This window comes from Urocitellus parryii, chromosome 5, assembly GCF_045843805.1.
Source record: "Urocitellus parryii isolate mUroPar1 chromosome 5, mUroPar1.hap1, whole genome shotgun sequence".
Taxonomy (NCBI): Eukaryota; Metazoa; Chordata; class Mammalia; order Rodentia; family Sciuridae; genus Urocitellus; species Urocitellus parryii.
In genome coordinates, this window is record NC_135535.1 from 109,143,533 (window position 1) to 109,274,540 (window position 131,008).

General features: G+C 40.7%; 1 protein-coding gene across 1 annotated transcript; it reads right to left on the reverse strand.

The window, feature by feature from the left end:
• Positions 1–18,175: 18,175 nt before the first annotated feature.
• Galnt8 (polypeptide N-acetylgalactosaminyltransferase 8) lies at positions 18,176–70,304 on the reverse strand. Its single transcript, XM_077799086.1, has 11 exons — positions 70,094–70,304; positions 65,249–65,552; positions 48,341–48,507; positions 43,900–44,083; positions 42,607–42,804; positions 41,964–42,078; positions 28,943–29,128; positions 27,317–27,454; positions 26,715–26,810; positions 25,453–25,620; positions 18,176–18,328 (listed from the first exon to the last, which is right to left on the reverse strand). The coding sequence occupies exons 1-11, from the start codon at positions 70,302–70,304 to the stop codon at positions 18,176–18,178; spliced, it is 1,920 nt and encodes a 639-aa protein (XP_077655212.1).
• Between the last annotated feature and the right edge of the window lie 60,704 nt (positions 70,305–131,008).

Below are 131,008 nucleotides of genomic sequence, written 5' to 3' on the forward strand. Positions count from 1 at the left end.
AAAATAAAAAAATAAAAAGGGATGGGGATGTGGCCCAGTGGTTAAGTGCTCCTGGGTTCAATCCAATAAATAAATAAATAAGTGAGAAAGAGAGATGTCTTACCCATGTTGAGGCTGCTGCCAGCATGACACAGCACATCATTTTAAAGTAAACTATTTTTCTGTAAGTGGAAGCAGTATGCTCTAACCTGAAGGTAAAAGGCATAGGATAGTACATACATAAACCAGTAACCAGTAACAGTCATGTATTAGCATTGAGGATTATGTACCACACAGAATTGGACATGCTACTCTTGAGTGATTGGCAGCACAATGGCTTTACTCACACCAGCACCCCTACAAGCACATGGACGGTGTATTGCGCTACAATATCACAACAGCCACAAGGTCGCTAGGTGACGGGAATTTTTCAGATCCATTATAATCTTACAGGACCACTGTCATGATGCAGCTTGTCACTGACTGAAATGTCATTATACGGTACATGATGTCATCGGCATTGCTCCCTTCTTTCTTGTCGCCACCTGTGCTTTGCCGATCTCTTGTTCTTCATAGCACTTATCACTACCTAACATAATGCATCTACATTTAAACAGTTTTATTGAGTTATTATTAACATACCATACAATTCTTCTGTTTGAAGTGTGCAATTCAAAGGTTTATAGTATATGTACAGAGTTGTGCAACCAACCCCACACCCAGCTTCAGAACATTTTCATTACCTCCAAAAGCCATAAAACTACCGTTAGCTATCACTCCTGAAGTCCCCCATAGCACCCCCATTTTGACCAGCCCTAAATAACTTCTAATTTTGTCTCTATACATTTGCCCATTCTGGATAGTTCATATAAATGGAATCACACAGTCTGTAGTCTCTTGGGACTAACTTCTTTCCCTTTACATATTTTCGAGATGCATCTGCATTACATCAATACTTCATTTCTTCTTACGGCCAAATAACATTTCAGCACAAAATATATCACATTTTTTAATTTATCCATTCATCTATTGAGGAAAGATTGGGTTATTTACACCTTTTAGTTATTATGAATAACGGTGCGAGCATTAGTACATGGAGCATTCATACACAGCATTTTTGTGTGGACATGGCCCATGTCTCTTGAGTATATGCCGAGGAGTAGAATTGCTGGGTTGTATGGTAGCCCTGTACTTAACGCTTGAGGAATTTTCCAGACTGTTTGCCAGAGTGGCTATGCCATTTTACATTCCCACCAGCGATGTATGAAGATTCCAGTCTGTATATCCTCATCAACAATTGTTATTTTCCATTTTTAAAATCATCACCATTGCTAGTGAGTATGAAGTAGAATCTCTTTTGCAGTTCAATTTGTATTTCCCTAGTGGTTAATAATATTGGGCATATATACTTATTAACCATTTGTGGATCTCCTTTTGAAGAATGATTATTCAGACCTTTTGCCCATTTTAAAGAGCTATTTATATATTCTAGATACAAGGACAGCCTAATTAGATATATAATTTTCAGTGTTTTATTTTGCATATTGTCTTTTTAAAGTTAATATACTACTTTAATAGCAGTTTTAGGTTTACAGAAATATTATGAATTGCCTCTTTACTTTCTAGATAGCATATTTGAAACAAAAATGCTTTTAACCCTATGAACTAAAATTTATATTTATGTGTGTGTGTGTGTGTGTGTGTGCGTGCGTGCACGCACATGCCTGTAATGTCATAGCTAAGAATCCAATGCCAAGTCTAAGGTTCCAAAGATTTTACCTATGTTTTCTTCTAAGAGTGTAATAGTTGCTCTTGCACTTAAGGTTTTGATCCATTTTGAGTTAAATTTTGTACATGGTTTGAGGTGCAGAGCCAAATGTCATCCCAACCTAAACATTTATTTTTTTTTAAACTTCTCTACTTTAAAGCTCCATAAAGAGAGGATTTTTTTTCAGTTTTACTCAATGTTGTAACTATCCTCAGCATGTAAAACTACCTGACACATGGTAGGCCTTCAATATTTGTTGAGTAAATACATGGTAATTAACAACAAATGCTATTTATTGTCATTATTTTACCCTTTCAACCCCTGTGGCCTTCAACTCCAGCAGCTTAACATTCCAAAGACTAAACAATCTCTCACCTTGACTCTTCTTCCCAGATTTGGTCCTTCCTGGTTATAACCCTGGTCCTGCAAAGGACCTTTGGGTCATTTCAGCCCTCACCTACTGTCTGCAGGCTTCCAAGTACTTGTTCTCCCTCTCTCTTTCCCTCCCCAGTTCCTCTTCTTTTTCTGGATCTTCCCACTCCCTGAACAAATCTGCCCTCCAGGGATCACCTGGGCCCACCATCTTGATGCTCCTGAGGTTCACCTAGATTCTGACTTTTTACCAGGTGCCTTAAAGATTCCCATTAAATCCCTATGAGGTTGTTCGTTCTTGGTATTATCATTATTTTTAAAACGTGGACCTGAAACCTAAAAGATGTACTCAAGCTGCCTACAGGTTAATGATAACTTGTTAATGATAACACTATAACCAGGACCCAGATCTTCTGTCTCCAAACAGGAACAATTCTCATGAGCAAAGTTCTTCATATTTTTCTTTGCAAAAGGAAAATTGTATTATATTCTCTGCATGCCTCCCCAAATTTCCAGTCCTCTGCTGTCAAACTATACATTTTTTTATATCTGTTAATTTTGGATAAGTTATTGCTGTGTCAGACTCTGCATGGTTTTACATACATTATTATTCTCCTCTTTAGTGATTTCTGAGGCTCAGAGAAGTTAATGGACACTATGCATCGGTCCTTACCCCTCTCCTTTCTGAAACAAGGACGCTGAGCCCCTCTCTCCCTGGAATCCTGAGACTTGTGCTTCCTGCCCTGGCCTGCCTGGCGTTCTGGTCACCCTCTTCCTCCTCCGGCTCTCCTAGCTCCTGAGCCAAGCCCCAGCCTCCTTTTTCCCTCCTACCCCACTCTAGGCCATTTTCATGCTTTCACTCTGAGCCAGAGGAAACCTGCAGCCCTCCCCCCTCCAAGAACAGGAATAGCTCGTGGCTCTATAAAAGCTCTGTCCAGAGCCGCAGTCATTATTTCACTTTAGCTTGTCATGTCCCTTATTTTAAATGACCCCTATTCGCTCTCTGCAGCCTGCTCCCTGGCCCTCACTCATGGCAGTGGCTATCTTCTAATGACCCATTCTTGGACACCTTCAGAGGGGGACTTGCTTCCTGGGCCACCACTAGAGCCTCCTGTGTTCTAATCACAGGCTTCACTACTCAGCCTATAGCAGCTCTCAGCAACTGGACATTTAATGGAGATGTATCTTTCCCCCAGGATGGCTCTAAAAGCAGCACACAGTTAATAGTTTCTTCCGGCTGTTTTTTCCAAGGTAGGGATTGAACTGGTGAAAGGAAGAAGAAATACTCTCCTTATTATGTCCTAAAATAAATACTTGTTCAAATAAAATCATCGGCCCTGTAATGTACAGGAAAAGAGGTGGGGGTGTTCATTCCTGATTTCGATCCCATTATATTGGGGGTTGGAGGGGACAGGAACTTGAAGTAGATTAGAAGCATAAGGGCCTTAATGCTGGGGACAGGCAAACCATTACTTGATTATAAAACATTGGTATTAGTGTCACCTCTACTCTGTGTTCACTCCATTTGCATACTAACTTGCACAAGAGTTCAAATTAATCTGGACCTTACTCTTAGGTCAGATTCCATTTAATTCTCCTTATGATCTATGTGGCCCTATTTATTCCTCTAAATTATCTTGTCTGATCTAATCCATCCCCCTTAATCACTGCTGATTCAGCTCCCATTGTAATCCTCAATGAGAAGAATTAGTGTTTGTGAGTTAGGGCTGGGGGTGGAAGGAGCAATTATCAGGAAAAGAAGGAGCAAAGAAAAATAAGGAAGGCCATGGGCTCTGCTAGCAGAGCGTGAGTGTAGAGCAATCCGTCTGTCAGAGCTTTTTCCTAAGGGTGCTGAGAGCTAATGGACTATATTTCCTTGTGGAGCATTTTTTACGGATGCTAATGGTCTATTTCTTACTGAGTTTTTTTTTTTTTCCTGATACACTACACTTAGAAGAAAACATTAAGGAGAACAGCTCTCACAACCCACAATTTACATTTCCTTTCTGCATCATTTGTTGCTCTCTGAGACACTCTTTGCAACACACACACACACACACACACACACACACACTTACACTAAACACTTACCACAGACTAGACCCATCTCTAAGCACTAGTAATTACTTATATAGTTTAATTCTAGAAATAATTTTATCTGTATAGCTAGATAGTTGGTAGACAGGCCAGTTGTTCTGTAAAACATTTTTCCTTTTCTTCCAGGACACATGGTTGGACTACATTTCCCAGCTTCCCTTGCATCTAATTGGGTGTGGCCATGCGCCTGAAGGTCTTCCCAAAGTATTATGGGTTACCTTGTGGCTTGACCCTTAAACTACACAAACCTTAATATCCTTTCTCCTTTTGGCTTAAAAGGAAGGATTCTGGGGACTACATGATGGGAAGGGACTGAGAGCCACGAGAGAGAGATCCTGAGTCCCCAAATTACAGATAGATGAGGGCTATGCTTAAGTACCACCAGGCCAGGAACACCCAGGTTAGACTGTTGTGTGAACAAGACATAAGATTTTATTGAATTATACTACTAAACTTTGGGTTACAGCAGTCAGTCTACCTAACTTCTACAACCACTACTCTATAAAATTGAGACTCCAAGAATTTATGTGATTCTCCCTAGGTTGGCTGGCTATTAAATGGCAGAGCTGGAATTCATAGCCAGATCTTCTGACTGAAACCACTACTTTTGCCATCATACCACAGCTGCTTCATAATTGCTTCTGTTGCTTTCAAGGGAGCAAAAAATCTGCTGAAACAAGCAATCATTTTGTATGAGTGCATTTACAGTTCATTGATGCTGTCCTAATTAGGACCTTAATGAAGATGGCTCTGGGGAAAAGAAACCTAATGCAGGGAGGTAATCAGGGCCAGATCCTGGACATCATATGAGAAGAGATGCTACAAAGTCACCTTTGAGCAGCCTTAGCTAAGACTGAAAGCCCACAGAGGTTGGCAACAGGGGTAGAAAAATGGCTACACTACTCATTAGAAAAATGTCGATCAAATGTGACCCCTGGAAGAAAGGCAACTGTGAAAACGTAAGGCAGAACCCATATTGTGTCAGCTTTCCTCACTATAACAAATAACTCTAGACAGTCAGCTTATAAAGAGAAAAGTATACTTTGCAAAGCTCACAGTTTTAGAAGTTGTAGTCCATAGTCATTTGGTCCTGTTGCTTTGGGCCTGTGGTGAGACAGCACCATGGTGGGACCACATGGCAAAGCAGAACTGCACAACTAAGTAGGAGCCTGGAAACAAAAGAGAAGAGGAGCTGGGGTCACACTATCCCCTTCAAGGGCACAACTCCAATGGCCTAAAGAACTCCTACAAGTCCCTATCCCTTAAATGTTCCATCATTTCCAATACCTTCACCCAGGGGAGCAAGCCATTCACACATGATCCTTTAGGGGTCATGTAAGATACAAACTACAGCACTTGGGAAGTCACTATGCACAGGCAACATACCAACCCATGGTGACCCACTTTTCTATGTGAAAATTTTCAATTGCTTCCCAATTGCTGTAGCATTTAAAAACAACAATTAAAAACTCCTTAACTTGCACACAAGCTCCTCCATAATCCCCACTGTTACCTATGCAGTTTCAACTCTCTTCTTTAAGAATGGCACAGAAGCTGGGGGAGAGGCATATTATGCTCCAGTAATCTGGACTATCTTCATTCTCAGGGCACACCAAGCTCCGGCTCTTTGAAAATGCTGTTTCCTCTGCATAGATCCCCATCCATAGTCCCAGAACCATATGGCTCAGGTCTGTTATTATCTCTGATTCCTGTCTGGAATTGATGCTGTTCTATATATCCCACAGTCCCTTCTACACTCCTACATTGCAGTGTTGATCAGAATGCATTGCATGGTTCATTCTTTCCTCCTACCAGTCTATGCAATGTGTGTATCTTACTTCCCAGAACCAATCATAGCACATGGAACACAGTAGCAGTTCAACAACTATTGTCTGGGTGCATGGAAACATGGTAGAATAAGCAGGATCCTAAAGAAAAGTCATTGATATTATGGTAGACAGAATAATAGGCTCTCCAAAAATGTCAACATTTGATTCCTGGAACTATGTTACATGCTGATCAACCGACCTTAAGACAGGGGGATGATCCTGGATTATCCAGACAAGCCCAATGTAATCACAAGGTACTAGAAGATGGAAGAGGGAGGCCAACACTCAATGTCAGGATAATGAAATGTGAGAACAATTTGATGAGCCACTATCTGCATCAAATATGGAAGAGGGTCACACAGCCAGGAAAGCAGGTAGCCTCTAAGAAGGTGTAAAAGGCAAACAACAACAACAACAACAAAAAGATTCTCATGAAGAGCTTCCAGAAGGAAATATTGACCCGCCAATACCTTGATTTTACCCCAGTGAGATCCATTTCAGACTTCTGACCTCCAAAATTGTAAGATGATATATTTAATAAATAAATATAACTGCAAGATGATGGGCTCATTTTAAGCCACTATTCAGTGTCATTTGTAACACATGCAGTCAAACTAATCTCGGCCCTTTTAAAGGTTCCAAAGGAGACAGCTGCTGTTCATTTGTTCACATTAACTGAACGTCTGTGTGCAAAGAGCTGTGTAAGGACCTGGATAGATTCAGGGCTGCATCAGAACAAATCCTGACCTTGAGGTCTGTCTTTCCAAGGAATTGGAGTGGAGGAGATAGAGCAGTGTTGTCTATCATTAAAAGAGAGTAGAAAAAGAAGGAAGGAGCTGCATAGAAAGGAAAGAGAACTTGAACTTGTTGCTGGAAGGTCTCTCTTGACCAACAGAAGCATAGAGAAACAGTTAAGGAGGCTACTTGTCCCTCCAGTATAAGGTGCCTTTGAAGGCAGTCCATTGTGGGCTCTGGATCAGGCTGTCTGAGGAGCCCAGAGCATCTTACATATGGAAAAAAAAAAGCTGTCCTACCAGTGACAAATCTGCAGAAGACAAGGAAATCAGGATTATGGAATTGCTAAAGTCAGAGTCACTCTTATCCAATCCCATTATTCTACAGATGAATTATCAAGGCTAAGATAGAGGAATCTCACCCTCATTTCAAAGGCCATGTCCTTGTTTCAATCTCTGTGGTGGCAGTCACCACTGGTGTCATACTTAGTGTGTTTGTGGCTGCCTAATCCCATTGGACTGTCCATTTATCAAAGGCAGAGGCTAAATCTGATCCATTCTTTTACTCCCTTTAGCAGTGACAGTAATCAAAACCTGAACATTTGTTGAATGAATGGATGTAAGATCCTAATAGGAAAAATCAGACAGACTTCCCAAATTGAGGAAAGAGAGAGAAATAGCATTTTTTCCTCAGTAAATATTTACCACACAAAAGAAAGTTCAGTTTTAACAAGTTGATTCAAAGGCATGCTTTTTGTTTATTTCAAAAACCATATTTTCCTATTCTGCAACATTCCTGGAATCCCAAGTGTGGTCCTCATCCAGTCCCTTACCAGTTGTGTGACCTTGTAGTGGTATGCTAATTGTTGGGAGCTTGCTTTCTTCATTGGGAAAGTGTGGATAATAGAACCTATCTTATCAGATTGTTTGGAGGATGGCAAATAATATTTGCACAGTCCCCCAATGCCTAGCACACAGTAGATGCCCAATAAATGATAAACCTTCAGAACATCCTCCTAGGTTGGGGTTCTACCCTTTGCGCTCAGCTGGGAAGTGCTGACTCCATCAATATAGAGCTGCTCTAACCTGCCAGGTTCCCTCTGGTACGTGCTGCAAAAGCAGAAATCTCCATCCACCCTCCTTCTGCTTGAAGCTGCAGCCACCTCTGCTCTCCTGACAAGCTGAGGGAGTGCCCTGATCCTCTTGAAGCCTATGCCTGATAAAAGATTCACCCAGCCATTATCTGCAGAGATAACCTAAAGTGCAGGAAACTCCTGTCTCTCGGCAGATGACTCCCCTGCATCAATATGTAGTTGAGTCACTAGTGAGGTTGGATTTTGACATAAAATGTTAAACTAAAAAGTCAAACCACTTGTTATCCCAGCAGCCAGAAGGCTGAGGCAGGAAGATCACAAGTTCCAAGCAAGCCTTAGCAACTGCAAGGTGCTATGCAAGTCAGTGAGATCCTGTTTCTAAATAAAAATACAAAATAGGGCTGGGGATATGGCTCAATGGTTAAGTGCCCCTGAGTTCAATCCCTGGTACAAAAACGAACAAACAAAAAAGAGCTACAACTGTATATAAAGTATGTTTCTAATCTTATAAAAATGTAAATATATCCAGATACACAGGTTCAAAAGAGAAAAACAGGAAACAAATATGTAATTATTACCTCACTGTGGTAAAAGTATGCATTTTTTTGTGTTCTTATAAATCATTTTTTTTAATTTTTTGGGTTTTTTTTTAACTTTAGTTTATTTATTCATTCTTTTATTTATATATTTATTTTATGTGGTGTTGAGAATCGAACCCAGTGCCTTTTATACATGCCAGGCAAGCGCTCTACCACTGAGCCACAAACCCAGCCCTATGCATGGTTTTTACTGGTTGATTTTGTGCTTATGTATTTTGGAAATGTTTAAAATTTGAATTTTGTTAAATTTACAAAGACAAATGTAAGGAGACTTGCTTGTCTGGCTATTCCTCAGAGAGACGGCACCATGAAAAACAGTTCAGGCGGCTGCTTTGCTTACTTACAGGCCCAACATCAGTCTCTCCTGGGGCTCACCCTGATTTCTTGCTTGGCTTTTTTTTCCATCCTGCCAAATTCACTTTGGCTGTCTTTGCTCCAATTCCACATATCTGTTCACTCATAGTCACCCCCTTAGAACAGTCTCAGGGCTCTTGAACAAGAAGCAGCCATTTCTCCTCATTCACTTCCTCTAATCCCCTCTTCCTCAGGAGGCCTCCAAGGCCTGAGGCCTGAAATGGGAATTTTCTTCCACCCTCTTCCAACTCCATCCCTGATTCCCCCTCATCCCACTTTCGTTTGCGTATCATTCAACTGGGTTCTGCCAAAAGTGAGATAAGAAAAATGAAAATTAGGACGGTAAGTGGGAAGAGTAAAAAAAAAAAAAGGAGGAGAGGAAACCTGTAACATTCAAAAGAAGCAGGACTAAATTTGCATAACCTTGGTGTATCTAGGCCACTCTTCCAGCAACTCCAAACTCTCCGAAGGCAACACGAAGGAATTCAAGGGGTTCTCTTTTTTTTGGCCCCTGTAGTTGGAGGCAGAAGAGTGCACATCTGAGGGTAAACACAGTCTTCAAAGAAAAACAGTGTATCCTAAGGTCCTCTCAGACAGGACCCAGGCTCAAGGCAGGCAGTGATTCCCCTTTCCTGTCCCCAGAGCCGCACCTGTGGTGAGCGTATTTGCCTTGGCCTTTCCCATTCTCTGACTCATGGGTTTAATTAAACTTTCTGTCTATGTGTCTTTTAATACACTCTTTTTATTAATAATACCAGCTGTGGCTTTAGAACTGACTTGCACACCACCCAGACTAGAGGCCCATTTATAATCCGGAACATCAGGGGCATGATGACCGTGTTAAAGGCCTTACTTATTAAAACAACATTATAAGAGAATCCCTAATTCTGTACAAAGTTTTATTTTTTCAGACCTGGGATATTTGTCTCTCTTCTTGTTGCTATTTCAGGGAAAAGAGCTGCCAAATGGAGTTTTTCCGTATTGGACTTAAAAGGGGGCAGGGGCTGAAGCTGATCCTTATTTTAACATCGGTGCCAACAGCTGGCCTGAAATAAGTGTTCACAGCCAGATTTTTGAATTCCAGTAACCAGGAGCCCATTATGAAAAGACTCCTACAAATGTCTCTCCCTGAGGCCTCTGGCCAACTACAGTGGAAAGCTTTGAACTTGTCTGGAGCCAAAAAGATCTGAGATGGCATGGAGACAGACAGGGTGCTGGCCAAGAGCTCAGTGGGCTGAGCTGGTCCAAAGCGGGTCTCTCTCCACAGCTGAACTTGCCAGGGTGCTCCAGTCCAGGGTTGGGGCTGCGTTTCAAAACTGTTGCCTGTTGATTGGACCACACTGCGTTTAGGGGGAGGTTGGCCAACTGGTCTACTTGCCTGAAGAGGCCCCGTCCAGACAGAGTCTCTCTCCCTTGGCTGCTCTCTTAAGAACCTCCCCTCCTTGACTTTTGGAAGCAGCCCTGGAAGCCTTTTTGCTTCACCCCAAACTCCTCTGTGAATAAACAGGATGCTTGGAAAAGCTCAAGATGGCCAGGGTTGGCTACGTTGGCTATTGACTCTCACTTGGAAAACAGCAGTGGTAGGTTCTCTGAAACTGTTTCCAGAGGCTCTGGATACTGCCCAGACATCTCAGATTGCTGGAGCCAATCACTCTTGCTTTGTATCTCTCTCTTTCTCTCTCTGAATTTGAACTGGCTACCGAAGTTCATATTGGTAGAGGTGAGACAGACAAGATGCAATTTGCTTTTTTAAAACCGTACTACTTTTATTTCTTTTTAAATTAATTTTTATTATGCATTACGATTATAATAATAGTGGGATGGGGTTCAATGTGATGTGCTAATACGTGCACATAGCATAATTGAGTCTGTTTTGTTCCTTCCTCCCTTCCCTTTGTCTCCTTCCACTCTTCTGGTCTCTCTTCTATTTTCATGTGGATGTTTCTTATAAGATCTTAAGATCCCTATTCCCAAAGGGATCAGAGAGAAAGGTGAGTTCTGTAAGTGGGAACCTTACTCCCTTTACAGATCTCAAGGCTGCAGTAGGACCCCAAAGAAGAATCCCCTGTTCGTGTTCATGACTGAATTTCCATTGGACAATGTGTTCATGTGTTCCCTGTTGTTCCTGCTGAAAGATGCAAACAGTGGACTATCCTACTGATGAGTGCAGCAGTGCTCCCCTGGAGCTCCGTTAATCCTACACACAAAGGCCTTAACATCAGAGGAGGAGCAGGATCAGGGAAAGCTCAGGCACAGGGAGACAGCCACCAGAGCTCTCCCACAGGGAGGGGAATAAAGGTAATGACTGCCCCAGATAGAGGCCTCCTCCCATGGCTCTTTCACAGCTCGCCTGCCTGGCTAATGCCCAGGCTTAGCTATGGCCATTTTCACACAAACCCATTCTTTGCTGCTGCCAGAGCTCCTTGAGGGTGATCTAGGGCCACAGGATCCACCCCTCCCCTTCTGTCACCCTCAGAATCTGCTACTTGTTCTAGGGCTTGCAGGTACTTTTGCTGGCCCTGCTGGTCCCCACACAGCTGCACCTCCAATCACACCCATTCTTGAGTGTCCTACAGCACCCACGCTGGCTTTGCATGGCCCACTCTGTAGTCCCCAAGCCAGTGCTTCTCAGTCCTCTCTGTCAACCTCCTCTATAGCCCAGGCCATGCTGTGGAACTCAGGAGTGAAACATTCCAGTTCAGAAGAGCAAACAAGGTCTGGCACTACCCAGTGCCAGCCACCCCCCCTTTCTTGTGCACCTGATGCAGTGTAAACAAAAGAGTCCCCATGATAGTGACAGAGTCCAAATTTAGAAAGCAGAGCATCTGTGCCTACAGTGGCTCCACCTTGGAATCAGTGGCATTTTAGGCAGACAGATTCAAACACACATTGATAACATGGCAATTACTATGCCTAAGGATGACCAACTGATGAGCTTATGGCTGCTTTTCTCTTTGTATTCCTGTCCTGGTTTCTGAAAATAGTGACCTTAATCTTAAAATGCACCTGTGTCCTAATCTTGTGTTCAATTTGACATCAATGGATTCCTTCAAACTGGTAACATCTCTATGTCACTTGCAAAGCTTTAAATCTCAGAAGATTATAAAGCTTTTTTTCTGTTCTCCCAAATCTTCAACTGATTTTTCTTGGAATTTGGGATTTGGAAAAAAGGAATTTTGTGCACATACTGGGAAGGCATTTTTATAGGGAAAGACTAGACAGGATGTGCTATAGGCCCATGGCAAGTCCCCACGGGCTCTGGAGGGGAGATAAGGAGATTATAAGGAATAGTGGGACTGGGGGACAAGGCCCCTGTGTGAACAGGACAGTCTCATCTCCTCCACCCAGCTTTGACTAGAAAATGTATTTGAAGCAGAGCCACCAGCTCAGTTCATGAAGAACTTTTAAAGAACAAAAGAAGATCAACAAGTTATTTTTCAAAGGACAAGTCCTGACCTAGCCAGTATAATCTGTTAGAAAAGGAAAACATTAGAGAATATTGGCATAACTGCTTTCACCAATTAAAGTTAAACTATACATATTTCTTGTCATAAATTTGACTCTTCTGCCTGGGATTTTCGTTGTTGTTTTAGGTATTTGTTTTCTACAGAGGACAATAGCTCTATGGTTATATTGAGCAATTTTTTTTTTTTTTTTTTTTTTTTTTTTTTTTTTGCTTAAGGATGACAGACTTGCAAATTGCAGTCTTTGGGCGGGGTAGGTGGTAATGGGGATCGAACCCAGAGCCCTCTGCATCCTCTGCCCTTCTTATTTTTAGATAGTCTCACTAAATTGCCAAGGATGGCCTCAAACTTGCATATCTCCTGCCTCAGCCTCCCAAGCTGCTGGGATTACAGGCGTTTACTAATGTACCTGGCTAGCCTTTTAATCCTGAAATAAATTCACTCTTTGAAATTATATTTGTTAAAATGTTTAGAGGAGAAAAAAAACTGTGATTTTGAAATTATAACTTATAGTCATGAGTTGATTTTACCCACAAATTCAGGTGATAATTAACTCACTATGGTATTATCCACCTAACTATTTTAGGTAATCTCTATAAAAGGACTTTACAAATTTTCTTAAATTTAGGAAATTAGCTAAAGCACATTTTCCATTGTGGAAATGTATTATAAGTACAATAAAGGGACTCTGTAAGAGATTAAATCTGCTAGAATCTCCATTTGTTACGATTGGGCCCTCAGCCCTTCCTCCCTTAGGTCTCACGTGGATGAGAAGTTGTGCACCCTGAGGTTGGGATACATAAGCCTGATGCAGATGATGCAAAGGACCTGAAGAAGGACAATCAGGCACATGATGACAGTGACCCAGTCTCTAGGCCCCCTTTGGAAAAGTGACAGAATCCTGGGGTGATAGCTGCTATAATAAAGAGAATGGCAGATCCAAACTGCTTCCCTGGGGTCCCTGCTTGAAGTTGGGTTGGGGAAGAACAAAAAGAATTGCATTGTCACTTTGGTTTGGGACAGGTGGAATGAAAAAAGGAGCCACGCCTTTCACTTTGGGGTCAAGAAGAGAGAGCCATATTGTAAAGTGAACTGTGGCTCCCCAAGACCTCCAGGCATCGTGTCTCCCTGAGGCCCATGAGGGAAACATGAGGCACAGGCTTCAGAAAGGCCAGAGGTAAAAGAGGATGGAGAGGAAAATGAGCATTGCAAGACACTCCAGGGATTACCACTGTCTGGGTCAGAGGGAGGGAATGGGCAGGACCACGGTTCCAGAAATCCAACTCCTAGTAACAAACACAGAAGGACTTCTCTGTGAGGATTTGGTGACCTTTGAAGTTCCAGCGTCATCAACAAGTTTAACCCCTGTCAATGTTTAGATAGCGCTAACTTATGTAGAGCTCCATCATTCTCAAAAATGAAAGGGGGTGGGGGAGAACAATGAGTGAATCAGTGAATAGGGATGATAGACTTGCAAATTGCAATCTTTTGGTGGTTACCAAGGGAACAGTTTCCTGACTGGGCTAAAGTCCATCACAGAGACAACCCTCACAAGTCCTGACCAATGAGGGCTGGAGGTAGCAGGTGACCAGAGGAACAAGTGATGGTCAGACTTTTGAGTGAAGGAAGCCATCCCACACCCTCCTCCTCATAGCTGGCCTGCTGGACCAGAGCCTCTGGAAAGTGGGGGCCTCAGGTCTGCCTGACCATCTAACTACATATGTGAGAGAATTACAGATTTCCCCTTAAGAACAAAAGACACCAACGTTGATTAAGCTGCTATTTCTTAGATTAAGCTGCAGTTAGTGGGAAGGGATATTTAATGTACAGGAGTCCTTCCTGATCCAAGGGGGATACATTCTAAAACTCTCAAGAGATACCTGGAACCGTATTAGACATTTTTTCCCCTATATATTCCTATGGTAAAGGTTCTTCCTTACAATAGAATGCCAATTTAATAATTGTTAAAGGGATGATCAAATTAGGAAATCACAACTCGGCACGCACACAGTTAAAATTGTTTAAAACTAGTGGGCGATGAGAAATGGGAAAAGCATATATAGACATTTTTTCCCCTATATATTCATATAGTAAAGTTTAATTTTAAAACTAGGCACATGAGAAATTAGCAATAATAACTCATAACAAAATAGAAGAAGTATACCGATATAATGTAATAAAAGTTATTTCAAACTTATGAATTTTTATTTCCAGAATATTCCATTCAATACTTTTGGATCCCCATTGACCTCAGATAATTGAAACTGTAGAAAGCAAAACCGTGGATGGAGTTTTGCTTTCAACAGTTTATCTAGGTAGGCAATTTTTTGTTTGAGTTTGTTTTAAATTTAAATGTGTTTTATTTTAAAATAATGTCAGACTCACAGAAAAGTTGTGAGTACCCAGTACAAAGAATTCCTGCATACCCTCTACTATGTTCAGCCAGTTTCACTTACCTACATTTGTTTTACCATACCCTGCTTGACCTTTCATCCACATATGTAAAATCTGATCATGTCCTACCCCCAAATCCATTCAGTGATTGTTTCATAAAATCAAGGACATTTTCTTATATAGCCAGTGTACAAAGAAATACATAGATACAGTATTATTATCTCATCAACCAACCTGATTCCAATTTCAGCAATTATCTTACTGCTGTTCCTTATAACTGAAAGGGGAGAGAAATCCCCTCAGGTCCAGAACCACACATCACATTCAGCTGCTGTGTCTCTTTCATCTCCTTTAGTCTGAAAGCCTCTCAGTACTTCTTCATCTTTCATGACTTTAACATTTTTGAAGCATACAGACTATTTCTTTTGAAGAATGTCTCTCGATTTGGGTTTAATTGAAGTTTCACAAAGATTATAAGTTCAGGCTCTTCATTTTGGGCAGGAATAGCCTAGAAGTGATGCTATGTTCTTGGCACATCATATCAAGAGGTACAAGCTGTCCATTTGTCCAGCTACTGATGTTTATGTTGACTGCTGAAGTAACATGGCATATGCCAGGTTTCTCACCCATAAAATTACTATCTTTCCGCTGCTGTAATGGATAAATATCTTCTGGGAAGTTACTTTAATTATATATTTTTGTGTACATACATTTGTGGTGTATGTTTTTCCCATTTCTCATCACCCACTAGTTTTAACATCCGTTGGTGAGTCTTGCCTGAAACAATTTTAACTGTGTGCGTGCCAAGTTGTGATTTCCTAATTTCATAATCCCTTTAACAATTATTAAATTGGCATTTTATTGTAAGGAAGAACTTTCCCTACTCCTCATTCATTCTTTTATTCATTTGAAAGAACTCATGTATTCTTATCTTATTCTTTGGCTATTGTGATCAACATTAATTTTAATGTTCAAATTGTCCCAGATTTAGCCAGTGGAACCCCTTTCAACTTGGTTACTGTGGGTTGTAACTTGTCCTACCATTCTTTGAGAAGTTCCTTTCTTTCAACACAGGAAGATATTAGAGCCAGAATCTTAAAATTAGCTATTTCCCTAAGGAGTCCTAATTCTAAGTATTTAGAAACGAAGGACTGAATGTCGAATGCTAGGTATGCTCGGTGTATGTGTGTAAGTGCAGAGAAGTGTTCATCTAAAGTAGAGATATATGGCTAGATTCGCTTACTTTTGTTTATAATCCATTTTTGGTTTCTATATTTGATTTTTATGTATTTTTATTTTGAACATATGAAACATGATTCTAAATGTCAAATCCACAGGGAAAAAAGTCTACTTATGAGAATGCCACTCCCCCCGCATCTCTTCTATCCTGTTCCCCAGTCCTTGGCACCCTGTTCCCAACCACCACCATCCATTGTAACAATCTCAATAGTTTCTGGTTTATCCTTCTCAGGTTTTATTTTGCAGAAAAGAACAGACACATGTATATTTTCTCCTTATTTTCTACCTAAAGGATACATACTTATAGATGCTAGTTTTCTTTTTTCACTGAGCAAAATATACACAAAATCACTCCATATCAGTTCAGAGAGATGTTCCTGGTCCTTTTTACAGCCATGTAATACCCCACTGTGTGGATTTATTTAGCACCCTCTGAAGTTTGGGTACACAGTTTACCTCCAACATGTTTCACAAACACCCAGTACTGCAAAGAATTAGATATTGCCAAATACCAACTGAGAGTGTGCCATTTTGCGTCCTCCCATTAACACGAGACCGCCAGTCTCCATATTCCTCCCATGGAATGTGCTGTTGTGTTTTTTTGTTTTGTTTTGTTTTTTTTTTACTTTTGCCAATTTAAATGAAAAATTATCTCAGTTCACTTTTAATCTTCATTTCTCTGTGAATGAGGTCAAATTTTTTTTTTATATATGTAAACCTAGTGTGTCTTTTGCCTGCTTTTCTATTGCGTACATGCTTTTTTTTGAGAGAGAGAGAATTTTTTAATATTTATTTTTTAGTTTTTGGTAGACACAACATCTTCATTTCATTTTTATGTGGTGCTGAGGATCAAACCCAGCGCCCCGCACATGCCAGGCGAGCGCACTACTGCTTGAGCCATATCCCCAGCCCGTGTACATGCTTTTTAAAACCTTTGCTCTCAATTTTATTTTCCCTTCAGTTTGCCAGGAAGAAACCAGAAGTAATACAAATTTGCTTAACATTTAATTTTTAACACAATAGGATCTTATTCACCATAATTCTTAATTGTTGATAGTCATGTGTTTATTCACTGTGAAGTTTTGATCAAGCTGCATACTTATGATACACTTCTAAAGCTGATTTTTAAAAGTCTTAGCCAATTTAATTCTGTGCCAGATTACCAGTGTCTTTCCTGCCTAATACCTAAAGGAAACCTGGTGATTCCCAGGGACCCCTGACATGGGACTAAGGAGAAAGCAGCCTCTTAGGAAGGCAACCCAGGAGCCCATACTTCCTGGGTAAGCCCACAACACAGCACACACCTGGGTCCCCAAGATCCCACCCAAACATGGTAGCCCTGGATAACGACAGGGAAGGATTTACCCAATGAACAGACATAAGAATCCTGATTTAAAGTTTTTGCCTGAAAATACCTTCTTTGTGCCCCAATAGGTGATGGCTATCTGTTCTAATCCTCATTTTCTCCATAATTTTCGGGGGCAATAGAAAGAAATAAGTGAGATCTAATCAGCAGACATTATGAACAGATTCACAAGGAATTGGATCTTTCTACCATTTTCTGTGAACTAGCCCTTGAAAAGCTATGACTGGGTGAGGTTCTTTCCCTCCTCCCCTCAGCCTCTGCAATCTCTTTTTCATGGGAGATTCTGGTAATTCCAATAAAGCTGCCATGGGGTAGGGGGCACACAAAGGGAGGAATTTGTTAAAGTGACTGGTCTACTTGTTGTATCTTTCAGAACAGTCCAGAAAGGAGAGGGAGGTCATGCCACCTGGATGGTGATCACACTGCCACTGGCATGAGGAGGACCCAGCCTCTCACGTGGAACAGTCTGGGGAGTCTCTGAGCAGCTGAGTCGGGGAGGAGGTGTGGGACAGGTGGCGATAGTAGCTGTTGGAATGAAGGCTAAACAGCGTTGGTGGAAGTCAGAGATAAACTTCCATCTTCCTCCTCCACTTTCCACAGAACAAGCAGATGAGACAGGCTATTTCAAGGAGTTTCCAAGAATGGCATTTGATAGATATCACGATCTTCCAAGGGAAGCTGGGCACAAGGCATCCGTTTCTGCTCCGGTCCTCAGCCATGGTGCCCTGACACGTGCACAGGACTCCACGTCCTGGGTCTTGCATGCTGAGATCACAGTAAACACACACACACTTCCTTTCCTTCACCCTCTCCCACACTGCACAGCATTGGGGTAGATGCCATTCCAGTTGTGAGAATTGGTGTCCCCAATTCAGACTCCGCAGGCTCACTGGACATCGGTCTGATCCCAGTTTCTGATGACGTACTGAATTTCCCACGTTTGCATGGTACACTTCTGCAGCACAAGCATGTAGGCACCAGAAGAGTGCTTCCTGATCTCCAGACACCGTTTGGTGTCCCTGTTTATGATGGCTCTTCCCTGGGTGGGAGGAGGGAGAGTCAAGGTGATAGCCATAGCACAGCATCCCACTGGGCCTGCTCTCTGTGCTGTGGTCTGCCAGGGTCCCTGGATCCTTTGCAAGTTCCCCAGTGAGAATGAGAAGCAATGTGGGGAATTCAACACCCCCCCCCGGTACTTTCTGCACCAGCCCCGCAGCCAGCTAAGCCCACAGTGCTGAGTTCATGAGCACCATGGGCCTCCCTGGAGACTGAAGCAGCAGGCCAACGCTGACTGGCCTAACACCATGACATCTTGTTTTCAAATTTGTCCCTCTTTTCTGTCTCTCCAGACCTGAGCCCATGGAACCCCTCGGGCTCGCCCTTCCCTTGCCTTCCTCTCCCTCCTCAGCAGGGCTCCGTCAAGGACCTGGGGCAGAAGCCACTTGGGAGGAACTCAGTTTACCTTCTCCACCATTCCGGGTGGCAACTTCCTGCCTCTGGTCATGGGGGCTTCACCAAAGTTCACTACTGGGAACACTGTGGGCATCAGTGCTCAACAGTCAGGATTGATTCCCTCATATACAAACCAGGTGGCCTTGGGCACCTAACCTCCCCAAGTCTCCATTTCTTCATCTGTAAAATAGGTTTTGAGTAAATTTTAAAGTTTAAAATTTGTGTTAATATTAATTGAGCATCTGGTGCTTGACACATGAAAGATGCACAATGAATCTGACTTCATCTTGGCCCTGTCCCTTCTCATAGGGAAAGAGGAAGAAAGGTCCTCCTCCTTGTTCCTATGTTCTCCTTCTGACCCCACCCCTCGCCCCACCTCTTTCTGAACTCCACATCTCAGCACTTGGCAATCTTGTCATCTGTCCAAGCTGAGCCTGCATCTGCTCCTAACCCTCTCACCCCCACACCCCTCTCACCCCCATTCCCCTCTCCAATCTTTGCTAGAATCACTCCCTAGTCTGTGTTAGTCCCTGGGTCAGGGGCTTCTTCCTTTATTCACCACCTTCTGCTACCATCGTCAGAGTTCATGCATTCCATGAGAGGTCTGGTGAGTCACCTGATCTCACTGTCCCTCAGATACACGGTCACCAGGGCTTTGAACAGCAAGGGCTGCAGCTCTAAGATCTCCAAACCTCTGCCTCCCTGCTTCTCACCTCTCACAATCACAAACTGCCCCCAACAGCTCCTGGTCCCCCAAACCATCTGACCCATACTCCCTGGGTGCCCCACCCCATCCTCCACCCCCCATTCTCAGGGCATTCATCCAGTGTCGGCCACACAGGGTTCCTCTCCAGGTTCTGGAACTTCTCCACCACCCGACACTCCCTGCTCTCAGCCCCTGACCACAGAGGGCTCCTGGACAGAGTCCACCAACCCGGCCCAACAAGGCATCTACAGCAGCCTGGCCTCAGGCTTGGCTTGTCCCTCTGTATCACTCTTCTAGGCCTCTACAGCACATTCTGTCCCTGGATCCCCACCCCGACACTTTCAGCAAATGTCAAGAAGATCACACTCCATTTATATCTTCACCTGAAAACCACCAGTGGTCCACAGGATGCTGCCTCACAGATGATCTCAAAGCAGCTGCCTGTCCCTGTCTCACCCGTCAGTAGCCTGTTTGTGCCACCCTTGATGCTAGCAAACATTCTTCCAGTCTAACACCCTTGTTTTATTTCTCCCTCTCTGCACATTTGTTTTCTACTAGCTTTAAAGATGTCATAATGTTAGAAGAAGGGGAGGACCACAAACCCAAAGCTCTCCTGCTTAACTAATATTTAGTGGTTTTGCCCCTTTAAAAAAAATAAAAGTCATCAGACTAGAGTGAGACATGCATACCTATGTTCATAGCAGCACAATTCACAATAGCCAAACTATGGAACCAGCGTAGGTATCTACCAATGGATAAAGAAAATGTGGTATATACACACAATGGAGATTTATTCAGCCACTAAGGAGAATGAAATTCTGTCATTTGCAAGAAAGTGGATAGAACTTGAGAACACCATGTTAAGCTAAATAAATGAAACTCAGAAAGCCAAGGGCCATATATTGTCTCTCCTATGTGGAAGCTAGAGAGGAAAAAGGAACAAAAAACATTGGGTGGGGGAGTCTCATGAAAAAGAGAGATCAGGAGTAGAGGAAAGGGACCACAGGGAGGAAAAGGGGAACTACTAGGGAGTGATATTGGCCAAATTCCATTGTTATATTGTGTGCATGTAGGAATACATAACAACAAGCCCCACCATTTCAAACAACCATAATGCACCAATAAAAAACATGAAAAAAAGGAGAATCAAATACCTAAGCAACCAGGAAGTAACACACAGTGGTAAGATTCTCTGCTTCAGTGCTGCACAATTACTATGCTGTGTAATCTTGGGGAAACGGTTTGACTTCTCTGGACCATAGTTTCTTCATGGTTCAGACAGAGCTAACAGTAACACTTCTCTTATAAAAGACCTTTGTCTTACAAGGACTAAATTAGATAATGTTTAACCCAATGCCTGGCTTATAACATACACTCAATAAGTCTTGGCTATTATACTGTGATGTTTTAAACAAACTCAGTGGCCTATTTTCTATTTTCTCTCGACTTCCATGTGACTTGGGCTCTGACAGCACTCCCTACAGCACCTGGCTTCTTTTAATTGTGTTCATCTGGATCTTATGCACTTTCGCTCTTGTGTTTATTTAGGAACAGTGCCACCAGAATTTTTAACGGATTTCTGTTTTTGTTTCATTTTCACTTTTACAAAAGGAATCTATGCTTATTTTAATGGAAAAATGATATTTTTAAAAATTAGAACCACTCATGATGGTATAACACTGTACTTATGGTTTTTATATATGGTTTTTACTTCTTTTAAATTAATATTATGTATATTTTCTCCTTTCATCATTTTTAAATAACTTTTAGAATATCATTGGAATAGCTATATGATATTCACTTAAGCAATGAGCAAAAATCCCTACCACTACTGGGTATTTCATTTTTCCTAACATTTTGCTTTGAAAATATCAGGATATAGTCTACATTCATCATGGCCTTCAGTCTATATTATTTCTTAAGATATTATCCTGAAAACTAATCAGTTCCTTTAAAAGGGGTCATAGTGAGTTGTTGGTGTCAGAGCTCTTCCTATTGTGTTAGTCAGCTTTCCATCACTATTGATAAAATACCCGAGGTAAACAACTCAACAGGAAGAAAGAATTTGGGCTCCTGGTTTCAGAGACTTCAGTTTACGATTGCTTGATTGCTTGACTCTGTTGTTTCTGGGCCTGGGATGAGGAAGAAGATCACAGCAGGGAGCACATGGTGGAGGGAAGCTGCTCACCTTACAGTGGTCAGAAGGCCAAGAGAGAGGAAAGTCCAGGGATAAGATACAGTCCCCAAGGTCATGCCCCAAGGACCCACTCCTTTCAACGAGGTTCCATCTCCTAAATTTCCATAATCTCCCAATAGTCCATCAAAGTATAACTTCATCAATGGCTTAATCTACTAATATAATCATAGCCCTCATGATCTAATAACTTCCCCAAAGCCCTACCTCTGAACATTGTTGCATTGAGAACCAAGACTTCAACATAAGCCTGGTAGGGGGGTGGTGCCTTTCAGATTCAAATATAACACCTGTGTGCAGGCAAATTGCTATTGGAACCTTTTTGGTTCACTCGCCCACCAGCAAGGTGTGAGCACCCACAGGGCTCTCTTTCTTAGTGGTTTCTGGAACCTTTAGGATGGGTGTTCTCCTCCTCCTCACTACCAACTCTAGAAATCCTCTTTGTGTCATGGGCTGTCACTCTGTCTTGACCTTCACCCAAAGTGATGCACTGTTTCAACTGCATCACTACCGCCAAGGCTAGGCTCCTCCTATCAAAGTCCATGTGGCTATAAACACCCCATCTCTGAATTAGGTCCCTTCTCAGTCACTCCATTTGGCTCCCTTGTGCTTCACAGAGAGTGTAACCTCCTCTGGTTGATTTAAAACACAGAATCATGACATTGGGAGAAAAGAGAGGGATTATCTAGTCTGATCACCCTCTCAATTCCAGAAAATACTTTTAGTGACTTTTTTTTTTCATGCTCAGGGTTTATTTTCAAGATTCCCACTCATAAACAAGAAATAATACAGAGATTCTGCTTATCCTTTACTTTGGTAACTTTTTAGTAGAAGGAATGTGTAAGTTGTGCTACAAAGTAAATAGAGCACAAGAGAGCCCCAACATTCAGCCAAATATTGTTTTCATATCTAAAAGGATTTTGATTCAGATATAAAATGGATAGGAAGGACTAGATAGGAATTGACTCAAGATGAACCAAAAATTTGATAATATACCGGGAACCACCTGATCACCTCCCTCTGAACTTTTGAATTTCTTGGCATAATGGTCATAAAAAGGGTCCCAGCCTGGACATCAGAGCATCAGGCAGCCCATCCCTGGATGTGCTACGGAGCAGACCTCACACTCAGCCCAAATTTCCATTCTATCATCGGCCTCAGTCAGCTGAGAAGGCAACCTTCCAAATTTCTCTTAGGAAGACAGCTTTTCAAATATTTGGGATGCATAATTATCTCTTTTGGATAAATAGTGAGGCTGATCTGGCTACGACACATCTGTCACCACACTGACTCAGCTGATCTTGCTGGATAAGCAGATGTCCCCTTCCTCCTCTTTCCCATGCCTAGTGCGTTCCTCCTAGAGCTGCATGCTCTGTTGAAGAGGACACCCTTCCCCAATAGAGGAGGACTGCTCCTTGGTCAAGGATATATGAGTAGCTGCACTCCCCTGCTAGAACCTCCAAAAGAGCTCTTAGGAATAAATGGTATTTTTAATTCCTAGGATATTTGGGATAAAGTATAGATACTAAGGGAATCAACAGGTAATATTTGCTAAATATTCTATGTGTCTTTGCTATTTTTAAGTACTTGATATATTTATGGAAAACTAGCATCTTACAAATTAACCTTTTGATAGCAATTTTAAAATGTGTATGTAACAATTTAAATTTCTGATTGCATGTTGAGATTTCACTGACTTTATAAGCACTTTGGAAAACATTTAAGAGATTCAGGTTCACTAAATATAAAATCAGATAATCAAAGTCCTTAAGAAAGTAAATTTAATGTTTTAAATTAATTTTATCAAATTAATGTATTATGTATTTTATATAATTTAAATTTATAAAATATACTCTACAACAGTTAAATAAATTTATTAAGTTGTTTTTAAAAATGCCCTATTAAAATAATTAAAACTTGCTAGGCTTAAAGTACTAAGATCATTAAAGACATCAAAAACTCACATTTAGCACACTAGGCTCACCAAATACTCAGATGTGCTGTGCTTGGTGACTACAATTGACAGAGAACTCAGCACTGTGTGAGGCAGCCTGTCCTGTTCAGGACAGCTAAGCTGCTGGGCCATCAAGAAGTCCCCCCTTTGCCATCAAGAAGTCCAGTTTGGGACTATTGGGAGAAGGTAGAACCTTTAAGAGAACGAGTCTAGCAGAAGGTCTTTAGGTGATTGAGGATGTGCCTTCCAGGGGGACTGCAAGACCCCAGTCTCTTCCTCTTTCTCTTTTGCTTCTTGACTTATGATATAAGTGAGGTCTACTCTACCACATGCTCCCCCCCTGATGCACTGCCTCACTACAGACCCAAATCAACTGGACCAATCAATCATGGACTGGAATCTTCAAAACTGTGACTCAGACTCAACCTCTCTTTATATGTTGGTTACCTCAGGTACTTGATGTAAATGACAGAACATTGACTAGCATGCTCCTTTTCCTTAGGAAAACAGCATCCTCTTTTCTCTAAGCTCAGCTCTCCTAAGTGCCAATCTTTCACTTGTTCCACAACCACTTATTGAGTGCCTGAAATGTTCCAGATGTTGTAACAGATGCTAGAGAGAAAACAACAAGCAAAATCCAGACCCTGCCCTCCAGTTCTCAGATGAGTGGTGAAAAGAAACAGGAGAGCAGGCAGGTCGAAGAGATAATGAGACAAGGGGAGCCTGAGAGCACAGAAGGACCCAGCCTATTCCTGCAGGGTCATGGAAGGCTTCCCAGAGAGAGGCCCTGTCTGAAGCCAGGGATGCACCTTGAGGTTGTTCTGGTGAAGAGGTTGGAGGAGAGGGAATGACATCTGAAATGGGCCTAAGGTAGGGGGAGCATGCCTCTTGCTGCAGTGCCTGCAGTTCCATGTCATTGTAGCTTAGATGGAGGTGACAGAGACTGGGAAGGCATTACCTCTCCTCCTCCCTCTAATTGATATTGCAGGGAGACTGGAATGAAAAACCTCTCTGAATTCATAAGGAAATTTTTGCACATAGGTGCCTCTACATTTAAACTGCATAGCTAGCAGCAAATCGTCACAGAGGTTATCGGCCTTAAAAAGATAGGACTTGCCGAAATAGATTGTCCATGATTTTTAAAATGCAGCACTTGAAGTTTATGCAGTACCAATCACAAACCATAACCTCCTTCCAACAGGACATCGCAGACTAATGAAAGTGGCCAAAGAACACAAAATTTTTTGAAGCAGCCCCAACGTGGGGCAGGTTCACACATAGACTGTGATCAGCCAAGTCCTTCATGTCATTGACATGTGGATTCTGCTAGATTCCCGCTATCCTGTTCTTGGCCATTTAATATTGAAGTGAAAGCCAGGACTTTTGCAGTAGTCCCTGTTGGATTTCAGCCTAGTCCTCTATACTTTGACAATCATTCAAAATAAAACTAATTGCAATGACTGATATTTATCAAAAACTCCTGTGTGCCAGGCACCATGCCAAATGCTTCACAATCTTCTCTCATTTAATCCTCCCGATAGGCCCACAAAGTAAATACTATTATCTTGGTTTTATAGACGAGGAAACTGAGCATCAGAGATAGTCAGAAACTTGCTAAAGATGACTAAGCCAGGATTTGAGCCCAAACTCTATGAAGCTATGGCAGCTCCAGGACTTCCCCTCCTCATCCACCCCTGCCTTAGTCAAGAGACTCTGTGGTTCACACCTGATTCCCAGCTTCCAGTCTTTCCCTTACCTGCTGCCACAAAAATTAATCTAAAAATATTATCAAATCAAGTCAAACCTCTCAAACTATATTAGTAAGTACCCCCCCCCTTTAAAAGGCATGTGACTCACCTGTTTAAAATCCCAATGTATGTGTAGTCCACTTTGGGCTGCCATAGAACATGGCTCTAAAGTAGGATTTTCCCCATGGCCAGGATCTGTGAGGCAGCGGTCATCAAAGTTTGCCTCTGCAATCAGATTTCCCATGTAGAATTCCCCAGTTTGGTGGTAGTAGATGTTCTGGAAGATAGCAAGGGACGTGCCATGGGCACACTCAGCAGGGAGGCCTCAGCCGTGTAGAGAGGCCCAAGGATGGCTCTCGTGCCCTGGCTACTCCAGGATCATGAATTTCCTGGCCACATGGAGTAACTGCACCCTTCCTCCCCTATGACAGTAGATTACACGGAGAAGGCCAGGCCTAGGGATGGGCACTTGGCCCACCCTCTTTCCTACAATGTCTCCAAAAGAATCATGGTGTATATGGATGAGGGAGATGATCTTTGAAGAAAGCTTCTCCCAAAGCTTCTCAAGCTGAACTTGAGAAGCTGTCACTGTAAATCCCAGTATGAGCCTGTTGTCAAATTTCCCATCTGATAGTGCCTTGCTCAGTGAGCTTGGACAAACAGGTTGTTTTCATGCCTCAGGTTTTTCATCTCCTAAGAGGGAATGATATCTACCAGGAATACCTCAAAACCTTCCTGTAATGGCAACATGCAAAGTAAGATGACAGATTTGAATATTTTCCATTTAATAAAAAGTCCCCTGGCTGCACCCTGAACTTAGTGCCAGCCCACTTCTATGCCACAGAGGAACTTCCATTCCACCTCTCTTTTCTTTAGCCCTCTGCTTCCTTCTTTGCAAGAGAAGAACAGGTGGCTTCACCCGTCAAATTTCTGGGATGCACAGGAGAAGGGAAGATGGTGGGACAGTGGGAAGAGAGAGAAAAAAAAAGGGATTAGAGGCAATTGCCAATGAAAATCTCCCCTGGAGAATGACCACAACAGAGCAAAGCCGTCTACATGTCCCTGAAACTGAGCTGTCTTGCTGTGACCTTTAGAATGAACCAGAAAGTGCTTACTTAAAGACTAGAGATATAGTTCAGTGGTACAATGATTGCCTAGCATGCAGGAGGCCTTGGGTTCCATCCCCAACAACAACAACGACAACAAAACCTACTTAAAAGTGTAGGTTTGAGTTTCACCCTTACCTGTCACCCAGAATACTCTGCTCTTGTGTCCCCATCGTCTAACACGAAGTTTAAATCTGACAGAGGTTACCAGGAGCTGAGCCAAAACAGACTCACCCTGTCAGGCAAGGAAGACGATGGAAGTTACCTGTGGACTGAATTCATGGCAGGGATACATGATGGGGGTATTGCCTGGCACAGGTCCTTGATCCAGGCAGATACTCTTATCCAATGAGTTTTTCATCTGAAGGGAAAAAAACATGAATGCAGTTTTGGAAAGACAATCCCAAAGCCTCCCCAGGACCTGCATTTTCCTTAAAACACCAAGAAGCCAACAGCCAAAAGGAGCAGAAACTGGGATCCTGGCAGCCACGTGCTGAGCACCGGGAAACAAACCAGAGCTTAGGTGAGGTGCAGCTGTGCTGCCCACGTTTTTGGGAACATTGCCCCCTGCAGACCCTCACAGAGAACACCGAAGAACCCATCCTGCTACAGACATGAGTTGGCTAAGGAACCAACAGTGTCAGGCAAGAGCTGCAGTTTTCAAAAGGACTAGAGGCAGCAAAAGGAAAAGAAACAGGGATTGGGGAATGAGGAAAGGAAGTCTCTCAAGAGCAGAGCGCTGAGGAAGGCATGGGGCAGGAAGGGGACATAGGCAGGAAAACCCTTGGCCGGGTAACCATATGGTTTGGGTTTCACTGTCTTCCACAAACAAGCATTCAAAGTCTAAATCCATTTCACAGCACGTACTCTTCCATAGCCCACAATGTTGAGGGTCGGCTTCAGGAGCGGATAAACATTTTTCAGGTACCAGTCAAAAGTTTTACATTTCAGTTTCTTCCGGAGTGCAATTCTGGAAGAAATGTCTCCATAATCAATTCCAGAGTTCTGAAATAAAACACCAAGATTTCTATGCTTTGGTTCATGAGACCTTCCTGACTCCACTAATAAGTATGACCTTGCATGAAGGGACTGAGGATTTTCCTGGCAGCCTAGAGGTAACCTTGATATTTTATTTTCCAGGGAATGTAGAAAAGCAACCTTGGGGACCTCTACTGGTTTTCAAAGACATTTGCAAACTCGGCATGGAGCAGGCAGGGACACCACAGTACATTTCTCATCATAGCAAGCCGAAGCAGACTGCTCCTGTTTGAGATGATATTCACATCAATAAGGTATAAAATATCCCTCACCATGGCAGAAAAGGCTTTTTAAAAGTTCTGACACCAAGATTTGGAGACTTTCTAAAAATGAATACTAACTAGAAAAAAAAAGGGCAGAAATGCAGAACCCATATGGGGTATTTGCCTTCTTTCCAGAATGTTCCTATGTGGTTCATTTCAAATCACCTTTGCAGAAGTTCATTTGTTTAGGGACAGTTTTCTTTATAGCTTGGCACAGTCACAATAGAGATAAAAGAGCTAAGGATATCCTGGAGGGTACCTATTTTCCCATCATACCTTGGCATACAGGGGCACCAGAAGAAATTTATATGAACAATGAGCTGACTGTAGATTATTGGCACCTTGAGTTGTTAAAGGAATGATTTTCATGACTTTGAATCCTAAAGAAGGCTCGGGCTTCTCTGGCCATATTTACGTTCTCCAGAAATAGTGCTCCCATAGTTTAACCTGACCCCCGACTCCACCTTGTCTTCAGACTTTTCCTCCTAGATCTGTTCCCCAGTCTCCCAACCATCCTGACCCTCTGATTTCTGGAGGTTACTTTAGGATCCACTGTGATGGAAAGAGAGTCTTCCTCTTCTCTCTGTGTCAAACACAGCTAACCATGCTTAAACTCAAAGCCAGCGCTTAGGGACAGAAGGCAGCATATCACACCAACCTCAGGTGGCCAGGGCAAAAGATGCAGGCTCAGCCAAGGTTGTCCTCATGTATGTGCATCTAACAAGATAAAAGGACCTCCTCTCACCACCCCATGTATCACTTGCTATGTTTATGTCCTCTTAACCAATATATGATATCCAATTTTACTCTGCAAGGACTGCCCCAGTATAGAAGACGGATGTAGAACACAGAATCTAAAAGCCAGATTTTCTTGCTTTGAGTCTTATGTGGTCTAATTACTGTATGTTCCTGTGTTAAACAAGTTTCTTCTAATTCTCTGTGCCTTGGCTTTCTCATCTGTGAAACATATCCCATAGGTGGTTCTGATGGTTAATGGGTCAGTATATAAAACACTATCTAGAACATGATATTGTCACACAAACGTTAAGTGTCACTATTATTATACCTTGGGAACTTCCTCTAATTCTTTATGTCACAACAGCATATTTTTTCTGTCCCTTCTCATTCTTCACTGCCACCACCACTTCCTGCTGCTAGCTTTCCCCCTGATGCTGTTCAGTCCATGACAAACCTGGAGAGGTATGTTCCAGGCCAGGTAGACCATGTGTTTGTATTCATCCATCCAGATTTCAGCCACTCGCAGAGCATTGCGCTTCAAGAAAATGCTTAGATCCCACGCGTAGGGCTTGTGGTATCTCTCTAGATGAGCCACCCGGGAGCAGGGTAAGATCTCAATCTTCCCTCCACACTGCCACACCTGCAAGAGAAGGAACAATCTCCTGCATAGACTGGGCCCTGCGGTCAATGAATTGCATGGCTTGATGACTCACAAGAAGGCCCCATTTGGGGACCATTTTTTAAAGACTCTAAGTTTGGTCTTCCTACCCCAGACTTTTTATTCAAATCGTCCATTCTTAGAGTCTCCCAGACTGCTCCCCCTCTGTTGTCAAACAGTCCTGGAACTAAACTCCTACTTCCTTCACAAAGTCCTCCTGAAAGGACAAAAGAGGCTGCCTCTGCTCCCTTATCACCAAGGAAAGTGGCCAAGTCCCGAGAGGCACCATGCCCTCTCACTAGACTTAGCTTCCCATGACCCTTCTCTGTCTAAAGCCAGACACAGGGCAACAGGCAGACAGATGCTGAGGTGGCTTCTATGATTCTTCTTCTTGGTGCTCACCTTTTACCTAATCCCCTCCCCTTGAGTGTGGCCTCTCACCTTTTTCTTCCTTCCTTCCTTCCTTCCTTTTTTTATTTTTATTTATTTATATACTGTACCAGGAATTGAATTCAGGGATGCCTGACCACTGAGCCACATCCCCAGCTCTTTTTTTTTTTTTATTTTGAGACAGGTTCTCACTAAGTTGCTTAGGGCTTCACTAACTTGCTGAGGCTGGCTTTGAACTTGAGATCCCCCTGCCTCAGCCTCCTGAGCTGCTAGGATTATAAGCATGCACCACCACACCCAGCCTTTTTCTGTCTGATAGAACATGGTAGGGGTTACAGGAGGTACTTGATTATGTGTATTTGATTACATGACTTAAGGCTGTAGCACCCATCTTGTTAGGATATGCTCTCTTTTTCATTGACTTTGAAGAAGCAAGCTGCCATGTTTTGAGCTATCATGTGGGAAGATACAGTTGACAAGAAACTAAGGGTGGCTTCCAACTGGTTGCCAGTGTGAACTCTGAATGCTTCCTTAGTCTGTAAGACTTTAGGGAACCAGATGGAATCACAATCATGTGAGCTTGGAAGCAGATCCTTCTCTAGCCAAGTTTATATGAGAACCCAATCCTGGTGCACACCTTGAATGCATTCTTGAAGAGAGCCCAGCTAAGCTGTACCTACAAACCTGATTCCTAGAAATTGTGAGGAAAAGAATGCATCTTGCTTAAGACCCTAGATTTGGTCAATTCAGGTACTTCTTGACCAAAAGCTACCATGATGTATGCTCCAGTTCTAAATGTTTTTCTTTACTACCCTGATGAGTACAAACATGCTTATCAGAACATGCATTCTAATATTTAACTCAGAAAATATGATTTTCATTCCCATGGATAATAGAACTACCTACTCATATTGGATTGGTATCAGGTCTCCAGAATCTCCTCTTCATAGTTGCCTAAGTGAGTTGCAGTTTCTGAGAGCTAATAAGCCCATCTGGTAGTGGTTAGCAACCTATGGTGGAGAGTGGTTAATGAGAATGGGAGCACAGTGACTGAGATTGGGGATCTCCCATGACCTCATGGCTGTGGCGGGTCTGGTGCCTGGGAAAGTTTCTGTTCATGGGCATAGGATGCCTAGCTGCATGGTAAAGCCCTGCCTGAGGATGCTCTATGAAGGAGTCTTATGAGCTTCAACCTTGATCTAAGGCACACAACTCTCAGGTATAGAGGAACTCTCATGCTAGACAATCATAATGTTTCTCCAGCTCTGCTACTCCTGAGACTCCTTGCTTAACAGTAACTTTAATCAATAGACCTCCTTGAGTGCTACCAAAGTTCCTAACATTGCACATTGCCACTGTGGAAAAGCTGCATAGATGTTTTAGTTCTATAACTTTTCTGAGTACAAAGAATAATGCTTGCATAGTCTTTAACCTGATAATAAAACATATATAAATAAAGATTGCTGGTGTAACTCTTTAGATCTGCTTCTCCATCAGAGAGCAGCACTCCACCTGATCCCAGCTTTATCTTCAAAATCTGTGTGAGTCTTTTATTTTCTAATCCCCCATCGCCCCTCCCAGGGATGTAAGTTTGGCCATGCAGGATGCCATGACCTACCACACTCGTGCCAAAGGAGTCCCAGAGACAAGTCTGAGCACATTGGGCCCTGATGGTTTGATTAATTGACATTTCAAGAGTGTCCACCTGAGGAGTCAGTTCCACTGTGAGACCTTCATTTTTTAAAATTCCTTTCTTTACTTCTTACTGCACAGATCCTCTTCCTCGCATCCCACACCCCAGGATAGTAAAGTGGAAAAAAGGCAGCTTTGGTGTCACACTGATTTGTGCTCAAATCCTGATTCCGTCACTGCATGCCTAGCAGCCAGGCACAAAACACCCACCCTCCATGAGCCTTGACTTACTCTTCTGCAAAAAGGGCACACCCACCCTTTGGGTTGTCAGGAGTCATCAACAACACAACAATTCCTCCACCTCAGCAGCCTCCAAGTTGCCCTGAAACACGTCTTTCCTCTATTATCCTCTTCATCAGTCCCCAAACTAATCATGTAGGGGTTCCATCCAGCTTGTTTTTCTTCCAGCCAAGTATTTAAAAATATAAATACAACTGTATTTCAATTTTCTAGTTGATGGAGGTTTCCAACCCACAGAAATTTAGGGGGAAATCTTAAATTCAAATTAAGGATTGCTATTTATGAAATAATGTTATTGATTATCCTTACCCAACAGTTTTCAAATTTTACCGTCCAATTTATTCTTACTTGCCAAACTTCATTCATATCTCTCTCTCTCTCTCTCTCTCTCTCTCACTCTATCCAACCCCCCGACTCACACACAGACTTGAAGCTTCTGCTTATAATAATAATAGATAGCCTCATGTCTCACACCATCCTAGTACTTTTTGTGAATTTAACTTTCACCATGCAGGTATTACTGTTAGCCTCATGTCAGTAACTTGCCCACACTTGCCAGTTAATATGACAGAACTGGATTCTGAACTCAGGCAATTCCCATGTTAGTCTCTGGCACAGTGCCTACATATAGGTTTTCAACCCATACTAGCTGTCCTTTTTTACCCATCATCTCTGTTTACACACACCATCATGGCCATGGCCACTAGAGGTCAGGAAAAAGCACTTCATGAGCTCTAACGTTCTCTAATATCTGTGATTAGAGAAAGAACCTAACAAGTGCTTAGAAGAAAATGCTTAGCATCAATAACCATCAGGGAAATGCAAATCAAAACATAAGGAGACATCACCTCTCCTCACTTAGAATACTTATTATCAAAAAGACAAAGGATTTCTCTGATAAGGATTGAAAGAAGGGAAACTTTAACACACTTGGTAGGATGTAAATTAATAAAGTCCTTAAAGTTTCCTCAAAAAGTTAAAATAGAACTACCATGTGATCCAACAATCCCACTACTGGGTGTATATCCACAGGAAATAAAATCATGATATCAGAGAGATACCTGTACTTCTGTGTTTATTGTAGCATTGTTCACAATAGCTAAGAAATGGAATTCACCAAGGTGTCTCTCATTGGATGAGTGGATGAAAGAAAATGTGGTACATATACACAATAAAATACTATTCATTCATAAAGAAGGATGAAATCCTTTTAATTGTGGTAACACGAATGAACCTGGAGGACATGATTTTAAATAAAACAAGCCAGGCACAGAAGGTCAATAGAAATTTGTGGAGGTGGAGGGGAGATTTATTGTTCGCAGAGGAAACACAGCTTACTCATGTGCAATCTTAAAAAAAAAGTCGTTATCATAGAACTTCAGAGTATCTTGGTGATTACCATAAACTGAGTGGAGTAGGGAAGGAAATAGGGAGATGTTGGTCAATGGGCCCACATTACTGCTGCACAGAAGCCTGAGGTCTGGTGTTCTGTGGCACATTAGGATGCACGTGGCTAAGAGTAATGCATTACATAACCCAACAACTAGAAAGAGGATTTTGAATGTCCTCACCATAAATGATAAAAGTTAAAGATGACAGAGACCGGAAGATGGCAGAAGAGAGTGAGGCCACACATCCTCAACAACACAGAAAGGAGGCAGCCAAGGAAAAGCAGAAATGAGAGGTATGACAAAATAAATGCTCTGAGATGCAGTTTTACAAAGTCTGAAACCTGGAGGGACTGGAAGATAGGTCACCAGAGTAGAATACAGAGTGCCCTAACCCCAAACTTGAAGCTGAGGGGTGGTCAACAGAGAGAAAGGGGGGGGGGGAGCAGAAAAATTCCTCAGCTCAGCCACTTAAAAGCATTTTGAAAGATAGATAAAATTTAAAGAGCCACCGTAACAGAAGGATCCTTAAAATAGCATTAATAGCATAAAAACCAAATTGTGAAAAGCAAACAAGCCGAGGTCCACAACCATCTTGTGGAGTCCTCTGCCCTGGTGGAGTCACTCCCTTAAATACACAAAGCATCTTCCCATGCTCAGACAGATGCAAATTAAACCAGGAGGAAGTCTCCTGCACTGGGAACTCTTAAGAATCCAGCCAGAAAGAACTTCTAGAAGGATCACTACTGGAGGTAAAACTCTGAAGCCTTCTGTTCCTCCCGCTCCCTGTAAACAAGCAGACCGGATTGAGCTCCTGAAGCCCTGTGCCAGGGAAGTGTACCTAACGCTGTGCAGCCCCTGTGACCCAGACAAGGGTGGAGAGCTCTGCCCAGTACCCACTCCATCAACTCAGACAGAGTCAGCTACGAAGTAGCTTTGGTCCTAAACAGAGGAAAGCCAATTCACCAAGTGCCAACCACTGACACTGTGGGGAGGCACCCTGGGAAGCCTAAAGACAGCCTCTGGGATTGCAGGGCTCCACCAGAGGAAAGCTGCCTGAATATCCAGTGACACTGAGATCAGCGGAGTCTACATAGCAGAAAGGGGCTAATCCCAACATTACCTAGTTCACAGCCTGACCTGTGATCACAACTGGCAAGTGACAGGGTGCTGTCTCCATACTTGTGGGACCTTGCATCAGGCTTAGAAAACATCATTCACAACCTGGGACAGTGGGAACTAGAATACAAGTGAATCACCTGAGACTCTTCACTACAGTACCTCAGAGAGTGGCTTCAGCCAGGGAATACGTCGCACCATAGGACACCACCAAAAATGTACAGCCAGAGTTCCTGTGCTCACAGGCAGCCACCATGATTTTCACTACTTTAAGAGTATCCCTGTTGAGATACAATCACAGGGACAATCCAAAGCCTGCATCCTTGAGTCCTGCACACAATAGAAAAAAAAAAAAAAAAAAAACAAGCCACAATACTGTACTCCCTGAATGGTCAGCTACAGGCCCTCGAGCTGACAAACTAGAAGCTCCCGGCAGAAGGTACATAGCAACTAGTGAATTGTCTCCTGTACCTCTGCAACTTAGGAGAGATCCACAGCCAAAGATTGATGAACATCTGCTAAACTTCCAAACCCCAGTGAAATACAAACCAAGATTCAACAAGAATGTTCTTCACCTCGACATGGTATACTACAAACAATTCTAATGTCAACTTGGCAAACCAAATACAAAAACACATTAAAATGATAGGGCACCATGATCAAGTGGGTTTCATTCCAAGCATGCAAGGTTGGTTCAACATATAGAAATAATAAATGTAGTTCACCACATAAAGAGAATTAAGTACAAGAATCATATGATTATCTCAATAGATACATACAAAGCATTTGACAAAGTACAGCACTCATTTATGTTTAAAAATACTAGAAAAACTAGGGATTGAAGGAACTTGCCTCAACATTATAAAGGCTATATATTACAAATTCAAGGCCAACATTATCCTAAATGGACAAAAACTAAAGCATTTCCTCTAAAAAATAGGAACAAGACAAGGATTTCCACTTTTCACCAATACTATTCAACATAGTCCTTGAAACGCTAGCCAGAACAATCAGGCAAGAGAAGGAAATTAAAAGGATATGAATAGGAGAAGAAGAGTTCAAATTATCTCTTTGCTGATGACATGGTCCTATATTTAGAAGATCCAAAAACTCCACCAGAAGATTTCTAGAACTCATAAATGAATTCAGCAAAGTTGAAGGATATAAGATCAACAACCATAAATCAATCGTTTTCTTATACTCCAATTATGAATCTGCTGAAAAAGAAATTAGAAAAACTATCCCACTCACAATAGCCTCAAAAAATAAAACACTTGGGAATTAATCTAACAAAGGAGTTGAAGGATCTGTACAATGAAAACTACAGAAGAAGAAGGAAATTGAAGAACTTAGAAGACGGAAACATCTCCCATGTTCTTGGATAGGCAGAATTAATATTATCAAAATGGCCATACTATCAAAAGCACTATACAGACTCAGTTCCATTCCCCTCAAAATTTCAATGACACTCATAACAGAACCAGGGAAAAGCAGTTATGAAATTCATTTGGAAAAATAAGAGACCCATAATAGCTAAAGCAATCCTCAGCCAGAAAAGTGAAACAGGAAGCATCACCATACCATACAGAGATTTAGTAACAAAAACAACATGGTACAGGCACCAAAACCAGCATGAAGACCAACGGAACAGAATGGAAGACACAGAAACAAACTCACACACAGTTATCTCATACTATACAAAGGTGCCAAAAACTTATGTTGGAGAAAAGATAGCCTTTTTTAACAAATGGGTGCTGTGAAAACTAGAAATCCATATGTAGCAGAATGAAATTTAAACCCTCTCTCTCACCCTGCACAAAACTCAACTCAAAGCGGATCAAAAGAATTAGACCTAGGAATTAGACCAGAAACCCTGCAACTGCTAGGAGAAAATGTAGGCCCAACGCTCCAACATATCAGCACAGGAATCAAATTTCTCAACAAGATTCCTAAAATGCAAGAAGCAAAATTTAAAAAAAAAAGACAATAAGTGGAATGGCATCAAATTAAAAAGCTTCTGCACAGCAAAGGGAATAATCAAGAGCATGAAGAGAGAACCAACCGAATGGGAGAAAATCTTTGCCACCTGCTCCTCAGATAGGGCATTAATAACCAGGATACACAAAGAACTCAAAAAACTTTAACACCAAAAAACAAATAACCCAATAAATAAATGGGCAAAGGAAATTGTAAAGGTAAAATTTCTAAGCTGATTCTAAGCTGCAAGAGTCTGAGTTAAAGTGTAAAAGATTGGGCATTGTAAAGTTTCTAAATTGAAAGGCTTGGGCTAAAAATAATAATAATAGGCCAGGTATTGTTAAAATTCCTCTGCTACCCCCGGAACCTGTAACCTCTGTAGCTGTTAGAACAATACCTGAACTGCCCAGTAAATATTTCCATTGATTCCCCGGTTGTTTATTAGCTAAGGGCTCCAAATAGCTCAGACGTAGGCATTGCAGGACCTAAACCAATCAGTTTGAATGTGTACCCCACTTAGGAGCACCAATCACCCCTGTCCAATCTGTTCCCGCCAATGTATGCACTAATGGTGGCTCAGGGTTGTTGTTCAATTTTCCCGCGCCTAAAGATGATTTGTTCTGATGTATGCAAAGCCCCCCACCCTCTCCAAAAAGTGTACTTAAGCTCTGCTTGACCTCTGCTCTGGGCTCTGGGCTGCTCTCCCTTCCTGAGTGAGCCTTGAGCCCCAGCATGCTGGTTCAATAAAACTTCCCCCCCTGCAATTGCATGAGGCTGGTCTCTTGTGTGGTCTCTCGCTCCGACGCTCCGCCGGACCCTTACAAAATAAACAGACATTTCTCAAAAAGATAAATTCAAATGATAAACAAATGCATGAAAAAAATAGTCAACATCTCTAGCAAGTAGGGAAATTTAAATTAATACTATACTGAGATTTCATCTAACTCCAGTCAGAATGGCAATTATTAAGAATACAAGCAATAATAAGTATGAGGAGAGAGGTAGAATCATACATTATTGGTGGGATAATAATGGGACTGCAAGTTAGTACAACCACTCTGGAAAGCAGTATGCAGATTCCTCAAAAAACTAGGGATGGAACCACAATATGCCCCAGATATGCTGCTCCTTGGTACATATCCAAAAGATTTAAAATCAGCATTCTACAGTGATGAAGCCACATCAATGTTTATAGCAATACAATTCACAATAGCCAAGCTATGGAGCCAACACAGGTGCCCTTCAACAGACGAATGGATAAAGAAAATATAGTATATAGACCATGGAGTATTTTCATCCATAAAGAAGAAAGGACTTTATGGCATTTTCAAGTAAAAAGAGGGAGCTGGAGACTATCATGCTAAGTGAACTAAGCCAGTGCCAAAAAGCCAAAGTTCAGATGTTTTCTCTGACATGCAGAAGCCAATCCAAAATGGGGAGAGGTGGGGAGGCATAAAAAAAAAAATCAGTGGATTAGACAAAGGGGAATGAAGGGAGGAGGGATGGAATAAAGACAGTGGAATGAGTGTGAACTAACTTTCCTATGTATATATATATATGGTACACCACAGTGAATCAATCTCACCATCATGTACATCCACAAGACACTAATTAAAAAATTTCTATAAGTAAATAACAGAAAAATCAGTAGAGGTAAGGAAACATGGGGAGGGAGGATAGGAGGGAAGGGGGAAACTGGGGACTGAATTAGAGTAAATTATATTCCATGCTTTTATAATTGTGTCAACATGAATCCTATCACTATGTATAACTTAAAAGAATCAATAAAAATTTTTTAAAAATCTTAAATAAAAAGATGTACAATAAAAAATATAATGGATATGCCAACTACCCTGATACATAATTTATATCTGAATTAAAACATCATATTGGACTCCATGAGTATGTATAATTATTATGTATTCATTAACAAAGTAAAAAATAAAGACAAAAAATGAGTTAAAAATGGAAACAAAACAAAAATTAACCACACAATAGGCAAATAAGCTTGATGCAGCGGCACATGCCTGTAATCCCAGTGACTCTGGAGGCTGAGACGGGAGGATCACAAGTTGGAAGTCAGCCTCAATAATGTAGCAAGACCCTGTTGAAACCAGAGTTTGGGACACAGCTCAATTCTCTGCTTCAGTTGAGAGGTGGGACCAGTGTAAGTTGCAGGCCAACTGCAGCCTAGAAAGCCCGTTTTAGTGTTAGCAGCCTACTGGCAGCCCCTCTTGGGGTTGCAGCCAACAAAGCTGAATTCTTCTCCACTACTATCAAGTGGTGTGTTGCAGCTCTACATGGTGCATTATCCTCTCCAGTGTTGCAACAGAACTCAGCAGCTCATCCCCACACTTTCCCAGATTCTTATCTCACAAATCCGAAGAATAAAATTTACAGAACAACAGAAAGCAAGAGTGAAAGGAGTAGGATTTATTCAAGTGTGAAGACAACTCTCACAGGGACAAGAGAGACCCCAATAGGGGGTGTCTCCTGAATGTGCTAGTCAAGGGGTTTGTACAGCACTCAGTACTTGGGTCAATGCTGATGGTCTAAACTTAGCTAATTAGGGTTTGGAAAAGTACCAACACGTTTGGTCAAGATTTATGTTAACCAGAATTTGGAAAAATACCTACACTATTGGTGAGCCCTGCAATCCCATTCAGGTCTGCCCCACTTCCATTTTCCTACCAGGAGATTGAGTTGTTGGATGGTGAATGCTGGGGGGGTCCAGCTATGGTGTTGTGTGTAGTGGGCATCTTCATAGGGCTGGGGTGACAGGTGGGTTCATCCTGGCTCCCCTTAGCCCTGGCCACACCACAGGCCCAAGCCAGTCTGTGGACTCCATGTGGTTGCAGCCCTTGCTTGCTGCCCACTCTCCAGCCTGCCCAGGCAGCCACTTCATGGCTTGGGGACAAGAACTTGGCTTCACTTATCAAACATAAAAATAAAAAATACTAGAAATGTAGTCTAGTGATAAAGCATCCTTAAGTTCAATTCCCAGTACCTAAATAAATAAATAAGTATATAGACAAATAGTCACACACATAGAAACCAAGGAACCCAGATATAAGTGGAATTGTTTTATCCAATAAAAGGAAAGAGTGATCCTTCTCTTGATAATATCTATGTTTTCATCAAAATTTATTTTTAAAAGCCAAGTGTTAAAAGAAATAGGATTTCTTATAGAAACTGAAATGTCAGAGTTTTACATGTGGGGGTGGGAGAATGGAAACAGAGCCAGTATTACAAACAGAAATAATGAATGTTTCCAGTCTCCAGCCAAATTCATCCATCCAAAGCTTTGGTAGGTAGGAAATACCTGGTCACGATGGAATTGGGGTCATCTTTAGGGCTTTGCTAATTATGTTTGCAATAATTATTTTTCATTTGTATTTTTTTTGCATTACATTTTAATTGTTGAGATCTATTCCTATATCTATTGTTATAGAGAGAATAACTAGGCATGTGACCAACTAGCTGGTCCACATTTCCCAGAGTCCTTTGCACACATGACTAGGTAGCAGCCAATGGAATGAGAGGAAGCAATATATCCAACGTTCAGACACCACCCTCAAAAGAAAGAGCATTCTCTCTCTTTATGTCCTTTCCCTATTGTGCAGAATACAGAGGTGGTGTTGAGTGTGTCAAAAGAGAAGGCTCTTGTCCCTGGAGCTGCCACATCAGTCCTAAATTGCTTATGTTCAAAGAGTTACGAGAAAGAAAATTGATTTCTGTCTTATTTAAGTCTTTGTCATTTTGGCCTCCATCACAGAAGCTGAATGACATTCTGATTAATATCTTTACAAAACCATTGTAAACTCATTATTACATTTTAATTGCACCATCATTCTTAGGAGGTACATTTTACAAGAATGCTTCTCTTCATTTCATAAATGGGAAAACTGATCAAGACCCCCAAACAAAAATATTAACTTTTTATGCCAAAGCAATTGTGGATTAAGGTAAGATCCAGACTAGATTCAAAGTTCATTTGCTAACATAAATATGGGATCCTGAGTCAGTCCTAGTTGGGCCTAACATCTGTCTGTGGTCATCCATTTCAATTAGAAAGAAATTAAAGCAGGTGAAACTGAATAAATTGTAAACAGGAAATTATCTTGTTCCTCCAAATACAGCAATGGACCAGAGACCATCTGGTCTAAGGTACAGAATTTCAGTGGGGAGGAGAGAAAAAAAAAAGTCATTTTCTAGAAGTTCAGTCCATAATGATATGGCAGAGCCAGGATTAGAAGCTACATCCAGCATTTTTTTTTTTACAATGCTACCCCAACATTCTTCTTCATATTATTTTTATCACCAACCATTTGTTGAGTTTATAGTATGTGTCACTCCCCACTTTAGGTATTTGACAGAGCAGGTATGACATAGAGACCTTCATGTTGTTCAACAAATCCAAGGTCAGGACCTTCTAACAAGGCCCTGTAGACTGTACAGAAGAGGTAAAAAGGATACTGTGGTAGGACTATACTTATGCACAAAACCTGCTCTAAATAAATTGTGATGTGTTGAATTTATTGGCTTCAACCCTTCTTGCTACTTTGAGCTTGGCCCTGTGACTTACTTGGAAAGAGCCACATGGTTCCACCTGCCCACTAGTGTGCCATGAGAACAGCTTTCTTTCCACACATAGCTGCTTTTCCATCAGCTGAGCTACAGAATAAACCTCTGTGGAACACAGTCAGTTCCACCCAAGCCCAGCAGAACAGGCAGATCTGTGAGAATCAATAATTATTGCTTTAAATCACCAAGTTTGGGATAGTTTGTTATACAGCATTTTTGGCAATAGCTAATGGATACACTGATGTAATATGAACCTGCATTTGGAATTCCTCTGGTTGTTTTGGTTTGCACCTTGAATTCCTTTATAGAGCCCCAAATTCAGGTTGTATATCTGACCTAAATAAGTAGGGAAAGTTTTCAGGAGCTGGCAGGAGGAAACACTGCTGAGGGGTGAAGCTAGGATCACTGCAGACACAGAGAAACTGGGAAGAACTCGTACTGAACTGAGGATGCCAATGCTGTAGCCATTCCTGGATATTTCTCCTAGATTATACAACACCTCAGCACAGGCACAGGTCATAATGTCCACTGTTCCACTTGCCCATGCAGAAGCAGGCAGGCTGCCCACTCAACCACTTTCCCTAGTCCCTCTACCCACTCCAGTTTTCTCGGTCTTTGGACTCCTCAAAGTTATTTTATCCAGGAGATGCTTGTAAATACCTAGAGTCCTCAGGGAAAAAAAAGGAACAACATCTGCTTAACCTTAACTCTACCCCTTCCAACTATACCTCCCAGATTATATAGGCCAATACCAGAAAGCTGCACTACACCTAGATTCTTGCCTGGCTCTCTATGGCCTTGTGACCTGGAATCATAAGAATGTGTCTACCTCTTAAGCCAATAACATTCAGCCTTGCCTAGGATTCCAGAGATCTTGCTACCTTCCTATTGTTTCCATATTATGGTTTGGATTTTTTATTAGTTCATTACAATTATACATAATAATGGGTTTCATTGTGACATATTCATATATACATCTAACATAATTTGCTCTATTTCATTACCCATTTTCCCTCTCCTCTGCCCTCCCCCAATCATAAGTGTCCCCCCAAAATCATGTTGTGGCTCTTCAGAGAGGTGATAGAACTGTTAAAGGGTGGAGTTGAGTGGGAGGAAATTAGGTCTTTGTGAGTGTGCCCTTGAAAGGGATGGTGGGACCCTGCCACTTTCTCTGTCTTTGCTTCCAGGGTTCCATGAGGTGAGAGGTTTTCTCCACCATGTGCTCCATGCCATGACCTGATGTTCTACTGCCTTGCCCTAGGCCCAAAGGCAACAGGGTCAAGCAACCATGGACTGAAACTGTAAGCCAAAATAAACATGTCCTCTTTTCAAGTTGTTTACCTCAACTATTTTGTCACAGCAATGGAAAGCTGACTAACACATTCCTCTTTGGCATTGTCCCATAAAGAGAAGGGAAATGTACGCACCCTCAGGCTAAGTTCCACGTTTTCTCCTCCATAGACCAGCATCCCACCATCCAGAGCCCCAATCTCTCCCAAGAACAGTCTGTTGGCAGCCAGGATGCCCATGATGGAAGGACTCCTGTAGAACACACAGCAAGAGAATCACTCATCCCTCTACAAGGAATAGGTCAGGATGTAGGGAAGAGGTAGGAAGCCCAATGATGGTTTTGTCTTCAGAACTCTACCTAAGCCTCCCCTTATCCTGAAGCCTGCCTGAAATCCTCAGACTAGACTAAGTGCATGAAAGTTTCCCCCAGCCACTGTGCTATCAAAACACTTCTCAAATTACATTAAAATTACAGCTTTTTCATCTTGATATCCCTACCTCATAGTTGATAATGCTTGAAGTGGATCAAGTGTTTTCTAAAACATTAAATAATTGGCTTGATTCTTATGTGAAAGCCCTAAATAGCCAAAAATGTCTATGCATTCTCACCTGGAGTCAGCTCATCATGTTTTTCTCCCTCTCTCTTTTATCCCTTATCCTTCACCCCAGACCCTCCACTCTTCCATTCCACTTCCATTACTAGCACCAAAAAAAAAAAAAAACCATTCACTACTGCCTTCCCATGTTCTCATCAAATCCCCTGAGCCTACTCAGACTTACTTCACTGGAGCAGTGACATCATTCAGATCAATCCAGGCTTGTGGCAGTGCATCATACCGGCACCATAGTTCCCAGTTAAACCCATGCACTGCCACTCCATACTTTTCCACTTGTAAAGTATCAAAACAAATTTTGTCAAACACAGGAGACACAATCACGGTGCGGTCTTCCTGAATCCTAGCCAAGATGGGTTCTGCCCTAGAAGAAGAATTTATAGTCAGCCAGCGTGGATGTGAGGGCAAGCAGCAAGAGTGAGCTGACAAACCTGCTCACACATTGCCCTGACACTGTCTTCTCATTTAGACTGAGCTGGCTGACAGTAGGACTCTCTTGAGTCCAGAGAATTTCTGCAGATTTCAAGGTATCCAGGCCTACTAACTGCTGACCCATGTCAAGAGAAGATTTGAAATTGGTACCTCAATATCACCCCCCGGTCATTGTGAACCCCGGACTATCAGTATTCTGCCAGAATTTACATGATCTCATAGGTCTCACTGTGTCCAAAATGCTATTTCCTGTGTGACTGTGATTCTCCATGTAATCTTTTTTTTTTTTTTTTTTTTTTGGTGGGGGGAGGTAACCAGGGATCAAACTCAAGAATGCATAACCACTGAGCACATCCCCAGCCCTTTTTATTTTTTATTTTGAGACGGGGTCTTGCTAAGTTGCTTAGGATCTTGCTAAGTTATGGTGGCTTTAAACTCATGATCCTCCTGCCTCCAGAGGCATGAGCCACTGCACGGGGCTCTATGTAATCTTTATATCATATACTTTCAGGGCTGAGAAAAGCTATTTGATTTATATCATAGCTTTCCATACTTCCGGTCCATTTTTTTTTTCTTTAACAGAGCATCACATTTTTTAGCCAACCAGAATTCCTGAGTCTTTGGAGCATCCCTTTCTTTTTCCAAGTTCTTTTTTTAATTGCTTTTATTTTTTAATTACATGACAGCAGAATGCATCACAACTCTTATTACATATATAGAGCATAATTTTTCATATCTCTGTTTGTATATAAAGTATATTCACACCAATTCATCTCTTCATACATGTACTTTGGATAATGATGTCCATCACATTCCACCATCATTACTAACCCCCTGCCCCCTCCCTTCCCCTACCACCCCTCTGCCCCATTAGAGTTCATCTATTCCCCCCATGGAGCATCCCTTTGTTTAAAGACTGGTATTGACTTTCCTATTTTTACAATATCCTGTCTTGTATTCTGAACATGTGTGATGTCTCTGATCTGTCCTTTCTCAGGGAAAAGAAAAAAAACTCCTGGAACCTTACCACCCAATGTTCACTTCAATATGAGCATCCAAGATGGCAACCACATCAGCAGTGGCAGCTGCCCAGCCCGTGTTGCGTGCTTGAGCAAGACCTCTTCTCTCACTATGCCGTATCATTTTCAACAATCCAGGATTCTTCTGGTTGTAAAGCTTAATCTTCTCATTCAAGGATACCTTTAATTCTTCTGCCAACCAAACACACACCCACAGAAACACTGAGTGCAATAATCAATGTGGTACAGAAATTTGATACTATTTTATAATAGTGGTTGGATTACCATTGTAGGATAAGCAATTCTTCAACCTTGACCTATACCATAGGTAATGTTTTCCTGCACATCATTCTTTTCTTTCTTCCATTTTAATCTTATTATTCTTAATTTCCTTTACCTCACAATTAAATTGACAAGCCTACTTAGTAGGCACCAGCCACTGTTAGAAGTGCATTTTATACATTGAGAAATTCTTATGAGGATGGTAGGACAGACCTGGCCTTATGAAATTGGAGATGGTGATGGACAATTTTGCAGAGACAGCCTGGAACATCTTCTTCACAGCTAAACTCACAGGACTTTCTGAAAAACCCATAAACAACCGAGACTGATTTGTTTTGCATATTCCTGGTTGGCCTGCTGAAGGACTAACTAGGACAGAATGTGTAGACTAATCTTTTGCCAACTTCTTGCTAAAGAGTTTACTCCCCAAATTATGCAAACAAGATTCACTATTCCCAGACTGTTTAGAAGTTTTTTTCTTCCCTCCCCCTCCTTCCTTTTTATAAAGCCTGTCTGTGCCTTTATTCTTTGACTCAGCCTAACAGCTGCTTTCTTTACATGTATGAAAACAACTTGCATGCAAATCACTAAGCCATGTGGAAAACACCTAACCAAATGTCTCTGAGGTATTGACTGATGTTAACTCACTTAATTCTCAAAGAATTCTATAAGATAGGCACTAGATTACAGATTAAGAAAACGAGAAAAAGAAAGGGTCACACTTCAGTAAGTGTCATGCCTTGGCTATGAACCCATGCTTTCTTTAACCACCACGTCACACCATCTCAAGGACTGTGAGCACCTGGTGGAGTTTATCAAGTCCTCTCCCCATCTCCTCTCCTCCACAGCCCAGGAATGAGATTATTGCTGGTTCTTTTCTCAAAAGATGAATATACTTATGAGCCCTGGCATGGGCAGGACCTGGGATCAATATATACCTGAATATGACACTAGAATTTGTCCCATTTTAGAACTCTCCCAGTTACACTCAAAATTAATTGATTGAATTATTGAAGGTGTAAAAAAAGAGCCAATGAGTCTAAGTCCACACCTGGAGGTATCCTTCCACAGGTGTGTCTTGCCTTAACAATTCAGATGGGACTTCTTGCAATCTCTTAACAGCTTCTTCTGTGGGTGTCAAACTCTAGTTGGATCACTATCGGATTCCATGCCACTTCCTATTTGGGGACGGTTTCTTCAACTTGGAAATAGCAGGTAATTTATCAAGACCTTTCCAACTCCAAAACTCTAATGAGCCACAGATTCTGAGTCACCCTCTCAGAAGAGCAAATTTGAAATGAGTAGCTTGGTATCACCCCCCAGGCCATTGTGAACCAAGATGATCAGATTCTTCCAGAATTTACGTGATCTCTTGGGTATTCCAGTTTCCAAAATGGTATCTTTTTCCTGTGTGATTCTCCACATTCTCTATATGATAATCTTTATATATTGCATATAGTCCAGCCATGAGAATTGAAGATTTATTCCAGGGTGCTTTTGGCTTCTGTGTCTTTGCTCACACCATTCTTTTCTCTGACTACCTATCCCCTCCTCATCCTAGCCCCTGAGTCATTCTTACTTTCTCTGCATTTTCAAAACCTAACAAGTTTTCAAATCCCAGTGTAAGCCCCACTCCTCAGGAAAGCCTCCCTACATGACCCCATCTCCCTCTCTGGGCTTCCTCATACTGACTAATAGTTCACTTAATTTGACTGCATTCTTCCCACATTGAGGTACCCTTCCACAGATGTGCCTTTCCTGGCCAATTAAGATGGGAACATCTTGAAATTTCTGACAGCTTCTTCCATATATAGTGCTTAGCACATGGTAGAAACACAATAGCTGTTGATTGGAGAATGTGCCTAAAATTTGGAGAAAATTCAGGATTGTGCCTACATTGATATAATTTCCAAAAACTCTTAGATTAGCTCCGATGATGCTTAAGGCATTTGTTTGATGCAAATAAAGTTTCACATCTAGAGGAAGGAAGGAAGGAAGGAGGAAGGAAGAAACTTCTAATACAGTGAGCCTGTTCTGAGCACTTTACATATATTATTTAGTCCCCCACGTGGTCCTAGAAGGTAAACACCATTTATTTCCCCATTGTTACAGATGTGGAAACTGAGGTATGAAGTACTTGAGTGACTTGTTTCCAAATTCACATGGATAGTAAATTTCCCTGTAGCATGCACAGTAGAGACTTCCTATTATTTTCCTCAGCAGATTTCTAGGATATGCTCATTGAATGTCAGTGTAGCTGGTATTTCCATGGTTAATGAGAAGTTAACTCCTGCTTCATTGACCAGTCAAGGAATGACTAACAGCTCCTCTTTCTGTGCCATTTCAAACAAATTATCTTTATGGAAAACAAAAATGGTTCCAAACCCAATCTAGAAGGATGGATTATTACGGTAATGCATCTTACAACATTGGGACCTTTGTTTGACTTGTCGTTAAATGTGTCTGCCCTATGTTGATAATAGTGTATAATCCATTTTATTGTTTCATAGGAAAAAGTCTTGAATGAAGTCTCAGCCACTCCCCATGGAGCATGGAATTATGTAACCATTATAGGGTTCTTTCTCCACCAAAAAAAAAAAAAAAAAAGTTTTAGTGATCTTCTAGCTTAATGCTTGCATTTGCCCCATGACAAAGCAGAGTCCCAGAGGTAAAAGGACTTAGCTAAAATCATCTCAGGCTGCAAAAGACAAATAACTGAAGATCCTACTTCTCCTTAGAAAGTCGGGTGAACAACTTGGTATCAGGCTTCACATCTGGAAATGAATGAAACCAGTCATGCTGTTTTCTTTGGTTTTCAGTGGAATTTTGCTCTAGAAAATGTACCTTTTTATATCTTATTTAGTTACATTGGAATGACAAGAGCGGGAGGCATATAATGGAAGAAAATAAATATTTTTCAGTGTCTGGAAACCCAAAAGAGAAAGTTTTAAGTTGTCATTTTGTGTGTGTCTCTCTCCTCAGGGAAATCTTGAAGCAACAATAACCCAACTGTACTTAAAGATGCCCAGGAAAGAGCCAAATCCTTCCTCTGAAGGGCCACTACTACAGAGCCTACACAGTTAGGAAATCCATCCTTATCACTAGCCCAATCTCTGGCTTTACAGCTTAATTCTAGTTTGTTTTATTTGGTGCCCAAAATTAATAAAACTAGAGCTAACTGGACATAATCAATGTATTATATCAGTGAAAATAGTGGTTAGAACAAGGGCTCTGAACTCAAGTTTATGGTCAAAACTTAATTCTATCACCAGCTATGCGATGTTCAGCAAGCTCTTTGATTAGTCTGCGCCATAATTTTTTACATCCATGTAAATGGTAAAAATACAAAAGTATTTCCTTCCTCATATTGTTATTATCATGATTAAAACTGTTAACACACATAAAGTGTTTGGAACAAATAATGTTAGCTGCTCTAATTTTCTCATTTAATTCTCACTCTAATTCACGATATTTTTATCAACAACCATGTTTCCATGTAAGGAAACCAGAGCGTGGAGAAGTTCAGTTACCTGAGGACACAGTGCTCAGAAGGAAGGAGCAGGGACTATGAATTTAGAAGCAAGGATTCAGCAAGTTTCACTATCTGCCACTTCCCCACACATCCTCCTTGACTGAGCTAGACCTCAGGAGATTCATCCTGTGAGCAAGAATCATTGCCACTGCAGAGAGTTTTGGCACCAAATGCTCTTTTACTCCAGACTTCATCACCAGTAGAGATTGGGTTGATATCTTTTCTTTTTAAGGTAGCTCTGAATCCCTTCCTGGTGTCTGAGGTCTTTTGGAGACCCCCACCCTCCTCACATCATCAAGTCCCCTTCCTGGTGCACAGAAAGGGCACAGATGGCTTTGGAGTCACACAGTCCCAGGACTGACCCCAGTTCCATACTGACTTTCCATGCAATTTTGGCACACTGCGTGATCTTTCTGTGTCTTAGTGGTCTCATCTATGCAACTGAGAAAATGATCTTCTCTTGGCTTTATGAAAATTAAACATGGTAGCCCAAATAGCTCCTCAATAAATTTTCCTTTTCTTTTTCCTACATGAGAAGCCCAAGGTATCCCAAACCTTAAGCTACAACCCCTTTCCAGCCAAGCACAGATGACAAATGGTAATTCTTATGATTATTCCTTGCCCAAGTTGCTCACCATTTGAGCTGAAATCATCCACCAAGATGATCTCTTTCAGCAACCGAGGTGGGGTCCGGCTGATGACACTGGTGATGGCCCGTTGTATAATGGACAGAGATTCATCCATGAATATGAGGATGACACCAAGGGATGGGAGTAGGGAAGGGTATGACTTCTGAACACACCTATAAGAAACCATTTTGATAACCATGATATTGATACTCAATTTTCCCTTTTACTACACATGATTTTTATTTCAACCCATCAAACCCCCAACTCATTAGAGAGGGGAAACAATTGTTTATCACATTAGCAAGGAGATTTTATATTTATTTATCCAAAATTATTCTGCAACATGGATAAAATCCATTGTGTGTGTGTGTGTGTGTGTGTGTGTGTGTGTGTGTGTGTATTACTGGGGATTGAACCTCTAGCCCTGAGCTATGTTCCCAGCCCTGTTCATTTTTGTTTTGTTTTGTTTTTGTGGTGCTAGAGATTGAACCCATGGCCTTGTGCATGTGAGGCAAGCACTCTACCAGCTAAGCTATATCCCCAGCCCTCGTTCATTTTTTATTTTGAGATGGTCCAATACTTTTAAAATCAGTCTTCAGTTGACATTTCTACTCGAATACTCATTATGTCCCCAAAGGAATTCCCATTCCTCTCCCATGCCCAAGTAAGCTTCCATGTCAGCAGCCTTCTTTCTGTCATTGTCACCACCCTTTCCCCATGTTCTCAGACCTCTAATCACCTTTAACACAACCCTCTACTTCTTCACTATAGGCAGAAGGCAAACTTTCCAGAGAACTGTGCTTAATTCCTTTTTAAGTTATACACTGCATTTATGGAATGCCTACCATATGCTAGACACTAGTTTACCCTTATTTTTATAGCTTTATTAAAGTGTGATTGATACACTAAAAGCATCACACATTTAATGCATACAAATTTGATGGGTTTGGAAAGATGCACGAACCTATGATACCATCAAATCCCCTTCATGGAGTCACACAGTCCCGGGACTGACCCCAGCTCCATACTGACTAAACATTTCCACCACAAAAATTTCCTTGTATTCCTTTGCTTTGTGTGTATATCTAAGAACACAATATAAAATCTACCCTCTTGATAAATATTTAAGTATATAAAGCTGTATTATAAACTATAGGCACCATGTTGTACAGCAGGTGTCTAGCATTTACTCATCTTGTATAAATGTAATTTTGTACCCATTGAGCAAGTCCTTGTTTTTAAACACAACTGTTGAAATATAATTTACAAACAATAAAATTCACACATTTAAAAGTGAATCATCCAATGCTTTTTGTAATAGTCACAAAGTTGAATAACTGTCAGTACTACCTGATATTAAAATATTTTCATCACATAAAAAGAAACCCTGTAACATTAACAATCACCCTCCATTTCTCCCCAACCCATTCCACCTCTGTCCCCTCAGCCATAGGCATCCATGAATCTCACTTCTATTTCTACAAAATTACCTATTCTGTACCTTTCATATAAGTAGAATTGCCTAACATATGGTCTTTTGTGTCTAGCTTATTTTCTCAGCTTATCAGTGTTGTAATCGGTATCGGTACTTCATTCCTGTTATTGTCAAATAATATTCCATTGTATAAATATGTCACATACTGTTTATCCATTTACCAATAAATGGACATTTCGGATATTTCCACTTTGGGGCTATTATGAATAATGATGCTCTATGAACATTCTTGAACACGTGTTTGTATTTGTACATGTTTTCATTTCTGATACAAAGTCATGACAGTGTGCCTGATGACAATGTTTCTATTGGTGACAGACCACATATACCACAGTGTTTCCATAAGATTAAATTGCCAAGTGACATCATAGCTGTTTTTGTTTCTGCAAGTATACTGTATGATGTTCACACAGTGATGGGGTCACTTGGCCAGGCATTTCTCAGAACTTACCAACCATTCAGTGATGCATATTGTAGTCAAAGTCCCAAAAGAAAAGTGAGAAAGTTGAGGAGCTGTTAAGTATGGAGATTTTAAAAACATATTTTGAAGAAATAATGACCAAAGCATCATTACGCAGCACATGACCTTATTTTATTTTTAATCCTGGCATCCTCGGAGATGCCCCCGGGTCACAGTAGCTTATGGTTCAAACAGTGTGCAGAGGTTGGGCTTATGTCCCTAGTGCTATTGAAGTTTCAGCTGTTTGTCAATGGATCTGTGTGCAGGTTGATAAATTGTTAAAAGTCTTTCCTTTTTCTTACTCTGGTTCCTGGGTGGGTTTGGCCCAGTGCTGGCACAAAACCTTGTAGATCACCCAGGGATGGGTGTGATCCCAGGTCAGCTATGCTTGGCTGTCTCTTTCCATGGTGTTGTCTGTTAAATTTCTGCATGTTCCCCCATCTTACTACTCATATTGTGGGGTTATGAGTGTCCTCCTAAATGTTCTCCACCAAGAATTTCATTGGTTCAGACAACACCATTAGGCATGGACTTCTTCATGCTCTGTTCTGAATAAGGTCAATCCCTTAAACTGCGCTAGGAGGTTTTCACCCTGCCTTTCCTTCTACGCTGGACTTTGGCAGCAGTGCACAAGAGCTGGGGGTGGGAACAGGATCTCACTTTTGGAATGACACCCTGCTCTGCAGGAAGACACTGAGGAGGGGGAGTTTGGGAGTTTGGGAGTGGAGGCAGCAGCCCCTGGATTTCTTAGCTTTTCCATTCTAGTGTGGAACATCCACTGTGCAAACAAGTTGGGGAAGAAGAAAACAGAACCCAGCATTCTTGGCCAGACTCAGCAACAGTTGAAATTCTACCTTAGGAGGAAGTAGGGCAAGGTGGAGGGGAGGAGTCACAGTTGACTCCACTAGGAACAGAATTTTTGCATCATAAGAATGGGGAAGATGTGAAATATGGTTGGCCTGCCCTTCCCAGGGTGAAACCACTGCCCTGAGCTGGGAGCTGCAGGGAAAAGCAGCCCTCTATCTCTTGACCATACCCACTCAGAGCAGAGAAATTTAGGTAGAGTTTCTCAAAGCTAGAACTGGGGGTGGTGTGGAAGGAGCAAGTGGGGGGCGGGGGGGTCATTCATATGCCACAGATTCCCACTGGTCTTAATGATACATTCCTATGAGAATGTTTCTGCATTTGCTCTGTGCCCTCAAGATAAATTCTGAAAACACTGAGTGATTCTTTTTTTTATAATTTTCTCCAGTCGGATGGTTGTTTTACTAGGGAGGAAAGATGCTGCACTCAACATTCTGCCATTCTGGAAGGAAGCCTCAATCCTTACTTTTATTTAAAGTAGTTGCCAATATTCTTGTTTTAAATCCAGATTTCTGGCATCTCTGACAAGCAGACATTTGTCTCACTGAAACCTCCTTCCCAGAGGATAACACCTCCTCTGATCAGAGTCAAGAGTTGTTAGAAATGCTCACAGCACATTCTCCCTGGTCACCTCAGGCCCCACCCAAACCTCTCTTTGCATCATGGATGTCTGTCGGTATTTAATTGCAGCCCCTGAGATTTCAGTGCATTTTAAGCCCAGACCACAGGCAGCTGGATGAATGCACAGAGTGTTAAAAGCACACATATTATTTGAAGAACTGTGCTGTTCAGTCGTCATGGCCAGAGGTGGGACTGCACACACCAGCAGGGAACAGGCCACAAAGGCTAACAAGATTGGGCTGTATCCTAGAGGTACTCATGGAATTTAAACAAAGAATGGGTATGATCGAATCAATGTTTTTAATAAGTTCTTTCAGCCACCATGAACACAGCAGTTTTGGATCTTCAATGTCTCCCATGTGTTAAAGGCTTGATCTCTGTGTCACTATTGGGAGGTGGTAGAACCTGTAAAAGGTGGGAAATGATAGAAGTTCTTCAGAGCATTGGGGGACAAGATTCAAAGCAGAGGGATCACAGTGCCTTCCTCTTCCTTCCTTTCATTTCCCAGCCAGGAAGTGGGCAGCTCTGCTCCACCTGTGCTCCCACCATGATGTGCTGCCTCCCCACAGGCGCCAAAGCAACAGAATCAACCAACCATGGACTGGACCTCCAAAGCTGTGAGTCAAAATAAACCTTTTACCTTTGTAAGTTGATTTCTCTGGCATCTGTTCCTAGTGACAGAAAGCTGACTATAGCAGAAAGCAATTGGCCACAGGGGTTTCCATAACACAGGGGGAGGATCTTTCTCCTAAGATCCTCCCTGGAGAAAGAAAGGAGTGAAAAGAGTTTCTTTCTCAAACTTCAAGGTGCACACACACACCACCTGGTTCAGCAGATCTGGGTGGAGCCTGAGATCCAGAGTTTCTATCAGGCTCCCAGGTGACAACAATGCTGTAAGATTAGCATTCCTCCAAGTCAGCTCTGTCATTTTCTATGGGCATGATCTCTTGTACCTCCCTTTCCTTATCTGTAAAACGGTAGTAGCAGTAATAATAATAATGCTCATATCACAATATTGTTATGAGATTCAAATGTGGTCACGTGCATAAATTGCTTGTAATCAAAGAAGTTCAATAAATGTTAGTTGTTATTCTTGCTACTTTGGTACTTCTTGTTATTTTTGTAATTCTCCCTTGGACAACAGCATCCTTTATTAAGCCAGGAGAAATAAGAGAAGAAAAAGAAATTGACACATTTAGAAATTGGCCACATTGAGTGTGGGGGTGCCCCTGAGTCACGTCATGGATTTTCTTGCAGGTCATTGTATATATGGTTCCAGGATCTCAGCAGAACGGTTTGAATTAGAGATGTGTAGATTTAGGAGGCATCACCACGAAGGTGTTGGTTGGATTCCCCATTGGGTAAAATCACCTGAGTTATAAACAGGAAGGAGCCTCATGTTAAAGCCTGAAGCTCATCAATATTTAAAGCACAGGTAGAAGAACCTGACAGAGAACTTTAAATTCTTTAAAGCGTAGTGGCAGTTCTTAGTGCAGGAACAGAATGGTTATATAATAAATATGTATGTAATTGAGAGTAAGAATAGGTAATTATGTTAAATTGAAGGCTGATTAAAATTCAGTTCCACTTCTCTTCCCTCTAATTCACATAATTGCATCATCAAACTTTTAGATTTTCTTTTTCTCCACAATGCCTCCCATGCTTCTTTTTTAATTTTTTCATGGAAATATTCTAAATGCTTTCACAACACTTTTCTTATCCACACCCCCACCTTCTCTTCCCCACTTTATATCAAGAAAGGCAGAAAATAAGGTTCCTATCGTTCCAAAAAGCATGATTTCCTCCTCTATGCTTCCCTAGCAGCTGACCTGGAATGTACCGCAGTACTCTTCTAATGGAATTTTGTGTTCCAATGTTCTACGTCTGTGCTGCACTTTGTGACAACCACCAGCTTCATGTGGCTGTTGAGAACTTTTTAATATGATTAATGTAAACAATAAGCTAAAAATTGAATTTATGTTCATCAGCTTAAATTTTAATAACAAGACTACATTAGATGATGCTAGAACAAATATTTTTTAAATAATTGTTGATTGAAAGACATCTAGAGGAACCACTCTTTAGCAACTCCTCCCAATATAGTCATGATTATGATAACACACACAGACAAGCACCTGTCTATGTATGTTATCACAGAAATTATAAGGTAAGTTCTAAGTGTTAGTGGTAGAAAGATAAATTTAAAGGATATCACAATTTCACCCAAAACTACTGTAGTATAGAACAGACAAACTGATTTGTGCACAAGCAAACAGGTTTTCGCCCTTACACAGGGATTTCCTCAGGCAAATTACACCAGCCCCACCGCCAGCTCTGTAGGCAATGCAGCCTATACAGTCACACACAGAAACCACACTTAGAGGGACTCCTCACTTGATTTAATGCTTTGCCATCATCATTTGAAATTTTTATTTTAATTATTTGTTTACTTTGGTACTGGGGATTGAGCCCAGGGATGCTTTACTACTGAGCTACATCCCCAGTCTTTTTACTTTTACTATTCTAAGTTGCTTAGGGCCTCCACTAAATTGCTGAGGCTGGCCTTAAACTTATCCTCCTGCCTCAGTCTCCTGAGTAATTTGTGTGACTGGCATGTACCACTGTATCCAGAAGAATTCTTAATTATTTTTTAAACAAAAGGATTTTGCAATTGTATTGTACTCTGGGCCCTGTGAATTATGTAGCTGGTCCTGTCCACAGCATTTTGGTAGACTCTGTCCAACAGTTTGTTGGTGTTAATATCTACCCAAACTCAATAAAGTCACAGACCAATTCCACACAACAGTCTCTCAAGCAGCTTTTATCATCTCTGGAAGGTAAAGAGGACATGACCACATAAGAACTGTGACATCTTTCTAGTATCAGACAGCTATTTAGAAAACTGCCAAAAACCTAGCAACTACAGTCACTTTGCATGTCTTTTGTCAGGAAGTTAGAGTAAAGGGCACATCTCTACCAAATTTAAGATGTAATGATAACTCTCATTTATTTACTAAGTTACGACCTTCTCAAAGAAAGTAATTGATGCTGGGCACACACTCTCAGCAGCTTGGGAGGCTGAGGCAGGAAGATCACAGCTTGAAGTCAGCCTCAGCAAATGAGCAAGGCCATAAGCAACTTAATAAGACCCTGTCTTAAAGTAAAAACTAAAAAGTGCTGAGGATGTAGCTCAATCTGGTAAAGCACCTCCAGTTCAATTCTCAGTACCTTTCTACCAGAAACAGGAAATCAGTGGAGTGGCCTTGCCTGTAGTTCTCAAACCATACAGGTTTCTAAGATGCTTTAATTCTGAAATTCTTAGGCATCTGAGTTACATATTTTTTTAATGAATAGCAGGAAAGAAGAGTATTCAATTGGTTTATAAGTATCCAGTATAATTCAAATGATATTCAGGTACAGAATATTTCATTCATAAATATTTTCCAACCACAGTAATACTTTCTGACAAGCAGTTTCATGAGTTAATTCCTATGGAATTAAACCTGAATGCTCCAAAATTAAATTTGGATAAGACAGCTTCAATCACCAATAGCTCCCAACATATCATTCTCATACCTAAAACCCAAAATTATGCAATGGACTCAAGAGAAAATTTGTCAGGTTCTACTTGACTCCCATCTCGCAAGGAGCAAATAGTAAAACATGTGCTACCTTCTCCTCCTTCCTTGCTCATGTCAGAGATTGCCAATAGATCATAGCACTCATGCACTTGACCCTATGGACTCAAAAGTCTTCTCAACATAAAATACTTCAGGTAGTCACTACCAGTCACTAAGAGTTATCATGAACAAAGAAAACTTTTTTTCTTATCATCCTTTCACAAGCTAATAAGACAGAAATGTTTCTCTAAATATGTTAACTGCAGAACATCCCAGGTAAGGTAATCTACCCCAGACAAAGTTCATCTTGAAATAAGGAGGCCTTAGTGGAGAAGTAGCTTCCCCACTCGTCCTCTAAGGCTCACCTTTGCCTTCTCATTCAGAGAAACAGGATTCTAGGAAATCTCTTCCTGGTGATATGGTGGAAAATACCAATTCATCATCTGTCAGGCCAAGGTTTGGGCCTCTGCCATGCAAAACATGAGTTAAAGATCAGCTCTCTGTTTGGTGTGGTTTTTTTGTTTTGTTTTGTTTTGTTTTATTTTTTTTTAGAACCTCTATGTCCCTGTTGAGGTGATCTTTTGCATCTTGATTTGTTTATGTAGCTCCTTGTTGAAGTGATCGTTCACTGCTTGTATTTGGTCTCTTATATCTTCCTTGAGTACACTGAACATTTTAACCATGTATATCCTGAATTCTTTCTCATCGTTTTTTTTTTTTTTTCTGCAGTGGTGTCTTGATTTGTTTGTGGCACTTTCTTCCCTTGTCTTTTCATGTTGCTCATGTGTCTTCCTTTCCAGCTGTGTGGGTCTGGGGTGTTATTACTCTATAGGTTTGTAGTGCTCTTGTAGGGTTCCAAGATCCCTCCTTTATGGGGAAGGACAATATTAACTGATCCCAATATCCACAATATATCACCTATGGACAATCTGTTGTTATTAAGACATTTACAATTTAGTCTCAATGTACAGAAATGTTGGATGCAATTATTATCTAAAATATAATCAGTAGTTTCGTAAAAAGGTTTACAGTTTCTGATGGTGGACAATGAACTGGGGATGAGGAGTAGGACAATATGCTGAAGGGGGAAGATGTGAGGGTATAGAGTTGGTAAACCTTAGGAAATGTGAAAGAGAATCTAATGAAGAGAGTTAGCAGCAAGAAAATAGACAGGAGGTAATTTTGGGTAGGCAAGTATGTGGGAAGACAGTAGAGTACGTAAAACAAACACACATATGTATTTAGAAAAATACAGGATGTAAAAATAGTAAAATTTGGAGGGGGAAAGAAAAATGAAACAAGGAAAAAAGGGGCATATATAACACCTCTGAATTATATTATTCAGATAACTCAGTCCTCAAAATCCTATTTCATACAAAGTTCTTGGTTTCACATATGTGGGTATGTGAGGGCTGGAGGATAGAGGGGTAGAAAAGAAAGAGGAAAAAATATATAACTCGAAAGAAGAAACCAGGGTTGTTGCTAGTTTTAGAGATCCATTTTCGTTGTTGTTGGTGGTGGTGGTTGGTTGGTTGGTTTCTGTTTCTCATCCAATAGGTGAGAAGAGAAACAGAAAAGCTGTTTTAAGCTGGTGTCTCTGCCCTCAGGATGGTGTAGGTAACCAGGGTGGGAGGACTGATCCCTGCCCATGTAGGGCATCTGGAAGTGGAGAGTGCCACCTGCCAGTCTATGCAGGAAGACTGCACCTCACAGGTCTCTTTTTGGGACCACTCGTCTGACTTGAGCACCTAGTATTGTCTCCCTCTCTTGCCTGGAGATTTCCCAGCTCCTGATCTCTCTGTTAGGCTCCAAAATTTAGTTCCATCCCCTGTCAATTAGCGGTTCTCACCTGTGGGACCTCTCATAGCAAGGCTCACGCCAGGTGAGCAGCGCCCTGGTCGCACTGCACACCTGCCCAACTGGGAGCTGTTTTTGTGTTGAGTGGTCACTGTACTGAGGTCGCCGCTGGGGTGGGGGTGGGGGAAGAGTTGGATACCTGGTACCTGGCCAGATGAAGATCCGATCTGAGAGCTGAGAGCTGCCCCCACCAAATATGGTGAGAAAGGTTACCCAAGATGGAGTCGGTCTGCTTCCAGAACCGGGGTGTCTGGTAGGGTGGGGGAGCCAGGTGATGGCCTTGTGCTGTGGGTAGGTAGTCCCCGAGTGACCTGCATGGGAGCGGGGTGCAATCTGGAGTTCTGCAGAGGTGCTGGATTGGTGATTCTGCTAAGCTGCTTGAGAGCCGAGGGTGAGCTACAACTGCAGGCTTTGGGTTTCGGGCGCTGGGGGTTCAGAGTCCTGCTCCAATGCTAAGGCTCTGAGCCCTGTGCAGGGGGCCACAGCACTGATGATTTCTGAGGAAATTAGCTATATAGGGGTCCTCTTACACTCTCTTAAGATGCATTATTCCGACTAGGTGAGACCTGGATCATGGAGCAACACAGGGTGCTGCCTGCCTCTGACCTGCCATCTTGGAATCCTCAAGATCAGCTCTCAAATGAGAACTATTTGGATGGATGATTGACAATATAAAGAGAAAGAAATTTTTAAATTGCTCACAATTCATTGTTCATTTACTATCTCCCCAGTACGGTGCTACAAGACTCTCACTTAGAAGCCACGACTTATGATTTCATAACCCCTAAAGAAATACTAATAATACTTATAAACTTCCAAGACACATTCAGGAAGCTCAATGATGTAGGGTACATGAAGAGATACCCACCAAGATATATCATAATCCTAATGCTGGAAACCAAAGATTAAACAGAAAAACTTGAAAGAAGCAAAAGAAAAATGACATCACATACAAGAGAACCCCAATAAGGATAGCTGGCATCTTATAAAAATCAGTGGAGGCCAGAAGGCAGAGGGATGACATTTTTAAGATACCAAATAAAAGTATTAAACAAGCATATTTTATCTTATATATTTCAAATATGAAGGCAAAATAAAGATGCTGGAAAATTAACAAATACTGAGATAGTTTGTTGCCACCCTGCAAGAAATACTAAGTTCTTTAAGCTGAAAGCAAGTCATCCAGTATAGTAACTCAAATGCGCGCGCGCACACACACACACACACACACACACACACACAGCAAAAGAAATACCAGCAAAAGTAATTATAGAATTATTAAAGAAATAGTATAAATTTCTTTTAATTGTAATTTAAAAGAAATTGTATAAAACAATGTGGGGAGATATATATATATATCCATACATACATAAATTTTATATATACTTATTTATATTTTATACACATATACTCGTATTGTTGGGTCCATAATACAGAGAAATACAATGTATTTGACAATAAGAGCACAAGGGAGGTAGGTGGAAGTAGAGCCATGTCAAAGTAAGAAAATGACACCAGATAATAAACTGATCCAAAGGAACCAATATGCAGAATCAGACACAGTAAAAAGAAGGTAAATACAACAAAGTCTGCAATTCATACTTTCTTTCTTTTTTTATCTTTTTAATTAGAAAAAAAATTATATCATTATAACAGTATGGGGACATTAGTACCATACTTAAATGTAATATGTGTTAGAAAAACAGCAAAAAAAAAAAGAGTAATAGAGCAACATAGAAATGGCCTCTCTATATCTCAGTAAAATTAAGTATAAATCTAAGACAAGTCTGATCAGTTAAGATGTATGTGATAAGCCCTATAGAAACCGCTAAGAAAAAAACTAAAAATAGTGGAAATCAGGGAAATGATTTTACTGTGATATTAGAAAGCACTTGTTTAATGAAAAAAGATAAGCAGTAAAGGAGGAATGATAGGAAAAGACAAAAAAAATAGAAAAAGGAAATAAAATAGCAGGCATATCAATAAAAACATGAATGAGGTGACCCGGTTAAAAAAAGTAGAAACCACCATGTTGTTGTTTTAAAAAGTCCAACTACACACAGTTACAGGAAATATTGAAAGCTACAAAGAGGTTGAAATGAAAGGAGAGAAAATGACGTGCCCCATAAACAGCAAGCATAGGAAGCTGGCACGGCTATACTAACATCAGACAAAATAGATGTTAAAACAAAAATGCTACTAGTGATACCAGGGGGACCTTCTGGTGGCAAACTGATTAATCCATAAATAAGATGAAACAATTACAAATATATTGCTAACAACAGAATCCCAAGACACACGAAATGAAAATTGACATAATTGAAGGGATAGACAATTCAACAATGATAGCTGGGGATTCAGTACTCCCCTTGCAACTGTGCGCAGAATAACCAGACAGAAGAGAACAAGGAAATGGAAGACTGAAGCACTATCACCAGTTAAAGTGACCTGACTGACAACTACATAATGCTCCACCCAACAAGAGTAAATACACATTCCTCTCAAAACTACGGAAATGACATTCTTGGGGACAGACCATATGCTATCATAAGAGTCCTCCATAAATTTAAAAGGATTGAATTCACATGAAATGTGATTCTCTGATCACAATGGAATTTAAACACATTCTTAAAGAATTAATGGGCCAAAGAAGAAATCACAAGGGAAATTAGAACATGCCTGAAGAAAAGATAATTGGAAACAAGAACACAACATACCCAAATTTATGAGATATAGCTGCAGAAAAGCTATGTTAAAAAGGAGAAGAGAGATCTCCATTCAATAATCTAAGCTTCCATTGTAACCAACTATAAAAAAAAAAGAGCTGGGAAATTCTCTTTCTATTTTAAAATACAAAGCAAGGAGAGAGAAGGAAAATAATAAAGATGAGAATAGAAATATGTAAGTTAGAGAATAGATACACAGTAACAGAGAAAGCAGATGAAAAAATGGTTTATTGAGAAGATCAACAAAATTTTCACTCATTAGCAAGACTGATAAGACAAAAATTAAAAATCCTCAAATTACCAAAATAGTAATAAAATTGGTCCATCATCATACTCCTTACAGATATTTAAAAGATTATAAAAGAATACTTTAAACAACTGTCTGCCAACAAATTAGGTAACTTAAATGAAATGGAAAAGTTACTGGAAAGACAGAAAACTAGCTCAAAAAGAACTAGAAATCTTCATAGAACCACATCAGGCAAAGAGATTAAATTACTAATAAAAATATTACTCACTATAAGGCTGGAGATGTTGCTCAGTGGGAAAGTGCTTGCCTGGCATGCAAGAAGCCCTGGGTTCCATCTCCAGTACTACCCCATCCCGCCAAAAAAATAAAATAAAATAAAAATTGCTCATTACAAAAGAACCAGGTCCAGATGCTTTTACTCCTCCAAAACATAGAAGAGGAAGAAAAACTTCCAAATTATGAGACCTGTCTTATCCAGATACCAAAATCAGATAAAAAATATCCTGAATAAACAAAATTAAAAACCAGTGTGTCTTATGAATACAGACACACACCAAAAAAAAATGTTTTTAAAATAGGAGCAAACCAAATTCAGCAACATGGAGAAAAGATTATACACTGTGACCACATGGGATTTAATGCCAAGAATTTGAAATTGGTTTGACATCCTAAAACCATATAAATAAATTTTAATGTAATAGATCATATGAATAGCTAGTGAACAAAAACCTCACGGACATCTTAATAGACACATAAAAAGACACAAAATTTAATGCTCCTTTATGGTAAAAGAGAGAGAAAACACTAAACAAACTAGTCATAGAATGAAATTTCTAGTAAGAGGCATGTATAAAAAAACCCACAGCTTTTTGTGAAATAGTGCTTTCCCGCCCATAATGATGAATAATACAAGGAAATCACTTCTCACTAATTATGTTCAGCTTCACAATAGAGGTTCCAACCAGGCAATTAGAAGGAAAATGAAATGAAAGGCTTTATGTGGGAAAGGAAGAAATACAACTATCTTTTTTGCAGATGGCATAATTTTATATATAGAAAAGCCCTTAAAACCCACTAAAAAGCTATTAAAATACATTAGTTCAGTGAGGTTGTACAAAAATCAATTGTGTTTTTACAGGCTTACAATGAACAGATTGAAAAAGAAATTGAAAAAACAATCTACCAGATTCCTCAAAAACTAAGAATGGAACCACCATATGACCCAGCTATCCCACTCATTTGTATTTATCCCAAGGAACTAAAATCAGCATACTCTAGTGACACAGTCCCTTCAGTGTTTATAGAAGCCTAATTCACAGTAGACAAATTATGGAATCAGTCCAAATGCCCCTCAATAGATGAATGGATCAAGAACATGTGATATATATACACAATGGAGTTTTACTCAGCCTTAAAAAGAACTAAATATTGGCATTTGCTGGTAAATGAACAGATATGAAGAACATCATGCTAAGTGAAATAAGCCAGACTCAGAATATCAAGGGTTGAATGTTTTCTCTCATATGTGGAAATTATAGCAAAGGGGGGAAGGCAGTAGGGGAAGGGATTGGATATTATAAACATATAAGCAAATTTTTTTGCCATATGCACATCTGATAGAGCACTAATCTTCAGGATATATAAAGAATTCAAAAAACTTAACACCAAAAAAAAAAAAACAACCCAATCAATAAATGGACTAAGGAGCTGAATGGACGGACACTTCTTAAAAGGTGATATACAATCAAAAGAAATGCAAAACTCATATTTTGAAAACTCAAAACATTGTTGAAAGAAATTTTAAAAGACCTAAATAAATGGAAATATTTCCCATGATCATGAACTGGAATATTGGTTAAGATATTCTATAAATTGATCTACTGATTCAAGGCAATCCCTATCAAAATCCTGATGGTTTTTTTTCAGAAATTAATAAGTGAATCCTAAAATTCATAGAAATTCATGTACCTAAATAGACAAAACAATCTTAAAAAAGAAGAAATGTTGAAAACTCACTTTATTACACTTTGAAACTTGCCACAAAACCAGTGTTACCACAGTGGTCTGTCATTTATCATAAGGGTCAAGTAAACATGAGGCAAAGAGAATTGATACCTAGAAACAAACCTTTGTGATTCTGCCCAATTGATTTCAACAAAAGTACCAAGAGAACACATGTGGCAAAACTTATCTCTTCACTGGAGGGTGGTGGGACAGCAGGATAATGACCAGACCACATCCAAAAGAATAAAGTTGGATTCCTATACCACATACACATTGCTGAATATAAAAATTCACATAAAATGGCCCCCAAATTTTAAAACTGAAACTACAGAACTCTAGGAAGAAAACGTAGGTTTAAATCTTCGTTACCTTGCCTTCAGCAATAGTCTCTTATATATGACACCGAAAATACAAGCAACCAAAGAGAAAATGGATAAATTGGACATCATCAAAATTTAAAACATTTGTGCCTCAAAGAAGACCACCAGGACAGTGAATAGACAACCCACATACTAGGAGAAAATATTTGCATGTTTCTAATAGGAATTTATATTTAGGATATATAATGAATAATGGCAAATAAACCAATTTTGAAAAGGAGGCATCTCTGAATTTCTCCAAGGAAAACATACAAATGGTAAATAAACACATGAAAAGATGTCCATCATCATTAGGCCTTCAAGAAATTGAAAACAAAATCACAATGTGATATCATTTCACACTCATCAGAATGACTAACTAAAATTTAACACAAATAATGCCAGATGTGGCAGCACATGCCTGTAATTTCAGCGGCTCAGGAGGCTGAGGCAGAAGGATCAAGAGTTCAAAACCAGTCTCAGCAAAAGCAAGGCACTAAGCAACTCAATGAGACCCTGTCTCTAAATAAAATACAAAACAGGGCTGGGGATGTGGTTCAGTTGTCCAGTGCCCCTGAGTTCAATCCATGATACTAAAAAAAAAAAAAAAAAAAAAAAAAAAAGAAAAGAAAAAAAAAGAAAAAGAAAGAAAGAAAGAAAGAAAGAAAGAGACACAAATAATAACAAATGTGGGTGATAATGTGGAAAAATCAAGACTCTTATACATGGATGGTTGGAATATAAAATCATGCAGTCACTTTGGAAAATAGTCTGACAGTTTAATGTGATTATCATATGACCCACGAATTCAACTTTTAGACTGCACCCAAGAAACACAAAGTTATTGGTCAATACAAATACTCGATGTTTTCATAGCAACACTATTCATAATAGTCCAAAGTAGAAACAATACAATGTGTATCAACTGATGAATAAATAAAATATGGTACTTCAGACAAAGTAACCTCATTCGACAATATCATGTTAAGTGAAATAAGCCAATCCCAAAAAAACCAAAGATCAATGTTCTCTCTGATTATGTAGATGCTGACTCACAATAAGCTGGGCAAAGGGAGGAGTGGAGGTTTACAGACTTGGACAGGGGAGAATAGAAGGAAGGGAGGGGAAATGTGAATAGGAAAAACAGTAGAATTAATCAGATATAGCTTTCCTATGTTCATATATGAAGACACCACTAGTGTAACTTCACATCATGTGCAACCACAAGAAGTTATTCTAGTTAATCAAGATAGTAAAGTTAATATAATGTATACAGTTTTACTTAACATACTAATAAATTATATTTCAAAGTCATAGTTAAAATATAAAATATCCAACCTAGTTGCCCTTAAACAGATGAATGGGTAAAGAAAATGTTGAAATATTAATAGAGTATTAATCAGCCATAAAAAAGAATGACTTTATGATATTTGCCAACAAATGGATGGATCTGGAGACTATCAAGCTAAGTGAAATAACTGATCCCCCCCCCCAAAAAAAAACAAAGGTTAAATGTTTTGTCTGATATGTGGAAGCTAATCCACAATAAGGGGGAGGTGAGGGGGAGATAGAAGTTCAGTAGATTAGACAGTGGAGAATGGAGGGAAAGGTGAGGGGATACAAGAGGGAAAGGCAGTAGAATGAATCTCATGTAATTTCCCATAATTTTTTGTATGTATATGAAAACAACACAGTGAATCCCATGATCATGTATCATGAGAATGGGATCCTAACTAGAATAAGATGTATTCCATGCTTGTATAATTATATCAAAATGGATTCTGTTGTCATTGATATTTAAACAGAACCAATAAAAATATACAATTTTTGTTAGTTCTATTTAAAAAAGGAATGAAGTATCAATACATGCTGTAACACTTGAAAATATGATGATAGTTTTTTAAAAAACAGTCACAAAAGACCCTATATTATATGATCCCATTTACGAGAAAGATCCAGAATAGGCAAATTCATAGAGACAGAAAGTACTTTAATGCTCTCCAGGGGAGTAAGAAGTTGTGGAGAAATGGAAAGTGGCTGACACTGATACGGGGTTTCTTTTTTTTAGTGAAGAAAAAGATTTAAAATTGATTGTGGGGATGGTGCACAACTCTGAACATACTAAAATCACTTAAATTGCATACTTCAAATGGGTGAATTGGATGGTATATGAATCGTGCCTCAACAAAGATGTTACTTTTAAAAAAAAAAATATGAAGAAAGATGGGCAAGGCAGAAAAGAAGAAAAAACAATGAGGAATAAAAACAGAAAGTCTCTAAAAATTATATTTAAAAACAAAGAATTCAAGCAGAGAATTGGAGGAAAGTACGAAAGGAGGAAATAGAGCTGCTAACTTTGGGGTGACGTGCACAAGTCTTTGTTCAGCCCTGGCATCCTCATCTGTAAAATCATTGGTTAGACCCATTGTATCAGAATTCCCAAGGATCACCATTTCTCTGATACCTCTGTTCATCTCCAATGTTCACCAAGCTGCTGTTGCAAAAGGGATTAAAAACAAGAACTCTCCTTATCCCCTTCTCCAGCAATCCCTCACTCCCCCAACCCTCTTTCCAACCCTGGACTTTTATGGCTTCCAAAACTCAGACCAAATCAGACCGAGGTCCCTAGAACCTCCCACCAACCCTCATCCTTCCCACCTGAAATCTCGTGTGTCCATGAGGGTGCGATTGTGAGGCAACTGGTTGCTGAGGTAGGCGTTGTAACCAAACTTCTGGAACAGGTCCTCGGCCTCTTTCTGCTGGGCTTCAGAAAGCTTGTCACCCCACTGCTTGAAGAGCGGCGAGTTCGGGAAGAGTTTCTTTGGGGGTCTGTTCTGCTGCTTCTGTGTCTCCCTCTCAGGGGTTTCCACTGCCTTTCGAGCAGGGTGAACTTCATCTTCTATCCTCTTTTGTGTGTGGTCCTTGTTTTCTTGTTGCTTCATAACCAGTTGCATACCATCTTCTGCAGATGAAGAGGACGGGGTAGGACAGTGCAGATAAAACAGTTTACTAGATCCTAATTATCTGGGCATTGCTTTCCTTCCTAATTTATGTAAAACGGTTTTCTCTTTGCTATAAATTTGGATCCTAAATAAGCCAAACAACCTGTGTGTAGCGGCTTGGTGGAGCCTTTAAGAAGTGAGGCCCAGGTGGAAGCTTCCAGTCATGTGGGGCTGTGCCTTCAAGGGGGATACTGAGACCCTGACACTCCCACCCCACCCCACCCCCGTCTCTCTCTCTCTCTTCTTCTCTCACAGGAATGGCAAACTAACACACTCTGCAGATTTTTAATTTATGGCTCTTGTCCCAGAGAATGTGATGGGTCAAGTGAACTTGTCAGGGCCGTGCAAGGCTGTCCTGGCAAAGCACACGCTAGGTCCATCTCTCTCTGTAGCTTCAACAAAACTTGTCTGTCCATTTAAGGCTACTCGAATTGCTGCCATTGACCTGAGAAATAAATAGATAATCAAATAATGTATTATCAGAATTAAGCCTAAGAAACATTTACATCAGAATCATCAACTGTGATTATTTTTAAAAGTAGATATCCAAGCCTGTGTTCAAATCTACTAAATCGGAATCTTGGGGCCAGGGGAAGTTACCAGAGTTTGCATTTTAACAAAATCAAGAAGTAATTCCTCTGTACAGTGAAATGTGGAGTCACATTATACTACACTTCTAGTAGCTGACAAAGGCAAATCTACTCTAACCAGCACCACCATAGTCCACCTCCCCTTTCCCTTCTCATTTGATTCACCAAGAACTTTTAGGCAAGAAATGTCCAATGTGGTTGGCCACAGGAAAGACTTCAACAGCTTGTTAAAAAATACAGAATCCCAGGACTTCCCTGAAGATGCTTACTCCAGATAACACTAATGTTCATATTCATTTGAGGAACACAGACTTAACTCAAAAGAACAAACAGAGTGACAGACCCAGGCAGAGGACTTCTCATACAGAAGAGGTCTTTCAGGATCTATAGTACCAATAGTAAAAATGATGCTTTGTGTTTGGAAAATGGCCTACAAACTTCAAAGCTCTTTCCCATCCATCATTTATCTCTCCTTTATAACAACCCTATAAGATTTGTGCTGGAGAGTCTGAACATATATGTACCTTGAGCTCAATCTACAAATGCAGCAGAAAAAGAGTGCAAAAGTAATGAGTCCACTGCTTAGTGATTGTGACACTCCTGGGCATTAAACATCGAGTAACCAAAGGTCTTGGCTATAGCACCACTTAGCTCCCACTAATCCTCCCCTAAACCCCCCATTAAATTTCAACCAGACCGAGGGATTAACTTCAGCCTATCCAGCATCTTTCTGAACATTAGAAGGGAATGCCCTCTTTTCCTGAATAATTGCTACCCAGGGTCACCAGGATGGTTCCACTGTGTGAAATTTTTCTGGGTAAACGCAATCCCATGCCGCAGAACAAGGCTTAGTGACAAGATTTGGGCTGTATTTCAGATCCATCTATAGCCCTTCCAAGGGAAAACAGGGAAGTCCAAAACTGGGAAGAAAATGTTTAAGAAGATGACAGAAGTTTGGCCCTGGAGAAAGGAAAAGGAGAAGAAGAATCAATTAAAGTGCCCAAGGCAAATAGAGAATGGTTGAAGCAAACTTGGGAAGAGATCTAAATGGCAAGGTCTGCCAAAGAAGAGCTGTGGAAATACCATGAATATTTGCTCAGGTGGGAAATAAAAGCATAATGTTTCAAGTGTTCCAATTGAGTAGTATTATTATTCATACATTTCTGTGTTAAGCACATAGGGGTCACAGGGTGGTACTGAGTTCTTCTTGCCTCAAACGAAACTCCCCTACTTTCCTCTTTGGGGTGACACCTGATTTTTTTTCTTTCATTCACTACTGTCAGTGGGAACTGAAAGTCTAGCGTCAATTTGAAAATTGCGGACATTCCGGCAAGATGAATATAGTGCCACTAGACCATTCCTATGATTGACATGAAAATGGAGACACACCCAATGATATTGCTCTGGTGGGGCTTTTAAGAGCCCCAAGAAAGGGTCCAACAAACTGGTTTAGAGTCACTTGTCCCTCTGCCAACAGGGATATGATTATCATCATGTGTTTGCTTTTACTCTTGATGACTTACCTAATTGAAGATCTACCTAAATGTTCCTATTGACTTATGGTTTTCTTCAATCTTTCCGGAGCCCTGAAGGCAGTGAGCAACCAGGATGTTAGGCAAGAGCTGTAAATTTAAAATCTGGAGCATGTGTTAACTTGCCATTCCTGTGACAAATAATTAGTTTATAAAGATAAAAGAATTAATTGATAAAGAGATTATTAGATAATGAGTTCATAAAGAGAAAAGTTTCATTTTGGCTCACAGTTTTGGAGGTTTCAGTCCATGGTTACTTGGCCTGTTGCTTTGGGGCCTAGGGTGAGGCAGGGGAGGGTACAGTGGAGGGAGCTACTCAGATCATGGCAGCTGGTAAGTGAACAGAGAGAGGGCATGGGGAGGGGTCAGGGTCTCAGTACCTCGCTTGAGGGCACAGCCCCACATGACTGGAAGCTTCCAACTGGGCCTCCCTTCTTAAAGATTTTCCATTACAGGATGAACTGTGGGACAGAAGAGCATTTGTGATCTGGAAACAGGTCCCAGAAGACACTGGAAGGTTCAGCTCTGCTGGGAAGGGTCTCTGACCCTACGGTCACTTTAGACTGAAAAAAAATCATGGCATCAACAAGATGAGATAGAAAGATAGAAGTGATCATTGCAAACAAATAAAAGAAAGTAAGTTGGTGGCTCTGGATGGCTCCTCAGGGCATGTCATGTCTCTGCTGAGGAAAGACTCCTGCCATGCTAAGGTTCAGGGGAAGGGGGCGGCTGCAGTAGAAGGAACGAAGGGTCACATGGGAGAGTGCTGGTGTGGTCTAGGTTCTCCTACAAGGAGTGGCAGTGGCTCCGGGGTCACCAGCCTGGGTCTACAAGCTCCTAGTGAAGCCTGCTGCATAGATTGGCACGTGCAGTGTTCCACCCAACTGGGGAAGCCAGGGCTTCTGAACCAACAGTCTTCCCTCTGTTTCACCCACACTCTAGCCTGTCTCACTCTTCCCTTCATCCCTGTCCACCTGTACTCTTCTCTCTCCTGCTTAAACTCACTTGTTCACTTATTCATTGAGGTAATTTCCATGTGTGAATAGAAATGAATGGGGACTGCACAGCTACATCCATGGAATGACCCCCACGGGACCTGCTTTCCAGAAAATTGCATCACAGCAAAATGTACTGAGTGTAAACAGGGTGTGGAGGGCGCTGTGGGTGTTTCGTGCCCCACCTTCTTTTATCCTCTCCCCCACCCCTTCCCTTCTCACTTTCCCTTTTTTCCTCTTGTCTCCACAAGTTCTCAACCTCTCTCCCTAATTCCCACTTCTTTTTTCCTTCTCTTCCATCCTCATCACTTTTCTCCTGTCTTGCCCCACTTCCCTCTCTCTGACTTTCCCTGATTTATTCCCTCCCTTTCTTTTTCTCTTCCTGTCTTTCCTCCTTCCGTCCCTCTGCCTGAGCCTTGGTAATATTCATTTCCCATTTAAAAAGACCTTGACCAGCTCCAATACCAAATGCATCCCTGCTCACACATTCAACGCCTCCCTTAAGGGTTCAAGCCCTTGATCTCTGTTACCTGGGGAGCAGGGAAAATTGTCACTTCTCTCACTGAAGTCAGATGCACAGGTACATAGAATTCAAAGGAGTTAGCCAGTCTTACAAACCAAGCCCAGGATGTGTTGGGATCCTACCCAGAACGTTAAATGAAGAGGTTAAAACTGGACATATATCACTTTCTGCATGTTCCCAACCCTGTGAAGTCAGGCAGCTCTCTATCATTATCGTTTTCATTATCATTGTCTCCATGTACAGATTCAAAGTCTGAGGCTGAGAGAGATAAGCACTTACTCAAAGTCACACCACCATAGCAGCCATATCAAGATTTGACCTTTGGCCCTCTAACAATGCCTCCATGCATTCATGATAGGAGCTCCCAGGAAATTGGAAGCACCCTTTACCCTAGACACAGCCACCTCTCATTAACAGCCCTGTCACACATAGGCCTAAAGATAGGGCTGATTCTTGAGCCTAGACTCCTAGATTTCTGAGTCTTTTGGGGTCCTTATTCTGAGCTGCAGTCTCTCTGCCTGCATGTATGCAGATGTGATCATGCATATGCACAAATATATACACACACCCCACTTCCATACATACTCTGCTCTCCTCCCTCAAATCATCTTCTCTAAACTCCCACTCCTACCACCTATTTCTCAATGCATCCCATCAGACTCTGATGCCTGAAAGGGCAAATGAGAGATGAGAATGTGGTTTCTCACCCATTTTCCTCCACACCCTATTTTTTACTAAGTGTCCCTAAGTATACACTCACATGCATGCTCACACCCACACATATTTGCATGCACCACACACACACACACACACACACACACACACACACACATCCCCTCCAAATTAGCATGCTGAACTTACTCAGATGCTGCAGATCCATTTCCAAGCGAGAGAGTCTCTTGATCATGGCTCCGTCCCACTCTGGTGGGGGCAAATGAAACTCCTTGTGTAGATGCCCCAGAATCAAGTTTTGTAAAGTCTCCTTGGTATAAAATACCAGAAGGATGTTGACAGCAATGACCAGAATCAGCCCAGTGCAGAAGCCTTTGGGGCAGTTTCTCCTGAGGATCATCTTGTGCCTGTGGCTCTTCCACTCCCTGCAGGGCTGAGCAGTCACTGCCCAGTGGAGCTAAGGATCCTAATGCACCAAGCTTTGTCTCTGGTGACTGCTCGAATGGCAACCTGCCTGCTGAGCCAGATTTTCTCTGGCTGGGAAAACTGTCACAAGCTGCCTGGCTTTCCCCTGAGCAGTGTCAGGTGTGAGGAGTGTGTCACGGCAGTTGCCCAGTGACTGGTAGGTGACCTAGGCACACCTTTATCTGCTTCAGAAGTGAGGTGATTGCACTTTCCTGGCACAAGCTCAGGCTGCTGGGGTGAGAGGCTAATCTTTATCTGTCTGTGTTTGGTTTTACTATTCTCTCTCCTTAGCAAAGTGACCTAGGAAGTTCTTTGCTAGAATCTTTAAGGTCTGGTCCTGTGGGTATCAAAGGGGATAAATAGGATGGAAAAGGAATCTGCAAAGTGGGAAGTTGGACTGTATACTGTTGTTGGGTTTTTTTTTCTCTTTGCATTCATATTTTTATTTTATTTTTCAAGATATAGAATTTATTGTGGGATAAAATTTTTATTTTTTTAAATAAATGACAGCAGAATGCATTACAATTCTTTATTACACATATACAGCACAATTTTTCATATCTCTGGTTGTATATAAAGTATGTTGACACCAACTTGTGTCTTCATACATGTACTTTGGATAATGATGTCCATCACATTCCACCATCCTTGCTTACCCCTTGCCTCCTCCCTTTCCCTCTCACCCCTCTGTCCTATCTAGAGTTCCTCTATTCCTCCTATGTTCCCCCTCCCTACCCCACTATGAATCAGCCTCCTTTTCTCAGAGAAAACATTCGGCATTTGTTTTTTTTTTTGGGGGGGGAGGGGGGATTGGCTAAGTTCACTTAGCATTATCTTCTCCAATGCCATCCATTTATCTGCAAATGCCATGATTTTATTCTCTTTTATTGCTGAATAAAATTCCGTTGTTTAGCTATTGTGAATTGTGCTGCTATAAATATTGATGTGGCTGTGTCCCTATAGTATGCTGATTTTTAAGTCCTTTGGGTATAGACGGAGGAGAGGGATAGCTGGGTCAAATGGTGTTTCCATTCCCAGATTTCCAAGGAATCTCCGTAACACTTTCCATATTGGCTGTGCCAATTTGCAGTTGAGACAAAAAATCTCAGGAGTTTTTCTACAGGCTTGTGAACATAGTAGATAGGCAGCAAATATACCTTCAACTAACTAGAGACACTTCCCTGCTGGTTGCTGGAGCCTCCTGCCTGGCAGCAGGTAGAGGTGAGCTGGAGGCAGCCCTTAGGGGTGAGCCTCAGGGGAGACCCCACTTCATGAGTCTCTATCCTCTGTTTGTCCTCTACCCAGCTCTGCACTCTGGAATTCTGCCCTGCCTCAGTAGGGTGCACATTCTAGTAAATTCTTTACTATTCTACCCCACACCTCCTGTATGTTTTGGACAAAAATCATCTAATTTTAATCATTGTGTATTAACTACCTTTTTTTCCCCTAAAGCCAGAAGTTTAAAGTTCTCAGTGTTGGGTCTGGCCCCTTCATAATCACATCTGCCACCCTGTCCTAGCTCCTGGATCTACTTACTAGGACCCCAAACTCAGCATCTACAGACATAATTGAAGTAGGCATGTGAAGTTAAGAAGTATGGATTTAGGAAAATTTTTTTAAAATTTCTTTTAAATTTAAAAATTTTAAAGAAAAATTTAAAGCAATCAATTACTTTGTTTTCATTAATAATCTTTCCCTGGCTCCCACCTGCAGATTTGAGTCTAAACCAATATAAATGCTTGATCTCTTCCATTCCTGGGAGGATATGGAAAGGATGTATTGGTGTTTAGACATTTCCACTAAAGGCAACTAAAAATTCTAGATATTATCTATTAAGAAAAAAAACAGGAAGACTCTGGAAGGTGGAAAGAAGAAAGCAGGCTGGCTAGAGACCTTGGGACCCAGGGCAGAACACAGATACCAATTCCACAGGCATCCTTTTTCTTTTGACCTAATATATCCAATACAATAAACAAAGTTTTTTAAGTCACTGGATGAGCTTCAACCTTCAACAGCAGGTTAAAGAGGACAGAGAAAAGAATCAGTGAATTTGAAGGTAAAGCAATGGAAATCACCCAATCTGAACAATGGAGAGAAAATACGACTGAAAAAAATAACTACAGAGCCTCAGAGATCCCTGAGACTATAACAAAAGATTTAACATCCTTGTTACTTTCATTGTATTGGAGCATAAGAAGGAAAAGGGGAAAATGTAAAACTAAATAGGAATTTTAAGCAATAAAGGCTGAAAATTTCCCAAAGTTAGCAGAAGACATAAACTTACACAGTGAAGCGGCTAAATAAACCCCAAATAGATCATCTGAAAGAAATCCAAGCCCAAAAGCATCATAATCAATCCTCTGGAAACTAAAAGAAAAATCTCTGAAAGTAGCAAGAGACACATGACAATTTCCACAAAGGAGTTCTCATCAGAGGTCACAAAGACTCGAAAGAAGAAAAGAACATTTTTCAAGCACTGAAGAAATCTACCATCAACCCAGACTCCCATGTCCAACAAAAATATCCTTTAGGGATGAAGAGAAGACATTCTCAGAGAAAAAAGAACTCAGAGGATTTGAAGCCGGTGGACCTACTATAAAGGAATGAATACAGAACTTTTCTAAATGAAGAAATGATAAAAAGAAGGAAACTTAGAACGTCAGGAGGAAAGGATGACCAATAAAGACCGTAAAAATATGAATAGAAAGGCCTTCCTTTCTCCTCTTGAGTTTTCTAAATTATATTTGGTAGATGGGACAAAAATCACAATGTTGACTGATGTCATTCTCAAAATACATAGAAGAGATATTAATACAATTGTATTATATATGGGAATGGGTAACGGAATTTAAAATAAGTTTTCTACATGTGACTTGAACTGATAAAATTATGTCCCTAGTATTCCGTGATAAGTTATGCATGTGGAGTGCTGATGGAATTGTTATGAAGTATCTTGATTGTAGAGTTGCTTGCAAGAATCTATATATTATAGGGTATTATGTAAAATTGTGGATGTGTAACCAACGTGATTCTGCAATCTGCATTTGGGGTAAAATTGGGAGTTCATAACCCACTTCAATCTAATGTATGAAATATTATATGTCAAGAGCTTTGTAATGTTGTAACCAATTAAAAAAATACTTTCCCAAAAAAAAGAATCTATATATTATAAAGCAGTCTGGAAATATATATGCAAAATACCAATGTCAATTTTCTTGTTTTACTGTGCATTATTACTATAAAACATATATATATTCATTGAAAAAAAACTAGATGAAAGTTCCATAGAACTGTTTTGTACTATTTTTTTCAAATTTTTGTGAATCTATAATTATCTCAAATTTAGAAGTTTTTTTTTTAACCCTGGTCCCAACCCTTCACAAACTGACAGCTTATGTATATCACTTTCAGAAATTAAACCACTTTATTTGAAATTCAGAAAAAAATAGTGGCTACCTCTGGAGGTGGCAGAAACTGGAGAACTAAGGTATAGACATGGGGAAAAGACTTTCTTTTTATTGTATAACTTTTTGTACTTTTTAAATTTTATATCATGCTACACCAATTATCTATTAAAAATAAATAAAAAATATGATTAAAATTATACCAGAATCTATGTCCCTTTAATGCTATCTGGAATAGGACAGAAATTCACCCATCTAGAAAGACCAGTAGGAGTTCCTTTCTCTATTTTCCTTGCACCTGTCCTTCTCCACAAAGAAGGTGGTGAAACTCTTCAGGAAAGGGTACTTATGAATGTCCTTCTGGGAATACTAGGTGACTGCTATTGAATTTATGTCATCACTGCTCAGAAGCCTAGAGTCCTATTCCTCCAATGTCCAGTTTATAAAAATCACCTGGGTAGCTTGGCAAAAATGCAATTTCCAGGTTTTAAGCTCAAATAGTATAACTCTAAAGGTCTCTTATGGGAGCTGGACATCTCCATTTTAACTAAAGCCAATTGCCTTACATCTCCACCCCCAGGGAGCTCACAAATCCACAGGGGAGCTGGGCCTTTCTACATAAATCTGTGTGCTTACCACCCTGTAGTGGGCACCAATGTGGACCACTATTCACCTCATTGTTATATATAATAACAGATTATTATTACTATTATTATTATTATTATTATTATTCATCTGACCTAAATGTCCCAACTACAGAAGGCCTATTAAATAATTTGTGGTGCATAAAAGCCAATAAACTATGGTTCCTCCACTCCATAGAATATTAGAATACTATGGGCACTGAAATGAGACTACTGGAGAAAGTAGGGAATTCAGAATGAGATAGTGATTGCACTACTCACTAGCTAGGGAAGATCAGGCAAGTTAGTTCACCTCTCTGAACCTAATTTTTTCTTATCTGCAAAAGGACTATGTAACACTCCCCTTTACAGAATCGTTGAGACATGAGATACCCTTGTGAAGCCCATGGCATACTTAATAAAATAAGACTCAATCATTGCTGTGGAGTTTGTTTTCAAAATGTCTTGAGAGTCATACTTTGACATGCAGAACTACTTGTAAAAAATTATAAGTGGGAAAAAAAGGGCTAGAAAATTATTTAGGACACCTGAGTTTCCTACACAGAATCTTAGAGGAGTTCTAAATAGTGCCACAGTGCCAATAATAGCCTAAATTTATTTAACCTTACCAAATCTGCTGTTACAGGATCCCAGGCCTCTGTAAAATCTTCCTAAGTATTTCTAAAAGTCCCCAAAGGGTCTCAGAAATAGTCCAGTCAGGCTCCAGGTGGCATATTACAGTTTCCCTCTCCCATAACACCACCTGGATGGTCTTTCCACCAACTCTGCAGCCTCACGGCCCACACTACTATGTTCTGTGGGATACCCAGGTCCACAGAATACCCAGAACACCTGGGACTCTGAATCATTTACCTGAGCAGATTGAGTGTTGGTGACGCCCAAAAATGGAGGAAGAGAACAAAAGGGAAGAGCAGATCTGGGGCTAGACCAGGAGGTCACATAGGTGTGACTCATTGGAAGTTTTGTAACAGCAGGTTAAGTCTAGTAAACGAACAGAAATTTGAATCTCAAGCTCTGAGAAGAGAGATCAATGGCCAAAAAAATCTCTCAGAGAAAATGAATAGTGTGGTTTTTTTTAATTTTTATTGTTGGTTGATGAATAGTGTTTTTAGAAATAGAAATGTATGGGAACTAAACATAACAATGGAATATTCAACAAATATAGAAATATTTATGTTTACCGTGTCCTAAATTCTAGCAGGGAAAAAACTGGTGATTCAACCCTTAATAATTTTTTTTTCTCCCTTGCCACAAATTTGGCAAGTGTTTCCATCCTATCTTCTCAGCCAGAGGGAAAGGCATGAAATGGTATGATCCAGGAAAAAAAAAAAAACATATGTAAGTAAGATTGATGGTTAAGAAAACTTGCAGATGTAATTCAGCTTAAAGATGAAGTCTTTATGGGCTGGGATCATAGCTCAGTTGGTAGCATGGTTGCCTTACATGCACAAGGCTCTCAGTTTAATACTCAGCACCATTAAAAACAAACAAACAAACAAAAACAAAACTGTGCTCTGGAAAAGAATAAAAATAAATAAATCACTTGTAAGTGAATAGAATAAAAAAAAGATGGTCTTTTTTTTCCAATAACCAAGAGGTTTAGACAAATCTCTCCATCATCACAAAAAGAGTAGGAAGAATAATACTGCAGAATTGGAGAGCATCCTCGAATCTAGTGCATTTATACATAGAGTATTTATACATAGTGCATTTGTACAAGAGCTGATGGTGTAGTCAACATGGTTGATAAATATTTAACTTTGAGACGTGGCAGAGTAACAGAATTCTTTGCAATTAACTCATCAGACCTGAGTGCCTATAAGAGAAAGGGACTGGCCTTGGAAAAGACACCAATATGGATTGCAGAACAAGGCCACAGAAGATGAGGAGAATTGAACCAGAACCAAAACATGGTTTTTAATCTCATTCTTTATCTGCTCTGTTGTTTGCTTTTGTTATTGTTCCCCACCTCTGGTTGTGGGCTTTGTGTGACAAGCAACTTAGCCACTACCATCAGAACTATACTCCAGGATATGCAACTTTATACAGTCATGTAATTCACTTTCATGAGCATTTGAACTTAATTCTCTGAATGTTATCTGATGGATGATGATTTGAAGCACTGCCTTACCTACCAGCTGCCACCTGCCAGCAAACAGCTTAGTTTCCATTTCATTTAGGCATTCCACTAGTACTTTAAATAATTTAAGGTGAAATGATCAGTTTGTACAAAAATTGGATGATGCACTTAGAAAAAGACACTCTTGGACTTCAGGCAAGCGAAGGTAGTTGGATAGGTTGGCAAGAAGGCCAGCCCTGTGTTGTATTGCATTGACTGAAGAATGATGGCATATGAAGAAGCACCACTGTGTTATTTAACTGTCTGAATAGACTTCTACTTCCAACCGTAATGGAGCAACTGAGACTGGATTTGCTCACCTGCCAAAACACCAGAAAAGTGAATAAAATATATGAGAGAACTGACTTCAGGAAATGGGAAACAAAAACCTGTGATCCCTGAGAGATGGGAAACATGAGGGGAACTCTGTATTGGCCCCATTTCTCAGTCTGGGGACAGTTTCACAACTGTGGCATATAATAGTGAACCTCAACCAGAGTATGACAGTCCCATTGACTGAGGGGTCAGAGAGCAGTTTGGGAGTTGCTAAAACACTCATAATGTGCAGTGGAAGATAAAAAGTTGAAGAAAATGCATAGAAGGAAGGGACCCAGAAGTCTGTCTGAGGATTCCCTCTGGATGCCTGAACAAGTGATATACTGAATAGGTATAGGGAGGAGTTATACTATGTCTGGCCTCGAGCCACTGCACAGGGCTGAGCACATGAAAGAGACGCTAGAGATCATAATGGGAAGATCTTACTGGACACCCTATGTATTCTGCCAAGACACTGGAAAAGACCACTGCTTGGGAGTAAGGCCTATGCCCTAGCATAAAGAAAACTCTAACCTACTCTAACAAAACCTACAAGCAAGTCTCAACAGCATCAAAAGGAGTACCCAGTGATTGGCAGCCAGAACAAAACTCAATACTCTTAAAAAGAATGATAACATTTCCAGGCATTGTGGTACACAATAGTAATCCCAGCAACTTAGGAGGCTGAGGCAGGAGGTTTGCAAGTCCAAGACCAGTCTTGGTGAAGGCGATCCCCCACTCACTGTCTTGACAGGTCACAGTGAGAAAAAGTGTTGGCAAAGCCACTCTCCCATTGTCTTGACAGGGTCACAGTGAGGATGAATGCTGGCAAAGCCACGCTGGTTGGTGGGAAACCGAAACCATGAGACCCTTTTTTATGTAATTGGGACTTTTCATTTTCATGCTTATGTTCCTGACAGGAGGCATGAGTATGCTAAATGCCAAACAAATTAAATTTCAGATGGTTAGAACATAATAGGTAGTTCATGCCTTGAAGGCTGTTCTGCTACCCCTCAGCATATCAAGGACAAAGTAGAAGGCTATTCTTCTATCTTAGTACATTGTGGACAAACCTGATAACGGACAACAATCATCCTCTGAAAGGTCATGAGAATTAGCCCATATTTCCGGCCTCTTAGAAAACCTAATCAGTATGCTTATTTTACAAAGTTCACCACATGTGGTCTCATTTTTACATTTAAGAAAGTTAAAACATATAAAAATATATTCTTCTCTTTTATAAACCCTTTCTTACTTTACATAGGGATATATGATGAGCATAGTTAATATTGGTGGAAAGTGGATTGATGTTTAGAACTTACTTTCTATTGAGAAAGATTATAAAGATATGAGAACTAGTGCACCTTGACTGAGTAACAAAGAAACTCTTTGAGAAAGCAGCTCAACCAGTTTTATGAGAATAAATTTAGGAATTAATTAAAATAGCTTTATAAGACACAGTTTTAGAATAATGTTAGAAATATTATTTTATTTAGATTCTTAAGTTTAGAAATTCTTAAGTTTTTAGTTGTATAGGTTTCTGATATGTTTTAAGAATGATTCATAAACTTTAGGATATTTTAAATATAAGATTTAAAGGGACTTTTTTAGATGGGAATTTTAGATTAGAAATAAAGTACAAGTGTACTTTAGGTTAATGATTGGTTAGGAGACTTAGAGTCTGGTTACATAGTTTGGCATTAGTTAATAAGAAAATAACATATCTTGGGAAAAATAGTAAATCTTGGGAAAATCTGAAAAATGTAAATTAGTGATGTATTTTATTAATGATTCTGTACTTTTAATAATTATATAACTGAAGGACATATCCTGGAAAAATGTAAATTAATGTTACATTTTTTGTACCCCCAATCATGGTTAAGGAAATGTCATGTCTTGGCAAAGTTTTAAATTATATAATCAATGACGTATTCTGAATCTATAATGATGAGAAAAATTGTAATAAAAGATGACCCAGAGAAAGCTGCATTAGCTCTCTCTCTGGAGATTGCTGGAACGGAACGACTCCTGTCTCATCTTTTCGCCGACGCCACTCCTCCTTCAGGACTCCCGGGACCCCGCTAGGGCAGGACCCCGGCACAGTCTCAACAACATAGCAAGGCCCTAGGCAACTTAACAAAACCCTGTCTCAAAAGAAAAAATAAAAAAGGCTGGGGATGTGGTTCAGTGGTTAAGAACCCCTAAATTCAATCTCCTATACTATAAAAAAGGAAGTATAATATAGACCAGATGCTTTATAATAAGTTATTTAGAGTCAGACATGTGTGAACATGTAATCCCAGCTACTTAGGAGACCAGCCCTGGTAACTTAGAAGGACCCTGCTGAAAATTTTAAAAAGTGGTTGGGGATAGAGGTAGCTCAGTAGTAGAGCGCCCCTGAGTTTACTTAATTCATTCTTAATGTTCAGGATATAATCACAAATTGCAAGAAAACATGATCCATAAACAAGAAAAGCAGTCAATATTAAGCTAAGCACAGGACATCTCAGATGTTGTAATTAAAATAGAAGGGCTTCACGTGTCCTTCTAGAAGGGCTTCATAATGTCCAAGAACTTAATTTTTTAAGATAGAAGGGCTTCATAATGTCCAAGAACTTAATTTTTTAAAAATGGGCGTAATGAATGAATAAATGGGTAAATCTCAAGAAAAAAAAAACCTAGAAATTCTAAAAAAGAGCCAAGTGAAAATTCTTGAACTGAAAATGACACTATTCAAAATTAAGGATTCACTGGATGGATTTAACAACAAATTGACAACTGCAGGTACAAAGGTCTTGAATTTCAGGACATACCAACAAATTACCCAGTCCTAAGGGGGGAAAAAAGGTATTTTAAAAAAATATTGAATGTGGGCTGGGGCTGGGGCTCAGTAGCAGAGTGCTTGCCTAGCATGTATGAGGCACTGGGTTCAATACTCAGCACCAAATAGAAATAAACAAATAAAGTAGAGGCATTCTGTCCATCTACAACTACAAAAATTTTTTTAATTAAAATTAAAAAATATTCAATGCTATAAATTTCACTCTAAGCACAGCTATATCTTTGTCTCACAAATTTTGGTAAATTATGGTTTTATTTTCATTTAGTTCAAAAATTTCTCTTAAAATTTCTTCCTTGACCAATGTGTTATGTAGAAGTGTGTTATTTCATCTCAGTGCATTTGTGAATCTTGCAGATATCTTTCCAGTTTAGTTCATTTGTGTTCCAAGAGCATACATCATATGGTGTCTATTCTTTTAAACTTGTGAAGTTGTGCTTTTTCATGCTCAAATGTGATCGATTTTGGTGAATGTCTCATGTGAGCTTGAGGTGAGGTATTCTTATGTGCCAATTATACTCAGTTAACTGATGGTCTTATAGAGTTCATGACGATCTGCCTGCTAAATCCGTCCATTACTGATAGAAGGATGCTGAAAGTCTTCAATGATAGGAGCTGGCTCATCTGTTTCTCCTTGCAGTGCTATGAGGTTTTGTCTCACATACTCTGATGCTGTTATTAGGTACAAACATAAGAGGCACCACTATGTTTTCTTGGAGTATTGGCTCCTTTATCATTATCCAATACTTCCCATTATGCCTAAGAATATCCTTGTTCTGGAGTTCTGTCTGAAACTCCCACTTTCTTTTGATTAGTGCCAGCATGGAATATCTTTCTCCACCCCTGTACTTTCAACCTTTCTGCATCTTTATATTTAAAATGGACTTCTTGTTGGGCTGGGGATGTGGCTCAAGCAGTAGTGCACTTGCCTGGCATGCATGGGGTGCTGGGTTTGATCCTCAGCACCACATAAAAACAAAATAAAGATGTGGTATCCACCGAAAACTAAAAAGTAAATATTTAAATATTCTCTCTCTCTCTCTCTCTCTCTCTCTCTCTCTCTCTCTCTCTCTCTCTCTCTTCCTCTTTTTTTTTTTTTAATGGACTTCTTGTAGACAACCTAAAGTTAGGTCTTATTTTTTGGTCCACTCTGATGATCTCTATCTTTTAATAGGCATATTTAGATCATGGATGTTCTAAGAGATCATTTGTATAATTTATTAATATTCATATCATAGAATTAACAAAACACTTGTATATGTGTGTGTGTGTGTTGTTTTGTTTGTTTGTTTGTTTGTTTGTTTGTTTGTGGTGATGTGTTGCTATGTTGCTGGTCTCAAACTCCTAGGCTCAAGAGATCCCCCTGCCTTAGCCTCCAGAGTAGCTAGGACTGATGAGATCTTAACAATAAACTTTAGACTAGGAGTTGCCATAATGGGACTCCAGTTCCATCCAAAGTCGGAATGGTGCACAACATTGTCGGAGCAGGAAGCAAGATGGTGAGAGAAGCATCTGCAGGGGAGAAGAGGGCTCCATACTTGTGCAGGGTGGTGACGATGGTGGTAGCGATGGTGGTGGTGGTGGTGATGGTGGTGGTGGTGGTGGTAGTAGAGGCATGTGTGTTTCTTTGTAGGGCTCTAAGTGAAGATTGCTATTTCTACCAGGCAGCCTGGGTTGTAGAATGCTTCTGGGGTATCTATTACTACAGTTGTGAATTTTCTTATCAATTTTTAATGTTGCCACAATAGTATCATATGGAAAGTAGAGAAAAAAAAGATGTATAAAACCTTAGAGATTTTTTTCATATTTATAACTCTCTAGGAACAGTCTCCCACCTGTCCTTCTTGACCTATATTCTATCAATTTTCTTACACCTTTTCAAGGAAGGCAGGAGGGACCAACATAGAAAATAGATTATTATATACATATAATATATATATATATATATATATATATATATATATATATATATATATACATATATATATGGTGCACATGATTGATACCTGTTTTCATCAGCTTTTGTGTTGCTGTAGCCAAAATAACTGACAAGAACAACTTGGAAGAAGGAAATTTTATTTGGGACTCACAGTTTCAGAGGTCTCAGTCCATAGATGACCAGCTCCATTTTTCTGGACCCAAAGTAAGTCAGCACACCCAAGGAGAAGGGCCCAATGGAGAAAAGCTGCTCAGCTCCTGGCAGGGTTAGGAAGCAGAGAATCTGGGGAAAGGGGCCACAGGGAAGATGCATCTTTCCAGGGCATGCTCCCAGTGACACACCTCCTTTAGCCACACCACCTGCCTACAGTTACCACCAGTCAGCTCATTCAAACTAGGATGGACCAATCAAGTTACAGCTCCCAGAATCTAATCCTTTAACCTTGAACATTCCTACATTAACAGCAGCTTTTGGGGGGGAACACCTCCTACCTGAATCATAACAAAAAGCATGATTCTAAATGTAGCTCATTTATTCAGACAAATAATGGCATGACTTGAACTAATGGGGTGGCTCTAAGAAAGACTGTGTTTCAAACTAGGTTGGGTCCTGGGAAAGGACTCTACCTTCCTCCCCTGTGTTCCTTCTTCCATCCCAGTGCAGCAGGAGATAAAGTCTTTCGGGCTCATCCTTCTCTACCCTGGACATTGTGTCATTAGGACACTCTCCTACCAGTTTACAAGGCTAGTTCTACCTTTCCAGAAAGTGTGGCTGGTTACCCCTCGTGCTCTAGGCCAGTGGTTTTTCCAATCATCCTCTAGAATCTCCAGGGGCAACATAAAGATGCCTTTGGAGATGAAGCAAAGGTCAGAAGGTGAACAAGGAACTATGAGAACACTAAGGCTTCCATCTTCTACACCACTTCCTGATCCCACCACAGTATCTTATCCTTCTCTGTTCCTCCATAAGCTACTAGAGAAGGAAGATTTCAATTGAAGGAAGTTGTCTTAGTCAGCTTTTTCACTGCTGTGACTAAAGGACCTGATCAGAACAACTACAGAGGAGGAAGAGTTTATTTGGGAGCTCACGGTTTCAGAAGTCTCAATCCATAGACAGCAGACTCCATTCCTTGGGGCTCAAGGTGAGGCTGAACATCATGGAGGAAGAGTGTGGCAGAGGGAAGCAGCTCATATGATGATCAGAAAGCAGAGAAAGCAGACTCCACTCTCCAGATGCAAAATATATACCCCATAGCCACACCTGCAATGACCAACCTCCTCCAGCCAGACCCCACCAGCCTCCAGTTACCACTGAGTTAATCCTCTCAGGGATTAATTCACCGATTAGGTTAAGGCTATAGCCCAGTCATTTCTCCTCCAAACCTTCTTGCATTGTCTCATATGTGAACTTTTGGGGGACACCACATCTAAACCATAACAGAAATGTCAGGCTGTTACCAAAAAAGAATGAAATCTTTATTTTTATAATGTCCAAATGTTTTATTATTTACTAAGATAGGTGGGAAATCTCTCATTGCATTACAATCTTCACTTCTTTGGTTACTAATTAGCAACCTAATTAGATGATCTCATTAGGATGATCTCTTCATAGGTTTATTTGTCAAATATCTTTCTGCTTTTTAAATGCTTCCCCCTGGCTGTTGCACAGGCACCTCCAAAGTTAATTCATCTTCCTCCTGTTATAAACCTATTCCCCTTCCAGTGTTCCCTGACTTGGTCAATGGTATCACCCACCAGCCAATTTCTCAAGCCACAAAGCTTGAACCCTAACTCTTCACCTTCATTTTCCACATCCAGTTTATCACCAATATGTGTTGGTTCAACTTCCTTGATCACTTTCAAACTGGTCTACTCCCCTCGCACTCTTGTCATCATGTCTTATTTGAGTGACTTCCCCAAATCCAGCTGGTCTTCCTGCCTCTAGTTCTGCCTCCTTTTGATCCCCTCAAACAGAGCAATCAGAGTGATCTTTCGAAACACAAATCTTGATCTTGCTGTTTTGTTCTGAACCCTTCTGTGTCTCCTGTTTCCCACTGAAGAGGTCCAAGGTTTGCATGACTGACCCTCATGCTTGTCCATCAAGTTTCTCCATTAGTGCTCTTTGTTTCCCCAACCTAGAATGTCCTTTCCACTCCATGGTATGTCAAAATCCTATCCTGCAAAGTCCATTTTCCACATCAGTTTCCTAGTAATGGTTTTTCTAACTCCTGGTTCAGTGGGCGCTCCTGCTATTCCATGGTGCTTTCTTGTATCTCTGAAACAGACTGTCTGGTTGTCTTTATCTGTTCATGTACCTGTCTTCCCCACCAGACTTTGGCTCCTTAAAGACAGAGAAAATACTTCTCTTTATTCTTGTGTCGCATAACCTAGCATAGAGTTGGACACAAAACAGTGCCTCGATAAATATTGACTAAAAGAATTAATAAATAAATTAAACCGAATAATGAACTGGTGATTCTTCAAAATGTTTCTTGAACAAATGTGTTCCTTTCTAAACCCAATTTTATTTTTTCTCTTTCATTTGAAGTCATGACCCATTAAGTATCAAGATGGATTTTAAGTATGCTTTTTTGAAAAGTAAAAGATCATTCACCTAGAAATTACTAAAGTTGGGATTTGAAACCAAACAAGCTATTTTCAGCACCTGTGCATTTAACCTCTATCCCATGACATAGATGGTACCAAACTATTGGATAAGGAAAAGACCATTTAGTAAATAATAGAAAAAGAAATATAAATAACAGATTCACTATATACTGTGTCCTGAATGAATTTCAGATGTTTTAGAATTAAGTGTTTTAAAAAACATAAGAAAATATACGTGTTATGGTTTGAATCTGAAAGGCTCACGTGTTGAAGACTTGGTCTCTAGTACAGCAGTGTTCAAAGTGGGACTTTTAAGAAGTTATTGGATCATGTGGGCTCTAAACTCATCCGTGAATTAATCCATTAATAGATTCATAATTTGACAGCACTATTGGAACGTGGTGGAAACCTGTAGGAGGTGGAGCCTTACTGAAGGAAGAGGGTCACTGAGGGTGTGCCCTAGATATCTTATCCCTCACACACCTACCTACACCTACCCACGCCCACCCCTGCCTGTCTCTCCACTTCACAGCCACCATAAAGTAAGCAGTTCTGGTCCACCACACTCTCCCTGTCATAATGTTCTGCCTCACTCCAGATCTATAACAGAGGTACTGAGTGACTATAGACCTGAATCTTTAAAACCTTAAGCCAAAATAAATCTTTCCACTTCTAAGTTTATTTTCCTAGGTATTTTGTCATGGCAATGAAAAATTGATTCACAGATTAGATAGTATCTTGATACTAGAAAAGAGAAGAATAATGGAAGAATCCACAAATGAAATATTTCATAGATTGGACCAAATAAAAATTAAATTTCTATATTAAAGTTGATTAAATAGTAACCAACTGGGAAAATATTTGTAATATATGGAATGGTATATGGTTAATAACTTTACTATGTAACATGTTGTTACAATCAGTTACAAAATGATAATCATCTATTAAGAAAATATGCAAATTTCCTTCAAAAAAAGAAATACAATGGCCACTAAACATAAGAAATCCTGATCATGAATGAGAAAGCAATGCACATGAACAATCAGATACACTTTATACCCTAGCAAATAGACAAAAATTTCAGCCAGGCATGGTGGCAGATGCCTGTAATCCCAGTGAATGAGATAGGGGGATTGCAAGTTTGGGACCAGCCTGGACAATTTAGTGAATCCCTATATCAATAAAAAATTTTAAAAGAGGTGGAATGCAGCTCTGAGATAGAGCGCCCTGGGTTCAATATCCAGTACCACAAAAAAAAAAAAAAAGACAAAGATTTCAAAACAAAATTATATATTGAGCATTAGCAAGGAGAGGCTACTGTTGGTGGGTCTTATGGTTTGGATATGTGGTGTCCTCCAAAAGCTCATGTGTGAGACAATGCAAGAACAGTCATAGGTGAAAGAAAACAAATAGATGATGAGAGTAGTAATGTAATCAGTGGATTGGTTACGTGGGTGGTAATGGTAACTGTAGGCACATAGGGTGCTCCTACAGGAGGTCAGTCACTTGGGGTTTATATTTTGTCCCTGGTAAGTGGCTCTCTGTTTCCTAATTGCCATGTCCTGAGTGGCTTCCTCAACCATGCCCTTCTGCCATGATGTTCTGCCTCACCTCGGGCCCAGTTAGCTGTCTGTGGACCAAGAACTCTGAAACTGTGAGCCCCAAATAAACTTCCTCCTCTACATTGTTCTTGTCATGTCTTTTGGTCACAGCAACAAAAAAGTTGATTAAAACAATGGGTATATTATGCAACCTTTCTGGAGGCCTGTTTCTCAATGATTATTAAAATGTTCACTTCAGTTTAGCTCAGTAACTCAATTTCCTGAGGAAATAATCAGAAATGTGGGCCAAGCATACAAGGATATTTTTGCAGAATTACTTATAGTGTTGAGGCCACATATAACAGTTTTAGTTTACTGTTCTGGCCCTCATCTCCAAAGTGGGCAAACATAATTCATATTATGGTAACTTACCTGCTTTCCTGAAACAATTTTTATTCAGGAGTGGAAATAATTTACATTTCAACTTATGTTCTAGAGTTTTGTTCTCAGGGACCTGTTTGCAAAATTAGCTTGCCATATCCTTCAAGAACAAAAGAACCCACAGTCTTGTATAGAAAAGACTTGAGGTGAACATGCTGAGACCCCAGAGCCTGGAGAGAGTCAAAGATAATCTCCCAGCATCTTTGGCATATTTCCAAGTGCATCCTAATTCAAGGGCTGTTGGCTCCCATGCACTTTCCTTCAGCATTGATGGTTCCCATATCTGCACATCCAGTCCTGAATTTAGCCACAATGCTAGCTATTCCACTCATTATAAATGGATGCTTTCTGTAATTAGTCTTTGCAGAAAGGAGCTTCATCAAATGTCAGACAGGTTGCTCAAAGTTTTTGAATTTGCATACAAAATGATACTCAGACCCATGCTGTGCTTCCCCCACTTCTAAAACCAGCATTGGGGTACCTACCCAGGGAAAGATTGACAATTAGACTTTACCCAAATGCCCTCTAATGCTGGGTAAAAATATGTACAAGTGTCAGTAGACACTCTTATAAGGGTGGATATAAGCCTTCTCAGCTAGAATAGGAAGTTGGTGGTGTGGCTTCATGGTAGAGTGCTTGTCTGACTTGCATGGGGCCCTGAGTTGGATTCCCCAGTACCCCAGAAAAATGAAAAGATATCAACTGGAACAGAAAAAGCCATAGAAGTATGCAAATGCATTTTAAAGGAAATTATCCTTCAATTTGACCTCTCAAATTCCCTCCAAAGTGATAATGGGCCTTCTTTTGTTTTAAAGAGAATCCAAAACCATTCCACAGCTCTTGGAATTAATTATAAGCGGCATTGGGTCAGCCTGGCACACTCAAGCTGCAGGAAGGAGAGAAAAGGCCAACCATACTTTTGAACAGACCTTGCCAAGCTGTATCAAGAGAAAGAGATCCAGGAGCCCTGGGTTAAGCTGCTTCCCATTGCCCTCAAGAGTTGGAGCTGCCCAGGTGCTCTCTATTCTTCTTCTCTCTCTCTCTCTCTCTCTCTCTCTCTCTCTCTCTCTCTCTCTCTCTCTCTGTTGCTTGATTTTCCCCTGAATATTTATCTGCTTTCCTAAATAAACCTCTGTCTATGCCAAGAAGAAAAAAGGGTGGGGGGCAGGGGAGGAGAAGGAAGAATCCAAACCGCCCTAAAGGAACTAAGTCCTCTTGAGATGCCACGTGACAGGCCCTTCTTCACTGCTACTTCTTGGTTTGATGAGGACACAAACCACACTTTACAATATATTATTAATCTAAGAAAAATCCAGCAGGCTCATTTAGACTATAGGAATAAAATTTTGCCTGATCTTGCTCCATTTCTAAAGGTGCAGCCAGGAGATAAAGTTATGCTCACAACATGGAGGGAGGGACCACCAGAGGCCCAGTGGAAAGGACCTCTCCGGGTAATGGTAGCCACTTCTACTGCGGTAAAGCTGCGAGGGATCCCTAGCTGGGTTCCTTTAACAAGGATAAAACCATCCATTTCCCTGCAAAATCCATGATTTTGTCGTTTTTTAGTGCTGCATAATACTGATGAGAGGGAAGGGGAGGGGGGATAGTAGGGGATAGGAAAGGTAGCAGAATACAACAGACACTAATATGGCATTATGTAAAAATGTGGATGTGTAACCGATGTGATTCTGCAACTTGTATTTGGGGTAAAAATGGGAGTTCATAACCCACTTGAATCAAATGTATGAACGCTGATATGTCATGAGCTTTGTAATGTTTTGAACGACCAATAAAAAAAAAGAAAGCAAAAAAAAAAGGATAAAACCTATTAGGGTTTATCAGGAATCCTGATCTCCCACAGGATTCCTCAGAATCATATGAATGCACTGTGAGCTTGTGGAGAACCTCAGCACCTATTCAAAAGGCTAGACCGCTGACCCGAGAAGGAATGTGGTGGCACCTTGTGAGACCTGGTTATTGGGGTTTTTTTGTTTGTTTGGTTGGTTTGGTTTTGGTACCAAGGATTGAAACCAGAGGTTCACAACCACTGAGCCACATTCCCAGCCCTTTTAGTTTTACATTTTGAGACAGGGTCTCATTAAGTTGCTTAGGGCCTCGCTAATTTTCTGAGGCTGGCTTTGAACTTGGGATCCTCCTGCCTCAGCCTCCTGAGCCACTGAGATCACAGGTGTGCACCACTGCACCCAGCTGTGGTTATTGTTATTGTGTTCCCATTTCTATACCACCATGAGCCAATCCTGCCTCTAGGGAAACACTTTTTCTGCTTCTTCTGGGTCTAAGATGAAACAACAGACCTGCTTTCCTTTCTTCACTTTTTCCTGCCTGGTTCTGTGACTAAAAAAAAAAATTGAATGATACCCTCCCAGTTGACATTTCTCATATAGTGGCAGACAAATCACATGTCTAAAGGTTGGACAAGTCACCCTGGCTAAGGGGACTCCCAGATATTACACTTTTCCTCAAACCCAGAATGAGTTAATGATATCTTGGTTTCAATTGTCATCCGTAATCTCTCCTGGCACCCAGAAACCGGTGGCTTTTTCCTGGCACAATCCCAGCCAATCTCCACCCTTAGCTTTCACCAGATGCTTCTCACTCAGGCCCCTCTTGATTCCTTTGGTGCCTCTCCAGTCTGCAGGGCTATCCCCCTGCAGGAGTAATACCCACCACTCTAAGGTGAAAGGAGAGGATGTTTGGACGGGCCTTGATAGACTTGCCTCAGGACAGAATATTAACATAACTTCTCACATTAAAACTAGACAAACATCATAGCCTTTCCCCAGCTTGCCTCTTAGACAAACTGTACTCCCAATCACACCCATGAGTGTATCGATAAGATTAACTCCCCAGGCGATAACTAGGCTAGCATGGGTCACTCCTTGCCTGGAAACTAGAGTCAATGGTTGGATTTCTTCCCAGCTTCTCCCCACCCTGAGTATATTCTAATAACATTGTCCTTCATCCTCAGTACCATGTCACCAAACTGGTCTTCCTTGTCCATTATCCTAGGTTAGGAGAAATATGATAGGTAGAAAGAGGACAAAAGGAAGAAAATATAATTTTAATTTCCACGTACCTTTCTAAGCCCGTCACTCCTCAAGTTAATTCTTCCAGGGCAGTCTGTCACTCTTAGATTTCTGGGAAATCTAGAAATCTTAAAGTTACTATTAATTCATTTACTGATGATAGTTATATTGTTAATTATCCAATGCAATAAATAGTTTGAGAAAAGAGTGCTATGATATTTTAAGAAATGTGTGATTTAGGGAACTTTCCAGCACAATCCATAGATCAAATAGTGGAGACTATATCAGCCGAGGACCCTGAGAGGACCAGAGCACTGCAGGCTGCTTTGTGCTCACCATGCTGATGTCATCTCCAAATACATCACCAAGTCTCCTTGAAATGAACCCAAAAGCATCTCTCACTCTCAAAATGGCCTGAATTCTCCCTTGAATATGTCTCTGCTTTCCTAAATAAATCACTGTCTTTGTCTCTGACATGTAGTGAAATTCTTTTCCTTCACATACATTAAGGACCCCACTCATCCTGAGATGAGGATCCTCTCTCTGTGAGCTCTCCAGACCTCTTCTGGTGTCACTTTGGGATTTGCTTGTTTATTTTGGGTACTGAGGATCAAACCCAAGGGAGTTTTAGCACTGAGCTTTATCCCATAGTACATCTTTTTTTTTTTTTTTTTTTTTTTTTTTTTTTTTGGTACCAGGGATTGAACGCAGGGGCACTCAACAACCAAGCCACATCCCCAGCCCTTTTTTTTTTTTTTTTTTTTTTTTTTTAGTATTTAGACACAGGGTCTCACTGAGTTGCTTAGCACATTGCTGTAGCTGAGGCTGGCTTTGAACTCCCAATCCTACTGCCTCAGCCTCCTGAGCCACTGGAATTACAGGCATGTGCCACTGTGCCCAGCTGCTGCTGCTGCTGCTGCTGCTTTTTAGACAGGATTTCACTAAATTACTGAGGCTGCCCTTGAATTTTCAACTCTCCAGGTTCACCCTCCTGAATACCAAGATTATAGGCATGTACCGCTTAACATAGGAGATTTAGATTCTACCCAAGCTCAATCAATACATCCTCCCCAGAGCAATAGATGGATGTGTGTGTGTGCATCAACCACTGGATTCCTCCCAGATATTCAAATAGGACTTCAGATGGTCTCCTAAGTTTAGCAACACTTTGTAGGGGAACTGATGTAAGGACATATTGTCTCTAAATAGCAATCAATTATAAAACTACAGGTCTCGGTACACACTGGTATAGCATGCTATAAGGACTGTTTCTCACAGAAGCCATGGGGACAGTCACATCTCTTGCTCCCTGGGGCAGCTTCACTTCCACTAACACAAAATGCTTTAACTGAGGCCCTTTAAAACAGGAAAAAATGTGACAGATGTGCAGGCTGGCCTACCCCTCTCACTTAATTCCTTGGCTAATATTTTCTTTGAAAATAGGATGTTAGATTTTTTATTAGGAGAACAGGGAGGAGTTTATGCACTTTTAAACTTTACTTGAGTAAATACTCAGAGCGTGTGGAGGTTAACAGTAAGGAGATAAACACGGAAGCCAAATAGCTACATGTCGGGAGCTACCACATAGGAGCTCAGTGCCCCCTAGCCTTGAGCAATAGGAATTTGAAGATGTGGCAAGCCAGCAATGGGCTGTGTGGGTGATCTGTGAGCATTTTGAACAACAAAGAGGACTGGACTGACAACGCAGCTCTGACTGGACTGTGCACGTATGCATCCCTTTCGCTTGCTCTGCCTTTGATCATCACACATCGCATAGATGGGCATGGCCTTCCAAGATGTCAGTCAACCTGCTGACCAGAAAAACATCATGAAGCTAGATTCAACCCCCTGAAACCTGACCGCTTGCATCATTTGAAAGGCTTCTCCCCAATAAAACCGGGTTCGAGGTGCTCGTTCTCTTCTTTGCCTGCTTTGCCTCCTTTGCGGGAGCTGGGTCAGAGGAGTCACAGAACCCAAAGTAAAAGGTATTTCTCTATCTCTGTGTGATTATTTCATGACATCCCAGTTCACTTGGAGTGACCCTGACTGGTTTAGTCATGTGTTGCGACAGCTACATAAGTATAACCAAAGAGGATCTATAGAAGGCATATACCAAATATCATCTAATCTCACTTGGCTACAACCTCTTTTGGAGCTATTAATCACCACCATTCTTCTTCCAATTTGGGGGCTTCTATAAATAACATAATTGTAAGATTTGCCCCTACCAGACTTCACCAGTTCCAAGACATGCCAATGTTCACCTAGGGTTTTCTACCCATTCTGTTATATAGCTGGGGCCTGCTGGGTAACTGAGGCAGCATGAGGGCACCTTCTTCAACTCCAGTTCTTTCAATCAAGTCAGAAAGACTTCAAATATGTTGCTCAGAATAAGAGACATGAGTTATTAGAAGGGATGAGAAAGGGAAAATGGACACTTCAAGGGAGAGAGCGGGTCCTCTCAGAGAGGACAGGAACAGTGTGCCTCTTCTGCCCTCCTGTTTTATTAAGGGTCCCAGGGAAGTTTCCAGAGAGTCCCACCCAAGTCCACCTCTTGACTTTCAAGACCCTAGTGCCATGACAACTCTAGGTTGTCAAAGTGATTTGGCCTTGCTGACTAGTTCTAATTGGAGTCTGGTCTTACAGATTTTATGATCAGGGGGAATTATCCTTATCTCCCTGAGTTCTGGGATCTGGTCTGTGTTAAGGGTCACAAAGGGCCCCACCCCTACTCCCGCTTCAGGTAACTTGTATTCTTAACAGTACTTAGAGCCTGTGTTTCTCCTGTAGGTAGCAGGTAGTTTGCTGAGAAATAGACTTAAGCCAGGCAGGGCTGCAGGTAAACTGCTTCATAGAAAAGAAAGCATGTGGGAGTCGGCACAGTGGGCCCACCTTACAGAACTATTCCCTTAACCTCATGTTCCCGTCACTCATGTCTGTCTCTAACTGTTGGAAATATTGGGAGTCCTGAGCACCCGAGGAGCCAAAACAAACACTCAGAAACTAATCTGCTCTGTTGGCAAGGCAAGAATTTTATTTACACACACAGAAGGGCATACAGCAATAAAAACTAAAGCAGGTGCGTCAAGCAGGCATTCTATTTGACCTCTACCCTGACCAAGGGTACTGGGTCTTTGCCCATTGGTTAGGGGTGACACAATCTTTGGTTCAAAGAGCTATTGGGGAAAGAGGGTACTTAACCGCTACTCATTGATGGGGCCAACTATACAATCTCCTATTGTATTATTTAAAGAAATGTGTCTTTTAGGTGTCTCCACTTCCCTACATTTTCTTATGGTGGGAAAGTTCCCTGGGTTGAGTGCCTTTTGACACATATATAACTACTGAGGAAGTAAGGTGGGAGGGAGCAGATTTTAGAAAGATAGGCAGTCATTGTAAGAAGATGGCAGTCAGGAAGTGAGGGGGTTTCAAACAAGTTTCTCTGGTTTGACAGAAAAGACCGATGGGCTTCTTTTTCTCCATTTCCCCCTCGTGTTTTATTACACCATCTTTTCTTCAAATTCTTGTAGCATTTTCTAACTTTGATATTCTGGATCTTTTGTTAAGAATATTTTATTATAAGGTGACGGGTCCTGTTTCAGTCTGTTTCTGGGCAATCCTCTGACACATGGAATGGCACAGCAACCTACAAGAATTAAAGCTCCAACAGTGATGATAAAAGAGGTAAAAATAGAAGTCATTCTATTTCCCAAACCACTGTTCTGTCAGGCTTAAAAAGGGGCCATTGAGTTCAGGAGGCTGAGGCAGGAGGATTGTGCGTAAATTCAAAGCCAGCTTCAGTAACTTAGCAAGGTCATAAGCAACTCAGCAAGATCCTGTCTCTATATAAAATACAAAAGAGAGCTGGGGATGAGGCTCAGTGGTTAAGTGCCCCTGAATTCAATCTCTGGTACAAAAAAAAAAAAAAGGAAGGTCATTGATTCCAGAATTTTCTGCACATTCATTAGCTAGAGCGGTCAGTTCCTATAAAGCTTTGGGAATGATGTCATCTGGAGCTGTGGTATTAGAAAGAAAGATGTAACATCAAACCTCTATCATGACATAGGCACCTCTTTTCTTTGCCAACATCATGTCTATTGCTAATCAATTTTCCCAAGTCATTTTAGAGGTGCGTCTAGTTGTTCTGCAATTCCCTTAATAGTATCCCTAGTGTAATTGACAAATGTATGTTGATTATTGTACATATAATTAATCCAGTGCCCATTTTTATTTATAGTTGACCACCAGTATAGTACTGACTCAAACCCTGAAGCCATTCAATTTCTAGCTTTAATCTCATTTGGCTCCACAGAGGACCCCTATAACATCTATTAAACATGGTGGTCAGTGGAACCTTGAGGTGATTTTAAATCTGACCTGCATCAAGTAGCTCATGTGCTTTTAGATGGAACTAAAAATTCCAGGGTGAAGGGGATTGCCAATTGAACCAACTTACAGGTCTCACTCCAATTTCCCAGCAAGACCCTTAGTAATGATCCTCCACTGTACCACTGAGCGTCTGCTCTTGGGGTTGTCAAAGCACTGCTGTTGCCCAAACTTCTGAAGGATTGGCTTTCACTGCATCCTGTCACCTTTCCATGGACATCAGTCTTTCCCCAAGCCTGGTGAAACACAAGGTGAAATTGGCATCCTTATCTGGAGGTCATATGGTCTTAGGGGCTGACCCACAGGACTTGCAGAAAACAGTAGTGACAAAGTCATGCATGACTTATTGCCCCAAGCTGTGGCATCCTAAAACAGGGCAACATACAGCATGTTCCTGAAGGAGCAGACAACTATCCTAGTCAGAACGGAACAATTTGGGCAAGCATAACTGTCATTTTTGTATAAGGTACAAAAGGAATATTTTATCCATTCAAACAGGCATTTGTTTGTTTCTCCATATCCTATTTCTACTTGAATTGTTTGGCTTAAGTCAATAACTTCTATCATAGTTACTTTGGCAGGATCATTTCTGGGAACACTGAGAATATTTTCTGGAAGGGTAGAATTTGGGGGGTGGGGCTTAGAGTGGTTGGATTGAGGGAAGGGGTTAGCACACAGATAATCTGGAAAGTCACAAAGGGTTTCTCCCAGTTACATCTGCTCCCAATCCAAACTTAGGGAATGAAATTCCAGATCCAGAGAGAAGGGGTTGAAAGACAAGGACAATTTTCCAGCAAGACCCTTGTTAGTTTTGCAGTTAGGTGGAGCAGTTCTTCTGACTACTGTTATTTTGTCTCAATAAGGGAGGAACTGAGCTGTGGGGGAATACCCGCCCCCTGGTCTGGTGGATCAAGATGGGAATGTCCACTCCTGATATTGAGTGGTCCACCAGATATCATTCCAAAATCCACAAGGGTCCAATCCTATTTGGTAGGGACAAATGTACTTGTCTACAGCAGCTAATTGTCTTTGGACCTGTAGATGACCACAAGAGATTACCAAACAGCCATCAAATTGAATGGTTTGAGGTTTGTTGTTTGGCTTATGTTGATTATAAAGTGTCCATTATTACCTGAAACCAGAGAGCCAACAATGGAAAAACCAAACAGAGCAAAAATTTTCCTCAAAATGACCAATCAGCTGGAGCAACAGTGGACAGACCAGTAGCACAGAAGAAAATCAGAAGAGCAAGTAGAAACCCTTGAAAGCTCAAAAGGAACATAAAATTTGGGTTATTTTATGTGCATTTAAAAATTAGCTTGGTATCAGAAGCACCAGAGCTGACAGTCCAATCATAGCCTGAAATCAGACTCTTTTCAACTCCAGCGTGGTGCGTCCTTCCTTCCTCCACTATCTGGATGGCTGTTCCAGTCGTCAGCAACCCAACAAAAAGGTTCTTCCCACACAGGTTTCTTCCTTTCAGGTCTTGATGAGGGCTTTATCTCCAGGATGAAACCTGTGCGCTGGAAAGTCAAGGGGAGAAGTCTGAGCTAGGAGGCCTTGAGTTCACATTGAATGAGTTTGATTCCAGCCTACTTTGGAACCATCTTAACAAGGAGTAAAGGAAGAGGCAGAGTCTTAACTCAGTGAGGTGGGGCTGTTGACAAATCTTAGATAAAATGGGATTTTTTTGTTTTGTTTTGTTTGTGTGTGTGTGTGTGTGTGTGTGTGTGTGTGTCTGAAGCTGATCTTTGCCTCTTAAATGTCATTTTACAAAGTTCTCATAAATTATTTCCTGAGTATATGAATATGAATTAACCCAATACAACATTACATCTGAAACATGAATCAAACAAAAGCTAAGAGAGTTCCTATCTTTCTTTTTGTGGACCTGTTCCACATTGTCAACTTTTAAACAAACCAGGCTCTCCTTATTAACTTCCCCAAATACATTTAAATCCCCATCCCAGCATAAAGAGTAACCCAACATTTTATATATAATTTATTGATGACAGGTTATTTTTATCCGATTGCAAAATATTAAATGGCAATAATAACTCCACAACTAAATTTGTGATTTCTATATAAGTATGAAAAAAACTATTGCTATAGACAACTTTACTTTGGAGAACACCAGCTTGATAAAGTGTTTTCCTAAGCTTTACATTTTAAAAGACTTTCATATTTGGAGGACATGAACACATCTAACAGTTGGCATCACAATTACACTGACGTCCTTATATTATCCAAGTTTAACTTTTAAAGAAAAAATTAGAATCCATAGTGCAGTGTAATAATCTCAAACAGTTGTTTAGATTGTACAACCAGAGTTGTACAACCCCTAATTCCTTTAAGAGTAGTTCCTCTAAATAATAAAACCTAACAGACACAAGAAATTACCTGACCAAAAAATTACCTGACCAAGAAATTGCTCCTGACCAAAAATGGCAAATAGATGAGAACAGATCAATGTTTCTAAGAAAACCTACACATAGAGAATTAGATTTTGGTTTATATCAGTACATTAATATTTGATCTGGGGTGGGGGCCTTAAATAACTTCATCTAACTGTGCTAATTATAGCCAACTTAATCACACACAAACTTTTTGAGATTTATCCTCCACAAACACTCTATAACTTTACTTTTCCATACCTATAACTTCCTTATATCTCTCTTTTCTAGGTGATGGCTCTTTTGTTAAATTTATATTTTGAAACATCCTTATGAAATTTCTGGATTTTTTTCCCAATTACTCCTCTTAATAAGATAAAATGCTTTGCTATTTAAAGTATTTTAATTGAAGCACAGCTGAAACTTTTTTGTAACTTTGCATATAAAATTATACCTGTTAGAATTTTAACTCTTAGGAACCTTGCTTTTAGTGAAGATCCAAAAACAAAACAATCTTAAACTCTTTTTTCATTTACCAATTTATAAAAAAACATTCTGTTACCGAAAGCTCGGTCCCTATCTCCAAGCCAATTTATGCCAACTTAATAATAAGGACATGGTTTTGAGAAAAAGAAAGAAGTTTTACTACTTTGGTAGCAAAGGAGAAACACAGGGGACTCCTGTCCCTGAGGCTGTGATTCTGCCCATCAGGAGAAACTTTCAGGGTGTTTAAAGGAACTCTTCAAGGGTTGCATTCCAGGTGTGCCCTGGTAAGAGGGTCCCAGAGCACCCTGATGGTGTGTTAGATATTCACTTGATCCTCTGGCAGATATCTCCTTCCTGTGATGGGTGTGCTCAAGGACAATTAACTAGGGGAAAAATAGATTGTCTACCTAATCTTGTTAGGGAAGGGAAGAAGGGAGAAGAGAGAAAGAAACAGGTCCTTTTAAAAATAAGCCTCAGAGGATGAGGGCAATAGTCAAAAGGTAAAGTGGACCATTACAAAGCTAAAATATATATTATCTCATGGAATTTAAGAAGTCAAAATTACTTGAACTTATATTCAGCAGTTGATATTGTAGTATTTTAACTTTGCATATTAATCAGATGTCTCCTCTAACAAACACATTGATGAAGATTAATCCCATTTATATTAAATCTTATTTACTCATTTTTAACTACTAACTTTAGGCTACCCGTGAAATCCAAAATATCAGAAAAGTATAGTTGACAGTACACGCTGTTGGCATCAGATCAACATTGTCATCAGATTCTCCATTTTTGGTCAGGAGCAATTTTATCCAGAGTTTTCAAAGTTTCAATTCTGAGGCAATGCTGCTTAATTTCCTGTAAGAACATGTGCCTGCTGAAATGATCAACCCCACCCCAGCTTAAACAGTTTAGAATCAACCCCACCCCAGCTTAAACTCCTAAGCAGTTTATGAGATTCATCTTACAGGTATAAAGCTGCTCTGTAAGCACAAGCTGCTACTCTTCTCAGAGGGACTGCCTTGTTCTGGATACCTCATGTTACAGAAAATAAATCTCTTGCATGACGTTCTGGTGTGTGGCTTGGTCCTTGGACTTCACATGGACTCTGCAAGGTCTTTTCATATGCCATCTTTTCCTGCTGAAGAAAAATCCTAGAAGCAATGGATATTACACTTCAAACATTTTCTAGAAATCAACACTCTATAGATGGCCTAACCACCTTAAAAAAATTTGTTTTCTTAATTTTAAGGGCATATTTATTCTTATTTGTTTAACCAATTTAAATTGAACTTTTTCTTAAAGGATTTTTCTAAAGATTTTTCTATGCTCTTTTCTTTTTCCTCCAGTAGCACTGTAACAAAACTAGATTTTGTTCATCCCACTGAGAGTAAAGGTATCTGTGTATATAAATAGAATAATCACTTAAATGGTTTTTACAAATGGTAAAGCACTACATTGGCATCTTTTTATGAAAGGATGTTACAGTGCTCAGAGCAGCTGAAATAGTCTTAGACTGCCCACCAAGTTCCTTCTGAGCATAAATACATCAGTAAAACTGCCATTTTTGAAGATGGTACAAGCTACTGCTGTGACTTATAAAATACAATATATCATTTTAAAGATAATATGAAAGACTTTTATTGTTGTATAAAAGCATTTTTATGTATGCTTTTTTTATTGGTTGTTCAAAACATTACAAAGCTCATGACATATCATCTTTCATACATTTGATTCAAGTGAGTTATGAACTCCCATTTTTACCCCAAATACAAATTGCAGAATCACATCGGTTACACACTCACATTTTTACATAATGCCATATTAGTGACTGTTGTATTCTGCTGCCTTTCCTATCCCCTACTATCCCCCCTCCCCTCCCCTCTCATCTTCCCTCTCTACCTCATCTGCTGTTGTTCAATTCTCTCCCTTGTTCCCCCCCCTTTCCCATCACAACCTCTTATATGTAATTTTTGTGTTACATTGAGGGTCTCCTACCATTTCCATATGCTTTCCCTTCTCTCTCCCTTTCTCTCCCCCTATTCGTCTCTGTTTAATGTTAATCTTTTCCTCATGCTCTTCCTCCCTGCTCTGTTCTTAGTTGCTCTCTTTATATCAAAGAAGACATTTGGCATTTGTTTTTTAAGGATTGGCTAACTTCGCTTAGCATAATCTGTTCTAATGCCATCCATTTCCCTGCAAATTCTATGATTTTGTGATTTTTTATTGCTGTGTAGTACTCCATTGTGTATAGATGCCACATTTTTTTTATCCATTCATCTATTGAAGGGCATCTATGTTGGTTCCACAGTCTAGCTATTGTGAATTGTGCCGCTATGATCATTGATGTGGCAGTATCCCTATACTACGCTCTTTTAAGATCCTCAGGGAATAGTTCGAGAAGGGCGATAGCTGGGTCAAATGGTGGATCCATTCCCAGCTTTCCCAGGAATCTCCATACTGCTTTCCAAATTGGCCTCACCAATTTGCAGTCCCACCAGCAGTGTACAAGTGTACTCTTTTGTTTGACTTCATAATGGCTGCCACTCTTACTGGAGTGAGATGGTATCTTAGGGTGGTTTTGATTTGCATTTCTCTGACTGCTAGAGATGGTGAGAATTTTTTCATGTACTTATTGATTGATTGTATGTCCTCCTCTGAGAAGTGTCTGTTCAGGTCCTTGGCCCATTTGTTGATAGGATTATTTGTTATCTTATTGTTTTAATTTTTTGAGTTATTTGTATATTCTGGATATTAGGGCTCTATCTGAAGTGTGGGGGGTAAAAATTTGTTCCCAGGATGTAGGCTCTCTGTTTACCTCTCTTATTGTTTCTCTTGCTGAGGAAAAACTTTTTAGTTTAAGTAAGTCCCATTTGTTTATTCTTGTTATTAACTCTTGGGCTATGGGCGTCCTATTAAGGAATTTGGAGCCCGACCCCACAGTATGTAGATCGTAGCCAACTTTTTCTTCTATCAGACACAGTGTCTCTGATTTGATATCTAGGTCCTTGATCCATTTTGAGTTAACTTTTGTGCATGGCGAGAGAAAGGGATTCAGTTTCATTTTTTTGCATATGGATTTCCAATTTTACCAGCACCATTTGTTGAAGATGCTATCCTTCCTCCATTGCATGCTTTTAGCCCCTTTATCAAATATAAGAAAGTTGTACTTTTGTGGATTAGTCTCTGTGTCCTCTCTTCTATACCATTGGTCCACCTGCCTGTTTTGGTACCAGTACCACGCTGTTTTTGTTACCATTGCTTTGTAGTACAGTTTGAACTCTGGTATCGCTATACCTCCAGATTCACACTTCCTGCTTAGAATTGCTTTTGCTATTCTGGGTCTTTTGTTTTTCCATATGAATTTCATGATTGCTTTCTCTATCTCTACAAGAAATGCCATTGGGATTTTGATTGGCATCGCATTAAACCTGTAGAGAACTTTGGGTAATATCGCCATTTTGATGGTGCTAGTTCTGTTAAAAGCATTTTTAATTTGTTCTTTTTAGTTATACATGACAGTAGAGTATATCTTGATATACTAAAAAAATCAATGAAGCAAAAAGTTGTTTCTTTAAAAATATATCTATATAATTGATAAACCCTTAGCCAGACTAATAGAGAGAAAGGGGGGAAAAAACTCAAATTTCTAACATTTGTGATGGAAAGGGAAATATCACCATGGGCACCGCTAAACTACAAGGATAATTAGAAGTTATTTTGAAAACTTTTACTCCAAAAACAGAAAATCGTGAAGTCATTGACAAATTTCTAGAGACAAATTGAACCAGTAAGACATAGAAAATTTATACAGATCAATTGAAGATGCCATCAAAATCTACAACAAAGGAAAGCCCAGGATCAGATGGATTCAATCTATGAAGCTAGTATCCCCTGATACCAAAAACCAGACCAAGACACATCAAAGAAAGATAAGTCAGGCCAATACCCCTTATGAGCATAGATGCAAAAATTCTTAATAAAATACTGGAAAATCACATATAAAAACACATTTAAAAAGATAGTGTACCATGATCAAGTGGGTTTCATTCCCACTTGCAAAACTGGTTCAACATATGTAAATGCAAAATTGGTTCAACATACGGAAATCAATAAATGTAATTCACCACATCAATAAACTTAAAGAAAAGAATCACGTGATTATCTCAATAGATGCATTAAAAGCATTTGATAAAATACAGCACCCATTCATGTTTAAAACATTAGAAAAACTAGGGATAGGGGCTGAGGTTGTGGCTCAATAGTAGAGTGCTTGTCTAGCATGCATGAGGCACTAGGTTCGATCACCAGCACCACTGAAACAAACTAAATAAAGGTATAAAAAAAAGGGATAGTAGAAACATACCTCAACATTGTAAAAGCTATATCCATTAAACCCAAGGCCAACATCATTCTAGATGGAGAAAAACTGAAAGCATTCCCTCTAAAAACTGGAACAGGATAAATATGGCCTCTTTCACCACTTCTATTCAAAATAGTACTTGATATTAGCCAGAGAAATTGGAAAAAGAAATAAATTAAAGGGATACAAATAGGAAAAGAGAGCTCAAAATATCCCTATTTGCCAATGACATGATTCTATATTTAAAAGACCCAAAAAACTCCACCAGAAAACTTCTGGAACTCATAAATAAATTCAGCAAAGTAGAAGGATATGAAATTAACACCCATAAATCAATAGAGTTCCTATATACCAGTGATGAGTCAATTGAAAGAGAAATTAGGAAAACTATAACATTCACAATAGCAAAAAAAATCATCTAGGAATCAATCAAACAAAAGAGATGAAAGACCTCTACAATGAAAACTACAGAACACTAAAGAAAGAAATTGAAGAAGACCTTAGAAGATGGAAAGATCTCCCATGTTCTTGGTTAGGAAGAAGTAATATTATCAAAATTACCATACTACCAACAGGGCTATACAGATTTAATGTAATTCCTATCAAAATTCCAATGACATGGCCAGGGGCAGTGGCACATGCCTATAATCCCAGCGGCTCAGAAGGCAGAGGCAGGAGGATCATAAGTTCAATGCCAGCCTCAGCAAAAGTTAGGCACTAAGCAACTCGGTGAGACCCTGTCTCTAAACAAAACACAAACTAGGGCTGGGGATATGGCTCAGGAGTTTAGTGCCCCAGAGTTCAATCCCTAGTACCCAAAAACAACAACAACAACCACAACAACAACAACAAAAAAACTCAACAACAACAAAATTCCAATGACATTCTTCATACAAATAGAAAAGGCGATTATTAAACGCATTTGGAAAAATAAGAGGCCAGAATAAACAAAGCAATCCTTAGTGAGAAAAGTGAAGCTGGGGGTATCACAGTACCAGACCTTAAATTATACTACTGAATTATAGTAACAAAAACAGCATGGTATTGGTAACAAAACAGACAGGAACACCAATGGAACAAAATAGAAGACACAGCCACAAACCCACATAAATATATTTATCTCATAGTAGACAAAGGCTCCATAAATATACACAGAAGAAAAGATAGCCTCCTTAACAGATGGTGCTTAGAAAACTGAAAATCCACATGTAGCACAGTGAAATTTATCCCCATCTCTCACTCTGCACAAAACTCAACTCAAAGTGGATCAAATAACTAGGCATTAGATCAGAGACTCTGCATCTACTAAGAAGAAAATGCAGGCCCAACACTCCATCATGTCAGCTTGGGAAATGACTTCCTCAACAAGATACCTAAAGCAGAAGAAATAAAGTCAAGAATCAATAAATGGGATGGTATCAAACTAAAAAGCTTCTATACACAAAAGGAAACAATCAAAAGCATGAAGAGAGAGCCTACAGAATGGGAGAAATTTTTGCCACCTGCACCTCAGATAGAACATTAATCTCCAGGATACATAAAAACTCTTAAAGTGTTCTAAGTCACATGAACTAAAAGGCATTTGAATCCATTTCTTAATTTCTTAATCCATTTCTTAATTCCTGCTATAAAGATAGCAGGAAAAGCAGATAGATGACTTAAAAACAGCAACAACTCTATGGTTTGATAAAACAAGACTGATTGGAAAAAAGAATACTAATTTAAGCATGCAAGATCAAGCTTGAATTTACAACAAAAAGCATCAGCTCAAAAAAAAAAATGTTCTAAAACAAAACATGTCAGGCATGGTGAAACATGCCTGTAATCCCAGCAGCTCAGAAGGCTGAGACTGGAGAATTTTGAGTTCAAAGCTAGTCTCAGCAATTTATCGAGGTCTTGAGCAACTTGGAAAGACCCTAAATCAAAATAAAATATTAAAAGGGCCAGAATGTGGCTCAGTGGTTGAGTGCTCCTGGGTTAAATCCCTGGAACAACAACAACAACAAAAAAGACATAGCCATAATTACTCTAGTAAACGAGCACGTGGAATATCTTTGTCAGACCTGAGAACACTTTTGCAACAGACTAGAGTCAGTCCAGCTATTTAAAGAATGGGAGAGCTCATGAAATCCTCAGTTAAAGATTCTCAAGGTGTAGTAGACTTGTATATATGGGATCTTTCTATTTTCCTTCCTTATGCCCAATTGGAGAGAAGAGGAAAGCCACAGGATATAGGGCATCCTCCTGGGTCCATCGGGCTCCCATTCAGAGCTGACTCCTACAGCTTGGGGGAATGCCTGCATTGTCCCAAGACAGAATGTAGACCTCTTAAGCAGCCTTAAAAGGTCCCGGACGTGGTCTAGCCAGCTTTTCCAGATCCCCTCAATTCCCTCCTTCTATCTAACATTAGGGAGGAGCTTACTGAGAGCAGAATCTCAGAGTATAAGAAAAGAAAAAAAGAGTCTTTTATGTCCCACAGCAGCTTGGATTTAAAAGTGATACTTTTCTGGTCTCAAACTAATTTGGGCACCTGCTCATGTAGCTCACATTTTAGATGCGTATCAGGTAGGCAGTTAAAGAATACAAGAAAACTGCCATTTTTAGCATAGGAGGCAAAAACTCATACATAGGGCACTTTTGACCATTTTTCCCCTTCATTTTGACTTTTGATTTTGAAATGGGGTTTGGGGGAGTGTGTAATGGATAGAGAAGGATGGGTCCCTAGCAGCAACAAAGAACATCATCTCTTTCCTCTTGGCTCCCTGGGTTCTTATCATTTATAAATTCTATCTATAATTGACAGACACAATCTTTGTCTGAGCCGAACTTTGACCAAGAGATGGAAGATTTTAAGATGGATTCCTGAGTCCAGACAAAACAATAATATCTAATCATTAACTGCTTTGGCTTTAGTCCATGGATTCTCAGCCCATTTAAGGAAGCATGAATCCAAGTGGAACTGTCTGGGGGTATAGGCTTCTTTTGTTTCTCCTGTTCAGGAATTCCCTTTTTTTCTGGCTCTTTCCCATTTTTAAGTTGTAACAAAAAGAACCAGATATAACCCAGATGGAAAGTCATTCCCCCAACAAATGATGGAGGAAATCATTCACTCCTGATTTCTTGAGCTTTGCCTATCTCTGGCTGCTTCCCTCAGGGAAAAGTTGGGTGTCTCTTGACACTGGTGGGTAAATATATAGCCCCAACTAGGAATCAGTCACCCAACTGATTCTGCCCTGAGTTATACAAGACCACCATGGAACCACAGAGCAAGACTCCACACTTGCTTGGAGTCACCCAACATGTCTCAAGCACACTCACCATCAGTCCTCTGAATCTCCCAACCACAAGGGTAGTCCCAAGTTGATAATTTACTTAACCTGGTCCTGACCTCCAAGGTGTTGCCCCACCTTGGCCTGTGCACAGGGTTGCCTGATTATGGGGAAACTTCTTTCCTTGGGTCCCTTTCCCTTGCCATGCTGAAAGAGATTTATTTCACCATCTCATGTCCATTCTCTGCTCAGGCAGGACAAAATTCCGAGTCCTGAAGGACATTGCAATGAGGCAATGGGATGCATCTCCTTGGGACAAGGAATGGGCCCTATCCTGGAGAATATGATCCCAGAGTTGTTGGAAATATTGGGAGTCACGGACCCCAGGAGCCAAAATAAACACTTCAGAGACTAATCAGCTCCATCCACAAGGTGAGAAGTTTACTTCCAAGCGTTAATAGGCACACAGCTATCAAAACCTAAAGCAGGCACGCTGAACAGGCAGTGTGCTCAGCCTTATCTCTGACACAAAGCTACTGGATCATTGCCCATTTGATAAGGGTTGATCTCACAATCTTTAATGCAAACAACTATTGGTGAAAGAGGATACTTAATCATTACTCATTGGCCAGGGCCAACTTTACTATCTTCTATTGGGTTATTTAAAGAAATGTATCTTTTAGTTGTCCCCACTTCCCTTTGTTCTCTTGTGGCAGCAAAGTTCCCCTAGGTTGAGTGCAAATAACTACTGAGGCAGTGAAGGTGGAGGGAGGTGGTGCAGAGTTTCTCTGGTTTGACAGAAAAAAACGATGGTGTGGTAAGACCTCCCCTGGAACAGAGAGAAAACTGATGAGCACATGCACCATCAATAACCATGTGCATTCACCATCAGTAACCATCTGCACTTGTGCCCCAAAACCAAGAGAAGACAGAGTGGCACAGTGTGCAGGAGCAATTCTGCTATAAATCTGCCACAACTCCACCATAATCCTGTTGTGTGTGACAATGTCGCAACTCTGTTATAATTTTATAGTATAGAATGCCTAATCAAAATATGTTACCATATAGGGAAGACAAAGACGACTTATATAAGACAATGCTTGCTGAGGTCAGTGCTCAGCCACTAACAAAACACTGCTTTCTGCTGAGCAACCCAGTGCCCTGTCTCTCTTTGTGAGAATCCTGCAACATTTCTTGGGGGCTCATGTCTGAGTCAGAGGCTGTAATTACACTTCCTTTGTCAGCAGGGTGTGGATCCCAGGACGCCAGAGAAGGTGATCTCACCTAGCACTAGCAGGCTGATTAATCCGTAGGGGATTAATCCTCTCAGCTTGCCAGCAGCAAGGACTCCCAGAGCACAAAGGAATCTGGTAGGGCCCCAGGAACCAGCTCAGGGAGTTCTACCTGTTGGACCCATAGGAACCTTCGTCAAAGAGCTAGACCTGTCCTGAGACAGAAGGGAAGCCTGATCAACTTCCAGAGTTTCCCCAGTAGTCTAGATTGCATGAGATGAAACTGCAACTCTAAGGTACTGGGCGGAATGTTGGAGACTTTGAATGCCAATCAGTGGTGGCTGAGATGGGTTAGGCCTGGAATGTCTGTGGAGTCCTGATCTGTGAATCCATGGTAATTTCATATGGTTTATGGCAGCACCAGGCTCTCCACAAGGTCTGTTTACCTGGTCTGGGTCAGGGTTTTTACCGGCCTGCCAATGTTAAGAGGTGCCTGAAAAATTTCCACAAGGGGACCAGCCAGAGAGGGACAAAGTGATTGCTCACTCCCTCCCTTTTTCTACCCCCCTCCTAATATGTGATTGCTGACTTTTAGGGGAAGGAAATGGGTGGCAAACAGAGTAAACTCCCCACCTCCAGAGTGTATAATAAAAAATTTCAAAAAGAGATATTCTAGAGACTTTGGACTTAAGTTGACTCCCATTAAACTCAAGACCTTCTGTGAAAAATATTGGCCCTAGTTCATAGTAGGTTGGCCTGCAAAGGGGTCACTAGATAAAAAACAAGTTAGCAAGGTGTTTAGGGTTATTATAGGGGACCCCAGGCACCCTCACCAGTTCCCTTACATTAACTGTTGGCCAAACGTGGTCCTCTCTCAGCCACATTGGCGGAAGGCTTATCTGGAAGAGAACTGTAAAATTATGATAGCTTGGGTGATGGCTCTCTCCAATGCCAACCAGAATCTCCAAATCCCATTCCATCTGGGATGCCAGAGGAGATTCCTTCACGGTATGAACCCCTGTATCCCCTGCTGCTGTCTGCATGCCCTATAACTACTGCAGCTGGAACCTGCCAGAGGCTGCTCACATCCCTGAGGCCACTCCTGCCACAAAGCCACCCAAAACTCCCCTGACCATAGCCATCCAAAAGCCACCAGTTTTAACCCCATATACTCCCCCTGGGAAGTACCTTACTGGCAGCCCCCCTGTCAATAGATGCTGAGGTGCCCTGCAAGTGCCATGGAGAGAAACCCAGGAGCCCATCTACTGTGATCAAGATGGTCTGGTGCAAGTGGACAACAAGAAGCCATACCCCCTCCTGAGAAGTCTCACGGTATGATTGATTAATGAAATTCATTACTCAGACCCACAAGTCCACTTGGACTGATTGCTGCCAGCTACTTCTGACTCTGTTTAACACTGAAGAATTCCCCCAAATTATCAGGCTTTTTTAAAAGTGGTTGGTGGAAAACCCACCGGCAGGAACAATAAATGCCAAGGCTTATGCCCAATTCCCAAGAAAGATCCCTGATGGGACCCTAATAATGACTGGGGATTTCAGATATTCTTCTGTCACCTAAAGAGAGTCCAAGTCATTTCTATGAGAGGCTATGCAAAGCCTTCCATCTTTACACCCTCCTGGACCCAGAAGCAAAGGAAAATCAGTGAATGGTTGGTTAATGCAGCCTTTACCAGTTAGGCCCAGGGAGACATCTGGCATAAACTACAAAACTTAGAGGGCTTCACTGAAGAGAATGCAAGCCAACTATTGGAGGTTGAGACAAAAGTATCTGTCGACTGAAATCAAGAGGCCTGGCATGAGGCAGACCAGAGAATGAAGATGAAGTTAGATCTGCTTGCCACCTCCCTAGTGGAAAAATTGGGGCACTGCTGGAGAGGCATCTGGTTGGTCCAGAGCTGAGGCCAAAGTCAGTCAACAAGAAGAACTACCTCACCCAAAGGTGAGATTAAGATGGAACCAGTATTCTCATTGCCACCAAGAAAGTCATTGGAAGAATGAGTACCCCTCACAGTCAGAGGATTATCACCCAGTCCCTGGATGAAGGGGAGAGGCTGAGTGATTCAAGGATATTACCAACCACCACAGTGACGAAGCCCCTGAGGACAATTTTGTTGGGTTGGCCACCATGAGAAACAATGAGGAAGACTAGGATAGACCAGGCTACATTTTGTTAGGCTCCTGGGAACCTATGGTCCAAATCACCATTGGGGCCCACCCATGAGCTTCATGGTCTAGTCAATACCCATGCAGAACATCTGTGATAACTCAACCTATAGGGCCCCTCTTGCAGAGACAAGCCACTATTGCGGGAGCCACAGGTAGTCAAGTTTGTTACCCGCTTCTTACTGCCTCGACAATGCAATTTAAGTGGCCGTAAAGATATTCACAAATCGCTATACCTCCCCATATGCCCTGTAGCTTTAATGTATCAGGGCCTATTGGGAAACCTGCAGCCCCAGGTAATCTTCAATTCTCACAGTTAAGCCACCCTGACCTTAAGAAAGCCAGAAGTAAAAATCCTGACTCTCACAGTCCCCCAAGGAGAAGAGTGGTTCCTCTACAGGCTCATGGAGAGGCCACAATGTAGACTTGATCTTCCTTTCAAGTTGACTGGGGTGCGGGCTGAAGTCAATCCTCCTGAACTGACCCCAAACATACCTTCAATAGTAGTAGAACTAAAGCTAGGGGCTGAACCTGCCCACCAAAACCAATATTTCATTCCTTGCAAGGTACAGATTGGGATCCAAAGGCATGTGGAGAGACTTCTCAATTTTGGAATTCCCCCAGGAATTGTTATGGGTACAAGCTCAATGAAAGGGCTTTGAGGAAATCAAGCAAGCTTTCACCTAAGCACCTGGCTGGGGTTCCCAGACATGTCCACACCTTTCTCCTGAATGTACACAAGTCTACTGGTGTTGCAGTGAGAGTCCTAACCCAGACGTTGGGGTCATGGCAACGTTCAGTGGCATAACTCTCCAAGCAACTTGACCATCTTGTTCAAGGCCAGCCACCCTGCCCATGAGCACTTGTGGCTGTGGCCCTCTTGGCATCTGATGTGACAAACTCACTATGAGACAAGAATTAATGGTCCAAGTGCCACACTCAATGCTGACATTAATGGTGTGTGAGAGACAATATTGGCTGAATAATGTGCAGATGGTCAGATATCAAGGAATGCTGTGTGAAAATCCACGCACCCACCCAGAAGTAGTGAGGACTTTAAACTCCTTGACCCTACTGCCTGTCAGGCCAGGTCCACCAGATCATGACGGCATTGAAGTTCTGGATGAGGTGTTTTCCAGCTGACCAGATTAAACAGAGCAGCCTCTCAAATATCCTGATGCCGAGTACTTCACCAATGATAGAAGTTTTGTGGAAGGGGGAGAATGCCTTACTGGGTATTCTGTGGTGACTCTAAATTCCACCAGTGAAGTGAAACCTTTACCAAAATGAACTCAGCACAAAAGGCAGAACTCATTGTGCTGATAGGATTCCTTCAACTGACATTAGGGCTATATGTCAATATATACACAGACTCTAAGCCTTCACCACTCTCCACATACATGGAACTTTGTATAAAGAAAAGGGCCCAATAAACTCAGGAGGGAAAGACAAAGTATGGCAAAGAAATTCTTGAACTCTTAGATGCTGTATGGGCTCCTAAAAAGGTTGCAGTCATAAATTGTCAGGGACATTAAAGGGGAAATGCTACAGTTGCTGGGGGAATCATAAAGCAGACTGAGAGGCAAAGTTCACGGCCCCCAAGGGGGCAACAGAACCAATGGCCCTAATGGCCATCCTGTTTCTTAGTCCACTGGCAAAATGGGATGCCAATTACTCACAACATGAGAACACCTGGTTTAAAACTGAAAATGGAAATTAGTTACCTCCTGGGTGGTAAATTGGTAAATAGCAATTCCTGAGGCTCCAGCCCCAGTCTTTGTCAAGCAGTTCTACTAGGAAACCCGCATTGGCTGGACGGCTCTCGAGGCCACACTGGGTCAATATTTCTACATTCCCTGGCTCTCCAGCATAGCCTGAGCAGTGTGTGAACAGTGTGAAACATGTACTCAGAATAATCCAAGTCATGCCACTGAGGCCTCCCCTGGGGTACAAAGTGTTGGCAAGGCCCCATTTGAAAATATAGTTGTGGACTTCACTGAGCTCCCCTAGGTCTAGGGCTATAAATATTTGCTAGTTTTTGTGTGTACTTTCTCAGGCTGGGTAGAAGTGCAATTTGTGATTGAATTGGTGCAATTGGTGGCAGAGGGATCGAAGATCACCTGGAAGTTACATACTGCATACTGTCCCCAGAGGTCCAGGAACGTGGAACAAAAGAACTGAACTTTAAATTTACAATTAAGTCAACCTTGTCAGGAAACCCACCCACACTGGAGCCAAGTGTTGCCAATCACTTCGTTAAGAATTAGGTCTAGCTCTACTAGTCAGACAGGGTTCCCCCGTTATGAGATTCTCTATAGATCTCCTTCTCCCATTATAAAAGTTATCTGAGGAGATCTAAAGGAATTTGGCAATATTACACTGAGGCAACAGATGCAGGCTCTTGGCTCAACCTGGCCCATTATACCCCATTAGGTTAGGGAATGCTACCAGTGAACCTGACCATTGATGCCCACCCCTTTGCTGTTTGGGTAAAAGCATGGAGTGTACAACCCCCAAAACCTCTTTGGAGGGGTCCTTTTACTGTCATTTTATCTACCCCTACTGCAGTGAAGGTAGCCAAGGTGGGTCCCCTGGATTCACCAGAGCAGAGTGAAACTAGCTTCTTATGACTGGGAGTGCATTTCCAATCCAGCTGCACTGTGCAAGCTGACCATCTAAAACAAGCAAGCTGCACCCTGAGAGACCCCAAAGGATAATAGATCTGCTTTAGCCACCTCCAAAGCTGACTAATTTATACATGGAAGAAACTTCTAGAATCAACAGTCTGTTGGGATGAATGGACTATTCTTATTTTCTGTATTAGTCTTTTCTCTGTAAAGCTTTGGCAGAGTCACCAAGTACTCCTCCCTGTTGCCACAATCTTAGCCTTAATTTTCACCATAGAATTAGCAGAAACTACTCTGGCCAACTGGCACTGCGTTAGCAGTCTTTTACCTCCTTTTGGTAGGATGTGTCATTGCTATTGGCTGTGTCTGATCTGGCTCCTGTTTTTAGATAGACTTAAGCCCCTCATCCTATGGCCCATGCTTCCACATGACTGGATCAAGCTGAGGTATCATTGGAATCCTACTTTATCATATCCATTTCTCTTGCCAGGGAACAGTCTTAGGGACCTGCAATCGAAATAAGATCATCTATTCTATCTGCCAACATGAGGATCAATATACTTGTTTCAATCCACAAAATTCCCCAACTAAGGATTGGCTGGAAGTCTGAAGCTCGAGGGAAGGTGATTGTAATAGGGCCCACTAATTTACAAAGTTGAGCTTACTAATCTAAAGCAACCATGTAGGGTCATGAATAAGATGTGGGCACTTGCTGTGACCCACCATATATCCATCACCTCATGTGAAGGCTTATCTGGGGAAAAGAGGTACAGATTCAATGACAAGTATATATGCCAATAGCCTGCAAATGGCATGTGGTCCCTATGCACTGATTATACCAAGCTCTTTTTGTCCCTCTTGGAGTATATCACATGGACAACATGGGAGAATAATAGCAAAACTGCTCTCTTCAAAAGAGTATTGCTACACCCAACTGTAAAGTGGGAGCCTGACCCTATTCATTTCACTATACTTGACCCTAAAGACTCAGGTTGGAAAACCAGCCACGGAGTTGGCATATACATAGTTGGATGGGGCACTGACTCAGGAATCACACTATACTTCACTTAAGTCACAAGTTCACTTAAGTCTTCCTCCCACCAGTTCTTTCATTCCTTTTATGAGGAAATGGAGAAAAAGCCCACCTCCTATCTCCATCACAACCAGAAACCTATTCCTAGTCTTGGTAGATAGTAGTTCAATCTCTGAACATCTCTTCTTGCTATGTATGTGGAGAAACCTATATGGGGGATCAATGGCTATGGGAGACTAAAGAGCTAGACTTCCCCCAGAAGGTCTATATTGAAACATTTCCCTGTTTAATTACTGGGTTTGGTTCCTCAAAACCTCAATTATTGGAAAATATATCTTGCCCAAGAGAGAAAACTGGTTACCATCATAGAACTCTAATTATCTGGGCCAAAACTTCCCCAGCAATGGAGATTCTTAAATGGCACAGAACCAAATCCCCACCCCTGTCAATTCCCTAACCTCAAACAAGCCTGGGATACTGCTGCCATAGAAATCAAACGGCAAGCCCCAGGCAGGCTCTTCTGGATATGTGGAAGGGCTGCCTATGCTAACCTGTCTGGATTCCAATCCAGATCTTGTGTACTGGGGACAATTCACCCCTCATTTTTTCTTCTTCCATTAGCCAGAGGGGAGCAATTGAGAGTCCCAGTATATAAAGACCAAGAGGCCCAAAGAGAGCAGTGAGCCCTGGCACTTTGTGCCTGGAAAGATGATGAATGGCCACCTGAGCAGATAATTCACTATTACAGTCCAGCCACCTGGGAAGAGGATGGGTCCTTGGATACTGAACTCCCATCTACGTGATAGGCTACAACCTTCTGTTGAAATTATAACTAATGAGATTACACAAGCCCTCAATTTATTTAGCCAAACAAAATACTCAAATGCATAATGCTATCTAGCAAAACCACTTGGCTTGTTCCTAAAAGTGGGGTATGTGGGAAATTTAACCTGAGCAAATGTTGCTTACAAATCAATGATGAAGGCAAGGTCATAGAAGAAATTACAGATTGTATGAAAAAGATCACCCACATCCTGGTCCAGACCTGAAAAGGCTAGAACCCCAGGAAATTATGTGGAGGATGGTTTTCAACTTTAGGGGAATTTAAAACTCTCCTAAGTGTTGTTGTTTTAATGCTGGGGGCCTGCCTACTCCTACTCTGCCTGCCACCCCTGGTTATAAGATGTCTCCACTCTAATGGAGGCTATGGTTGAAATTAAAATGGTTGTGCATGTTATGATGTTATGGAAATCAAAGCCATTAAATCAGGATGATGCTATTTGATGCTGAAGGGATCCAAGCATCAAAGGGGGATATGTGGTAAGATCTCTTCCAAAATGAAGAGATAAGTGACGTATGTGTGCGCCATGAATAACTACACACACACCAATCATCAGTAACCATGTGCACACTCACCCCTAAAACAAAGAGCAGGTGGCATGGCACACTTGGTGCACAAGTGCAACTCTGCATAAATCTGCAACAATCTACTGTAATCTTGTTGTGTGCAACAATATCACAACTCCGTAACAATTTTATAGTATAGAATATTCAGTTAAAATGTATGTTACCACTGGGGCTCCAGGGCATGGAGCATGCCTGTAATCCCAGTGTCTTGGGGGTCTGAGGCAGGAGGATCACAAGTTCAAAGCCAGCCTTCGTAACTTAGTGAGGCCCTAAGCAATTCAGGAGACCCTGTCTCTAAATAAAATACAAAAAATGGTTGGGACGTGGCTCGGTGGTTAAGCACCCGTGGGTCTGTGGGTTAAATTCCTGGTACAAAACAAAACAAAATAGTATGTGACCATATAGGGAAGATGAAGAAAATGTATATGTGGGTGGGGGGGGGGCTATAAAACAATACCCACTTCACTCAGTGCTCAGTCTTTGGATGACAATCTGCTGAGCCAGTGCCAGCACTCATAAAACACTGCTTCCTGCAGAATGCCCCAGTGCCCTGTCTCTCTGTGTGAGAATCCCATAATAATGGGCTTGTTTTTCTCACTACCAATCCTAGACCAAGAGCCTGTACTGCCAATCTTGCCCTGTAGATCAGGCAGTAAGAGACTTTATAACATCAATGGTAGGTTGGATCATCATCCATAAGTCAGCCTCAAGCGGCCACAAGAAAACAGAGACCGCCTCCTCTTTTCCTCTAAAGAATAAGGAAGATAAAATCTCTCACAGGGGAATGAGACAGACAGGAACAAAAACCGGGGACAAAATGGCAAACTTTAGAGCCTTAAATCATAATCTATTGCTTAAAGTCTTCCTACATCCTTACTCTTACAATGTATGCAATGTGCCTTTTCTTACTCTCCTAGTATTAATCAAATCAACCACAAGCACCAAGTGTAGGTGACTTCAGGACATTATCACAAGCTCTTGGGTCTTACTCATAATTTGTTAGCCACTTGTTAGAAAGAACTTGACACAGGCAGTGCCATTTTGAATCAACCTCTATCTTAGAACAAGAGTCACCTCACAGTCACTCTGACTCAGCCTGACCTAAATCCTAGACAATGCTTCATGATCATACAAAAAAAGGAAATTGCTATCTGGAACTAGAATCCTGAAAACACCTACTTTGGCATAGAACAGTGACCACCTCAAAGAATGGAAATGACACCACAAGGACCCATCCCTGACAAGCCCCTTGCAACAGCCTAATCACAAAATCCCCACATTCCTTCATGCTCTTATATCTATCCTAGGCCGTAAGCAGAAGAGAGGGTCCAGTCTCCACTTGGTCCCCCAGCGCAGGTCTGTTCCAAATAACCTTGAGTCACTGTTGAGCTGCCTCTCCTCTTTTCATTGCCTTCATTCAGTTCTTTCCTTACACCACTAACGATTTTTCACTCTTGGGTCTTAACTCATCATCTGTCACTCACTGAAATCTTTCACTCGAAAGCTTTAATTTACAATCTTTATCTGCTAAAAGTCTTTTCTTACTCCCCCACTTTCACAATGTATGAAATGTGCCTCTTACCTCCTAGTCAAACCAAAGGTGTGGGATGGTGTTAATTAATATTAACAGAATCTCCCACCAGAAACTCAAAGAAATTATCATAGAATACGAGACCCTTTCCCACTCACAGGCACTTGATAAAAAGCTGGCTCATTTTTTTCTTCCTTGGGCAGAGAGACAACACTGATTTTGAAGGATGGAAGAGGCTGGACACCTGAGGAATTTCCAGGAAGCAGGTTTATTCACTGCAGGGTTCAAGGGTGGCTCTCGCTGAAGAGTTCTTCCTCTGGAACCATCAGTATAGAAATTCTTTTAACTTTATACCAAGTGTGGGGGAAAAGGGGCTAGGAGGTTCATAGGACAAGCGTGTTTTGTTCCATTCTCTAGACAGACAGGATTTTGCAAGTTTTGTTTGTTTGATTTTGGTTTGGGGGGGGGGGTTGTTTTTGTTTTTGTTTTGCAAACCTGGTATTTATAAACAAAGAGGAAGCTTCAAACCACAGTGCCCTTCTGCAGATATTCTGCTGATCTGACAAGTGGAGAAGCTTAATTATGGCAAGGGTATTCTAGGTGAGGGTCTCTGGCCTGCTTAAATTTCTCAATCCATGTTGTTCCCCTTCTGCTCAAGGTGAAGCCTCCTCCCTGCTTCTCTTTCTCCGATTAGGCCTGTATATTGTCTCTGTGGAACGCAGACTCCATTTCTACTGATTCCCCTCTCTAGCATCAGTCTGTCTCACATGACTCTCAGACTTAGGTGGGCCCAGACACAACCATAAAGCATGTCATGTCCTCCTCCATCTCCAACTGCTCATGAGAAAACAGTGCTGGACAGAAAACCTGGGAGAGGTCCTGCTGCTGCCATTTACTCTCTGACATTTGGCACATTGACCACTGTCCTATAAAATCAAGTGATGATATTTACTTCACAAGGTGCAGTGAAAATAAGAAGATACATAAGGAGCATTCAGTGGAATTTAGGCCAGCATGTCGCACATGTCACAGAAGAGCGGGGAGCTGAAGCTCCAAGCCTCAATTCTTGTGTCCCCATGAAAGGAAATTTAGAGTCAGACATAAAAAGTCAAGCAAGATAGTTTCATTTTGAGTAAAAGTAAAGTAAGACTCAAGCAAAGAACACTCAAGAGAGAAAGCGGATTGTCTCTGAGCAGAAAATAACAAAGGAAAAGTAATTCTACTTCCAAATATATTACTGTTGGATGTTTATCTGGAGAACTGGGTTCTACCTTCTGCAGTCTTCACCAATCAGATATTTTTCTCCTCGTTCATGTAGAGTGGGGGATTTTTGACCCTCCTTGTTTCTTTCCAGAACTTTCAGGGTGACTCTCCTATTCAAGGAGCTTCATCTACAAGTCAATTCTATGTTAATGCAGGTGCTGGGGTCAATAACCAGGAAGGCTTCATCTTAATACATCTGCTGAAATACATTGAGAAACCTATGACCATAAATCTTAACTTTACAATGACCTCAGGAGACCCTGTCAGGAGTTAACCCCATTGATTTTTGCTTTTTATGCATTTCTTAAATGGCTCCTTTTGTTTTTATCTGCTTATTCTCAGGGTTAGTATACCTGTTATTTTTCTGCAAGTGACCTGATTGTTCATTAAAGGCAATTTAAAGAAACCCCTTGACCCTGCTACATTTCTAACTACTACTTGACAATAATGTCTGAATTTATTGGATATCAATAAACTCACAAATTACATTACTTTCATTGGTTTCCGTTCACGAGTACTCATTGTTCACCTGGTAGTCATAAGCCAGATAGTCACAGGTTCTTTTATTCCAATCTCAATTATTAATATCTATTCTACTCAAACCACACATCACAGTTTACACAGTGTTCTATACTTGCTACATAAAGGCTAAGAAAGGGTTAAGGTGGCCATATGGTTTTAGGAGGCTACACTGTGAGCAAAGTAGAAGGCAGATACAAAAGCAAAAGAGTCACCCTGAGATAGGAATGTGGAGATTCAGAGAAAGACATATTGAATCTCAAAAAAGGAGCACCCATGAGCTGTTGGAATGCAGGAAACACCCACTAATCATTTGGAAAGCAAAACAAGCAATTCATAAGTAACCTAACTCCTCATGCCCTTGATCCATGTCCTTGCCCGGAAAAAAAAAAAAAAACATGATTCAAAATAACATGATACAAAAGCAATGTGCAAGTGTTAGAAAAACTGGCATGAAATTGTGTTAATTCAACCTCAGTTTCACCTCTAGTCCATCCTCTAGCAACTGTCCCTGAACATATTAACTCCCAGACCAAGAGGTTGCTGTCTCTCACTCTCAAGATGACCCACTTTCTCCCTTGAATGTATATTCCTCGCTTTCCTAAATCAATATTTGTGCCTCTCCTGAGACAGGTTGAAATTCCATTTCATCACAAATATCACAGGCCCCACTTGCCCTAAGTCAAAGTTCCCCTTTCCAGGACCTCCTCTGGTGACAATTGCAGGTATTAAGATCATAAACCAGGTGGTAAAATAACATTATGAACTCTGAACTTGATAGCTAGAGTGCAGAGCTATCAGAGTGCAGAACTTATTTTAGGCCAAAACCCCCTCAGCAGACAGTTTCAAGGTGGGCAACATCAAGCAGGAGGATAGAGCTGAGCTGAAGTTCAGGGACAGACCTGTTCCCAGTCAGTCTGATGATGGGTTGGTGTGTGCTGCCACAACCAGTCTGGGACTACTCTTCTTTTTATGGGTCTTGGGTGAGAGGGTTGCTTCATTGGAGTTCTTCATTGTAGTGTGTTTGATAATCTCATGGGCCTGGATTTTCCAAATATGGGGTTGATATGCTCACGAATTCTTGTGCTTCTAATTTAATTTGGTAAGTTCACAGGTGGTCATTATTTATTAGATTTATTTTTTTTCATTTTGATTTAATTAATTAATTTATTTATTATAATTTAATTTGGTAAGCTCACAGATGGTCATTATTTATTAGATTTATTAATTTATTTATTTAAATGAAGGAATGAATGAATAAATAAATAAATTTGTGCCTTATGGTTGGATAGCAGATGGTGATTGTTTACTTGTACATCAAAGGTGCAGAATTGTTCTACCTTGGCACTTAAACTCAGAATGCAGGAACTCAAGGCAAACTGCTATTTTATAAAAAGGAGTAACTCAGGGTTATGCACTACTACTGTTCTATACATCATGGAGTAACTCAAAGTATGGTACAGTCCACTGTCCACATCTGACAACCGGTGAGTTTTCTTTAACACACATTATATTGCTTTCATTAGTTGCAAATATAAGAGGTTTCACACATTCACAAAAGTTAGATTTTCAGCTTCTGTTGAACAATTGGCAATCTGGTAACATTGATCAACTTCCCCTATAGCAAGCAGGTGTGGGTCGCCTTGTTCACTGTCGTCCCTGTTGTTAGAGTAATTTTGAAATGGAGGTAAAAATTGGGAGTCTCAAATAGACATAACAAGAAACACACAACAAAGATATTATGCAACTCTTTAAAGAGGATCAAGGTGAGCATTTACAATTGTAAAAAAAAAAAAAAAATCCAAAGATCAACAAAATTGAAATAAATGTGCCCAGGGAGGTAGAACTGGGAAATTAGCCAAATCTCCACTAGACAAAATTGATCTACATCTCTATAGGCAAGAATTATTTTGCACTGCTACCAGTTGTCTGTAGCTCACAGAGTTGTAAAATAACTTCCACAAAATCAGAATCAGATGCCAGGAAGATTGTGATTTCATATGGAGTCTAGACTCCCAGCAATGCACAGTTTTTCCCCTACACTTTATTTTCTATTGTCCTAGTTATAAACTTCCTTGATCTCTGGATTTGTTCTCCCCAAATGGATGCTAGAAGGCTTTCATTTATCTTGTTTTTCTTAAGTTTCTTCAATTATAAGATGTGGAGGTTGGATTAGATCATCTAAATTCTTTTACAACTTCTTTATCCTGTTACAGGACGGGGGGCTTCTGGGAAACTGAGGTAGCACAAAGACCCATCCTCCAAAGCCTGATTCTTGGGACATGTTGCTCAGAGTAACAGGCATGAGTTCCCCTTTCTGAGAAAGGAGAAAAGGGGATACTTTCAAGGGGAAAAAAAAACAAAAAGGATTCTTTCAGAGAGGAGAGGGACTGAAAAACCAGCCTCTACCTCAGAGCAAAGCCTGTCCAAGGAAGGGGATGTGACCCTTGTCCATGGAAAGACCCACAGAGCACTCCTAGGCAGATAGCCACCCTGCTGTAAATAAGGGGAGAGATCTGAGCGGCAGGTGTCCCTGACTCAGTCAGGCTAGGTGGGGACCCATACCAACTCCTTAGCAACCACCAATAAGCATGAGACAGGGAAAATACCTGGGATAATGCTCCCAGTAGTTTATGGTGGTTGATAATATGTTAGGAAACCATGTAGTTCAGCTCATACTCCCTCATGGCTTAAACCAATCAGTTCAAATGAATCCCCCTCTTGTAGTAACCAATCACCCCTGCCCAACTTGTTCCCGCCAGTGAATGTGCTAATCATGTTTTAGAGTTGTTTTATGATTTTCCCACGGTGTGTGATGATTTGCTAAGAGATGCTATGATGTATGTGAAGTCCCTGCCTTCCCCAAACAGTGTATAAAACTGCTGCAAACCTTGGGCTTGGGGCTTCTCAGCGTCACCTGTTGCTGTGTGTGCGTGGAGGACCGAGCTAGCTCGAAATAAACACCTCTTTGCTGCTTATATCCATCTTGGTCTCTGGTGGTCTCTTGGGGATCCCGAATTCGAGCATAACAGGACAAAACCTGTCCTTCACTCCAGTTTTATTGAGCATCCCAGAGAAGTTTCCAGAGAATCCAACCTATGTCCATTTCTTAAGTTTTGACTGACAGCAGAATTACATCAGACTTTCAAGTCCCCAACTGCCAAGACAACTGTAGGTCATTTTGGCCCATGTTGACGGGTTCTAACTTCAATTAATTTCGTCTCCCTGAGTTCTGAGAGCTGGTCTGTGAAAAGGGTCACAAAAAGTCTCCCCCCTTCAGGGTAACTTGGGTTCCTGTTGACAACTTTATTTCAGGCTTGCATTTCTCCTTTAGATAACCAGTAGTTTGTTGAGGAAAGTGATATATCCTGTCCACTGTGGTCAGGCAGGACTGCAGGTAAATTGCTTCTTGGAAAAGAAAGCATGTGGGGGTCAGCACAGTGGATCCATCTTATAAAAATATCCCCCTAACTTCCTGTTCTCACCACTCCCATCTGTCTGTCCTCTTTTGGTTTCAGTTTCTTATAACTGCCTCCATTTAATTCCCCACCCAAGCTACCTCCATAAACCAATCCCTATTTGGTCATTCAGGTCCTTATCAGTGAGGTGTGACTGTTAGGAAGTAGCTAGCAATGAACAGTGAAATGCATGGCAAGGTCATAAAGGTCCTTTAGTTAATTTAGGGTCTTCTTAAAACTACTTTCAAAGTGGATGAGAAAGCAAATTTAATTTGTAGAAAAGGGATAGTTAATTTGTAGAAAATAAACAGAAGCAAAGGGAGCTAATTGGGAAATATGTTTAAAAGATTAATGAACTCTCGACAGGGTCCATGGAGGTTGGTGTGAAGCTAGGAATTATGGCTATGGTTGTCTCCACTTGTCTGGGAAGGAAGATTCCTTTGGTAGTGGAGGCACACTAAGATAACTGCAGACAGGCTACTGACCCTGGTCCCCATATTGACATGAGATTGACTTACAGATGAAGCTCCCTACACAGGTGGCCACCATGATAGTTCCAGAGAGGACCAACTAAGGTCAAAAAGTACATCATTCCATATGAGAAAGAGGAGTTGAACATCTGGTTGGTGAAGATTGCTGAAAGTGGTCCCCAGCTCCCCTGGTAAACATGAAACAGTAATAAATTTGGAGGCAGCATTGTCTCCTCTGTCATTCTCTGTTCGTGAGATGGCTCACTCTATTTTTTTTTTTTTTTTTTTTTGGTAACAGGATTGAATTCAGGACATACAACCACTGAGTCACATCCTCAGCCCTATTTTGTATTTTATTTTAAAGACAGGGTCTCACTCAATTGCTTAGTGCTTCACATTTGCTGAGGCTGGCTTTGAACTCACGATCCTCCTGCCTCAGCTTCCTGAGATTACAGGCCTGCCCCACAGCACCCAGCCTACTCTCTCTTGAGAGTGCTCTGTGCTTGAGACTCACTTTGCTTTTACTTTACTTTGACTCCTCATAAAGTTCTCCTGCATTATTTTTGGTGTCTGACTTTAAATTTTCCTTTGTTGGAACACAAGAACCACAGTTGGGAGTTTCAATTCCCACTCTCCTGTGACATAGCTACTTACATTCATGCTGAAATGTTAATGGATTATGTTTTATTAATATGACACTTTCTCAATTTATTATCAATTTATTAATATGACACTGATTATTATCACTGATAATATCATTATTACACTGATATTATCAATATTATCAATTTATTAATATGACACTGATCTACTTCTATAGCTTCAATTACCTTTCATCATCACTTTCTCCCAGAAGATCAGCTTTAAACACCTCTTGCTAAGAAGGCAGTCTGCTGTCCACCAAGACTCTTGCCCCATAAGACTGCCCTTTTCCACCTTAACTTCTTCTCACCCTTAGCCCCATTTCTGTTGGAGAGAGGAGAATCTCAGTTGGGAAGCAGGGGAGGAAAATAAATGAAAACATAGAAAAATAGCCAAACACATGGTTTTCTTGGAGCCTAGATGGGGGCAGAGAGGAGATTTAAGGCTACCAAGCTAAAGTTTTCATTATTAACATGAGATTGGCATCCTGATTATCAAATTGAGTCTATATAACTATTTTTTATAGAATTGAAATTGTTATTACTTGAACAAGGCCAAAACAATTTAGAGTCAGATGAAGTGTTCATCTATTGAAAAGAATAAAATTTAATCTGGTTGAGAACAAAGAAAATTTACATTTATTTGGGGCTAATTAGGATTGCAATCTGGGAAATGCAAATTTAGGTGGCCTTGGATTGTGTTCTGAGGTTTTACAAAAAGGCAACTGTATTTATAGCTTTAAGCTATAAAGGTAGTTGGAAATTACACCACTTGTTAGTCAGAAATTATAATTGGTGCTGGCAAAAGTTAAGCTGCCTTGTCAGAAAGGGGATGGGTACAGCCTTGGCTTCTGAGTAATTGGGGGAAATGGAATTCCTTGTAAGTCAGCAAGTCAACATTATTTCAGGAGCTAGACATGGTGATTAATCTCAGGGGCTTGAGGCTGAGACAGGAGGATAGCAAGTTTGAGGTCAGTCTCAGCAAATTAGCAAGAGCTTATCTTCAAATTAAAAATACTAATAGTAAAAAGGACTCTAAGAGAGTGTGAGTAGAGAGTGCTGGGTCCAATACCCAGCACAAACACAAAATTTTTTTCAGAAAACTTTGGTTTCCTGTGAGCATATGAGGTGGGCCACATGTCTGCAGCCCAGGTCAAAGGTGTGGGTGTGTCTAAAATAGTGGCTCCTGGATCCATTTTAAGTGTCTCAAACCAATGCTTCTCCATTTTTATTTTCTTCCTTGATGCATCCAAAGAATCTTCTCACTGTCACAAGCAGTGCTATTAATAATTACTCAGAGGCAGATTGTCTTTAAATGGAAGCGTATATTTGATCACACCAATCATCAAATATAAACAATCAATGCAAAAGTGTTGGGTGTGCTGGAGCACCCCAACTAGCATTCAATGCACATTAATTAAACACTATAAGCAAATCACACAATCCTATGGCAACCTCGAGCCCCTAAATATCTCTGATGCCACGTGACTTCTCATAACCAAAGAGCAGACGTTGTCTTTGGTGCTTTTCTCCAGCTGATGGCTGAATGTCAGGGAATGGTGGAATCAGTCCAGGGACAGACAGCAAGGCAGCCAGTCTCACTGATGTCCTTGGAGCAAAACTCTTCAACGTGGCAGAACCAGCAATTTAAATACAGTTCCAAGTTGGTGGAGTACGTTGGTGATTGGTGTAACTCTACCAACTTGGAACTGAGTGAAAGTTAATGTCCATTGGTTATGTCCAGTGAGGTGATGTAATTGCAACTGGGTATGTTCTTTGCACATGTCCATGGAACTGTGCTCCCTTATCAATTGTAACTAGTCATTGCTAAGCATGCCTATGGCTAGTGTCCTTACAGCTCTTTATCAATTGCAAGCAGACATGACTAAGCAGTTCAATGGCTGATGTTCCTTATGGCCACCAACTCAGTGAATTGCAGCATGTCCCAGCACATGCTCCTTACAGCCACCTTGTTCATTCCTTTATTCAACAGATGCCTGGCACTGTTCTAGGGTCTGGAGACACAGCAGTGAATGTGACAAGTATAAAGTCCTGCTCCCATGTGCCTCACATTCTCATATAGAAATTTGTTTTTTGTTTTTGGTGCCAGATATTGAACCCAAGGGTGCTTAACCACTGAGCCACATCCCTAGCCCTTTTTAAATTTATAATTTTGAATCAAGGTCTTACTAAATTGCTTAAGGTCTTGCTAAATTGCTGAGGTTCGCTTTGAACTTGAGATCCTCCTGCCTCAGCCTCCCAAGCAGCTGGGATTACAGGTGTCTCCATAATGCCTGGATCATTTAGAGATTTTAAAGGAAAACAGAGTAGCAAAAAATAAAGTTGTATTTTAAATACTCAGGGGAGCTTTTGTTTAATATGTTGTCATATTACTATTACCATCTTCCCACACTATCCTGGTGTTTGAGGCTAATTGCCCATCTGTGTTGGGATTTTATTCCTTACACTTGCTCCAGAGACAGGCACCCCAACAGTGGCCCTCCCTCTCTATCAGCATCACTTCCTTCTCACATCAAGAAACTTAAACTTCGAGTCCTCCTAACCAAGACAGCCATAAGCCTTAACATTCCCTTCAACCTAATCAAATTGTCTAAAGTTGTTCCTGACATTAGACCCCAATTTCCCATTTTTATATATCATTGTCTTTGGAAAATCAGAAACTAAACATTCTTTCTTTGCCTCTTTGAGATATAAATCTTCTCCCAGCTTTTTTTTTAATATTTTTTAGTTGTTGATGGACTTTTATTTTATTTACTTATTTATACGTGGTGCTGTGAATCAAACTCAATGCCTCACACATGCCAGGCAAGCACTCTACCACTGAGCTGCAACCTCAGCCTTCTCCCAGCTTTTTGACACTTTTACAACCCAACAACGACTCTCTCAAGAACCTGGGACTCCTCTTTCATAGTGTAATCATCAAAAGGAACAGCACCCTTATCTCCCAACTTCACCCCTAACTCTGGTGCACACTTTGCTCCCATCTGCAGAACAACTTATTATAAAGAGCAGTTTATTTTTCCTTAGGATAAAGCCATTCCTATGGCCTGTCACCTCCCTTTACCATTACAGAATTCATGTGACCTCACATCTTCCAGGCCTTTCCCGTTTGCTCACCCATCCTTTAACAGCCTACCACCCTATGCTTCAGCAGAATTGCATTCTGACTTCTTCCTGGTCTTTCTCTTCTACTATAATAGTCCCATTTTCTTCCTTGCAATATCTTTTCAAATAAGTCTCTTCCCACAAAGTCTGGGTTTGTTTTACTTTTGACATCCTCAGACTTTATGACTGACAGCTCTTATTTTCATTTTCTCTCTCAGGTCTTTCCTTCACACCAAAGGTTTCTTCAAACATGTCTTTAACTCCACTCCACTTCTCCTTCACTCCATGACCTTCTGAAATGTAAATCTGACCATGTCTTTCTCCTGAGCTAAATCCTTAACTCCTTCCTGGAACAAGCCTTTCTTTTGGTTTGGTTTTTTTGGTACTGGAGTTTGAACCCAAGAGCTCTTGACTACTGAGACACATCCCCCATTCCTTTTTTGAGACAGGGTCTTGCTAACTTGCTTAGGGGCTAATTAAGTTGCTGAGGCTGGCTTTGAACTTGTGATCCTCTTGTTTAAGCCTCCTGAGTTGCTGCGATTATAGGTGTGTGCCACCATGCGTGGCAAGCCATCAGATAGATAAAGGTCAGAAAACTCACTCAGTTATTTATTGTTGGGTAGGTAATTTACTTTCCCTAAGTTCTGTTTTCACCCTTTAGGAAATAGGGGTCCTCCCTCAAGGATGGCAACTGTTTCATTATTATTAAATCTGGGGTGGGGGGAATATATGGACTCAAACAGAATAGAAGTCACATGGACTTGGTGCTGACCATGTGCCAGGCTCAACATTTTACATGCCTTATCTCATTTAATTCCTTACCATAATTGTATGATATAGTTATTATCATCCCCATTTTAGACAAGGAAATTGAGGCTGAGAAAGAAAGGTTAGGTGAATTGACAACTCTCACATCTAGGAAGTGAGAGCTCATACTAGAAGCCAAATCTGTGCAGTTCACCAGCTTAATCACACTGCATTATCTACAAGATAAGGGTTATACCCTTTAATCCTGTCCTCTCCCAGCACACCGACTGCCTCCCACTGATAATCACATATTCAGTCATTCCTCAGGGCATTTGTTCATTTTGCTCTCCCCCTTGTTCAAAGATGGGTCTTTCATATGTATACACACACACACACACACACACACACACACACACACACAGATACGCTTCCCCTGGTTAGCCTCAAGACTCAGCTTTAAAAATCCATCTAATGTGGCATTTCCCCTGACCCTTTGAGAGATGCACTTTTCCTTATATTCTCAGAATGAAATTGTATATATTTCCATGTAAGCTCCCATAATCAAACTTACATTTGCCACTAGGTTGGAGAGTATGTGAGGTGAATTTGAGATAAAGAGAACAAGACAGGAATTTAAGAGTAGAATCAGAAGGTAAATGATTTGTGGAATTATCTAGGTTTAATAACGAGTGTACTGCAATGATCAAAGAAATGGAATAATCTGGTAGTTCACAGTCCTGCAGGCTCAAAGCAGCCTTGAGGATCAGGTGATGTGGAATCCGAATCCAGAGGATATGGGTTCCAAACATACCTCTAGGAGGGCACAGCTTGAAATCCCTATAGGAATGGCACCTATAATTGGAAAATCAGTTCACATTCTTTATGATTAAGAGAATCACCCTGGATGTGTCCCACATCTTATACCTGGCTAACAGTAACCTGTGTATGTAATTCCCCCTCACTGGGAAGAGAATCCTAACTCACTTGGGATGGTAATTTTTTCTTTTCTTTTTCTTTTTTGTGCTATAATTGAATATTTGTGTCCCTCCAAAATTTATATCAAAACTTAATCTCTAAGGCAATAACAAGAAGAGTCCTATGGGGCTTTGGGCCTTAGGAGGTTATTAGGTCCTAAGAACTCTGCCTTCATGAGTGAGATTAGTATCCTTATAAAAGAGGCATAAGGGCAAACCCGGGCACAATTTGCCCTTCTGCCCCTCTTTCTCTATGTGAAGACACAGCAAGAAAGTGCCACTGAAGCAGAGCAACCCTCACCAATATTAAATCTACTGGCAACTTCATCTCAGATTTTCCAATCTCCAGAACGAAGAAAAATAAATTTCTACTACTCATAAATTACCAGTCTAAAGTATTTTGGTTATCGTTGGAATGTGCAGTAGAAGTCTAGGTCCTTGATTTTCCAAAAAAAGAATTGAATGAGACACACGGAAGTAACAGAATACAGATTTACTGAAGGTAAAGATAGCACTCCATTAGGTAGAACAGAATGGTGTGTGTGTGTGTGTGAGAGAGAGAGAGAGAGAGAGAGAGAGAGAGAGAGAGAGAGAGAGAGAGAGAGAGAGGCGGGCATGCGCAATGGGAGCGCTCTCAAGGCCGCAATGTCTGGAAATCAGGGTCCTATAACCTGAACTGTGGGGTGTTCTCTTCCCTACAAGAATCTGATTGAACCTTACCCCACTTTCTCCCATTGGTTATCTTATGATACCCAATTAGAATATTTTTCTACCCCCCATCCCCCATTGGTTACTTTAGAAAACCTAATTAGAATACTGCCCACTTTACTTCTATTGGTCATTTTAAAATTTAAACCTAAGGCAGGAGTTGTCATGGTAATGGGATTTGTTGTAAACAGGGACAGGACTCCTCTCTGTCTTGCTCTCCAACAACTTCTTTTTAATACCCTGTCTCTGCCATCTTGGTGTCCCTTATTTCCTTCCTAACATTTTGTTACAGCAATAGGAATGGACTAAGATAGTTAATAAAGGTCTCCAACCTCAGAAAGTCTTAAAATGTAAGTGTAGAGAATGTAGTAATTCAAACTTTTAAAAAAATAATTTATGTAAAATCTGGGGATAAACTGTGAAAACTGGCATTTAAAATATTTGTAATAATTAAGAGTTTTGCATTTTAGAGTCTAACAAATTCATTTACTGATTCCAATATATGTATTTTTAACTTAGACTTTGATTTTTAAGTTGAAATGTGTGAGAATTATAGTAAGTTTATAAATAGCATCATGATTGCCAGACTTTACAATCACTGCCTATTCAGCTATTTTATCAAACATATTAGAATTTTTAAGTGCTTAACAAAGTTTTGTATATTAGATAGCTGCAAAGCTTAAAAAAGAATTAAATTTAAAAGTACAGTTTAAAACATCCAAAGGAATTTAAGTAGTTCAATTACAAGAACCCCTTAAAAGCAATTGCTGAATCCACTAGATTTATACATAATTAAATTATGGGTTGAATTTAGAAGCTTAAAAATTAGTTTTACTGCCAGGTGCAGTGGTGCATGTCTGCCATCCCAGCAGCTAGGCAGGCTGAGGCAGGAGGACTGCAAGTTCAAAGCCAGCCTCAATTTAGTGAGGACCTAAGCAACTTAGTGAGACCCTGTCTCAAAATAAAATGTAAAAAAGGGCTGGGTTCAATGCTCAGAACCAAACCAAACCAAACAAAACAAAAAATTAGTTTTATTACTTTAATAAATTACATAATTTGAAAAATTCTGTACTGATTAATTGCCCTTCTGGAATTCTAAAATTCTGTATGAGATACAATGACTTGATATCACTTTTCTGCCAATTAAACTAAAAATTTATTGAGCAACAGAAGTGCTATCTTCTTCCTTATTACCTAGTACAAGAATGGCCAGAAGAGTAGGCAGGTCACTCATGATATCAGCAGCTAATATTTATTGAGTACTATAGGCCAGGCACTGTGATAGGACTTTATAATCTCAAGGAATCCTTACCACAACCCATTTATAGTTGAGGGAAGGAACAGCAATGACCCAGAAAGTTTCAAAAATTCCCAAGTTCACATAGACATGTGTTGGAGCACTGGGCTTAATTCCAGGTTCTCTGATTCCAGGGTTACTCCTTCCCTTAACCCTTACCTTGTTGGTTGAATAAATGAAATCCCTTAGTAGTGGGGCTTGTGACGGCATCATTTGATCTGAAATGACAACATGCAATGCTAGAGACATGTCTGTGAATTGTTCCAAGTGGATAATTAACCAGCTTAAGGATCCAGGATACTGGATCCAAGATACAGGTGGAGATTCCTGGACATGTGAGGAAAAATTAAAAAGCCAGGTATTCCTTAAAAGACAGAAAACATGAAGATTCCGGAAGAAAGGAGATAAGGAGTGAAGGAGGAGGGTGTTGAGAGCCACAGCCAAAGGGGCCCCAGCAAACTTCCAGCTGCCAGCAAACTTCCAGCTGCCGGCTGATGATTGGCTCACAGTGGCCCCAGCAACATCTAGCTGATTGGCTCCTCTGCGGTGATGTTCATTGGGCTGTTTCCCTGCCCTTCAAGCTGCCAGCTGATGATTGGCTCACAGTGGCCCCAGCAACATCTAGCTGATTGGCTCCTCTGCAGTCATGTTCATTGGGCTGTTTCCCTGCCCTTCAGACTGCCAGCTGATGATTGGCTCACAGTGGCCCCAGCAACATCTAGCTGATTGGCTCCTCTGCGGTCATGTTCATTGGGCTGTTTCCCTGCCCTTCAGACTACGGAACTGCTCATTGGGGGACTTCTTTGGCTCCGCCCAAGCGACCTAGCCAATCGGCCTCAAGAGCAGGAGGATTGTGGGAGGTGGTGGTTGGTGTGGGGGAGAGGCTTGTGGAAGCCGGTGGTGGCAGTTGGGCTCTGAGGGTTTTTCCTGAGGAGCTGTTTTGTTTGGCGTTTGTAGTTTTAAAAATAAAGTTTGTTTCTTTTGACAAGTGGCTCCTGAATTGTGCCCAGCCAGACTGCGGCATTTGGTGGCCCATACGGGGAACGACTGAGGGTAAGTAAACTGCTCGCCCCTGAGGGCAGGGCGAGAGGATGGGTAGCCATTCTAAGTTTACTCTTTTGTTTTGCTTCATTTTTGTTTTAAGTTGCCTGTCCCTGGAGATGAGTGAGAGGGAAGAAAAACCGCTCACATCTGAGGAAAAACTATTTGCGTCTGAGGAACAGATAGGGAGAAAGGAAGGATGGACATTTCAGTCCCTGGAGATGAGTGAGAGGGAAGAAAAACCGCTCACATCTGAGGAAAAACTATTTACGTCTGAGGAACAGATAGGGAGAAAGGACGGATACACATGTCAGGAGGATAGAAAGGCTATAATGAAATTTTGTTGTTCCATTTTTAAATAAAGTTTGTTTCTTTTGACAAGTGGCTCCTGAATTGTGCCCAGCCAGACTGCTGCAGAAGGGGGTTTGGCTTCAATTGAAATGATTAGGAAAGCCTGGTTCACATTTTATTTATGGAGGTCCAGGGAATATTTCCTTCAGTGTCTGTTAGCTGTGTGGCATTTTGATTTGGAGCTGAGGTCTAACACTGGATAGCCCAAACTAACCAAAATGATTTCTCAGGGACAAAGGAAATGAAAGAGAAATCTTTAGCATTGGTCTAAGGAAGAAGTATGAGAGGATAAGTAAGGCTGGACAACCCAGATCAAGGAACAGTATAAGAGGGACTAAATGGCCTTGAAGTGAAACCAAGCAAAACCACCCGTTAAGAATTTGGTTATTGTATTAACTTACAGCAAATTATGCACAGCAAGTTTATGCTTTCTATCTGTAGTTAGCATCCAGATACAAAGATGCTATGGTAGTTTTTTGTATTCAAATGTGTGTAATGACTTCAAATGTGTAATGACTGAAAAATGAGGGAAGAAATAAAGCGGGAAGGCATAGTGTGCCCTCGGCCTACCTGACAGCAAAGCCAAAGAGGATTTTATGTGCTGTGCTGGATAACAGGCAGATAGGCAGGGAACTACTAACCTCTGGTGAAATGGCTTTAGACTTTTAAACCATGGTTGCCTTGCCTAATCCCAATCAAGTCTCAAGACAAGAGTACAGCATGAATCAATCCACCTTCATATATAGAAGCTATTAAACCAAATTAGTAACATTCTATTAAAATTTCCATATTTTCATTTAAAAAAAAGAGTATAGCATAATGCCTTTCAAAGATTTCCATGGCATAGATCATAGCCCTACCTACCAAAAGGAATGGTATAAGCTCCTTGGAAATCTGTGAGTGTAATATTTGATTATCACAATGATTGAAGAATACTATAGACATTCCATGGGAGGGAACTGGAAAGAGTGAAAATACCATGGTGTCACAATATGAAAATAAAAAACTGAAACACATGTTACATGATTTTCAAAAACCAACTGATAGTCATCTCAACTTAAAATCTGTTTTATAGGTATAAAAGATCTTTTGGTATGGGCTTAATATATTCTTTGTTTTCTAAGAGTGTAAATCTAGGAAGGATTATATTTTGTTCTGAACTTTACAAGAAGTCATTTACTATTGCAGAAATTCACATTACTTTCAAATAGCAATGTGGGCTATTACAGACAGTGGTACATGCCTATAATCCCAGCAACTTGGGAGGTTGAGGCAAGAGGATCACAAGTTTGAGGCTATCCTCAGCAACTTAAACCCTGCCTCAAAATTAAAAAAACAGTCAAAGTCTTGGTAGTAAAGTGCCAATACAAGGAGAAAAAAAAAAAAAAATGCAGCTCACAGTATAAAGTGACCAATCACACCAACTCCTGCATCAAATCAGTCTGTATCTGTGGTATAGCATCCATGGTGGTTCCCAGATGGATGCAAGCCACTGGCAACTTCATTTCGCTGTCAATGTCACTGTGCTCACATATCTGTTATCAGGCTGCATATTACTTTCCTTTAATGTTTTGTTTAACTTACTGTCTTAGGTTGGGGACATAGCTCAGTTGGTAGCCTGCTTTGCACAAGGCCCTCGGTTCGATCCCCAGCACCACCAAAACGAAACAAAAACCCTTACTATCTTAATTGTGTATTTTTCCTTTCTTTTATAAGATAAGGCATTATATTATATTTTGATTACATGTGCAGAGAGATTACAGTAACCATGACTTAAGAAAAAATATCCTGGTTGAATTACAGTCTTAGAGAAAAAAAAATACGTAGCATCATAAATTATGATAAAAATAAATGAGAAATAGCATTGCTAGAAAAAAGTATTTTGTACATTACAGAATTACTATTTACTATTGCAGAAGTTCTTTCAAATCAAATTTGCCTATTTGTGCCTACTGATCAGCTTATGGCCAACAGGAGAATTATCCAAAATAAAAAGAAATATCTATTCTGAAGAAAAATATATAAAGCTGGAGTTGGTCTCCTTTCCCTAATATGCTGATTCTCACATATTAGTGTGCATGACAATAAAAATAAAATTTCAGGGCCCTCCTTCCCAAGGTTCTGACTCAGCGGGCCTGGGGTGGAGCTGAAAATCAACCTGGATTAGTAACAGGAAGCACACTGATCTCTGTAGGACCTCTGCTGGACAGCAGTGCTGTTCACATTTTAATGTGC

Coding starts and splice junctions, on each gene's coding strand:
- Galnt8 (XM_077799086.1), bottom strand. CDS start 70,304: ATGATCCTCAGGAGAAACTGCCCCAAAGGCTTCTGCACTGGGCTGATT. Junction 44,084..48,340: donor GGATGATTTCAGCTCAAATG/GTGAGCAACTTG, acceptor TTTGGTTGGCAG/AAGAATTAAAGGTATCCTTG. Junction 29,129..41,963: donor ACGTGGAACTTAGCCTGAGG/GTGCGTACATTT, acceptor CTTCTCTTGCAG/GTGTGGCAGTGTGGAGGGAA.